Raw genomic sequence first — 139,874 nt, 5'->3', positions numbered from 1 at the left:
TGAGTGGGTGAGTGAGTGTATCGATGAGTGTGGTAGTGGCTGGCTGAGTGAGTGAATGAGTTGTGATGAGTGGGTGAGTGGCTGGGTGCGTGAGTGATTGAGTGTGTTGTGATGAGTGGTGAGTGGCTGGGTGAGTGAGTGAGTGTGTTGTGATGAGTGGGTGGCTGGGTGAGTGGGTGCGTGAGTGTGTTGTTATGGTGGTGAGTGTGTCGTGATTAGGGTGATGCTGAGTGAGTGGGTGAGTGAGTGTGTTTATGATGAGTGGTGAGTGGCTGGGTGAGTGAGTGATTGAGTGTGTGTGATGAGTGGGTGAGTGGCTGGTGAGTGGGTGAGTGAGTGTGTTGTGATGAGTGGGTGAGTGGCTGGGTGAGTAGGTGAGTGAGTGTGTTGTGATGAGTGGGTGAGTGGCTGGGTGAGTGGGTGATGAGTGTGCTATGATGAGTGGGTGAGTTGCTGGGTGAGTGAGTGTGTTGTCATGAGTGGGTGAGTGGCTGGGTGCGTGAGTGATTGAGTGACAGCTCCACAAAGTATCTTATAATTTGGACATTAATCGCAGCAAAACCATTTCATGATCCACTCGCCTCCCTCCCTCCCTCATCAAAGAGACCGCTGTCACAGCAGAGCCGGGAATCCTTCCCCTGATGCTGCCTGTAAGTGGACACTTCGCCTGTAACGCCCCTCGCCTCGAGTCTCGCTCGGTCGCTCGGTCATTCGAGCAGCACCAGCCCCCCCTCCAGTCATCACGGTGTAACTCACACGACCTATAACACACCCTTAGCGTGGCCAATTACCCACCACTTATTTAAACACACAGAGACACACAGACACCACAGAGAGACACACACACACCGCGCACGACGGGCACACGACTTGCATGCGAAACCAGGGTCACTATTTGCCCGGGTCTCCTATAAGCCGTGCTCGGAGCTCCAAGGCTCAAAGGAGTTGGCATTCTCTTGGCGGATCAACAGCGCTGAAGGGGTGGGGGGAATAGCGTGGAGGAGGATTTGGAGGAGGTTGGAGGAGGTGGAGGAGATTGGAGGTGGTGGAGGAGGTGTACGAGGTTGGAGGAGGTGGTTATAGACGGGACGAAGTGTTCAGGCGCTCGTGGTTCGGTGAGGGTGAATGGAAACGAATCGTCCTGTACATCGTTATTTAGGCTCTCTGTTGTATCAACAAAACAGATTGTTTAAACAGCAACAACAACACCTGCAATTACATTACACCACTACACACTCACACATATACACCGCTACACAAACTCACATATATACACCACTACACACTCACATATTTACACCACTACACACTCACATATTTACACCACTACACACACACATATATACACCACTACACACACACATATTTAAATCATTGCACACTCTCTGCACAGAACTGCCGCTAGTGTAGCTGCTGGAGATGGTCGAGGTGGTGGTGGTGGCGGCTTCCCTGATGCTGCTCGCCACGCTCTCGACATCTAGGTGAGCCATTACTCCACCACCTCCTCCACCACCTTCACCACAACCACATTCACCACCACCACCACCTCCACCACCACCACCACCACAACCACATTCACCACCACCACCTCCTCTTACAACTCCTCTTCCATCTCCTCCACAACCATTTTCACCACCACCACCACCACCATCTCCTTCTCCACCTCTTCCACCTCCTCCACCACCTCCTCCACAACCACTTTCACCTCCTCCTCCACCGCCTCCTCCACCACCTCCTCTTCCATCTCCTCCACAACCACTTTCATCACCACCACCACTTTCACCACCACCACCACCTCCACCACACCACCACAACCACATTCACCACCACCACCCCTCTTACAACTCCTCTTCCATCTCCTCCACAACCATTTTCACCACCACCACCACCACCACCACCACCACCACCACCACCACCATCTCCTTCTCCACCTCTTCCACCTCCTCCACCACCTCCTCCACAACCACTTTCACCTCCTCCTCCACCGCCTCCTCCACCACCTCCTCTTCCATCTCCTCCACAACCACTTTCATCACCACCACCACTTTCACCACCACCACCACCTCCACCACCACCACCACCACAACCACATTCACCACCACCACCTCCTCTTACAACTCCTCTTCCATCTCCTCCACAACCATTTTCACCACCACCACCACCACCACCACCACCACCACCATCTCCTTCTCCACCTCTTCCACCTCCTCCACCACCTCCTCCACAACCACTTTCACCTCCTCCTCCACCGCCTCCTCCACCACCTCCTCTTCCATCTCCTCCACAACCACTTTCATCACCACCACCACTTTCACCACCACCACCACCTCCACCACCACCACCACCACAACCACATTCACCACCACCACCTCCTCTTACAACTCCTCTTCCATCTCCTCCACAACCATTTTCACCACCACCACCACCACCACCACCACCACCACCACCACCATCTCCTTCTCCACCTCTTCCACCTCCTCCACCACCTCCTCCACAACCACTTTCACCTCCTCCTCCACCGCCTCCTCCACCACCTCCTCTTCCATCTCCTCCACAACCACTTTCATCACCACCACCACTTTCACCACCACCACCGCCACCACCACCTCCTCCTCCACCACCACCACCACCACCACTTCCTCCACCACCTCCTCTTCCATCTCTTCCACAACCACTTTCACCACCACCATCACCACCACCACCACGACCACCACCACCTCCTCCACCTCCTCTTCCATCTCCTCTACAACCACTTTCACCACCACCATCACCACCACCACCACCACGACCACCACCACCTCCTCCACCAACTTCTCCTCCACACCGAGGAACCCATTCAAACGCACAGTGGCCTGGTCTCAGCTAGCTGATGAAAGTTGCAAGCGAGAATGTCATCGTCGCTTGCGGTTGGGGTTGGCACCGTCCCCCACTCCTCCTGATGCCGAGGGTAAATGCGCGAGGTTTAAGACTGTGGATCATGCAGCTGCAATGGCTGCTTAGGGTACACGGTCCAAACCTCCCAAGAGACGCTGGCTGACAGAGGAGGTGTTCAGGCTGGCTTATAAAAAGCGACACGCCCACTCTCATCGTCTACAGTATCCCACGTTCGAGAATGAGGAGGTTTACCACAGCCCTCGCTCGGAGGTTCGGAGAGCCTTGAGGTGCTGCAAAGATGGGTGGTGGTTGCGGGTTGCTGAGGAGATGGAGTCTGCCTCGGTATCCCGCGATCACAAATAACTCTTTGACTCCATCAACAAAAGTTTACTTGCAGCGCACCAGTTATCGCCATCACTAGGGGCAAGAAGGTGATCCGATCTCCAACCCCCAGGAACATGTTTATAGATTGGCTGAGCATTTTTGTGAGGTCTTGGGATAGTGAAAATCGCTCAGCCTGGAAAACATCATGGGGCAAAGTGTGGATGACCCTGCTGAGGCTGCGGTGCCTCAAATATTTCGGTAGAAGAAGTCACTCCCTGTGAGTGGCTGGCTGAGGTGCCATCTGTTGAGGAAGTACAGAAGGCGATCCAGAGTCTGAGACCAGGAAAGGCACCGGGCAGAGATGATCTCCCAAGCGAAATGCTGAGGGAGGGTGGCATGTGTGCACAGACTGCCCTATATGACATCATAATAAGAGTCTGGACCACTGGACGGATTCCATAGGATTGGAATGATGCCCTGGTGGTCCCCCTCTTTCAGAAGGAGGACCGCACAGACTGTAACAACTACAGGGACATCTCCCTCCTTAGTATGCCGGGAAAGGTCCTGGCAAGGATTATTCAACATCACCCTGCCAGGTACGTTGAGGAGAGGCTTGCAGAGCCCCAATGTGGTTTCAGGAAAGGGCGGTCCTGCACAGATGCTATATTCTCTGTTCGTATTCTACAGCAGAGGTGTAGGGAATTCCAACGAGACCCACATCTCTGCTTTATTGACCTGGTCACGGCCTATGATACTATCAATAGGCCTGGGCTCTCAGTTGTTGTGAGCAGAGAGTCAGGGACTCTCTGCTCACGATCATTAAGGACCTCAATGATCGTGAGCAGGCCCGGGTAAAACTACGTGGCCGGGAGTCGGAGCTATTCCCTGTTCACCTTGGGGTGCGACAGGGAAATCCTCTGGCTCCTATGTTATTTAACATTTATTTCGACCACGTAGTTCGTGAAGCATTCGATGGCTGTATTGGAGGAATTTCCATCTGGTACAGATACAATGGGAGGCTGATCGATGCCCGGGTGTGGTTAAGCGATGGCTCCCTAATGGTCAAACATGTTACGTATGCTGATGATCTGGTGATTGCTGCTCACTCAAAGGAGGAGTTGGAGGCGCTGCCACTATAAGATGGGGCCTTACCATCATCATCACAAAAACAAAGCACCTGCCTGGGTATTTTGTACCATCAGACACTTCACCCCTACAGCTCCCAATTCATGATGGGGCAGTTGTGGAGAGAGTGGAGAGGTTTCCATACCTGGGAAGTGTCCTCATGACCGGCTCCGGTTTAACAGCAGAGGTGTCACTCCGAATCAGTCGAGCGGCATTATCTTTTCATTGGCTACATAATGCTGTGTGGAAGCTATCTGGTCTGTCGCTCCACGAAGCTTCGGGTCTTTTCGACCACGGTCATTCCCTCCCTTCTCTATGCTTGCGAAACGTGGACCCCCTAATAGAACATCTTCGCCAGTTAGACACATTTAGGCTGGTCTGCCTACGATCCATCCTGGGTGTAACCAGGCTGGATTGTGTGAGGAGCTCATAAATCCTTGAAAGATCTGGCCAAATTCCCATTGGTGAGCTCCTCCGGCGGGCAAGGCTGCATTGGCTGGGGCATGTAGCCCGCATGCCCAGCCACCGCATGCCTAAACATATGCTGTTCAGTCGGATTGAGGGGGTTGAACAGGCGCGGCACGGGCTAGAGATTAGATGGAGTGATGTGGTACAAGAGGACGTGGAGCTGAGTGGACTTGCCGATGACTGGCACCAGTGGTATCTAGATCGGCCTCTGTGGAGGAGGCTCGCGAAGGAGGCTGCTACTGGGCAGTTGGAGGCAGTCGCCCTCCAGCAACAAAGGAGGGCAGAGGAGCGACGCTCACAACAACCAGCGGAGCGTCGGGCAGCTAAAACGCAGCAAGTTGGCATAGTAGTCTAGATTTGAAGTTTTCGCGACTGCAAAAATCCATATTTTTGGTTCTTTCGGTAAAGTCACGTAGGTGAAAAATGAAATAAAAATAAAAAAACGGCGTGAGTTTATTTTTTTATTTTTTATTATATATATTTTCACCTACGTGACTTTACTGAAATAACCAAAGAGTTTGGCATAGTAGGGTGCACAGATGGTGCATCGGCTAGTCATCTCAGTCAGTCGACCCATGCATGACACCTGGTTCTGTCCCATGACCTCCTGCCAGCGGGCGTTCGACACTTCACGTGGCCTTAACTTGCACATAGCCTGGCACAATCGCCATGGTGGCGTCACCTCCACTTTGCGGAGAATGTCGGTTTTTGTTGTTGTATTTATATCTCTATGTTTTTGTGTGTCTATCTCTGTGTGTGTGTCTCTGTGGGTCTGTCTCTCCGTGTGTGTCTCTTTGTCTGTGTGTGGGTGTCTGTGTTGGGAGGTGTAGTGTAGCAGTTAGCGCTAAGCTGCGCTAACTGCTGCAGTACCGTCCTTCACAGGTGCTCGCTAACAGCACTTGCCCCAACAGTCTGTTACAGGCTACACGTGGGCAATCTTTGTCTTTGCATTGTGGCTGAACTTCATGGGGGCGGTGGCGCAGCGGTGACTAACACCAGCACCCACCAATCCTGGGTCTCCCTCTAGGTCGACTCAGTCCTTCAAAATGAGCAACTCAACACTTACACCCCACCCCCGACAAAGTCTGCCGAAGGTTCCACGTGCGCGTGGCTGTGGGTGCGAACTCTGTCTGTTGTAAGCGCGGAGTTGGCAAACGTCTCGGTGTCGGCGGCGGCGGCGAATGAGACGATAGTCGTCCCTTCCACGTTCCTGGAGACCCTCCTGGGCCCTTCTTCTGGCTACGACTTCAGACTCAGGCCGAACTTCGAAGGTGGGAGGAGGAATCCGCAAGCACCACGAACACGACGCATCCACCCAATCATTATTGTCGCGACTAAGGGGTGTGTGGGTAGGTGTGTGGGTAGGTGGGTGTATCTGTGGGTATGTGGGGGTGTGGGTGGGTGGGTGTGTAGGTTGGTGGGTGGGTGTGTAGTTGGGTGGGTGTGTCTGTGGGTGTGTGGGGGTGTGGGTGGCTCTGGGTGTCTGTATGTAGGCGTATTTGTGTGTGGCAAGGCTGCGTTGGCTGGGCCATGTAGCCCTCGTGCCCAATCACCGCATGCCCAAACAGCTTTCGTTCAGCCGGATCGAGGGGGCTAAACGGACATGGCACAGGCTAGAGAAGAGATGGAGTGACGTGGTACAGAAGGATGTGGAGATGAGTGGACTTGCCGATGACTGGTACCAGCGGTGTCAAGATCGGCCTCTGTGGAGGAGGCTCGTGAAGGACGCTACTGGGCAGTTGGAGGCAGTCGCCCTCCAACAACAACAGAGGTCGGAAGAGCGACGCTCACAACAACGAGCGGAGCGCCGGGTGGCTAAAGCAAAGCAAGTTGGCACAGTAGGGGCACAGGTGGTGCATCAGCCAGTCATCTCGGTCATCTCAGTCAGTCGACCGAGTGGTGATCGTGGTTACTTATGCCCCCACCGAAGATGAACATCAGTGGAGGGATGCAGGCAAAGCCGATGAGTCAGATGACTTATATGACCTCCTGTCACAGCTGCTAGCTAAAGTGGCCCTTTGGGATAGAGTCATCCTGTTGGGTGACTTCAATGCCCAAGTTGGCCATGATGATGGGACCTGGTCTGGAGTGATTGGAGGGCATGGGCCAGATCAGCTCACTAACAATGGTTCGGAGGCTGCTAGATTTTTCTGCAACCCATGTGCTTGTAATTACCAACACGCTGTTCCGGCATCGTTGCATCCACACAACATCATGGATGCAAGCGAGAACATCTGCTGGACTATATAGTGACGGAACAGCGGATGTGAGCCCATATACTTGACACCAGGACCTAGCGTGGAGGTGATCTGCCCATTGACCATCGACTTGTCATCTGTAAGATGCGCCTGCCATTCTTCCACTCTGGTGGTGGGTGTACACCCAGGACCCCATACCGGAGGAATTTCCATCTGGTACAGATATAACGGGAGAGTGATCGATGCCCGGGTGCAGTCGAGGGTTGGCTCCCTATTGGTCGACCATGTTGATCTGGTGATTGCTGCTCACTCAGAGGAGTTGGAGACGCTGCTGCTGAGACTGGAGCGTGCCACTAAGAGGTGGGGCCTTACCATCAGCCCCAACAAAACTAAGCACCTGCCTGGGTATTTTGTGCCACCAAACACTCCACCCCCTAAGGTCCCCATTGGTGATGGAGCAGTTGTGGAGAGAGTGTAGAGTTTCCCATACCTGGGCAGTGTGCTTATGACCAGCTCCGGTGACCAGAGTTCGATTCCCGCTCACTGCCACCACCACCAGTGATAGCGATTATCTCAATCGGTTCTGGGCCTCCCCTCGGACGACTCAGCCTCAAATGAGTACCCGGTGTGGTGTGTAAACATCACCACTGGGGAGACAAAAGCGGCCGGGCGTGGTATTGGCCACCCATCCCCGCATGTGCCGTGCCGGCCTTCATAGGTGCGACTCGATAACAGCACTTGTCCCAACACTCTGTAAAGGCTATACGGGGGATCTTTGTCTTTGTTGTGAACTCGACAGGAAAACCCGTGGTGGTGAACTGCAGCATGTTCCTGGAGTACATTGGCTCCATCGAGGAGACTACCATGGTGAGTCCACAACCACCCAGAGACCCCGCGCCACCGATTAGCTACGAGTGCTACGTGTGATATAAGTTCATCATACATCCAGTACACTATACACTACACTACTATACACTATACACACTACACTATACATGACACTATACACTGCTACGCACTACGCTATGCGGTACTACACACTGAACTATACATGAGAATATATACTGCTATACACTACACTACTACACAACTGTACTACTATACACTACACTACTACACACTACACTATAACACACTACACTATACACTACATTACTACACACGACACTACACTATAACACACTACACTGCACTATACATGACACTATACACTACTATGCACTACACTATCTATACACTACAACTCACTGCACTGCACTATAGAATACACTATACACTACTACGCACTACACTATGCGGTACTACACACTGAACTATACACTAGACTATTTACTGCTATACAATACACTACTACACTATACACTACACTATTACACAACTATACTACGATACACTACACTACACACTACACTACACACTACATTACTACACACGACACACTACACTATAACACACTATACACTACACACCACCACCCCACGTGCTTCCCACCCACGCACACCACCACCCCACGTGCTTCTCACCCACCCACGCACACCACCACCACCTCACACGTCTCACCCCCCGCACCCCGCCCCTGTAGGACTACCAGCTGAACATCTTCCTGCGCGAGAAGTGGCACGACCCGCGCATGACGTACGACGTGGCGCGCCCCTTCCTCGACCTGGACAACACAATCATCGGCTCCATCTGGAAGCCCGACCTCTTCTTCGGCAACGAGAAGAGCGCCAGCTTCCACCGCGTCACCACGGACAACATGATGCTGCGCGTCTTCCGCAACGGGGACGTCTACTTCTCCATCAGGTCCGGACAGACACGGACAGACTGAGTGAATGGGTGGCTGGGTGAGGGAGTGGGTGGGTGGCTGGGTGAGTGAGTGGGTGAGTAGCTGGGTGAGCGAGTGGGTGAGTGAGTGAGTGGTTAGCTGGGTGGGTGAGGGAGTGACTGGGTGAGTGAGTGAATGGGTGGATAGATGAGTGAGTGGGTGGGTGGCTGGGTGAGTGAGTGGCTGGGTGAGTGAGTGGGTGAGTAGCTGGGTGAGTGAGTGGGTGGGTGAGTGAGTGGTTAGCTGGGTGGGTGAGTGAGTGGCCGGGTGAGTGAGTGGTGGGTGAGTGAGTGAGTGGCTGGGTGAGTGAGTGGGTGAGTAGTTAGGTGAGTGAGTGGGTGGGTGAGTGAGTGAGTGAGTGGTTGGTTGGGTGAGTGAGTGGGTGAGTGGCTGGGTGAGTGAGTGTCTGAGTGAGTGAATGGGTGGCTGGGTGAGTGAGTGGGTGAGTGGCTGGGTGAATGAGTGAGTGGGTGGGTGAGTGAGTGAGTGAGTGGCTGGCTGAGTGGGTGAGTGAGTGGGTGGGTGGGTGAGTGAGTGGGTGGCTGGCTGGGTGACTGAGTGAATGGGTGGCCGGGTGAGTGAGTGGATGAGTGGGTGGCAGGATGAGTGAGTGGCTGGGCGAGTGAGTAGTCCCTAGGCACAGTGTCTACTGCTGTGGCCTATTGGATAACACGGGTCTGGGGCAGACCCCCAGCAGAGCGGTTCCTTTGCTTCGTCACCAGCGTCCAGGATCATCCTCGACTCTGATGCGGCCCCGGCTTGACGTATCATCTTGTGACCGCACTACACGGGGAGTGAGTTACTCAGCTCTGGGGTTTGTGTTGTTGCTGCTACTGCTGCTGCTGCAGGCTGTCCCTGACTCTCTCCTGCCCCATGGACCTCCACAACTTCCCCATGGACACCCAGATCTGCCGCATCTCCCTGCAGAGCTGTGAGTGCTGCCGCGACGGGAGATCTGCGGTCACTCAATCGTTGTTCTCGCTGCTGTAGGCGGCAACCACTGCTCGGTGATAAACCATAACCAGCCCCCCCACCAACCACAACCAACTACCACCCACTACTAACTACCAATCACCCACCAACCAGCCTTTACTAACCACCACCAGCCACCACCCATCACTAACCATCATGACCCACCCAGCGCCACCTACCCAGCACCACTCACCACCACCAACCAACCACCACCACCCACCACCACCAACCAACCACCATCAGCCACCCACCACCACCAACCACCACCAACAACCACCACCCACCAACCACCACCCACCAACCACCACCAACCACCACCCACCAACCACCACCCACCAACCAACCACCACCAACCAACCACCACCACCCACCACCACCAACAACCACCACCCACCAACCACCACCCACCAACCACCACCCACCACCACCCACCAACCACCACCACACACCACCACCCACCCACCACCACCCACCACCAACCACCACCCACCAACCACCACCCACCAACCACCACCAACCACCACCCACCAACCACCACCCACCAACCACCACCAACCACCACCCACCAACCACCACCCACCAACCACCACCAACCACCACCCACCAACCACCACCACACCACCACCACCAACCACCACCCACCAACCACCACCACACACCACCACCCACACCACCACCACCAACCACCACCCACCAACCACCACCCACCCACCACCACCAACCACCACCCACCAACCACCACCACCAACCACCACCAACCACCACCCACCAACCACCACCACACACCACCACCCACCCACCACCACCAACCACCACCCACCAACCACCACCCACCAACCACCACCAACCACCACCCACCAACCACCACCACCAACCACCACCCACCAACCACCACCCACCAACCACCACCAACCACCACCCACCAACCACCACCCACCAACCACCACCCACCCACCACCACCAACCACCACCCACCAACCACCACCCACCAACCACCACCAACCACCACCCACCAACCACCACCCACCACCACCAACAACCACCCACCCACCAACCACCACCACCCACCACCACCCACCCACCACCACCAACCACCACCCACCAACCACCACCCACCGACCACCACCAACCACCACCCACCACCACCACCCACCAACCACCCACCCACCAACCACCACCACACACCACACCCACCCACCACCACCAACCACCACCCACCAACCACCACCCACCCACCACCACCCACCAACCACCACCAACCACCACCCACCAACCACCACCCACCAACCACACACCCACCAACCACCACCCACCAACCACCACCACACACCACCACCCACCCACCACCACCAACCACCACCCACCAACCACCACCCACCCACCACCACCCACCAACCACCACCAACCACCACCCACCAACCACCACCCACCCACCACCACCCACCAACCACCACCAACCACCACCCACCAACCACCACCCACCAACCACCACCCACCCACCACCACCAACCACCACCCACCAACCACCACCCACCCACCACCACCAACCACCACCCACCAACCACCACCCACCAACCACCACCCACCCACCACCACCAACCACCACCCACCAACCACCACCACCCACCAATCACCACCACCACACCAACCACCTACAATCCATCCACCACTAAAAACCACCACCCACCCACCAACCCGTCCACCTTGAACCACCCACCACTCGTGTGTGTCTGTGTGTGTGTCTGTGTGTGTGTGTCTGTGTGTGTCTGTGTGTGTGTCTGTGTGTCTGTGTGTGTGTCTGTGTGTGTGTCTGTGCGTGTGTCTGTGTGTGTGTGTCTGTGTGTGTGTCTGTGTGTGTGTGTCTGTGTGTGTCTGTGTGTGTGTGTCTGTGTGTGTCTGTGCGTGTGTCTGTGTGTCTGTGTGTGTATCTGTGTGTGTGTCTGTGTGTCTGTGTGTGTGTCTGTGCGTGTGTCTGTGTGTGTGTCTGTGCGTGTGTCTGTGTGTGTGTGTCTGTGTGTGTGTCTGTGTGTGTGTGTGTCTGTGTGTGTGTCTGTGCGTGCCTGAGCGCAGACGGCTACACCAACGACGACCTCATCGTCCAGTGGCTGGACAAGAGCCCCGTGGACTTCTCCGACACGCTGAGCCTGCCCCAGTTCGAGCTGAGCCGCAACGTCCAGTTCGGAGACTGCTCCAAGAATTACGTCATCGGTAAACCGGAGCCACGGGAGCCACGAGAGCCACGATGAGTCGAATTGAATTCGCATCGGGAGAGAGACAGAGACTCGTTGTAGACTGCAGGAGGGGGAGGGAGGGGGGAGGAGGAGGAAGGGGGGAAGAGGGAGGGGGGGACGAGTGAGAGACAAGTGGAGGAGGCTTTGAGCAGGAATCGAACACGAACCGCTGCGCCACCACTCTCTCCTCCCCTCACTCCTTCCCTCGTTCCCTCTCCTCCCTCCCTCCCTTCTTCCACTCCCTCCCTCTCCTCCATCCCTCTACTCCCTCCACTCCCTCCCTCTCCTCCCTCTCCTCCGCTCCCTCCAAACCCTCCCTCCCTCTCCTCCCTCCCTCCCTCCGCTCCCTCCCTACTCTCTCTCCACTCCCTCTCCTTTCTCCCTCTCCTCCATCCCTCTCCTCCATCCCACTCCATCCCACACCCTCCCTCTCCTCCCTCTCCTCCATCCCTCCCCTCTCTCCCTCTCCTCCCTCTCCTCCCTCCACAGGGATCTTCTCGTGCATCGAGGCGCGCTTCATCCTGCGGCGTCAGATGGGCTTCTACCTCATCCAGCTCTACATCCCCAGCGTGCTGATCGTCATCATCTCCTGGGTCTCCTTCTGGATCAACATGGACGTGGCGCCGGCTCGCGTGGGTCTGGGCATCACTACAGTGCTCACCATGACCACGCAGAGCACGGGGTCACGCTCCTCCATGCCCAAGGTGATGGCGGGGTGCATCCACAGCAGCTTCGGATTGGCTTTGGGATAAACGGGCGGTGGGTGGGTGGAGATACATGGGTGAGTGGCACGGACTGGAGCGGATGGGTGGGTGGGTGGATGAGTTAGTGGGTGGGTGGGTGAGTGGCTGGGTGGGTGAGTGGCTGGGTGGGTGGATTACTTAGTTGGTGAGTGGCTGGGTGGGTGGGTGGATGAGTTAGTGGGTGAGTGAGTGGCTGGGTTAGGTGGGTGGCTGGCTGGATGGGTGGATGAGTTAGTGGGTGGGTGGATGAGTTAGTGGGTGGGTGGGTGAGTTAGGAGGTGGTGGGTGGATGAGTTAGTGGGTGGGTGGGTGGCTCGGACAGTGGGTGAGTGGCTGGGTGGGTGGGTGCAATGAGTTAGTGGGTGGGTGGGTGAGTGGCTGGGTGGGTGAGTGGCTGGGTGGGTGGGTGGGTGAGTTAGTGGAAGGGTAGATGAGTTAGTGGGTGGGTGGGATGTTCTGATGCGCTGGATGGTACCATGGCCGTTGGTGAAGATGACGATGATGGTGATGATGGTGATGATGATGGCGATAATGATGATGGCGATGATGAGGATGGTGATGATTGTGATGTGTCCCCCAGCTCTCCTACATCAACGCGATGGACGTGTGGATGACCACGTGTCTGGTGTTCGTCTTTGCCGCTATGCTCGAGTTTGTGCTCGTCATCATGACCGCTCGCAAGTTCAAGGCGCTGGCCGCCCAACATCTGCCCATCTATCCGGTGAGATGAACAACAGACAGACAGTCGAACGATGCACGAGTTGGAAGCTGATTGGGTTGGAGGCTGAAGGGGCTGGAGGCATATATTACCAGAGGATGTTTTTGTTTGCATGTTCACCACGAGTATGTGTGGTTCATGCAGACATGATTCCTTGCCGGAAAGGGTAAAACCTATTGGTATATTTTGATACTGGCAAGAAAGGTCCCATGATGAATAAACGGACTTAATAAAGACGTGGTTTTAAGAAGACACTTAAAAGTGTCGACAACCAGCGGATTAACGAATTTCCAACGGGAGGGAATTCCACTGCCGTGGCAGAGACACAGCGAGTCGCCCACTCAGGCCTGGTACGGGTACCCGTTTGCGACCCTGGTGCGGCCGGGTACGGGTAGGCCGTGAGTCACTGGTGAGTAACTGCTTGTCACTCATTTCCCAACGTCTTGTCTCTTGTCACAATTCAAGTTCCTAGAATCAACCCACCCGCGCCTGCAACGTGGCTTCATCCCAGAGTTCTAGATTTGAAGCTTTCGTGACTGCAGTAATTTTAGCTGTGACGGTTCCACCTGATGATGTTGCCTCCGAAACTTGTATTAACTTTTAATTTTATTTTTTTACCTACGTGACTTTACCGAAAAAACCTAACAGTATTCATCCCAGAGGTCGCAATCAGGTACCCGATACCCGTACCCGGCTGTGTACGGGGATAGGGTACGGCCGGGTACGGGTACGGGTACGGCCGGGTACGGGTACCCGTTTGCGACCCTGGTGCGGCCGGGTACGGGTACGGGTAAGGAATCAAAACCCGTTTGCGACCTCTGGGGTGGGTTAACCGTGAGGATTTGCCACCCCCAGGCACCGCAGGATGTGGAAGGGGAGAGGCGGGTGCGCTTGGCTCAGCAGATCGACAACCTGTCTCGATGGCTCTTTCCCGTCAGCTTCGCGGTCTTCAACTTCCTCTACTGGATCCTCTTCCTCGTCGTACTCAAGAGCGACGTGTGACGTGTGGGATGGGGGGGGGCGTACACCGGCTCTGACGCTGCGGTCACCCTCGTTGCTAACACTACCACCACTACTGCTGCTAACCGCTTACACTACATTTCGATTTAAAGCTTTCGTGACTGCAGGGATTCATCTTCTTGGTTCTTTCGGTAAAGTCACGTAGAAGGGAAGTAATAAAATAATAAATAATAAAACATAATAAAATAATTCTCACGACGTTTTGGCCACAACGCAAGCAGCCGTCCTCACCTGAGGACGGCTGCTTGCGTTGTGGCCGAAACGTCGTGTTTTATTATTTATTATTTTATTACTTCCCTTCTACGTGACTTTACCGAAAGAACCAAGAAGAAGAACACTTACACTACGGTAGACTCTCGATTATTACGCGCGTGCCGTTCATCCGATTTGCGGATTGACGGTCGCGCGCCGGAGATTTCGACGTCAACTATGTTTACTCTTCGGTTCTTTCGGTAAAGTCACGTAGGTATAAGATAGAATAAAATGATTATGCCTACAGGACTTTACCGAAAGAACCAAAGAGTATGGATTCCTGTAGTCACGAAAACTTCAAATCAAGAGTAAAGTATCTTATCTTATCCAGGATTTTATACGGCGCTTTTTTTTTTCAAAGCGCTTTAAAAGTGGTTCATTAGTTACACTGGTCAAAAGAAAAAAACATTTTTTTTCTGGCCTGGACTTTTGCAGCTGTTTTAGACTAATTTCAGGGTGCTGATTCCAAATCTGATCTCAGATTTGTTCTATCACATCTCATTTTATGCTATCGGCATACCCCATTTTCATTGATTTTACCCGTAATTAACTCTGTCACTTATGATTGCAAGTTGTTGCGAGTCAGTGACTGCTTTAGTGTTAAAATATTATGCTGTATTTTTAGGATAGTGTGTTTATAATATAATTTTATGTAGATATCCACATTTATTTAATATTTTTCTTCTGCAGTTTTTATTGAAAATGCAATATTTGATATCTCAAAAACCTGATGTGATAGTAAAAAACTGATGTTAGATTTGGAATCAGCACCCCAAAATTACCTTAAACCCGTTGGAATACCTTATGCCAGAAAAAGTGTGTTGACCAGTGTTATTGGCTGATTGCGATAGGGAGGGGATTTGAGTGTTGGGGAGGGGTGGAAGGGTGATGCCAGGCAGAGGGAGGGGCGAGGTGAGGAAGGGGGAGAGGATGGTTACGGTTTTAAGAACGAGGGCAGGAAGTAGTTTAACACGTAGTAGGCTATTGCGACAAATATAATCCACAATGCAGTTTTTTTTTTGGTTAGAGCACGTAAATATATAAATGTGTCGTTAAACCTGCCACCACCCGACACAGCCAACTCCCCATCATTCGCACAGAAAATCGAAAGTCTATTGTACTACTAACGAAGTCTTGACTTAAAGCTTTCGTGACTGCAGGAATTCATATTCTTTGGGTCTTTCGGTAAAGTCACGATCAAAACGTCGTAGTTTCTTGTAATAGGTTTTTACCCTTTCAACTGGTAAAAAACTGACACTTTTGTAGTGTTGTACAGACGGACTCTTCAACGTCTTTTGTAACACACACTTTTATTCGTCTTATGAACACAGTCCCTATGCACTGAGGGGTATACGGTCCCCTCACCCGTTACACTCAGAACGTACAAGCCTCCGCACCCTACAGGCTACTTAATATCCCGCTCTTTCAGTGTCCTCTGACTGGACCTAGGGAGATGTCTCCCCGACCACTGGTTACTCTGAACCCTAGCCCTTATAAGGGCTGGAGGGCTTGGTCCAGGGTCCTAGACTTCTTCCGACGTCTTGGGTCTTCGTGTAGTCGAACTCCCCGAGAGCTCTGAGCGCTCTGGCTTTATACTTGTTCTTTGCCGGGTTGTCCAATCCCCGGCCACCTTGTGGAACCCTGTGATTGGCCATTCCCAATCTGCTTTAGGATCCCAATTCACCCTATCTGACCCTGACCGTTAGGTCGCGCGGGAAAACCTTGTTTACGGTCAGCTCTCACAACTTGTGAGACCCTGACCGTTAGTTTGAGCGAGAAAACCTTGTCAACGATTAGCTCTCCCAGTTTGTGAACATCGAGTGGGTAACTCTACTACATTTTTATACAAGGGATCATGTTTGCAATAACCACAACACAGGCAGTCAAAATGCAAACAAAAAAAAACAACTCTGATAATGATATCATAATGAGACCTCCTTCACCAATGATATCATTATCAGAGTTGCTTCTTTTTCTTTGCATTTTGACTGCTTGTGTTGTGGTTATTGCAAACATGTTCCTTTGTATAAAGGTGTCAGTTTTTGTACCAGTTGAAAGGGTAAAAACATATTACTATATGTTGCCACTGGTAAAGGAGGTCCTATAGTGTCGTAGTTTCTTGTTATTTTTGTTATTTTCTTTGAACCTATCTACGTGACTTTACCAAAAGACCCAAATAATATGTCCTACTAACTACTTTTCTTCTACCAGGTAAGGCCCACTGAGCAGTGCGGCTCTAGAAGTGACTTATCACAAATGATAGCAGCTCAGCCAAGTTGGCGTATCATCACCGTCGTGTGGAAATGTGGTGTGTGCTTAATGACGATGCGGAGGCAGGACTTCATGTAAGGGCTTGCGCTATTTTATTAATAGGGCTTGCTGACAACTTTCACCAGAGGTAGGTGCCCTACACTAATCCTTCACATGGACCCTCGGCTTTGCCTGTCCCTAGCCTTGGCTATCTCTTGGGCTCTCTCCCTCGAGTCGGATCGGGGGTTCAGCCAACACCGACCGGCCGAGGAGAGCAGAGCACCTTCCACAACTACCGCCGGCTTCTCTCTCCAGACCCCCTGAGCTCTACCCCTGCCTGTCTCTTCAACCGCTCTCCATCCCGGGCTCCCACAACGACCCCGCTTTTGTCACGGGGCGCCCCTTTAAGTACCACGAGGAGACATGACGTCATCGCACTGCACAGCGCGTATGACGTCACGTCCCCATACTACTCCTCTACAAATGTATAGCAGCAGCCAATTACTCTCTAAAAGCGTCACGTTGATTCTATATGTGGAGGGGAACAACTGGAGGACCAAGAGAAAAAATCCATGCGACCATCACGTGGAAATAGAGCGAGAGACGCAAACTTCAAATATACAGCAGGCATTGTCAGGGTCGAGATCGAACCCACGAACCAGGGTTGCGATTTCCGCATGGAAAATGCGGAAGGAGGGTTCAAATTTTCCCGCATTTTTGCTAAAGTCAACCGCAAACGGTGGAAAGACTACTCCTATGACCGCGCGCTTTTAACAACACGTTAATGCGTTCTATTGGAAAGGATACATCATGTACATGTGCTCGTAATCACGGCTCCGCATTTGAATAAAGTATGTGGTTCTTGTGCGGAAATGCGGAAATCATATATTCATTCCAATCAGTAACTCAAAGCCCTACGTGATGCTGGGCCTTGCATGTATCCTTTCCAATAGAACGCATTAACGTGTTGTTAAAAGCGCGCGGTCATAGGAGTAGTCTTTCCACCGTTTGCGGTTGACTTTAGCAAAAATGCGGGAAAATTTGAACCCTCCTTCCGCATTTTCCATGCGGAAATCGCAACCCTGCCACGAACTCTTGCGTACTAGGCGAGGTAGTTAACATATCCTAGCCACCACGGCTGCTGTCTCTCTGTGTGTTTTTTTTTGTGGGGAGCAGTAGTGTAGCAGTTAGCACGCTGCACGACGAACCCTGCGGCCCGAGTTTGATTCCTGCTCACAGCCAACACCAGTAACGATTATCTGAACCGGTCCTGGGTCCCTTATAGATCGACTCAGCCTCAAATGACTACGTGGTGTGGTGTGTAAGCATCGCAACTGGGGAGACAAATGCGCCCGGGCGTGGTGCTGGTCACCCCACCCACTCGTGTGCTGTTCTGGCCTTCATAGGTGCTCACCAACAGCACTTTCCTCAACAGTCTGTTCAGGCTATTCGAGGGATCCATAGAGACACAACACAGAGAGAGGGACACGCAAACTCCAAATATACAGCAGGCGGTCAGGGTCGGGATCCAACCCACGACCTCCCCCAAATCACTCGTGACTTCCCTGCAATCATTGACCCGAGTTTGATTGCCGATTCGGGTGCTCCCTCTCTTTTTAAATCCTTTATATTAAGGACCATGCAAATATTTCGGTCGTTTTTTAACCCACTTCCCGTGATCCAATCGAGCAGACATTTTGCACACAGATTCGTTGTGCGTGACAATGAATTTTCGTGAAAAATGTTTTCCAAAATTTTATACTGTTTAGGGAAAAAAATGTTACATATTTATTTACCAATTGGTTAATGCTGGCACACAATCATCTGACCCATAGGTGGCAGCCATCTCAAGCCAGAGGACGAGAGGACTCTAGCCGCCCCGATGCCACGCATATAAAGGATTTATAGTGAAAAACTTTGTTTTTACGGGTTAATTTTTTTCGTTTTCCTGTGTGGAGTTTGTACGCTCTCCTCCTGTTCTGCAAGAGTCAGGGGTTCGGGTTTCTCCGTTCTTTTTACCCCCCCCCCCCCGAGCCTTTCAGAAACCCACTGGGTGGGAGCGGTAACTGTCCATGTTGAAGCAGGACGTTTGGTAGATTTACAGCGTAACCCTAAAAAATTAACCCGTAAAAACAAAGTTTTCCACTATAAATCCTTTATATGCGTGGCATCGGTTTTATTTTATTATTCATTTCTGTTTTTCTTGAGTAAGAGTTTCATTTTTATCACATTGGTATTTGAAATTTTTTTCCTAAAAAGTGGAAAATTTTGGAAAAAAATTTTCACGAAAATAAATTGTCTCGCACAACGAGTCTGTGTGCAAAATGTCAGCTCGATTGGATCACGGGAAGTGGGTTAAAAAACGACCGAAAGATTTGCACGGTCGTAAGCAAGCAAGCAAGCACGCAAGCAAGCAAGCAAGTAAACTTAATTTAAAGGATTTAAAAAGCAGTGCTTCTCAACCCTTCTGTATGAATTCCACGGCACCCACTTTCTCACTCGGTCTTCGTGGTAACACCGAACCAAAAAAATATTACCGTGACGGTACATTATGAGGAGATGTGGGGAGATAAGGAGACGTGGTCCGAGATATGATGATATGTGATCGGCCACTTCGGATGAGGTAACAAAGGGGGGATAAAGGGGAGAAAATGGCAGATATAACAGCACGATGGAGGATGGACGGGAGGAGAGAGCTGTGGATGAAGGAGGGAGCTGTGGATGAAGGAGGGAGCTGTGGATGAAGGAGGGAGCTGTGGATGAAGGAGGGAGCTGTGGATGAAGGAGGGAGCTGTGGATGAAGGAGGGAGCTGCAGATGAAGGAGGGAGCTGTGGATGAAGGAGGGAGCTGTGGATGAAGGAGAAAGCTGTGGATGAAGAAAAGAGCTGTGGATGAAGGAGAACGCTGTGGATGATGGAAGCTGTGGATGAAGGAGGGAGCTGTGGATAAAGGAAAGAGCTGTGGATAAAGGAGGGAGCTTTGGATGAAGGAGAAAGCTGTGGACCAAGGAGGGAGCTGTGGATGAAGGAGGGAGCTGTGGATGAAGGAGGGAGCTGTGGATGAAGGAGAAAGCTGTGGATGAAGGAGGGAGCTGTGGATGAAGGAGGGAGCTGTAGATGAAGGAGGGAGCTGTGGATGAAGGAGAGAGCTGTGGATGAAGGAGGGAGTTGTGGATGAAGGTGAGAGCTGTGGATGAAGGAAGGAGCTGTGGATGAAGGAGAGAGCTGTGGGTGAAGGAGAGAGCTGTGGATGAAGGAGGGAGCTGTGGATGAAGGAGGGAGCTGTGGATGAAGGAGGGAGCTGTGGATGAAGGAGGGAGCTGTGGATGAAGGAGAGAGCTGTGGATGAAGGAGGGAGCTGTGGATGAAGGAGGGAGCTGTGTGTGTTACTGGGGTGAAATAAATTAACTTGAACCTTGCCTGTCTCCGCGTGTTTGGTGAGAGGAGTGCCAGCTGCACATGTAATTGGTGCTTGTTCTGTAGATTCACACTCTGGATTACAGGGGCTCCTCTACTTATGAACATTCGACTTACGAACTTACAGAGATACGAACAAACTTACCTATTTGGACCGAGAGTCGTAAGTTCAACCGCCGTGCAATAAATGGTGGTGGTGACATCTACATCTGTAGAACGTGAAGAACCAGTGGCATCTACATCTGCAGAACGTGAAGAACCAGTGGCATCTACATCTACAGGAGATTCTACAACTTTTAATGCCACCCCCCGTGTTTAGTGTGCATGCCGTACATTGCATTTGGAATTGCCAGGATGTAAAGTTGAACTTACGAACAAATCGACTTACGAATCGAACGCTGGAACCTAACTCATTCGTAAGTAGAGGAGTCCCTGCAATATTAAAGCTCAACTAATCTGTTACCAGGCTTATAGCTTGCCCAAATTTCAGTTTAACATGTAGTAGTAGTAGGCTTTTAAGACCAATATTATCCATAGTATAGGTTTTTTGGGGGGGTTAGATCGCGTAAATATGCGTCGTGTAATATGCATGCGTAATGTAAAACATTATGTATGTTTACTAACTGTGAATAACGCAACCAATAATATACATCCATTGTAATTTATATGAAAACATTAACCCGCCCCCCTCTGGTCTTCGCACGTGATTGGCTCACAACTCATTCAAAGGTCGTAAATTGGGAGTTCGTAAATCGAGGAATGCCCATACGTATGTATGCGTGTGTGTACGTTGGATTTCTTTCGCACCGTACGTAGATAACTGTGCTCATAGGTGCAAGGGAAGGACAAAAAACTGAACACAACAACAACAACAAGCGGTTATTGAGAAATTAGTTCTCAGTGTAGTAAAGTGGTGTAGTGTAGTGTATAGTGTTGTGTATAGTAGTGTAAAGTGTAGCATATAGTGTTGTGTATAGTAGTGTAAAGTGTAGTGTGTAATAGTGTCATGTGTAGTAGTGTCGTGTATAATAGTGTAGTGTATAGTGTAGCATATAGTTGTGCAGTATATAGTGTAGTGTATAGTAGTTTTATTCAATACTACAAAACTATAGTGGTACAATAGTATATAATAGTGTAGTCTAGGAGTACAACAAACTAAACACGACAAAACAGCAAGCGGTGATATAGAAATTAGTTATCAGTGTAGTATAGTGGTGTGGTGTAGTGTATAGTAGTCTATAGTGTAGTATATGGTAGTGTAGTGTATAGTGTAGTGTATAGCGTAGTATATTCTAGTGTAGTGTATAACAGTGTAGTGTGTAGCGTAGTGTATAGTGTAGTGTATAGCGTAGTATATTCTAGTGTAGTGTATAACAGTGTAGTGTGTAGCGTAGTGTATAGTGTAGTGTATAGTAGTATAGTGGTGCAGCGTATAGTATATAATAGCGTAGTGTATAGTAGTGTATAGTGTAGTGTATTGTATAGTGTATAACAGAGTGGTGTAGTGTATAATAGTGTAGTGTATAGTTGTGTAGTATATCGTGTAGTGTATGGCAGTGTAGTGTATGTGAAGTGCATAACAGTGTAGTGTATAGTAGTATAGTGGTGTAGTGTATAGTGTAGTATATAACATTAAAGTGTATACCAGTGTCGTGTATAGCGTAGTGTATAGTGTAGTGTATAGTGTCGTGTATAGCATAGTGTATAGTGTAGTGTATAGCGTAGTGTATAGTGTAGTGTATAGTGTAGTGTATAGTAGTGTATAGTGTAGTGTATAGTGTAGTGTATAGCGTAGTGTATAGTGTAGTGTATAGCGTAGTGTATAGTGTAGTGTATAGTGTAGTGTATAGTGTCGTGTAAAGTGTAGTGTGTAGTGTAGTGTATAGTAGTGTATAGTGTAGTAGTGTATAGTGTAGTGTAGTGTATAGTGTAGTGTATAGTGTAGTGTATAGTGTAGTGTATAGTGTAGTGTATAGTGTAGTGTATAGCGTAGCGTATGTTGAACTTATTTCGCACCACACGGAGTCAACCGTAGCTAATCGGAGGTGCGGGTCGAAGGACAACAAACTAAACACAACAACCGCAACAACAACAACACCAACAACAACGAGCAGTGCGTATAACTTTGTTGTGGCCTAGCAGCAAGGACAACATCCAAAGCGTGCACTCATCACACTCCCAACAACGGAACAAATAGCTCCCCCCAACAGCCTGGCAACACACACACACACACAGAGAAATCGCCTGCCCGCCTGCCCGCCTGCCCGCCTGCCCCTGGCCACGGAACTCGTCAACGCTGCAGGGCCACGTAGAACACGAGCCAGTAGTGGAGGTTGAAGAGGGCGAACGAGACGGGGAGGACGACGCGGGAAGCTGCGTCCAGGCGAGCGGCTCGCTCCGACGATTCCTCCTCGCTCACCTGGGACACACGGGGGGGGGGGGGTAGCGGGGGACGGTGGAGGGGAGATGATGCTGCTGATGCTGCGGATGATGCTGTTGATAATGATGCTGATGCTGATGATTCTGCCGATGCTGCTGATGATTTTGCTGATGCTGCTGCTGATGATGCTGCTGATGATGCTGCTGATGATGCTGCGGATGCTGCTGCGGATGATGCTGCTGATAATGCTGCTGCTGATGATGATGATGCTGATGATGATGATGCTGATGCTGCTGATGATGATGATGATGCTGATGATGATGATGCTGATGATGATGCTGACGATGATGCTGCTGTTGATGATGCTGCTGATGATGCTGATGATGATGATGCTGATGATGATGCTGCTGATGATGATGCTGATAATGATGCTGATAATGATGCTGATGCTGCTGCTGATGCTGCTGATGATGATGCTGATGATGATGATGCTGATGATGGTGATGCTGATGATGATGCTGATGCTGATGATGCTGATACTGATTATGCTGATGATGATGCTGATGATGATGATGCTGATGATGATACTGATGATGATGCTGATGATTCTGCCGATGCTGCTGATGATTTTGCTGATGCTGCTGCGGATGCTGCTGCTGATGATGATGCTGCTCATGATGATTCTGCTAATGATGCTGATGATTCTGCCGATGCTGTTGATGATTTTGCTGATGCTGCTGATAATTTTGCTGCTGATGATTCTGCTCATGATGCTGCTGATGATGATGCTGATGATTGTGCTGATGCTGATTCTGCTGATGCTGCTGCTGCTGCTGATGATGATGAAACGATTGCTTCACCTGACGTGCAGACACCTGCGTCTGCTGCTGCTGCATCTGCTGCTGCTGCTTCTGCTGCTGCTGCTGCTTCTGTGCTGCCGTTCCCTCCTTCTGCTCGAGCACGGAGACCAGCACGGACTCGAGCAGCGCGGAGAAGACGAACACCAGGCACGTGGTCATCCAGATGTCCATGGCCGTGATGTAGGAGAGCTGGGCGCGGGGTGGAGGGCGCGGGGCGACAGGACCGGTTCAAATCATCGTCACCGATGGTGTTGGCCGTGAGTGGGAATTGAACTCGGGTCACCAGGTTCGTAGCGCAGCGTAGCGCTAAACGCTGCACCCACCGATGCCCAGGCTTGGTGCAGGAGGAGGTTTCGGGACAAACCCAGCAGGTGCCATAGGTTGGCTGAGATGACCGGCAGATGCACCACCTGTACCCCCTACTGTGCCAGGCTAGGTGCAGGAGGAGGTTTCAGGACAAACCCAGCAGGTGCCATGGGTTGGCTGAGATGACCGGCAGATGCACCACCTGTACCCCCTACTGTGCCAGGCTAGGTGCAGGAGGAGGTTTCGGGACAAACCCAGCAGGTGCCATGGGTTGGCTGAGATGACCGGCAGATGCACCACCTGTACCCCCTACTGTGTCAGTCTAGGTGCAGGAGGAGGTTTCAGGACAAACCCAGCAGGTGCCATGGGTTGGCTGACTGAGATGACCGGCAGATGCACCACCAGCTGTACCCCCTACTGTGCCAGGCTAGGTGCAGGAGGAGGTTTCAGGACAAACCCAGCAGGTGCCATAGGTTGGCTGACTGAGATGACCGGCAGATGCACCACCACCAGATGTGCCCCCCACTAAGCCAACTCGCTGCGTTGGCTCATTGTTGTGAGCATCGCTCCTCTGCCTCTCCGTTATTGCCGGAGGGTGACCGCCTGAAACTGCCCAGCCTCTGCGGTGTTCTTCACGCATCATCCCCATCCACCCACCCACCCACCCACTTACCCACCCCAGAGCCGGCCAAGCCACCAAGCGACCCTTGCAATTGCAAAGGGCCCCGTGGCCAGCAGAGGGCCCCCCAGAGTCACTGCTAGCTAGTAGGCCTTACTTAACATGGTCAAAGGGGCCTCCAACCAAATTTTGCTTAGGGCCCCCAAAGGTCTAGGGCCGGCTCTGACCCACCCACACCACCCCAACTCCATCTCCCCCACCAATCACCTTGGGCAGGGAGAAACGCGAGCCGCTGATCTGCGTGGTCATGGTGAGAACTGTGGTGATGCCCAGCGCCACGCGCGCCACCATCGCCTGTGTCTTCATCCAGGAGGAGAGCCACGACACGACCACGATGAGGGTGCTGGGAGCGTAGATCTGGATGACGTAGAAGCCAGTCTCCCTGTGCAGTGAGAATGTGACGGAGATTTGCGAGTATGTGCCTGGGGTGGGGGGTGGGTGGAGGGGTGTGTGGAGGGGTGGGTGGAGGGGTGGGTGGGGGGGGTGTGTGGGGGGTGGGTGGGTGGAGGGATTGATGGATGGAGGGGTGGGTGAGATGGGTGGGTGGGATGGGTGAGTGGGATGGGTGAGTGGGATGGGTGGGTAGGAGGGGTGAGTGGAGGGGTGGGTGGAGGGATGCGATGGGTGGGTGGAGGAAGAGGCCAAAGTCAGAATGACGTTTCCAGGGACGCTTTCAACTTACGAACGTTTAAAGATATGAACAATCCCTTTCCCGTAGTTCCAGTTGCCTGTTGAAAAAATTAAGGATACGTCCTCGTAATTCAAGGTTATACGTACATTCCACTTTCGCTTTACAATCATGAAAACGTAATAATTTATAACAATACTTTGATGTGCAGGGACACTGCTTACGAACATTCGAACATTCAACAGATACGAACAAATCATTTTAACACGTAGCCTTTCGCGACCAATATCATCCATAATAGAGGTATTTATTGGGGGTTAGATCGCGTAAATATATAAATGTGTCATTAAACCGCCACCACCCGACACAGCCAACTAGTAAGCGTTGTCACGTAAACGAGAAGTCGTAAGTTCAACGACCGCGTGATAAATGGCGGTGGTTGTTCGGGTGTGATTACCCAGCATTCCCAGCATTTCATTTCTGCCTGGGTCGCCACCATCGATGCTCTCTCTCTCTGCTTTTCACGAACACTATTAACCCCCCCCTCCCCGTCGTGTCTTAGAAGCGTTAGAGTGGTGAGAGTGTTGAGGGTGGTCGTAACAAGAGGGGAGGAGATCACACAAACTTCACTCACTCACGCTGGAGTACAGGGGGAGATCATACAAACCCCACTCACTCTGGAGTACAGGGGGAGATCATACAAACTCCACTCACTCACTCTGGAGTACAGGGGGAGATCATACAAACCCCATTCACTCTGGAGTACAGGCGGGAGATCATACAAACTCCACTCACTCACTCTGTAGAACAGGGGGAGATCATACAAACTCCACTCACTCACTCTGTAGTACAGGGGGAGATCATACAAACTCCACTCACTCACTCTGTAGAACAGGGGGAGATCATACAAACTCCACTCACTCACTCTGTAGTACAGGGGGAGATCATACAAACTCCACTCACTCACTCTGTAGAACAGGGGGAGGTCATACAAACTCCACTCACTCACTCTGTAGTACAGGGGGAGATCATACAAACTCCACTCACTCACTCTGTAGAACAGGGGGAGATCATACAAACTCCACTAACTCACTCTGTAGTACAGGGGGAGATCATACAAACCCAACTCACTCACTCTGTAGAACAGGGGGAGATCATACAAACTCCACTCACTCACTCTGTAGTACAGGGGGAGATCATACAAACTCCACTCACTCACTCTGTAGAACAGGGAGAGATCATACAAACTCCACTCACTCACTCTGTAGTACAGGGGGAGATCATACAAACTCCACTCACTCACTCTGTAGAACAGGGGGAGGTCATACAAACTCCACTCACTCACTCTGTAGAACAGGGGGAGATCATACAAACCCCACTCACTCACTCTGTAGAACAGGGGGAGATCATACAAACCCCACTCACTCACTCTGTAGTACAGGGGGACATCATACAAACTCCACTCACTCACTCTGTAGTACAGGGGGAGATCATACAAACCCCACTCACTCACTCTGTAGTACAGGAGGAGATCATACAAACCCCACTCACTCACTCTGTAGTACAGGGGGAGATCATACAAACTCCACTCACTCACTCTGTAGAACAGGGGGAGATCACACAAACTCCACTCACTCACTCTGGAGTACAGGGGGAGATCATACGAACTCCACTCACTCTGTAGAACAGGGGGAGATCATACGAACTCCTCTCACTCACTCACTCTGTAGTACAGGGGGACATCATACGAATTCCACTCACTTCCTGTGTAGAACAGAGGGAAATCATACAAATCCCACTCACTCACTCACTCTGTAGTACAGGGGGACATCATACGAATTCCACTCACTTCCTGTGTAGAACAGAGGGAAATCATACAAATCCCACTCACTCACTCACTCTGTAGTACAGGGGGACATCATACGAATTCCACTCACTTCCTGTGTAGAACAGAGGGAAATCATACAAATCCCACTCACTCACTCACTCTGTAGTACAGGGGGACATCATACGAATTTCACTCACTTCCTGTGTAGAACAGGGGGAAATCATACAAACCCCACTCACTCACTAACTCTGTAGTACAGGGGGACATACAAACTCGACTTTCGGGGGGGGGCGAGAGACCGACGAGAGAGGCCGAGGATATGCCGTCGTTCCGCGCCTCTCACCGACGGAGTAATTCTGCGCGCCGTTCTTGACGATGATGTGCGGCCCCAACGAGAACTCGTTGAGTCTGATGAACTTAGACACCAAGACCGCCTCTGGCGTGGCCCAGCGGAACTCGAGGTCGTTCACCATGCTGCTGACTTCGAGACGACAAATACATAACATACGCATGAAAGCACAATCGTACAGACATAGTACGTCTATGGGGACCCCCCCCCCCCTTTGTTAAGTTTGTTTTACAACTGTTTTTTAATGCCAAGGTAGAAGGCCACCCAAATTTTGGGGGTTAGATCGCGTAAATATATAAATGTGTCGTTAAACCCGCCACCACCCGACACAGCCAATTAGTAAGGTAAGCAAAACATGCCAATTCGTGACCGGTGTGTTGGAGAGCAAAGCCGCAATGTAGCTCTTTTTGGCAGAAGCGACCATTGCCGCCGTCACACGTGATGACGGAGTGGCTCGCCGCGTGGAAACTTTTGTCTGCCAAGTGCTCTAAACGTCAGTTTAACACGTGGCAGGCTTTCGCGACCAATGTTATTCATAATCAACGTTTTTGGGTTTAGATCGCGTTATTTATAAATGTGTCGTAACCCTCCACCACCCGACACGGCCAATCAGTAAAAAAGTGTCACGTTGACAAAAGACAAATAGTTCACTGCTTTAGCCCCCACCGGTGTGTTGAAGCCACAACATTTACAATTTGAGCGAAACGTCGTACAACTCAAATTGTAAATGTTGTGGCTTCAACACACCGGTGGGCTAAAGCAGTGAACTATTTGTCTTTTGTCAACGTGACACTTTTTTACTGATTGGCCGTGTCAGGTGGTGGAGGGTTACGACACATTTATAAATAACGCGATCTAAACCCAAAAACGTTGATTATGCTCTAAACGTGTTGTGACTCTAATTCTAAATGCGGAGGGGAAGAAACCAGAGGCACCCAGAGACAACATCCACGTGGCCACGGGGAGAGAGAGGAAAGTAAACTCCAAATATACAGCAGCAGGCGTCGGAATCAAACACACAACCTCCAGTATGCCAGGCGAGGTAGTTAACACCTACTCTTATTTTTTGTCGGTAAAGTCACGTAGGTAAAAATATATATTTTTTTAGCTGTGACGGTCCCACCTGAAAACGGAGACTTGTGTTGCCTCTGAAACGTCGTGATTTAATTGAGTTATTTTCATTTATTATTATTTTTTATTATTATTATATACATATATTTTTTTACTTACGTGACTTTACCGAAAAAAACCTAAGAGTATGAATCCTTGCAGTCACGAAAGCTTCATATCTAGAATTAGTTACAGTAACACCTCCTCGCCAACCATGGTGCCCTTAAAATGGCAGCCTTCCACGTGGCATTTGCCTTCTGCAAAATACAAACACCCAACCCTCCCTCCCCCCAGCGATGGTACGCAACGGTGGAACATCTCCGCGCGTGCGAAATCTTACAGCTTTCCAGGTAGATGGGGCAGATCTGGGTGTCCATGGGGAAGTTGCGCAGATCCATGGGGCAGGCGAGAGTCAGAGAGAGCCTGCGGAGAAACGTGGAAGAGAAAGGGGCCGCGTGCTCCTCTTCATACAACAACGTGTAGGGCACACAACACACACAGAGACACAACAACAACAACCGCCATTCGCCACTAAGTGGCGGTGACGTCACCACGACGCTTGTGCCAGTCCATGTGCACCTTGAGACCACACACACACAGACACACAAAAAACAAAGATCCCCTGTATAGCCTTAACAGATTGTTGGGCAAGCGCTGTTAGCAAGCACCTATGAAGGCTGACATGGCACATGAGGGGGTGAGTAGCCAACATCACGCCCGGCCGCCTTTGTCTCCCTAGTGACGATGTTTACACACCACACTAATCGACCTAGGCCCAGGACCAGTTCAGATCATTGTCACTGGTGTTGGCCGTGAGCGGGAATCGAACCTGGGTCGCAGGTTAGGAGCGCAGCGCGTTAACCGCTACACTACCGCTTCCCACAGACACAACACACAGATACAACACACACATAGATACCAGACGCGGTGGCTATGAGATGATAATGACGTTACCTCGTATGAAGGAGTTTGTGGGTTCGATCCTGACCCTGACACCTGCTGTATATTTGGAGTTTGTGTGTCTCTCTCATCATCATCACCACGGTGGCTAGGAGATGTTAACTATCTTGCCTCGTATGCAGGAGGTCGTGAGTACGATTCCGACTCTGATGACGCCTGCTGCTGTATATTTGGAGTAGGCATCTCTCTCTCTCCCAGTGGTCGCGTGGATTTTTCTCCTACCACATTTATAATGAGCATACGTTTAGACTATTTTGATGCTATAAATAGTCCAAATGAGAAGCCAATTTGATGAAAAGCATAATAATAGGCTGCTTTACCCTTTCCGGCAATACTACAGGAGCTGTTCAGATGTCCAAGCAACAAAAGAGACACACGTCTTGTCCCCTCCCCTCCAGTGTTCCCCCCAGATTGGCTCACACGTGACGACACGTCATGCATTTGTGGTGTAGTAGAACGACACTACACTGTATTGGCTCAGTATGGGGGCTGTAGCAGAGGTTGCAACCGGGTACCCGATACCCGTACCCTACCCGATACCCGGCTACCTGTACCCGGCCGGGTACGGGTACCCGTTTGCGACCCTGGTGCAGCCGGGTACGGGTACGGGTAGGCCATGAGTCACTGGTGAGTCACTGTTTGTCACTCATTTCCCAACGTCTTGTCTCTTCTCACAATTCAAGTTCCTCGAATCAATCCACCCGTGCCTGCAACATGGCTTCATCCCAGAGGTCGCAATCGGGTACGCGATACCTGTACCCGGCCGGGTATCGGGTAGGGTACGGGTACGGCCGGGTACGGGTAGGGTACGGGTACGGCCGGGTACGGGTACCCGTTTGCGACCCTGGTGCGGCCGGGTACGGGTACAGGGGGTAAGGAATCAAAACCCGTTTGCGACCTCTGGGCTCTAAGCAGGTGTCACGGGGGTCGTATCGGGCCGTGACCTTCTGCGTGAACCCAACAGGACACGTGACCAGATAAAGGGGGGGCCAGGGGCCCCAGGGGAGTCCCAACCCCTATACCGCCATCCGTCCCACCCCTTCATGAAGTAAACAATTTAATGTTGTTTGTTGTTGTAGTTAACAGGCAAAGAAGCCTCCCACTATTGCCCCCCCCTCCCACCCAACAACAACACAAAGCTCCTCGACAAAAGCGGCTCCGGACGTAGTTGCGGGAAGATTAATGGCCGCCTGCACGCTCGCACGCCACGTGGGGACCGACCGGATGGAGTAGGAGACGGTGCCGTTGTTGAAGATGCGCAGCAGTGCGTTGGGCATGGTGATGTCGTGGAAGCTACCACGCTTCTCATTCGAGTAGTGCAGCCGCGGCTTCCAGATGGAGCCCATCAGGCGGTTGCCTGGGTCCACCCACGTCGAATTACCGTTGCCCGTCTTGTGCACCAAGCGGGGGTCCGTCCACTCCATGCCCTGGTGGACCATGATTTGGTACTCCTGCCACCAACCCCCCACCGCCCCAGACGCGAGATGCCAAGGAGAATTTAAATACAATCTTGATTTGAAGCTTTCGTGACTGCAGGAATCCATATTTTTTTATTCTTTCGGTAAAGTCACGTGGGTATAAAATGAAAATTAAAAAAATCACGACGTCCGTCATCAGCTGGGAAACCATGTTTTCCCACTTGATGACGGACGCTTGTGTTGCGCCCGAAACGTCGTGATTTGTTTTATTTTATAACCACGTGACTTTGTCGAAAGAACCACAGAGTTATTTAAATACAGCAGGATTTTGGATAAATCATAAATTAATCTAGCTCAGTTTCTCTGTAGCCCAGTCTCTCTGTAGCCCAGTCTCTCCTAGCCCACTATATCTATAGCCCAGTCTCTCTGTAACCCATTATTTCTGTAGCCCAGTCTCTCTGTAGCCCAGTCTCTCCTAGCCCACTCTATCTATAGCCCAGTCTCTCTGTAGCCCAGTCTCTCCTAGCCCACTCTATCTATAGCCCAGTCTCTCTGTAGCCCAGTCTCTCCTAGCCCACTCTATCTATAGCCCAGTCTCTCTGTAGTCCAGTCTCTCTGTAGCCCAGTCTCTCTTGCTTTTCATTAATAAAGAACACTGAGTACATCACAGCGGCAACATACATGAACACGTTTTCGCTAGAACGCGGTTCTTCCATTAGGGAACAGTTTTCGCACGACGTGGAATGTGCACCGTTATAACGCGGAACGTGTGTACACCGTTATAACGTGGAATGCATACACAGTTATAAGGCAGAACGTGTACACCATTATAACAGGTACACCGTTATAACGAGATACACGTACACCCTTATATAATGCGGAACGTGTACACCGTTATAATGCATACACCTTCTTGGTTCTTTCGGTAAAGTCACGTAGAAAGGAAATAATAACATAATAAAAATAAAACATAATAAAATTACGTACACCGCTACAACGCGCACACCGTTACAACGCGACTTGGTGAAGTGATAGAGTACGCGGAGTGACACGGTAACGTGGTGGTGGTGGTGCACCCTCAGTTCTGTGTCCCGCCATCTCACTCCTGTGAGTCTGCATACATCGTGTGCACCTTTATTTAGGGGGAAATTGTTTTCGCTCAAAAGGTGTTTCGCTTAACGTGTAACATTTCAGGAACGCGTCTACTGTGTTAATCGATGATTCGCTGCACTGATCCCTGCGCGTGCGTGAGTGTGGTGTGTGGGTATCACTCACCATTGTGCTCTCCTCGATAGAACCGAACTCCGTGATAGTCAAATGACAGTTCACAATTACGGGCTCCCCTGGTACAAACACACACACACATGCATACAGACAGATGCACACACACTTATATTCATTAATTGTAGTGTCATTTCAATGTCCTAATTTGTGTGAACGTAAGATGGCAACATTTTCTCAACTCTTTGAGTTGGTGCTCTAAATGACAAAAACAAAATTGCCACAAGTGCAGCTTTCTTGAGCTGATAGTGTTGATCGGGCTGAGGAGCTGCCAAACCAGAGCTGGTCATAAGCACACTGCTCAGGTATGGAAAACTCTCCACTCTCTCCACATCAGTTGAGGAGGTGGAGTATTGGATGATACATAATACCCAGGGAGATGCTTAGTTTTGGTGGAGCTGATTGTAAGGGCCCACCGCTTAGTGGCACGCTCCAGGTAGAGCAGCAGCGCCTCCAACTTGTCTTCTTTCCTGAAACCGCATTGGGGCTCCGCAAGCCTCTCCTCAGCGTGCCTAGCAAGGCGATGTTGAAGAATCCTTGCTAGGACCTTTCCCGGCACACTGAGGTGGGAGATGCCCCTGTAGTTGTTACAGTCTGTGCGGTCCCCCTTCTTAAAGATGGGGACCACCAGGGCATCATTCCAATCTAGATTTGAAGCTTTCGTGACTGCAAGGATTCATACTGTTAGGTTTTTTCGGTAAAGTCACGTAGGTAAAAAGGTAAAAAAAAGATAAAAAATGATAATAGAAATAAAATAATTTATTATTTTATTTTTATTATAAAAAAGAGATAAAAATGATAATAGAAATAAAATAATTTATTATTTTTTTCTATTATAAAAAAGAGATAAAAATGATAATAGAAATAAAATATTTTTTTATTTTTTTCTATTATAATTTGTATCTTTTTTTTCCTTTTTACCTACGTGACTTTACCAATCTAGATTTGAAGCTTTCGTGACTGCAAGGATTCATACTCTTAAGTTTTTTCGGTAAAGTAATTTATTATTTTATTTCTATTATAATTTTTATCTTTTATTTTACCTTTTTACCTACGTGACTTTACCGAAAAAAACCTAAGAGTATCATTCCAATCCTGCGGAATAACGTCCAGTGGTCCAGATTCTGACTATGATGTCAGGTAGGGCAGTCTGCGCACAAATGTCACTCTCGATCCGAACAGGCAACTGGACATAACAACAGGTTTATCCATGTCTCTGAACGTACGTAAGTCGCCTGTTCATAAGCAGAGGAGTCCCCGTGTTTATATTACCCTTTGTAGTGTCACACAGCACCATTGACGAGCGTGTTTCTGTGATACATTCATCTGAGAATAAACGACGCGAAACGACATACGGGCATACGGGCGGGAAGGTTTGAATATCGACGATGACGCTGAAAACGGATAAGTAAATTTGGGGCCGCATCTTTACCGTTCAGCTTGGGCAGAACGCCGCGGTCGTAATTACGCGAGTTGATGATCTTTAGGAGGCTGTCGATGTCCCCTCTGCAAAGCATCGACACGAGAACGTGAGCGGCGGGCGTAGAATTCACGCCCCAACACACAAAGACAAAGATCCCCCGTATAGCCTTAACAGACTGTAGGGGCAAGTGCTGTTAGCGAGCACCTAAGAAGGCCGGAACGGTACACGAGGGGGTGGGTGGCCAGCACCACGCCCGACCGCCTTTGTCTCCCCAGTGGCGATGTTTACACACGGCACCAGGTACTCATTTAAGGCTGAGTCGACCTAGGGGAGGCCAAGGACCGGTTCAAGATAATCGTCACTGGTGTTAGCCGTGAGCGGGAATCGAACCCGGGTCGCCAGGTTCATAGCGCAGCGTAGCGCTAACCGCTACACTACACTACAACACACACAGACATATACACGCGCACACGGCAAGGCGCGTTCCTGAAGGCAAAGAAGATTCGTGAAACAAAAATTGTTTCAAACAACGGATTTAGCCCCGCATCCCTCTCCCCTGTGACGTCACGGTGACGTCCGGCGAGGTATGACGCAACGACCACGAATAACATCGCCGTACCGCTCGGCCACGCGGCTCAAGAATGCAGTTTGTCGTTGACGGCTTCGTAGCCGCGTTGTAATGGTGTGTGTGTGTGTTCCACGTTATAACGGTGTGTGTGTGTTCCACGTGATCACGGTGTGTGTGTGTTCCACGTTGTAACGGTGTGTGTGTCCCACGTGATCACGGTGTGTGTGTGTGTTCCTCGTTGTAACGGTGTGTGTGTGTGTTCCACGTTATCACGGTGTGTGTGTGTTCCACGTTATCAAGGTGTGTGTGTGTTCCACGTGATCACGGTGTGTGTGTGTGTGTGTGTTTCTCGTTATAACGGTGTGTGTGTGTGTTCTACGTGATCACGGTGTGTGAGTGTTCCTCGTTATAACGGTGTGCGTGTGTTCCTCGTTATCACGGTGTGTGTGTGTTCCACGTGATCACGGTGGGTGTGTGTGTTCCACGTTATAACGGTGTGTGTGTGTTCCACGTTATCAAGGTGTGTGTGTTCCACGTGATCACGGTGTGTGTGTGTGTTCCACGTTATCAAGGTGTGTGTGTGTGTTCCACGTTATCAAGGTGTGTGTGTGTCCCACGTTATCAAGGTGTGTGTGTGTCCCACGTTATCACGGTGTGTTCTGCGTTATCACGGTGTGTGTGTGTGTGTTCCTCGTTATCACGGTGTGTGTGTGTGTCCCACGTTATCAAGGTGTGTGTGTTCCACGTTGTAACGGTGTGTGTGTGTTCCACGTTATCAAGGTGTGTGTGTGTTCCTCGTTGTAACGGTGTGTGTGTGTGTTCCACGTTATCAAGGTGTGTGTGGTCCACGCTAAAACGGCGGTGTGTATTACCGAGTTGTACCAAAAGTGCTCCATCGTGCAAGAAACTGTGTTGCAGCGAAAGCGCGTGGCAGTGTGAACACATTCTAGATTTGAAGCTTTCGTGACTGCAATGATTCATACTCTTAGGTTTTTTCGGTAAAGTAATAATAGAAATAATATAAAATAATAAATCACGACGTTTCGGAGGCAACACAAGTCTCCGTCATCAGGTGGGACCGTCACAGCTATATTTACTGTATCAGGTGAGGCGATTTTTTTGTGTGCACACAGCCACGCTCGTTAAGCGAGGACTGCACCTTGTCTGTAGGCGCGTTAAGTGAGGACTGCACCTTGTCTGTAGATTCGTTAAGTGAGGACTGCACGGAGTCTGTAGGAACGTTAAGCGAGGACTGCACCCTGTTTGTAGACTCATTAAGCGAGGACTGCACCATGTCTGTAGGCGCGTTAAGCGATGACTGCACGGAGTCTGTAGATTCGTTAAGCGAGGACTGCACCTTGTCTGTAGACTCGTTAAGCGAGGACTGCACAGTGTCTGTAGGCACGTTAAGCGAGGACTGCACAGAGTCTGTAGACTCGTTAAGCGAGGACTGCACCTTGTCTGTAGATTCGTTAAGCGAGGACTGCACAGAGTCTGTAGATTCGTTAAGTGAGGACTGCACCCTGTCTGTAGACTCGTTAAGCGAGGACTGCACCCTGTCTGTAGATTCGTTAAGCGAGGACTGCAGCTTGTCTCTAAATTTGTTAAGCGAGGACTGCACGGAGTCTGTAGGCTCGTTAAGCGAGGACTGCAACCTGTCTGTAGATTCGTTAAGCGAGGACTGCACGGAGTCTGTAGACTCGTTAAGCGAGGACTGCACCCTGTCTGTAGGCTCGTTAAGCGAGGACTGCACCCTGTTTGTAGATTCGTTAAGCGAAGACTGCACGGAGTCTGTAGATTCGTTAAGCGAGGACTGCACCTTGTCTGTAGGCTCGTTAAGCGAGGACTACACGGTGTCTGTAAATTCGTTAAGCGAGGACTGCACGGAGTCTGTAAACTCGTTAAGTGAGGACTGCACCCTGTCTGTAGATTCGTTAAGCGAGGACTGCACGGAGTCTGTAGACTCGTTAAGCGAGGACTGCACCCTGTCTGTAGATTCGTTAAGCGAGGACTGCACGGAGTCTGTAGACTCGTTAAGCGAGGACTGCACCCTGTCTGTAGATTCGTTAAGCGAGGACTGCACGGAGTCTGTAGACTCGTTAAACGAGGACTGCACCCTGTCTGTAGGCTCGTTAAGCGAGGACTGCACCCTGTCTGTAGATTCGTTAATCGAGGACTGCACGGAGTCTGTAGATTCGTTAAGCGAGGACTGCACCTTGTCTGTAGGCTCGTTAAGCGAGGACTACACGGTGTCTGTAGATTCGTTAAGCGAGGACTGCATGGAGTCTGTAAACTCGTTAAGCGAGGACTGCACCCTGTCTGTAGGCACGTTAAGCGAGGACTGCACCCTGTCTGTAGGCACGTTAAGCGAGGACTGCACCTTGTCTGTAGATTCGTTAAGCGAGGACTGCACCTTGTCTGTAGACTCGTTAAGCGAGGACTGCACCTTGTCTGTAGATTCGTTAAGCGAGGACTGCACCTTGTCTGTAGGCTCGTTAAGCGAGGACTGCACCTTGTCTGTAGATTCGTTAAGCGAGGACTGCACCTTGTCTGTAGACTCGTTAAGCGAGGACTGCACCTTTTCTGTAGGTTCGTTAAGCGATGACTGCACGGAGTCTGTAGGCACGTTAAGCGAGGACTGCATAGAGTCTGTAGGCACGTTAAGCGAGGACTCGAGCAGCAGCACCTTTGGGACTCACCTGACAGGACGCGAACTCAGAGTCGCGACCACGGCCACCACGAAGGCAGCGAGCAGAAGATGCCGTCTCATGGCTGAAGAGAAAAGGGGGGGGGGGGTGAGAGAGGGGGGGGGGTGAGAGAGAGGGGGGGTGAGAGGGGGGAGGGTGAGAGAGAGAGTTCCATCCAGCCTTGTCGAGCAGAAGTTGGAGAAACACGCACAAAGACACAGGTCCCCCGTGTAGCCTCTAACAGACTGTAGGGGCAAGTGCTGTTAGCGAGTAGCACCAATGAAGGCCGGCACGGCGCACGAGGGGGTGGGTGGCCAGCACCACGCTCGGCCGCCTTTGTCTCCCCGGCGGCGATGTTGACACGCAGCACCAGGCTGAGTCGATCTAAACCCAACGGAAAAAAACCCACCCCTGATGCATTCACGTCGCCACTGATTTGTCTTTAAACATCGCCAGTGATGTCCACCTCCCTCCTCCCGTTGCCTCCTCCCTTCTCTACTACCTCTGCGTGTGGACCCGATCGGGTTGGACAGGCGACAGACCCCAGGAGGGGTTTTTTTGCCAGTTGATTCGCTCTCGTTCTCTGTCTCACCCGCAACTCGGTGGAAGAAGACGTGGCGACTGTGTGGGTGGTTGCCTCGGCACTGCGTGCAAGCGACTACTTGATGTGCCGTGAGGTGTGTGCATCACTGCGTCGTGTGGACCCCACCCCCTCCTCCCCATAGCGTAGAGAGAGTAGGGAGAGAGGGGGTAGAGAGAGAGAGGGGGGGGGGGGGTAAGGAGATCAGAGCGTGAAAGCTATTGTGAAATCTTTCATTTAAAAAGGGGGGGAGGGGGTTTACATAAAGCAAAGCATTAAAAAATAAACTAAATGATGAACGAAGCAAAGTGCCGACTACACCGAGCATCTTCTTGTTTACTCTGATCGTAAAAAAAAATAGAGAGACGATGTTGTTGAGCCTGTACGATCTGTCAATTCACCAAATCCTGGCTCTGCTGATGAGACAATGCAAGTGGAAAGCGGTGCAGAGATGTTGCTGGGTCTTGAATGAACGCTGCTGAAATCACGCACGCCCAGAATGAGCGCTGATGGGGATGGCTGAGGAGTAATTGAGGATAACTCTTTGATTCTTTCGGTAAAGTCACGTAGAAAGAAAAAATTAAGAATTAAATAATAGCATACGACGTTTCGATTGCAACACAATTGAGGATAACTCTTTGATTCTTTCGGTAAAGTCACGTAGAAAGAAAAAATTAAGAATTAAATAATAGCATACGACGTTTCGATTGCAACACAAGCAATCATCATTAGGTACACATGAGAAAACAAACCTAAATATAATGCAATACAACATAGAGAGTCGGCTAATATAACAGTCAACACCTTACCTGGTTGATTATGTAATCAACTGTTATGTCGTATACTCTTACACCATTGGAACCTCCTTTGCCAGTAGCAAAATATGATAATTGTTTATTTATCCTTTTATTTGGCAACAAACCTTTTTTACAAGGAGTCATGTTTGCATTGACCACAATACCTGCGGCCGGAATGCAAAAAAAACACAACTCTGATAATGTATGCACTGTCCTTGAAATTGATTGGCACCTTACACACACACACACCTTACACGCACACACCTTACACACACACCTCACACACCTCACACACACACATTACACACACACCTTACACACAAACACACCTTACACACACACCTTACAGACACACACCTTACACACACACCTTACACACACACATTATACACACACCTTACACACACACACACACCTTACACACACACAGATACACACCTTACACACACACATAGATCTCACAGTCAACAAGGCGGGCCGGCGCGGCACGGTAGCAACTACAGTAGTGGTGGTGGTGTTGATAATAGTGGTTGATGGTGGTGGTGATGGTGGTGATGATGATAGCGGTGATGGCGGTGATGATGATGGTGGTGATGATGGTGGTGATAATGGTGATAATGATGCTGATGATGGTGATAATTATGATGGCGGCGATAATGGTGATGATGGCGGTGATAATGGTGGTGCGGGTGGTGATGATGATGACGATGGTGGTGATGGTGATGATGGTGGTGATGGTGATGATTATGATGGTGATGATGGTGGTGATGATGATGGTGGTGATGATGGTGGTGATGATGGTGATGATGATGGTGATGATGGTGGTGGTGATGGTGATGATTATGATCGTGGTGATGATGGTGATTATGATTGTGATGATGATTATGATGGTGTTGATGATGGTGATGATTGCGGTGATAATGGTGGTGCGGGTGTTGATGGTGATGATGATGGTGGTGATGATGATGGTGGTGATAATGGTGATGGTGATGATGATGGTGATGATGGTGGTGATGATGGTGATGATGATGGTGATGATGGTGGTGATGGTGGTAATGATGATGATGATGGTGGTGATGATGGTGTTGATAATGGTGGTGCGGGTGGTGATGGTGATGATGATGGTGGTGGTGATGGTGATGGTGGTGATGGTGATGATGATGGGGGTGACGGTGATGATGATGGTGATGATGATGGTGGTGATGATGATGATGATGGTAGTGATGATGATTATGATGGTGGTGGTGATGATGATGGGGGTGATGGTGATGATGATGGTGATGATGATGGTGGTGATGATGATGATGATGGTAGTGATGATGATGGTGGTGATGATGATGATGCTGTCGATCAGTGGTTCCTCTTCTTCTTAACCAGGGGATGCGTGATGCCCCTTCTGGGGGGCGGGCGCGTGCGAGACGCGCGGCCAGAATTCTTTAAAAACAGCAAATCGTCGAAGCACGCACATTCAGCACGGGTCACTTCAAGCGACAACTTACTTCGTTTCATCATCAACAACAACAACAAACCCCCTCTATGTGTTTATTGACATCGTTCCATTTGTGTAACGATTGAGGAGCCCAGAGGGGTGAAAGGCTGCATGCGGTCAAGGTCTAAGAAGCACGCCACCCCCCCCCCCCCATAGATGGTTGAAGATTTGTGGAGGCGCTCTACGAATGGTCGGGGTAACGCGACATCGAGACGATGCTGGGATCCGCTGACTCTGTTTGGCCAAAGACCTCGGCTCACGAGGATAAGAGACTGAGTTCAACACAACCACCACCACTATCATCATCTTCATACACTTTAACCACGATAGCCACCATCAATTACATAACCACCACAATCACCACTATACACCACAGTAACCACACAGGGTAGAGACATCGTTACCGCATTGATCTTAATCCAGAAGTAGATAGACCAACACAGCCCCCCCCCGTCTGTTGGACTTCAGAGGCCATCCACTTGGGTTGACGAGCTTTAGTCCCCCTCCCCCCACGTGTACCCCGAGCTCGTGTGGGTGACGCAGCCGCATTAATCCGAATGTTTGTCCCCGTGAGTCCGTGGATATACGCGTGCACACAAATCACGGTGGATCACGTTGCATGCATCATCATCAGCAGCAGTAGCAGCAGCAGCAGCAGCCGCCGCGCGCGCTCCGTGTGTCATTGTTTGTTTATTCAACTTTGTTGAACCACCTGGCTGCGGGATTTGGGGGCTAAGCTTTAGCAGCTCGCTGCTCTCGGTGGCGAGGAGATGTCGACTACCTCGCATGGTACGCAGGAGGCTCGTGGGTTCGATCCCGACCCTGACGCCTGCTGTTGTATGTTTGGAGTTTGCGTCTCTCTCTCTCTCATCATCATAACGGTGGCTAAGAGATGTCAACTCCTTCGCCTGGTGTACAGGAGGTCGTGGGTTCGATCGCGATCCTGACGCCTGCTGCTGTATACTTGTAGTCTGCGTCTCTTTCTATCATCATCACCACGGTGGCTAAGAGATGTCAACTCCCTCGCCTGGTGTACAGGAGGTCGTGGGTTCGATCCCAACGCTGACACCTGCTGCATATTTGGAGTCTGTGTCTCTCTCTCATCATCACCACGGTGGCTAGGAGATGTTAACTACCTCGCCTGGTGTACAAGGAGGTCGTGGGTTCGATCCCGACCCTAACGCCTGCTGTTGTATGTTTGGAGTTTGCATTTATATCATCATCGTCGAAAACGTTTTGGATTAGCCATATGTGTTTGTTGTTGTACAGAGTTGAACTGATCACATTAATCAAAATAGTTATATGGTTGTTATTGTTTGGGATTGTTGCACACAGCATTGATGTACGGTGCCTTTTCTGGAAGACTTTGCTGTTTTTTCTTGGATTTTTCTGTTTGCGTGTAGTCATTTTAAGATGTTTCTTGTTCATGTTTTTGTTTGTTGAGGTTGGACCCGATTCAAGAGCCGAATGGCTCACATGGTTATACCTAATAAATGCAGCTGTTTTAGACTAATTTCAGGGTGCTGATTCCAAATCTGATCTCAGATTTGCTCTATCACATCATTTTTATGCTATCGGCATACCCCATTTTCATTGATTCTACCCAAAATTAACTCTGTCACTTATGATTGCAAGTTGTTGCGAGTCAGTGCCTGCTTTAGTGTTAAAATATGGTGCTGTATTTTTAGGATAGTGTGTTTATAATATCATCATTTTATGTAGATATCCACATTTATTTAATATTTTTCTTCTGCAGTTTTTATTGAAAATGTAATATTTGATATCTCAAAAACCTGATGTGATAGACAAAAACTGATTCCAGATTTGAACCCGTTGGAATACCTTATGCCAGAAAAAGTGTGTTGATCAGTGTTATCTGGCTGCTTCCAACGTTATCCGGCGGTCTCGGGCCGATCCAGCGAAACCTGCAAAACCGCTCCAAAGGCTGTAACCAGTCTGGCCATTCACACCGTGTACGTGTGACATAACAAAGTAGCTACGCTTAATTTCAGTGTTAAATATGATATACACTACATTATACCCTACATCAAACTTAAACTATGAAAATTACTGCACGTATATATATCACCCCATGATGCAGAGTCTGCGACATTGGAGTGGTAAGAATGGCATAGTAAATACGTAACTTTTTACAGCCGGTTATTTGTGTCCATTTGTATGTTTATTTATACCAATTTCACGTAGTTAACACATTTAAAACACGACAAAACCACATACACACAACACCTAAAAGCATAATGTCACGTAAAAATGCGCAAAAATTGGCGATTTTAAGTCATGATGAGGAGTGATTATGCGGGATTTTAGAAAATCTGGCGTCCCCTTCCCCCTGAAGCCGCCGGATAATCGATGACCTCCTGTAAATAATTTATGCACAGTGCTACGGGATGCTATTAGCACGAAGGATGCTATGTAAAATGAAAGTATTGTTGTTGCAGGGACTCCTCTACTTACGAACATTCGCCTTACAAACTTTCAGAGATACGAACAAACCTGTCTGTATGTCCACTTGCCTATTTGGACCGAGAGTCGTAAGTTCAACCGCTGTGCAATAGATGGCGGTGGTGGCATCTACATCTACAGAACGTGAAGAATCAGTGGCATCTACATCTGTAGAACGTGAAAAACCAGTGGCATCTACATCTGCAGAACGTGAAGAATCAGTGGCATCTACATCTGTAGAACACGAGGAACCAGTGGCATCTACATCTACAGAACGCGAAGAACCAGTGACATGTACATCTGCAGAATGTAAATAACCAGTGGCATCTACATCTGTAGAACACGAGGAACCAGTGGCATCTACATCTGCAGAACGCGAAGAACCAGTGGCATCTATATCTACAGAACGCGAAGAACCAGTGGCATCTATATCTACAGAACGCGAAGAACCAGTGGCATCTACATCTGCAGAACACGAGGAACCAGTGGCATCTATATCTACAGAACGTGAAGAACCAGTGGCATCTATATCTACAGAACGTGAAGAACCAGTGGCATCTACATCTGCAGAACGTGAAGAACCAGTGGCATCTACATCTGCAGAACGTGAAGAACCAGTGACATCTACATCTGCAGAATGTAAATAACCAGTGGCATCTACATCTGTAGAACACGAGGAACCAGTGGCATCTACATATGCAGAACGTGAAGAACCAGTGGCATCTACATCTGCAGAACGTGAAGAACCAGTGGCATCTACATCTGCAGAACGTGAAGAACCAGTGACATCTACATCTGCAGAATGTAAATAACCAGTGGCATCTACATCTACAGAACGTGAAGAACTAGTGGCATCTACATCTATAGGAGTACATGCCTTACAACATCGACAGAAGTAAAGATAGACTTAGGAACAAATAGACTTACGAACACAGACCTATTGAACCTAACTCGTTGGTAAGTCGAGGAGTTCCTGTACTGAAGTGTAGAGGTATATAATGTAGTATAGTATTGTATAATGTGTAATAGTACTTTACATTGCCGTACAACATGTCTTAAATCTGACCGAAGTAAATTTGAACTTACGAACAAATAGACGTACGAACACAGACCTATGGAATCTAACTTGTTCGTAAGTATAGGAATCCCTGCATTGATTCCCTGCGTGCACCACCCCTCGCTATTTCCCCCTCGACTGGAGGCAGAGGAGCCAATAGGCGACGTTGAAGACGGCGAAGCTGATGGGGAAAACGAATCGAGAGGCGTTGTCGATCCCCTGCGCCCGCACCATCCACTTGGCACATCCTTCATCTGTATTGACCTAAGGGCAGGCGGGGGCGGGTTCACATTAATCCTACTTAATCGACGGCACCACTCTCGATACACAAGACAATTTTGTTGGGTTAAATGGCGTAAATATAAACGTGTTAAATTTCGATTTAAAGCTTTCGTGACTGCAGGGATTCATCTTCTTGGTTCTTTCGGTAAAGTCATCACGTAGAAGGGAAGTAATAGAATAATAGAAATAAAACATAATAAAACAATTCTCACGACGTTTCGGCCACAACGCAAGCAGCCGTCCTCAGGTGAAAACCAGGTCTGTCGAGGCGACAGCGTCTGAATGTGTCAAGGCGCTCTTTTCCCCCCTTCCAACCCAGCTTATATATATGCTCCAAGCACGTGTGCTGTTTCATTCAGACGCTGTCGCCTCGACAGACCTGGTTTTCACCTGAGGACGGCTGCTTGCGTTGTGGCCGAAACGTCGTGAGAATTGTTTTATTATTCATAATCAACGATTTTTGGGTTTAGATCGCGTTTATTTATAAATGTGTCGTAACCCTCCACCACCCGACACGGCCAATCAGTAAAAAATGTGTCACGTTGACAAAGACAAATAGTTCACTGCTTTAGCCCACCGGTGTGTTAAAGCAGTGAACTATTTGTCTTTGTCAACGTGACACATTTTTTACTGATTGGCCGTGTCGGGTGGTGGAGGGTTACGACACATTTATAAATAAACGCGATCTAAACCCAAAAATCGTTGATTATGAATAACATTGGTCGCGAAAGCCTACGTGTTAAACTGTTTTATTATGTTGAATTTTTTATTATTTTATTATTTCCCTTATAAATGTGTTGTTAAACCCACCACCACCATCCGACACGGCCAATTTGTGAGGTTTGCGACGTAAACAAAACGTTGCCAATTAGTTACTAGTACAGCACTTACTGTTTGTGTGTTGGAGAGTAAACCCACCATAACATTGACGATTCAAGTATCATGATGGTGCTGGTTGTTATAATTACTGGCGAAACGTCAAGATACTCAAATGTTTAAATGTTGTAGTGGGTTTACTCTCCAGTACACAACTGGTGAGTGCCGAACTGGTAACGAATTGGCATGTTTTGTTGACGTGACAAATCTTAATAATTGGCTGTGTCGAGTGGTGTCGGCTTTAACGACACATTTATATTTATGTGATCTAACCCAAAAATCTCCCTTATGGATAATATTGGTCGTGAAAGCCTCCTATTACTTGTTAAAGAGACTCTCTATTTTCCGCGTGTGCGGTTTATCCCATTTGCAGATTAACCACGCGAACCTGAGGTTTTCACGTGAATTAATAATGCGTGGATTTTCCCCTTAAGCCCAAATGAATCATCTAAAAACAGTTATACATTGTTATTCTAGGAAATTTGTTATTACAAGTCACACAGTGCTTCAAACCGAACAAATATGTTGCTGCTCTGGTTAATCAGAAATCAAACGTGATCGCCTTTACAATTCAGTAGTTGCCATATTTTTACAACAGTGGGTGGTGGAGTTTGATCAATGTTGATTGGCATGGCTCTGCAATCATCCACTTAGTGGGCAGAGTTTGATGTTGATTGGCTGTGGCTCTGCTGTCATCCACTTAGTGAGAAGAGTTTGATTGATGATGATTGGCTGTGGCTCTGCTGTTATCCACTTAGCGAGCAGAGTGCCCAGGCATGCCACTGGGCGTGCCCAGGCATTGCCCCTCCGGGCATGCCCAGGCTTGCCCCCTCTAGGCGTGCCCAGCCTCGGACTCACAGCTTCCCACACCTCACCGCCACTGTCCACCCCTCGTAGTTAATCCTCCAGTCTAAATAAAGATTTGTATTCGTGGTTATTAGAGTCAGAACCAGTCCACCGGACCTCCTGAATACCACAGAGATCCAGGCTTTACCTGTTAAGATCCCAACAGTAGAGTGGCAGCCTCTTCTCTCAAGTTAGCATTCGAACATTCTACGTGGCCACTCGCAGTGGCTTTTTACCATGCCTGGAGGAACCCCGAGCGTGCGGGTTCAGTCTTCTGGCTCCACCAAATGGGGTTTGGCCAGGAGACGTCATAGACAACCGTCCCCCTGGGGCCTCCAACATAAGATGAGTTGGATATTTAAATCGTGGTTTAGTGATAATAATGCTCCACTCACTCACTCTCACTGTTTAGTACAGGGGAGAACATACAGACTCCACTCACTCTGTAGTAAAAGAGGGGAGAATATACAAACTCCACTCATTCTGTAGAAGAGAAGGGGACCTAAAAACTCCACTCACTCTGTAGAAAAGGTCTCCCCTCATACAAACCTAGCCCCCCCACCCCGCCTCCCCCCACCTCTCCCATCACCCGTTGCGGCTGGCTGGCTGTGGGTGAGAGTCTTACGTGGTAGGTGGTGAGCGTTGTCTTGGCGAGGCTCCTGGCCCGCATGGCCGTCATGACGACCATGATGTACTCGAGCAGCGCGCCGAACACGAAGAAGAGGCACGCCGTCATCCACACGTCCATCGCGTTGATGTAGGAGAGCTGGGAGACACCCAGCATGCACACACCACACATAGATACACACAGACGCACACCACACACACACCACACACACAGACACACACCACACACACAGACACACACCACACACAGACACACAGACACAAAGACAAAGACACACAGACAAGAACAACAACCGCCATTCGCTACTGAGTGGCGGTGACGTCACCACGATGCTTGTGCCAGGCTATGTGCACTTTAAGTCCACGTGAAGTGTTGAACGCCCGCTGGCAGGAGGTCTAGGGACAGACCCAGGTGCCATGGGTTGGCTGACTGAGATGACTGGTCGATGCACCACCTGTGCTCCCCTACTGTGCCAACTTGCTGTGATTTATCCACCCAGCACTCCGCTCGTTGTTGTTGCTGGGTGGCAACTGCCTCCAACGATCCAATAGCGTCCTTCACGAGCCTCCTCCACAGAGGCCGATCTTGACACCGCTGGTACCAGTCATCGGCAAGTTCACTCAGCTCCACATCCTCCTGTACCGCGTCAGCTCCATCTCTTCTCTAGCCCGTGCCACTTACGCACTCACTCACCCACTCGCTCATCCATCAGCTCATCTTATTTTTAGCCAATGCCACTCACCCACTCGGTCACTCACCGACTCACCCACCCATCCACCCACTCACCCACCCACCCATCCACTCACCCACCCACCCATCCACTCACCCACCCACCCATCCACCCACCCACCCATCCACCCACCCACCCACCCACTCACTCACCCACCCACCCATCCACCCACCTATCCACCCCAGCCCGTTCCACTCACCCATTTACCCCCCCCCCCAACTCACCATCTCTATCCCAAAGCCAATCCAAAGCTGCTGTGGTGCATCGCAGGTGCCCCGCCATCACCTTGGGCATGGAGGAGCGTGACCCCGTGCTCTGCGTGGTCATGGTGAGCACTGTAGTGATGCCCAGACCCACGCGCGCCTGGGCCACGTTCATGTTGATCCAGAAGGAGACCCAGGAGATGATGACGATGAGGATGCTGGGGATGTAGAGCTGGATGAGGTAGAATCCCATCTCTCTGTGCAACACAAACTTGGCGTCTATGCAGGTGAAGCTACCTGGAAGAGAGACGGAGAGGCAGACAGAGAGGAGACAGAGAGAGAGAGAGGCATTCAGACGCAGGGATTCCGCAGGCCCTTGCAGCGGCTACTACATCACGTTGTCTGGGATCGTTGCCATCCCCACCCAGCTCGTGGCTATACTCCAAGCGGACATTTGCGTTGCCTCGGTGGGAAAATCAAGAGGGCGGGATGAGAGTCCCCTGCCTGAGTGTGACCCAGGGGCCCAACAGAAATAGCAAGAGGGGGAAACGATAGAAAATTAAGGGGCAGCAATGACGCGCGGTGGCAATTGGAGCAGAAGGCAATCGTCTTCGAGAAGAAAGTTTAAAGCGGCACACAAACACATGAACACCGTATTCTTGGTTCTTTCGGTAAAGTCACGTAGAAGGGAAATAATAAAATAAGAAAAATATAAAACAATAAAAATGATCACGACGTTTCGACTGCAAAACAAGCACTCATCATCAGGTGTGAAATCCACGGCAAGAAAATTGGACAAAAAGTGACGTTTTTTTTCTAACGTCAGCACCACGGACAGCGATTTGGCAGTTGGTCAGATGGACGAGTCCCCCCTCCTCTTTTCCGAACATAGATGGACTCGTCCATCTGACCAACTGCCAAATCGCTGTCCGTGGTGCTGACGTTAGAAAAAACCGCCACTTTTTTCAAATTTTCTTGCTGTGGATTTCACACCTGATGATGATTGCTTGTGTTGCAGTCGAAACGTCGTGAGAATTTGTATTGTTTTATATTGTTATTATCGTATTATTTCTCTTCTACGTGACTTTACTGAAATAACCAAGAATATGTATCCCTGCAGTCACAAAAGCTTTAAATCAAAACACGAACACCATTCAATATATGATCATGTTTCTGCTCCAAGAGGGACTTTGGTCGTCATTGTGAAAAGCCGTGGCACTCCGAACAACCCCAGCTGGGTACACACTCCCCCCCGCCCCCGCAACCACCCGTCCAAAGACAAAGATCCCCTGTACAGCCTGAACAGACTGCCGGGCAAGTGCTGTTAGCGGACACCTATGAAGGCTACCGGCACTGGGGCACACGAAACGGGTGGTTGGCCAGCACCACGCTTGGTCGTGAGCGAGAATTGCTGCTGCTGCTGCTGGTGGTGGTGGTGGGGAGTGGTGGGTGTAGTGGTTAGCGCTACGCTGCGCGATGAACCGTGCGACCCGAGTTTGATTCCCACTCACGGCCAACACCAGAAAATATAATTGTCTGATCCGGTCCTGGTCCTCCCCTAGGTCGACTCAGCCTCAAATGAGTACCTGGTGCGGTGCGTAAAAACATTGCCACTGGGGAGACAAAGGCGGCTGCGCGTGGTGCTGGCCACCCACCCCCTCGTCTGCCGTTCTGGCCTTCATAGGTGCTCGCTAACAACACTTGCCACTACAGTCCGTTACAGGCGATACGGGGGGGGATCTCTGTATATTTTGCTATGAATTCCCGACCCACTCAACTACCCAGCCACCCACCCAACCACCCACCCAGCCACCCACACCCCCGCCACCTTACCCGTGACGTATGTCTTGGTGCAGTCACCCAACTCGGCAGTCCTCATCAGCTGGAACTGGGGCAGGCTGAGCCCGTCGGCGAAAGTCACAGCGTCCCCGGGAAGCCACTGGAACAGCAGGTCCCGGAGCGTGTAGCCGTCTAGACCATCGGCGGTGGTGGAGAGGGTGGGTTCGGGGGCAGGGGGAGAAGGAGGGAGGGGGCAGGGGGAGTGACAAGGCCGGCAGATCGCCGCTCGTCAAAATCGCCTGCCGCTCGGCGGTTCGCGTTGCAACGAGCAGCCATCTTAATGTATTGATTCAAGAAGATATCTTGGTCACACGTGCATTGTGGGCCCTTTAATTTTCGTAGGCCCAAGGCACAGTGCTTACCGTGGCCGATTGGATATCACGGCCCTGGTGGGTGGGTGGCTGTGTGAGTGGGTGGTTGAGTGGGTGGGTGAGTGAGTAGGTGGCTGTGTGACTGGGTGAGTAGGAAGGCCCCAGGCACAGTGTCTACTACTGTGGCCTATATGAGAACACGTTCCTGCACACTCACACGCACACAATGCAAATTGTCTAAGCATCGATGGCCCCATCCCGGCAGCACTCACAGCTTTCCAGGTAGATGAGGCAGACCTGGGTGTCCATGGGGAAGTTGTGGAGGTCCATGTGGCAGGAGAGAGTCAGGGACAGCCTGCAGCAGCAGCAGCATGAGCAGCAGCAGCACGAGCAGCAGCAGCAACACACGTGGGTCAGAGGACAACCGACAATAACCGAGAAAACATTGCACAAAATTCAACTTGCGACAACGCTGCCCCACACCCGCAGCGTTCACCACCGGATCTGCGGTGGCCAAGAAGTGGGGGACGAGGCCGAGGCCGCCACCCCAACTCCGGGGTCGGGCACTGCCACAGCCCAACGGCTCCCGGGGTATTGCGGGGACGGCCGCACTGGCTGGCTACGAGCAATGGAGATGGGGCGTGCGGATGTGTGCCGCAACGAGGACCTCCTGATGGCCACTGGCGTCGATCTCCCAAGGGACCTGTGGGCAGTGTTGAGTCTGTGGGGCAGTGTTGAGTTTGTGGTGCAGTGTTGAGTTTGTGGGCAGTGTTGAGTCTGTGGGGCAGTGTTGAGTTTGTGGTGCAGTGTTGAGTCTGTGGGTAGTGTTGAGTCTATGGGCAGTGTTGAGTCTGTGGGCAGTGTTGAGTCTATGGACAGTGTTGAGTCTGTGGGCAGTGTTGAGTCTGTGGGGCAGTGTTGAGTTTGTGGTGCAGTGTTGAGTCTGTGGGTAGTGTTGAGTCTATGGGCAGTGTTGAGTTTGTGGGGCAGTGTTGAGTTTGTGGGCAGTGTTGAGTCTGTGGGCAGTGTTGAGTCTGTGGGCAGTGTGGAGTTTGTGGGGCAGTGTTGAGTCTATGGACAGTGTTGAGTCTGTGGGCAGTGTTGTGTCTATGGGCAGTGTTGAGTCTATGGGCAGTGTTGAGTCTGTGGGGCAGTGTTGAGTCTATGGGCAGTGTTGAGTCTGTGGGGCAGTGTTGAGTCTGTGGGGCAGTGTTGAGTCTGTGGGCAGTGTTGAGTCTGTGGGCAGTGTTGAGTCTGTGGGGCAGTGTTGAGTCTGTGGGCAGTGTTGAGTTTGTGGGGCAGTGTTGAGTCTGTGGGCAGTGCTGAGTCTGTGGTGCAATGTTGAGTCTGTGGGCAGTGTTGAGTCTGTGGGCAGTGTTGAGTTTGTGGGGCAGTATTGAGTTTGTGGTGCAGTGTTGAGTTTGTGGGCAGTGTTGAGTCTGTGGGCAGTGTTGAGTCTGTGGGCAGTGTGGAGTTTGTGGGGCAGTGCTGAGTCTGTGGGCAGTGTTGAGTTTGTGGGCAGTGTTGAGTCTGTGGGCAGTGTTGAGTCTGTGGGCAGTGTTGAGTCTGTGGGCAGTGTTGAGTCTGTGGGCAGTGTGGAGTTTGTGGGGCAGTGGTGAAGCGACTGGGTAGTTGGAGGCAGTCGCCTTCCAGCAACAATAGCGGAGGGCAGAGGTGCGCCACTCACAACAACGAGCGGAGCGCCGGGCGGCTAAAGCAAAGGAAGTTAGCACAGTAGGGGGCACAGGTGGTGCATCGGCCACTCATCTCAGTCAGTCGACCCGTGGCACTTGGGTCTGCCCCATAACCTGCCAGCGGGTGTTCGACACTTCACGTGGCCTTAAGGTGCACATAGCCTGGCACAAGTGCCATGGTGATGTCACTGCCACTTAGTGGCGAATGGCGGTTGTTGTTGTTGTGTGGGTGTGTGCGTAGGTGCTCGCTAATCTCTCTCCCTAATCTCCCCCATTAACACAACTGACGTGCTTGCGTGCGGGGATGGAATTCCCTTCCAGATCAGACCCCGCTTGCTTGCCCTTCACCACATATATAACTTTGTTGTAACAGCTCTCTCGCTCTGTTCTTCCTGGTTCAGCAGTTCCACTGCTGGATTATTTTTTCTGCCTGAGGACGACCGCTTGTGTTGCGATCGAAACGTCGTGATATGTGATTTTTTTATTTTATTTTATTTTTCTACCTCCGTGAATTTACCGAAAGAACCAAAGAGTATACGGGGGATCGTTGTCTTTCTGTGTGTGTGTGAGTGCCACGTGGAAGTGTAGTGGTTAGCACTACGCTGCGCTACGAACCCGGAGACCCGAGTTCGATTCTCGCTCACAGCCACCACCCACACCAATGTGGCGATTATCTGAACCGGTCCTGGGCTTCCCCTAGGTCGACTGAGCCTCAAATGAGTACCTGGTGTAGCGGTGTGTAATAGTGAGCATCGCCCATTGGGAAGCCAAAGGCGGCCGGGCATACTGCTGGCCACCCACCCCTCCTGTGTGCCACAGTGCCGACCCTTATAGGTGCTGCTACTCGCGACTAACAGCACTTGCCCCGACCTGTCTGTTAGAGGCTACACGGGGGATCTTTGTCTGTGTCTACCTTCATAGACGCCGCTGCTACTTACAGCACTTGCCCCGAAAGTCTGTTAACAGGCTACACGGGGGATCTTTGTCTGTGTCTACCTTTATAGACGCTGCTGCTACTTACAGCACTTGCCCCGAAAGTTTGTTAACAGGCTATACGGGGGATCTTTGTCTGTGTCTACCTTCATAGACGCCGCTGCTACTTACAGCACTTGCCCCGAAAGTCTGTTAACAGGCTATACGGGGGATCTTTGTCTGTGCCTACCTTTATAGACGCTGCTGCTACTTACAGCACTTGCCCCGAAAGTCTGTTAACAGGCTACACGGGGGATCTTTGTCTGCGTCTACCTTCATAGGCGCTACTGCTACTTACAGCACTTGCCCCGAAAGTTTGTTAACAGGCTACACGGGGGATCTTTGTCTGCGTCTACCTTCATAGGCGCTACTGCTACTTACAGCACTTGCCCCGAAAGTCTGTTAACAGGCTATACGGGGGATCTTTGTCTGCGTCTACCTTCATAGGCGCTACTGCTACTTACAGCACTTGCCCCGAAAGTTTGTTAACAGGCTACACGGGGGATCTTTGTCTGCGTCTACCTTCATAGGCGCTGCTGCTACTTACAGCACTTGCCCCGAAAGTCTGTTAACAGGCTACACGGGGGATCTTTGTCTGCGTCTACCTTCATAGACGCTAATGCTACTTACAGCACTTGCCCCGAAAGTTTGTTAACAGGCTACACGGGGGATCTTTGTCTGCGTCTACCTTCATAGGCGCTGCTGCTACTTACAGCACTTGCCCCGAAAGTCTGTTAACAGGCTACACGGGGGATCTTTGTCTGCGTCTACCTTCATAGGCGCTAATGCTACTTACAGCACTTGCCCCGAAAGTTTGTTAACAGGCTACACGGGGGATCTTTGTCTGTGTCTACCTTCATAGGCGCTACTGCTACTTACAGCACTTGCCCCGAAAGTCTGTTAACAGGCTACACGGGGGATCTTTGTCTGCGTCTACCTTCATAGGCGCTACTGCTACTTACAGCACTTGCCCCGAAAGTTTGTTAACAGGCTACACGGGGGATCTTTGTCTGCGTCTACCTTCATAGACGCTACTGCTACTTACAGCACTTGCCCCGAAAGTCTGTTAACAGGCTACACGGGGGATCTTTGTCTGCGTCTACCTTCATAGGCGCTACTGCTACTTACAGCACTTGCCCCGAAAGTCTGTTAACAGGCTACACGGGGGATCTTTGTCTGTGTCTACCTTCATAGGCGCTACTGCTACTTACAGCACTTGCCCCGAAAGTCTGTTAACAGGCTACACGGGGGATCTTTGTCTGCGTCTACCTTCATAGGCGCTAATGCTACTTACAGCACTTGCCCCGAAAGTCTGTTAACAGGCTACACGGGGGATCTTTGTCTGTGTCTACCTTCATAGGCGCTACTGCTACTTACAGCACTTGCCCCGAAAGTTTGTTAACAGGCTACACGGGGGATCTTTGTCTGTGTCTACCTTCATAGGCGCTAATGCTACTTACAGCACTTGCCCCGAAAGTCTGTTAACAGGCTACACGGGGGATCTTTGTCTGCGTCTACCTTCATAGGCGCTAATGCTACTTACAGCACTTGCCCCGAAAGTCTGTTAACAGGCTACACGGGGGATCTTTGTCTGTGTCTACCTTCATAGGCGCTACTGCTACTTACAGCACTTGCCCCGAAAGTCTGTTAACAGGCTACACGGGGGATCTTTGTCTGCGTCTACCTTCATAGGCGCTAATGCTACTTACAGCACTTGCCCCGAAAGTCTGTTAACAGGCTACACGGGGGATCTTTGTCTGTGTCTACCTTCATAGGCGCTACTGCTACTTACAGCATCTTGCCCCCAACAGTCTAGTGAGAAGAAGCTTTCGTGACTGCAAGGATTCATATTCTTAGGTTTTTTCGGTAAAGTCACGTAGGTAAAACATAAAAATTAATGAAAATAAAATAAAACAAAAATCACGACGTTTCGGAGGCAACACAAGTCTCCGTCATCAGGTGAGGCAATGATTCAAGATGTAAACCCTTATAAGCAAGTTGAAGGGGGGAGGAGAGGGGGTGGGGGGAGCTCATCAGAATGTGGTAGCCAATGAATGGAAACGTATCGGGAGGGAGGGGGGCGGGGCTCAAAGACAGCACGGAGTGCTCAACACATTGGGCAGAGAGGGGGAGGGGAGGCCTGATACACATGATAGACAAAAGAACGAAAATGCCCATGTTTATACCAATGCTGGCTGAACAATGAAGAGGGTACTGTTAGAAAAATAACTGGGGATGTTAACACTCGGTAAAGTAAAGTAAGATAGTGCCTGTCAGATAAGATGGTCCAAAAAAGTGTAATTAAGTCTTTTTTGCGTGGTTGATAACATCTTTCCAATGATTACTAAGTTTGTACCCATCATCACGGTTGAAATTATGTCTGTGTTTGTATATTTGTATGGCTTCGTGTACAAACCTTTCATGAAATTGTCTTTTCCGAGACCAAGGTTCTCTGCAAACCTCCCGGCTACCATCAAAGGTTTGTACATAGTCTATTGAGAATATAGTCTATTGAGATTCTAGATTTGAAGCTTTCGTGACTGCAATGATTCATACTCTTAGTTCTTTCGGTAAAGTCACGTAGGTAAAAAAATGAAATTAAAATTATTTTAAAAAAATAATTACATTTTTTTACCTACGTGACTTTACCGAAAGAACTAAGAGTATATAGTCTATTGAGAGGCTACAGGGGAGTGGAGGGGAGATCTTCGTGGTCGTCTCGTGTGGGCCACCACCGCAGCGAGTAGAAGATATCTCCGTTGCTGTAGACGGTGATGCGGCGGTTGTCCGTGGTGACAGAGTGGAAGCTGCCGCTCATCTCGTTGGAGAAGAAGAGGTCGGGCCTCCAGATGGAGCCGATGATGGAGCTGTCGAGTGCGAGGCTCCGCCTGGACCCCGTGTAGCTCAGCCGCGGGTCGTTCCAGATCTGCCGCATGAAGATGGACACTTTGTAGTCCTGGCGGGAGGAGAGGAGAGGGTGGTACGTTTTAGAGGTCTGTCCTTAAGTCGATTTGTTCGTAAGTCCAACTTTGCTCTTGTCGATTCCAAACGTGTTGTATGGCATGTGCAGTATTAATATACATTATACACTACTATGCTACAGTATATACGACTACACAACATTATATACTACACTACTATATACTACTACACAATATTATATACTACACTACTATATACTACTACACTACATTATATACTCCACTACAATATACAACTACACTACATTATAAACTACACTACTATATACTACTACTACTACACTACATCATATACTACTACACTACAATACAGGGACTCCTCTACTTACAAATGAGTTAGGTTCCAGAATTTGTTCGTAATTCGATTTGTTCGTAAGTCCAACTTTACTCCTGTCGAGTTCAAACGTGTTGTACGGCATGTACACTAAACACGGGGGATGGCATTAAAAGTTGAAGAATCTCATGTAGATGCCACTGGTTATTCATGTTCTGCAGATGTAGATGCCACTGGTTCTTCATGTTTTGCAGATGTAGATGTCACTGGTTCTTCACGTTCTGTAGATGTAGAAGCCACTCACCCTCACCACTCACCGTTCAACCTTCACCACTTACCCTCACCCTCACCACTCACCCTCACCACTCACCCTCACCACTCACCCTCACCGCTCAACCCTCACCATGGTTGTTTCTGATATGGATCCGAAGTTTTCGATGAAGATGCTGCAGTTAATCACTGTCGGAGCCCCTGCATGCAGACACAGCGCGGCACGCAGCGTTACTACAACCACAACCACTGCTACAATCACTACTACAACCATTACTACAACCACTACTACAACAACAACTACAAAAACTACAACTATTACTACAGCCACTACTACAACCACAACTAGCCCTACTACAACCACTACAAGCACAACTAGCACTACCATAACCACTACTACCACAACCACAACTACCACTACTACCACACCTATGACTACTATAACGGCTACAACCACTACTACTACAACCACAACTACCACTTTTGTGGATGCACCAGCATCGGTGCATCTACAAAACATCATGGATGCATGCCGGGTCCAAGCAATAACATCTCAAGGACTATATAGTGACGAAACACCAGATGTGGGCCCATTTCTTTGCAACCAGGACCTACCTTGGAGCTGATCTGCCCACTGACCATTGACTCGTCATCTGTAAGATGCGCCTGCCATTCTTCCACTCTCGTGGTGGGTGTACATCTAGGACCCCATTTAAACCCACAGTGGCCTGGTCTCAGCGAGCTGATGAAAGTTGCAAGCGAAAATTTCATCATCGCTTGCGGCTGGGTTGGCATAGTCCCCTACTCCTCTGATGCCGAGGGAAAATGGGCGAGGTTTAGGACTGTGGCTCATGCAGCTGCAATGGCTGCTTTGGGTACACGGTCCAGACCTCCTCAGAGACCCTGGCTGACAGAGGAGGTGTTCAGGCTGGCTGAGAAAATATGACAGGCCCACTCTCACGTCTACAGAAACCTACGTCAGAGAATGAGGATGCTTACCCCAGCCTTCACTCAGAAGTTCGGAGAGCCGCGAGGCACTGCAAGGATGGGTGGTGTTCGCGGGTTGCTGAAGAGATGGAGTCTGCCTCAGTAGCCCGCGATCACAAATCACTCTTTAACTACATCAAGAGCCACACCTATCACCATCATTACGGGAAAGAAAGTTGATCTGATCTCCGACCCCCAAGAACAGGTTTGCAGATTTGCTGAGCGTTTCCGTGAGGTCTTGGGGGATGGGAGATTCCTCAGCCTGGAAAACATCATGGGGCAAAGTGGGGATGACTCTGCTGAGGCTGCAATGACTCAAATATTGAAAGTAGTCACTTTCGTAGCTGGCTGAAGTGGAAGTACAGAAGATGATCCAGAGTCCGAGACCAAAAAAGCACCGGGCAGAGATTATCTCCCAAGTGAAATGCTGAGGGAGGTTGGCGTTTGTGTGCAGACTGCCCTACATGACATCATAATAACAGTCTGAACCAATGGACAAGTTTCCGAAGGATTGGAAGGATGCCCTTGTGGTCCCCTTTTTTAAGAAGGGAGACTGCCTAGACTGTAACAACTACAGGGGCATCTCCTTCCTCAGTGTGCAGGGAAAGATCGTGGCAAGGATTATTCAATATCGCCTTGCCAGGCACGCTGAGGAGAAGCTTGCAGAGTCCCAATGTGGTTTCAGGAAAGGGCGGTCCTGCACAGATGTCATATTTTTTTCCCTATGCTACAGCAGTGTTGTGGGGAATTCTAACAGGACCTACATCTCTGCTTTATTGACCTGGTCAAGGTCTATGATACCATCAATAGACATGGGCTCTGGGTTGTTCTTTGTGCTATCAGAGTCCTTGACTCTCTGCTCACAATCATTAAGAACCTACATGATGGTGAGCAGGCCCGGGCAAAACTACGTGAGTCAGAGCCATTCCCTGTTCACTTTGGGGTGCGATATGGATGTCCTCTATTTAACATCTGTTTAGACCACGTAGTTCATACCGGAGGCATTTTCATCTAGTACAGGTACAATGGGAGGCTGATCGATGCCCGAGTGCAGTCAAGGGATGGCTCCATATTGGTCAACCATGTTACGTATGGCGATTATCTGGTGATTGTTGCTCACTCAGAGGAGGAGCTGGAGGTGCTGCTGCTGAACCTGAAGAGTGACACTAAGAGGTGGGGCCTTACCATCAGCCCCACCAAATCTAAGCACCTGTCTGGGTATTTCGTGCCACCAAACACTCCACCCCCACAACTCCCAATTGAAGAGGCAGTTGTGAAGATAGTGGAGAGTTTCCCATACCTGGGCAGTGTACTCATGCCCGGCTCCCGTTTGACAGCAGAGGTCTCACTCCGAATCAGTCAACCGGCATTATCTTTTCATCGGCTGTGTAACACTGTTTGGAAGCTACTTGGTCTCTCACTCCACACGAAGCTTCAGATCTTCTCGGCCACGGTCATGCCCTCCCTTCTCTATGTTTGCGAAACATGGACCCCCCCTAATGGAACATCTTCGCCGGTTATAAACATTTAGGCTGGCCTGCCTACGATCCATTCTGGGTTTAACCAGGCTGGATTGTGTGAGGAGCTCACAAATCCTTAAAAGAACTGGGCAAAGTCCCATCGGTGAGCTCCTCCGGTAGGCAAGGCTGCGTTAGCTGGTCATGTAGCCCGCATTCCCAGCCACCACATGCCTAAACAGCTTTTGTTCGGCTGGATATTGAAGAGATGGAGTGATGTGGTACAAGAGGATGTGGAGCTGAGTGCACTTGCCGATGACTGGTACCAGTGGTGTCAAGATCGGCTTCTGTGGAGGAGGCTCGTGAAGGGCGCTGCTACTGGGCAGTTGGAGGCAGTCGCCCTCCAGCAACAATTGAGGACAGAGAAGCGACGCTCACAACAATGAGCGGAGCACCGCGTGGCTAAAGCACAGAAAGTTGGCACAGTAGGGGGCACAGGTGGTGCATCAGCCAGTCATCTCAGTCAGTTGACCCGTGACACCTGGGTCTGTCCCGTAACCTCCTGCCTGCGGGCGTTCGACACTTCACGTGGCCTCAACGTGCACATAGCCTGGCCGTTTTGACGTCACCGTGATCGTTTCGATGTTGATTTTGAAGTGATAACGGTGATGGTTGAGGTGGTGGTGATAGTGGCGGTTGAGATAGTGGTGGTGGTTGTGGTGACAGCGGCGATGGTGGCGATTGAGGTGGTGGTGAGGGTGTTAGTGGTGGTGTTGGTAATGGCAGTGATGGTGCGAGCGGTGGTTGAGGTGGTGATGTCGGTGATGGTGACAATGGAGATTCCGAACGGACTCACCGCCGAAGTTGGGCCGTACTCGGTAGTCATATCGAGACGTCTTGCCGATCAAACTCTCCAGGAGCTCCGATGGCGACAGGTTGCTGCTGTTGCTTCTGCTGCTGGAATTGTTGACTTCAACAGCCACCGAGCTGCGATCCATAAATTAAAGAGGAATCACGAGCCAGTGGAGTGAGTGAGCGCACTTCTGGTTCATACGTTAATATATTTGTAATATGAGGATATATCCGGCTCACTGACGTATCACAACTCGTCATGGTGATTGGCTCTGCCAGTCCTGGTTTACAGCCAATGGGGGGGAAGCCTAGGGGCGTGACCCTGACGTGATGGAAAGGTGACAGCTATAAGGATTGGTTTTGCTGGCTTTGGCCACAGCCAATGGGGATATGAGTCAGGGGCGTGGTCCCGGGAGCTGACGAGGGAGCCTGGAAGATTCCATGGAGGCTAACGAGGATTGGTGGAAACGTACCACGTGACCCGGGTATTAAATAGGGGTGGAGACGAACGACACGTGGCCAGAACGGGAACGAACAGAGGAAGGGGGCCACGCGGGAGTGGGCCTCCGAGTTGCCACGTGGCGGTGAGTCTCTCTCTCTCTATCTGTCCCTCTCACGCTGCCTGTCAGCAGCGTGAAGGAAACTGTAATACAAGTTGAATAAAAGACGGATTCCAGAAGTCGCCTCAACGAGCTTTATTACATATTTATAGAGGCGCTACCATTATCTCAGCAGCGAAAGCTGCTGCTGAGTTTCGCAAATCCAGTTGATCACTCACTCACCAACCCAGATGATCACTCACTCACAGACTCAGATGATCACTCACTCACCAACCCAGCTGATAATGGCGATCATGATGATGATGGTGATGATGGTCGTGATGATGATGGTGATCAGAGCCAGCCCAGCCACTAAGCGACTCTTGCAATTGCAAAGGGCCCCGTGGCCAGCAGAGGGCCTCCTAGAGTCACTGCTAGCTCGTGGGTGAAAAAAATCATACATCAAAGGGGCCTCCAACCAAATTTTGCTTAGGGCCCCCAAAGGTCGAGGGCCGGCTCTGATGGTGATTATGATGGTAATGATGATGATGGTTATGAGGGTGATGGTTATGATGATGATAATGGTGATGATAGTTTTGACGATGGTGATGATGATAATGATGATGACGGTAATGAGGGTGATGATGGTGATGATGGTGATGATGATGGTTATGATGATGGTGATGATGATGGTTATGATGATGATGGTGATGATGGTGATGATGGCACGGGGCGTGTGGCGACTTGCCTGCAACAGAGCCCCGCCAGCCAGCAGTGGAGAGAGAGCGCAGCCACCTTCCAGCGAGCCATCTCACCTAGTCCTGACAAAGACAAATATTCCCCAGGTAGCCTTAACAGACTCTAGGGGAAAGTGCTGTGAGCTATGGCGAGTAGCAGCAGCGCGTATGAAGGCCGGCACCGTGGCACACGAGGGGGTGGGTGACCAGCATCATGCACGCCCGGCCGCCTTTGTCTCCCTTGTGGCGATGTTTACACACCGCACCAGGTACTCATTTAATGCTGAGTCGACCTAGGGGAGGAGGCCCAGAATTCGGGTGGCCGGGATTGTAGCACAGCGCTAACCACCAACACCAACCACCACAACTACACAACCACTCACTCACACAACCACCAACCACCATCACCCCAACTACACAATCACTCACACAACCACCACCACCAACCACCACCACAACTACACGACCACTCACTCACACAAACACCACCAACCACCACCACCACAACTACACAACCACTCACTCACACAAACACCATCAACCACCACCACAACTATACAACCACTCACTCACACAAACACCACCAACCACCACCACCACCACCAACCACCACCCATCACTATCCACTGTCACCAACCATCCACCACCAACTACCAACTACCAACCACCACCACCACCACGTGGATTAGCGCACACACGCAGGATAGAGACGTCATCATAATCACCACATTGATCTCCATCCAGCAGTGGATAGACCATGGTGGTGGTGACGATGACCAGAGGGGTCTCGGGTTCATGAGTGGGGGAGAGACGCTGGGAGAGACGCTGGGAGAGATGCTGAGACGGTGGGAGAGACGGTGGGAGAGACGCTGGGAGAGACGCTGAGACGCTGGGAGAGACGCTGGGAGAGACGGCGGTGGCAGGAGCTGCACTGAGGCCTTGACAGTGCTGAGGTCGTGATGGTGGTGGTGGTTGTGGTGGTTGTGGTGGTGATGATGGTTGTGGTGGTGATGATGGTTGTGGTGATGATAATGGTTGTGGTGGTAGTGATGGTGGTGATGGTGATGATGGTGGTCGTGATGGTGGTGGTGGTGATGATGGTTGTGGTGGTTGTGATGGTGATGGTGGTGATGATGGTTGTGGTGGTGATGATGGTTGTGGTGATGATAATGGTTGTGGTGGTAGTGATGGTGATGATGGTGGTGATGGTGATGATGGTAGTGATGATGGTTGTGGTGATGGTGATGGTGGTGATGATGGTTGTGGTGGTGATGATGGTTGTGGTGATGATAATGGTTGTGGTGGTAGTGATGGTGATGATGGTGGTGGTGGTGGTGATGGTGGTTGTGGTGGTGGTGGTTGTGATGGTGGTGATGATGGTTGTGGTGGTGATGATGGTTGTGGTGATGATAATGGTTGTGGTGGTAGTGATGATGGTGGTGATGGTGGTGGTGATGGTGATGATGGTGATGATGGTGGTGGTGATGATAATGGTTGTGGTGGTAGTGATGGTGATGATGGTAGTGGTGGTGGTGATGATGATGGTGGTGATGGTGGTGATGATGCTGATGGTTGTGGTGGTGGTAATGATGATAATGGTTGTGGTGGTGGCGATGATGGTGTTGGTTACTACACAACTACAACTCAACAACTACAACTCAACAACAACTCAGCAACAACAACAACTTGGGGATACACCGGAGCGGGTTGCGAAGATTCTGCGGCCCGCATCAGGAACGGGAGGAGACCGCGCAGATCCGGGGAGGCACAGCGGAGGGGCTGCGGGTGCGGATTATTCTGCGAGTGAGTGAGTGAGCTAGTGAGTGAGTGAGCTAGTGAGTGAGTGAGCTAGTGAGTGAGTGAGCTAGTGAGTGAGGGAGCTAGTGAGTGAGTGAGCTAGTGAGTGAGTGAGCTAGTGAGTGAGTGAGCTAGTGAGTGAGCTAGTGATTGAGTGAGCTAGTGAGTGAGTGAGTGAGCTAGTGAGTGAGTGAGCTAGTGAGTGAGTGAGCTAGTGAGTGAGTGAGCTAGTGAGTGAGCTAGTGAGTGAGTGAGTGAGCTAGTGAGTGAGTGAGTGAGTGAGCGAGTTAGTGAGTGAGCTAGTGAGTGAGTGAGCTAGTGAGTGAGCTAGTGAGTGAGTGAGCTAGTGAGTGAGCTAGTGAGTGAGTGAGCTAGTGAGTGAGTGAGTGAGCTAGTGAGTGAGTGAGCTAGTGAGTGAGTGAGCTAGTGAGTGAGTGAGCTAGTGAGTGAGCTAGTGAGTGAGTGAGCGAGTGAGCTAGTGAGTGAGTGAGTGAGCTAGTGAGTGAGTGAGCTAGTGAGTGAGTGAGCTAGTGAGTGAGTGAGCTAGTGAGTGAGTGAGCTAGTGAGTGAGTGAGCTAGTGAGTGAGTGAGTGAGCTAGTGAGTGAGCTAGTGAGTGAGTGAGCTAGTGAGTGAGTGAGCTAGTGAGTGAGTGAGCGAGTGAGTGAGTGAGCTAGTGAGTGAGTGAGCTAGTGAGTGAGTGAGTGAGTGAGTGAGCGAGTGAGTGAGTGAGCGAGTGAGTGAGCTAGTGAGTGAGTGAGCGAGTGAGTGAGTGAGCTAGTGAGTAAGTGAGCGAGTGAGTGAGTGAGCTAGTGAGTGAGTGAGCGAGTGAGTGAGTGGGCTAGTGAGTGAGTGAGCTAGTGAGTGAGTGAGTGAGCGAGTGAGTGAGTGAGCGAGTGAGTGAGCTAGTGAGTGAGTGAGCGAGTGAGTGAGTGAGCTAGTGAGTGAGTGAGCTAGTGAGTGAGTGAGTGAGCGAGAGAGCGTGTGAGTGAGCTAGTGAGTGAGTGAGCGAGTGAGAGAGCGTGTGAGTGAGCTAGTGAGTGATTGAGCTAGTGAGTGAGTGAGCGAGTGAGAGCGTGTGAGTGAGCTAGTTAGTGAGTGAGCTAGTGAGTGAGTGAGCTAGTGAGTGAGTGAGTGAGCTAGTGAGTGAGTGAGTGAGTGAGCTAGTGAGTGAGTGAGCTAGTGAGTGAGTGAGTGAGCTAGTGAGTGAGTGAGCTAGTGAGTGAGCGAGTGAGAGAGCGTGTGAGTGAGCTAGTGAGTGAGTGAGCTAGTGAGTGAGTGAGCTAGTGAGTGAGTGAGCTAGTGAGTGAGTGAGCTAGTGAGCTAGTGAGTGAGTGAGCTAGTGAGTGAGTGAGCTAGTGAGTGAGTGAGCTAGTGAGTGAGCGAGTGAGCTAGTGAGTGAGTGAGCGAGTGAGCTAGTGAGTGAGTGAGCGAGTGAGAGAGCGTGTGAGTGAGCTAGTGAGTGAGTGAGTGAGCGAGTGAGTGATAAAGTGAGTGAGTGATAGAGTGAGCTAGTGAGTGGTAGAGTGAGTGATAGAGTGAGCTAGTGAGTGATAGAGTGAGATAGCCAGCGAGTGAGCTAACGAGTGAGTGAAAGAGTGAGCTCGTGAGCTCGTGAGTGAGTGAGTGACCGAGTGATAGAGCGAGCGAGCGAGAACGTCTATCACGTACACACAGGGGTTGCGTTGTACCGCGTTATCTCTCTGTCCCGAGGCCCTTTGTCGGCTCTGACTTTATAATCTCCCCCCGCACGCCTCGCCACCGAAGGGGCAATTTATCCCGTTAATTGAGCAAAGCTATCCTGTGACTCGGCTCAAGCGAGCGGGGATTAACTTCCCTCCGCCCGCTTCACGCGACATTTCGACTGCTCAGCAGCGGGAGCGTGAGGATGATGTTTCAACGCGAACGCCACACCGCGGAGTGAAAACCCGCTGATCGTGAGAAAACCGAGCGGCAGAAGAGCCATTTGCCCCTTTAATTAGCCCCCCGCCCCCCCCTCCACACACGCTGACGCCCAGGCCAGAGCTCTGCTCACATCAAAGCCTCCATAACTCAAAACTCAAATATTTTGTTTGTATCTGACCCGGGTGTAAAGGCCCCCCATTGAGATGTGAGTTTGATTGATGTTGATTGGCTGTGGCTCTGCTGTCATCCAGTCAGTGGGCTGAGTTTGAGTGATGTTGATTGGTTGCAAGGCTCCAGTCAAGGTTAAGAAGAACCCCTGCTCTAAAAGCAGTATCCAGCAGCATCCCAATGACTCCACGTGTGGTGGCGGTGACGATAATGGTAATTATGCTACGCCATGGCAGCCGTACGTACGACCGCTTATTCCTTTCATCGCATTCACATTTATCCCGGCCCGTGTCTATTTAAGAACGAAACAGGAGGGGGAGGATGTCTCCACAACTCTGGCTGTCACTTGATGATGCTACTGGCTGTTGTTGTGGTTGATGCTGTTGTTGTTGTGGTTGTTGCTGTTGTGACTGTTGTTGTTGTTGTGATTACTGGCGAAACGTCACGGTACTTGGATGTGTAAATGTTGTACTGAGTTTACTCTCCAATATAGACTACACAATACACTACACTATACACTACACTATACACTACACTACACACTACACTAGAATGTGTAAATGTTGTACTGAGTTTACTCTCCAACACACAACCGGTTAGTGCTGAACTAGTATACTACACTATACACTACACTATACTATACACTACACACTACACTATACACTACACTATACACTACACTAGAATTGTAAATGTTGTACTGAGTTTACTCTCCAACATAGACTACACTATACACTACACTATACACTACACTATACACTACACTATACACTACATACTACACTATACACTACACTAGAATGTGTAAATGTAGTACTGAGTTTACTCTCCAACACACAACCAGTTAGTGCTGAACTAGTATACTACACTATACACTACACTATACTATACACTACACACTACACTATACACTACACTATACACTACACTATACACTACACTACACTATACACTACACTATACACTACACTAGAATTGTAAATGTTGTAGTGAGTTTACTCTCCAACCAGAGGCGTAGCTAGGATATTTTGCGCCCGGGGACGAACCATAAAATTGGCGCCCCCCCCGTTTAATCACATTTTCCTATTACATCGAATAAGGAATAACAATTTTAATTTTAATGAAACATTGTATTTAAAGAAGCAAATTTATAGAAATTATATTACATGGCTTACTCAGCCACTGTCGTAGACTGGTTGACATAGTCTACAAAAGATTAATTTTTCTTGATTTCACTGTCGCAAACTGGTCAATCACGTAATCAAAATCTGTTTTTTCCAATGTTTCTCTTTCAACGCTAAGAAGAGCAAGATCGCTGAGACGATCTTGTCCCATTGAAGCACGCAAATGCGACAAAATAAGTTTCAATTTGCTGAACGACCACTCACAGCTTGCAATTGAAACTGCTATTGTTTATAAAATTTGCAGTGAAATTCGCGATTGGCGTTGTGAAAACTACCACGCAGTGTTATAGGAGAGAACGGACTGTTATGTATAGGTAGAGGTAGTACCTTTGTTTTCTGGTAGCTGCACTCAATTTTTGAGTGGACGGAAACACTGGTCCTCATCCATCTCCTAAATCTCTGACGTCTGGCTCCTAGTGCCACACCCCGGTAAACCGCTTCAGCTGGCGGGCTAAACGACGTGAGGGGGTGATGTCAACACTGCATCACTGGGCGAATGAACTCCCACGACGGAGTCACCGGCCAGGGCGGAAGGGTCTCGTTAGGACCCAACGGCCAAGTGTTCGGGACCAAGGCGCGCCACTTCGTTACTGTGGACTGCGGTTGTGGCCTACCAGCTATGGTTTGAAATAGCAGGGAAGGTGGATCTCTTCAGCCTTGGAAGGCCGTCTACCTAGGAGAAGGAAACTCTGATGTAAAACCTACGGCCCGAGGACCTCGCTGTCACCGTCCCAGCTTGCTAGGCCATGGCAGACGAACCCCGGGTTTAAAGGGTGGGGTCAGTTCTGCGCACACTGCACTCCACTTGAAAGCTCCTTTGCGCAGGCAAGAAGGAAATCTTCACGTCTACCCCCCCCCCCCCCCCGGTCTCACTAAGTCCTGTAGCGATGGGAAAGGGGCGAACTCGGCAGGTGTAAGATGACACTGGCAGCCGCAGTCTCAATCCTGCATGCAGGCGGCTCAGGCGCAAGTGGTCGTCTGATGATGACCTGGAAACGACATCATCACCCGGCAGCACCCTGAGCGACCAAGCAGCCTTTTCTAGGGACAGCACTGCTTGCTCCACACGGAGAGGGGCCTAGAAAAGGTGGCCTAAACAAAGCTCGTCTCCTCCTCCCTCAGTTGGCTTACCGCGGTCAACGGGCATCTTCATATGCGGTCGAATTACATCAAAGAATCGACGGCGCATCCCACTCGCCTTAAAAGGTGGGAAAGGACTCAAACTCGCATGCTGGAACATCAGAACCATGCTAGACTCAGCTGACAGCACTCGACCTGAGCGACGATCTGCTCTAATTGCACACGAACTCGCTCTGCTGGATGTTGACATCGCCGCCCTCAGCGAAATCCGCTTTTCAGAGGAAGGGAGTCTGAGGGAGCATGGCGCAGGTTACACTCTCTACTGGTCAGGCAAACCAGCGACAGAGAGACGCCGTTCAGGTGTCGGCTTCATGATCAGGGACTCTATCGCTACCAAGCTTGCAAGCCTGCCAACTGGTCACTCTGACCGCATCATCTCAATGCGTCTACCACTTCGTGACCAACAACACGCAACGCTGCTCAGTGTGTACGCTCCAACTCTCCAGGCAGATCCCGCTGATAAAGACAAGTTTTACTCCGACCTACGCAGCCTTCTGCAGGATATCCCAGCTGACGACAAGATTGTCATCCTTGGCGACTTCAACGCCAGAGTGGGCAGAGACTCGGAAACCTGGAAAGGCGTACTTGGAAGGCACGGTGTGGGCAGCTGCAACGACAATGGACGCTTGTTACTTGAACTCTGTGCGGAACAGCAGCTTTCCATTACCAACACCATCTTCCAGCAGAAAGACAGTCTGAAAACAACCTGGATGCACCCTCGGTCAAAACATTGGCATCTCATAGACTACATCCTTGTGCGCCAGCGTGACCTAAAAGATGTCTTTCACACCAGGGTAATGCCCAGCGCCGAGTGTCACACAGACCACCGTCTTATCCGCTGCAAACTCAGCTTTCACTTTAAACCCAGACCAAGAAACGGTGGCGCCCCGAGGAAGAAGCTCAAAGTCTGCAGCCTTCAGTCTGCCGTGGTCAAAGCAGCTTTCCAGAAAAGCCTACGATCTAGGCTAGAGCAACCGAGCTGCCTAGGAGACTCGCCTCCGATTCCTGAAGTGCTGTGGGACCGCATCAAAACTGTTGTTCTGCAAACATCTGAAGATACCCTCGGATTCTCCACGAAGAAAAACAGAGATTGGTTCGATGAGAACAACTTAGAAGTCCAGGAGCTGCTGTCAAAGAAGAGATCAGCACACCAGGCCCACCTGGCCCGACCATCCTGCCCGCACAAAAAAGCAGCCTTCCGCCTGGAATGCAGCACCATCCAGCGCAAGCTTCGAGAGATTCAGAACGAGTGGTGGACCAACCTCGCAGTAAAAACTCAGGTTTGCGCTGATACTGGCGACTACAGGGGATTCTACGAAGCCCTAAAAGCGGTATATGGCCCCTCGTACCAAATCCTGAGCCCCCTGCGGAGTGCAGACGGGAACAAACTGCTCACTGAAAAGGACTCAATCCTGAACCGCTGGTCTGAGCACTTCTACACGCTCTTCAATGCTAGCCGCTCAGTCCAAGAACCAGCGATTGACCGCATCCCACAACAACCAGTGAAAACCGAACTGGATGTGGCACCAACATTACAAGAGACTGAGGAAGCCATTAAACAGCTGAAGAGTGGTAAAGCTGCAGGAGTCGACGGCATCCCTCCTGAAGTATGGAAGAACGGAGGCCCAGCATTGCACACCAAACTCCATGAATTCTTCGTCTGCTGCTGGGAGCAGGGTAAACTCCCTCAAGATCTCAAAGATGCAGTCATCATCACCCTGTACAAGAACAAAGGGGAGAAATCAGACTGTTCCAATTATCGTGGCATAACACTTCTGTCCGTCGCCGGCAAAATCCTCGCAAGAGTACTGCTGAATAGACTGGCACCCGCAATAGCTGAAGATCACCTCCCAGAGACCCAGTGTGGCTTTAGAGCCAACCGGGGAACCACAGACATGGTGTTTGTCCTGAGGCAGATTCAGGAAAAGTGCCGGGAGCAAAACAAAGCACTGTACGTCACCTTTGTGGACCTGACAAAAGCGTTTGACACCGTGAGCAGGCAGGGACTTTGGAAAATCCTGGACAAGCTAGGCTGCCCACCGAAGTTCCTCACCATGATCGTCCAGCTTCATGAAGACCAGCTTGGACAAGTCAGACATAGCAACAATCTCTCGCAGCCCTTCCCTATTGCAAACGGCGTGAAACAGGGCTGTGTTCTTGCTCCCACGCTGTTCACCATTTTGTTCAGCATGATGCTCCAGCAGGTCACAGAGGACCTCGACGACGCTGATGGCGTATACATCCGTTTTCGTCTCGACGGGAGCGTGTTCAACCTGAGGCGTTTGCAGGCCCACACAAAGACCATGGAGCAACTGATCAGGGAGCTGCTTTTTGCTGACGATGCCGCCCTCCTTGCTCATACAGAGGCAGCTATGCAGCGAATTACGTCCTGCTTCGCGAAAACAGCTCAGATCTTCGGCCTTGAAGTCAGCCTGAGGAAGACTGAAGTTCTTCATCAGTCCGCACCCCAGGAGGAGCACCATCCACCAAGCATCTTCATTGAACAAACAGAACTGAAAGCTGTCCACCAGTTCAGCTACTTGGGGTGCGTCATCTCGTCTGACGCCAAGATCGACAACGAAGTCGACAACAGGCTGGCCAAGGCAAACAGTGCATTTGGCAGACTATACAAACGTGTCTGGAACAACAGAAACCTTAAAAGAGCCACAAAGGTCAACGTCTACAAAGCTGTTGTGCTGACCACTCTCCTGTATGGCGCTGAGTCATGGGTCACGTACCGTCGTCACCTGAGTCTCCTCGAGCGTTTCCATCAGCGCTGCCTCCGCACAATCTTCAATATTCACTGGAGTGACTTCGTCGCCAACACTGAAGTCCTCAAGTCAGCGAAGGTCATCAGCATCGAGGCCATGGTCCTCAAGACACAGCTTCGTTGGGCAGGGCACATCGCCAGGATGGAGAACCACCGCTTGCCTAAGATTGTGCTGTATGGGGAACTGTCCTCTGGCCATCGCGACATAGGGGCACCACGAAAGCGATACAAAGACTCCCTGAAGAAGTCCCTCACTGCTTGCTGCATCGATCACCGTCAGTGGGCAACACAAGCAGCTGATCGCAACTCCTGGCGGCACACAGTCCACCAGGCCACCTCCTTCTTCGAAGATACCCGCAGGGCCCGTATGGAGGACAAAAGGAGAAGGAGGAAGAACCGTGATCCCTCAGCACCCATCCCAGATGAGACCTTCACTTGCAGCTGTTGTGGCAGGACCTGCCTGTCCCGCATAGGCCTCTTCAGCCACCAGCGTGCCTGCAGAAGACGTGGATGTCCTTCCTAGATCTTCGTTCGCGAAGCCAAGCCATGATGATGACTATTACATACGCGACTCAGCAAACCATGTCAATGACCTTTGCCGCTACAGGTCTAGACACCTGTATCATCGCGTGCGTGACTCATCAAGTGATGGCACGATGTTTCTTAACCGCCCTCATAATACCCGGCCGTGATGATTGATGGTGATGATGGTGGTGGTGCGTTTCCGTGCATTGTATGTCGACACATCCTAACACCCGTCACGCCCGTGCCGTACGTACCGTACGTACCGCAACATCGTCAAGGGGGTTATCGAGTGCTCGAGTCTGGTCTGAACGAAGCAGCTGCGGAAACGAATCAAGGGGATTAGGGATGGTGGTCTCGATTGCAAGAGTCGGGGAAGTGAATGGGTGGTTGGGTGATTGAGTCGGGTGAGTGAGATGGTGACCGAGTGAGTGGGTTATACTGGTAGGAACCATCTGGTTCCACCAGCCCACAGGGGATTATTGTGTTCGTCCGTCGTGCATCCAAAAATGGGAGGGGTGGGGCTGGGTGGAGAGAGGAGGGTGGGGAGGGGCTGGGCTGGGTGGGGAGGGTGGGGCTGGGTGGGGGGTGGGAGGGGTAGGGCTGGGTGGGGAGGGGCTGGTCACCCCGTGGTGCCCTTATAAAACTCAACGTTTAACCTACTCACGCCGGCTTGTGCCCACCCTCACAGTCGGGCATATTTGTGGAATACACCACGCCGCCGTTGACCCTGGCCATTGACCGAGCAACCCAACATTCCTACCAGCTCCCTCCGCAGGAATGTGTTTGATGGAGTGAGATGGTGGGTGAGTGAGACGGTGGGTGAGTGAGATGGATGAGATGGTGGGTGAGTGAGATGGTAAGTGACTGAGTGGGTGAGTGAGATGGTGGGTGAGTTATATGGTGAGTGATTGAGTGGGTGAGATGGTGAGTGAGTGGGTGAGAGAGATGGTGAGTGACCAAGCGGGTCAGTTAGATGGTGAGACTGTGGGTGAGTGGGTAATTGATGGAGTCAGATGGTGGGCGAGTGCGTTATTGAGCGTGAGTGGGTACCATGAGTGTACCATGAGTGTACTTTGCTTTACTGGGTTCGAACTCAACAGACGATGGTGGTGATGATAGTCCCATCTGCAAGAGCAAGTCATTCTCTTAAATACCTGACTCGAGTTTCGATTTAAAGCTTTCGTGACTGCAGGGATTCATCTTCTTGGTTCTTTCGGTAAAGTCTCACACACACATACACTCACTCTCACACTCTCAGACTCACACACACACTCACTCTCACACACACATACACTCAATCTCGTACACTCTCTCACACACACACTCTCACCCTCACACTCTCACACTCTCAGACTCACACTCACTCACTCACCCTCACACTCCCAGACACACACACTCACTCTCACACTCTCAGACTCTCAGACTCACACACACTCACTCTCAGACTCACACACACATACACTCACTTTCAGACTCACACACACACTCACTCTCACACACACATACACTCAATCTCACAGACTCACACACACACACTCACTCTCACACTCTGTTCTACGTGACTTTACCGAAAGAGCCAAGAAGACCTGACTCGAGTCTTTCACTGTCTCCTTGCCCAACCTCACCTCACAGCTCCTTCCGTGCCCCCTCCTCTCGTCCTCTTCGTTCCCAATCTACTCTCTTTGTGCCTCCATCTCCCTGTGCCCAATCCCGTTGCAGCCCTCCAATAGAATCAACTTTCCATGTACACTGAGCAGCACTAACCATAGACTCAACACTGCCTATAGACGCAACACTTCTCACAGACTCAGCACTACACCATAGACTCAACATTACCCAAAACTCTACATTTCTCATAGACTCAACACTGTAAATAGACGCAACACTTCCCATAGACTCAGCACTACCCCATAGACTCAACACTGCCACCCATAGACTCCAACACTGCCACCCATAGACTCAACACTGCCACGCATAGATTCAACACTGCCACCCATAGACTCAACACTGCCAACCATAAACTCAACACTGCCACCCATAGACTCAACACTGTTCATAGACTCAACGCTGCCCATAGACTCAGCACTGCCCAGACTCAACACCGCCCATAGACTCAGTACTGCCCATAGACTCAACACTGCCACCCATAGACTCAACACCGCCACCGCCCATAGACTCAGTACTGCCACGCATAGACTCAACACTGCCACCCATAGACTCAACAGTTGTATACACAGTATTGTGATTGAGAAAAATAATAATTACAAAATGAATGTAAAATGTTACTACAGGAAATTCAATTAAGTGTAATTTAAAAAACACGAGTTAAGTCTAACTAAGAATGTGTTTAATAATGTTAATTTGTATGTGTGAGTGATTAATTACGTGTGGTGCAATTATGATTGATTCTCGCTTTGCCGATTATGTGTGTAATTATGGCAGCTCTCGGGATCCGAATCTCACCGCATTACGACGATGACGCATTTAGGAAATAAGCACTCGGAAACCTCTTTTTAATCTAAGCAACTTTAATCTCAACTTACTCTAACATCAAACTCTTATCAACAGGAATTAATAGCAACGATATTACCCATGCAAATACACGTACTCAATCTGTTTTGAATGACAAGAAACAAAGTATTGGCTAATATTCACGACCATGTGATAAAAAAAAATAGTCAGTCCCTAAAAAAACATCTGCGTATCAAATGGTCAGAAGCATCAACGATCGGCTCTCCCGATCACGTGATCAAATAATACTTACAGGCTAACCCACAACAACCGTATCGATGTCAGCATACGTGTGCATGTAAATGATCCTCATCAAATTGGTCGAAAGCAAAGAACAGATTTGCAAGATTATGCGATTAAAAGAAAAACAAACAGCTAATATGAAAATTATTGTATTCGTGCAGGCATATGGGTTCATAACATAAATGCTTACGAAGTGGTTAGATCACGTGGTTAAAACAGACCAATAGGCAACACTCGTTTTTTTTTCAATTTAAGTTTCAATAGGCAACACCTCGAAATGGCAATATTCGCACAGAATGTGTTCTCATGAAATGCGGAGCAAATGGTCCGATAACGTCAAAGGTCGGATCTCATTATCACGTGATGAAAATACAACAATAGGTCGTCTCATACTCTTTGGTTCTTTCGGTAAAGTCACGTAGTTAGAAAAAATATATTTTAAAAATCACGACGTTTCGATCATCGTGATTTTTTTTGTGCCTGATGACGACCGGTTGTGTTGCGATCGAAACGTCGTGATTTATCTTATTGGTTCTTTCGGTAAAGTCACGTAGAAGGGAAATAATAAAATTATAAAAATAAAACATAATAAAATACAATTCTCACAAATTGCGACCTCTGCTGTTCGCTATAATTTTTGGACCTCGCGGTGACTGGCCACACACACAACGTGCATATCGGTACGAATAAGATTGTTCCATGAAGTTTTTTTTGTGTTGCGAAAATGGCTGCCATCCCAAGGTGGTGTTAACTATTAGCTGAACGTGAAAAGCATTGTTCTGTCTCTTGAGTTGCATGAATACGGTCGTTTAGAAGTATTTTAGTAATTCGTTTTCTTTTATCGTGTAACTTTACCTAATTCATTCATTGATGACGCACTAAACATTTATAAGCATCTATGTTACGAATCTACACACTCACATGAATGCTATTGTCTGGAGATATTTCTTTTGATCACAGAATCTCGCTCGAGAATGTATTGATGTCCCGATAGCCAATTGATTCGCATCTGATTGCCAAACATACACACTCGCATGTACACTACTGTTTCAGGACGTTTCTAAATTGCATCTTACCAATGAATTTGTAATGCGGTTGTAAACGGCCCTCCGGAGGTGCCGTCATGGGGGGAGGAGTTAGGTCACGTGGGGGGAGAGGGGTTGAGTATAGAAGGAGGGGAACCGGAAGAGGAGGGGGAGTGACGGGGAACCAGGAACAGAGGAAGGCCACGAAGGGCGAAGCGGGGTGTGGCGAGATCGCCACGAACACGGGGAGGAACGAGGATCGGCACCGTTGGCCAGCGGTGACCGACCCGAGGCAGCAGGGAGGGCTGCAGTCAGCAGCGGGGCTGCAGAGAGAGAGTGGGCAGCGGGTCTGCATACAGTAGCAGCCAGAGGGTCTGCACATAAGGGTAGCAGCGGGAGTCTGCATAAGGGTAGCAGCGAGTCTGCCAGAAGGAGGGGAGTAGATGAAGCAGAGAGTCGGAGGGAAGAAGAAGCTATAATAGCAGTGAATAGCCGGGGGCTACAAATACAGGAGTTATAACAGAGTGCCGTGTGGGTAAAGACGAGAACCCGAATAAAGACACGAAGACAGAAAGAAGTGTCCGAGTCGTTTTATTACACTGGAGTCAGAAGTGAAACGGCATGGCGAAACAACTGAGGAAAAAGAATATCCCATCTCCGGCGTCGGCTTCATCATCGGACGACGACGAGCTTCCTCCTGAGGTCGGCTTCACTTCGGCGGAGGGAGAGATCCGTGAGGGCCCGGGTGTCGAGGAGGTTGCCGCTGCGTCCGCCCCGTCTGCGTTGAAGGACGAAGATTTGAGATGGACCCGAATGGCGGAGCAGCTGGCGACTCTTAAAACCGTCATCACTGAATTGTGTGACCTTGTCAAGCCAAGGGCGGCGTTGGAGGGGGATGGTGGTGATTGGCAGGAGCCCGGATTGTCTTCAATGGCGCCGCCATCGGCCACGCGGTGTGAAGACGCCATCTTGGGCGTGGCGCACCACGGAAGGCGGGAAGCCGCCATTTTGGTGCCGCCGCGAGGATCGTCCGCCATCTTGGCGACACCGCATTGCGACGCCTTGCTGAACTTGCCGCCGGAAGAGTCGGTGACGGACGGAAGCAGGCCAAGGAGCCGCAGTCGTCACCTTACAACCGTCAAAGAGTTCTCCATCGGGGGCGATTGGAGTGCGTTCGCTTGTAGATTTTTGGCGGCGGTACGAACGGCAAGGTGGACGGACGCTGAGGCACTGGAGGTGCTTCCGACTCTCCTTGACGATGAGTCTGTTCGTTTTTTTCGCTCTATAAAAGCTGCGAAGAAGAAAACACTGCGTGGGGTGTTCGATGAAATGGCGGACGCGTACGAGCCACCGGATGACGCCCATCGCCGCTTCGTGCAGCGGCAACGCGCACCGGAGGAGTCGCCTGTAGCGTACAGGGGCGCCGTGCTGGAACTCGCTATGGCCGCTTACCCGGAGACGGAGCCTGACCTGCTGGAACCTCTCATCTTGGGGAAGATGTTGGAGTTATCCCGGGATCTGGGCATTCCTATGCCGGCGTGCGGTCACGAAAAACTCACGTCCCGGGCTGCGGCCAAGTGTTTGGACGCCCAGTTCAATCTCCGCCGCTGGAAACAAGTCACGGCGTGGACGGGCGGTCCTGGCGTCGATGGGGGGGCCGTAGGGTGGGACCCTACAAAGGCCGTGTACGTGCCGGATGCGACCGGCCCAAAGGAGTTGTCGGCCGCCTCCACTCCGTGGCCGGCTCGAAGCGGGCCAGGGCCGCGGGCTCCGCCGCCGGCGCGGCCGCGTCGGGACGGGGTGCCCGCTGCGCGCCGACCCGACGTCGACTGCTTCCGCTGCGGCCGTCGGGGCCACTATGCCAGGGACTGCTGGGCCCGGGTTCCGGGGCCGCCCCAGCAGGAGGCCTCGACAGCGGACGCCCCAAAGAAAGACCCTCCGGCACAGGCAAGTCGGTGCGCACCAGACACCCGGCAAGGCCTGACACCTCACTCATCGCCGTTGTTGTGCGACGCGGATGTTGTAAAATATGGGAGGCCAGTATCTGCGCCTTGTCGCTCGATAACGCAGTGGCGTAAGCTGGCTCGGCGGGTTGTCGCGGCCGCTACCGGTTCGTCCACTGTACCGGGGTCGATCCAAGGGGTAGACGTACGTATTTTGGTGGATTCCGGGGCGTCCGCGACCATTATTTCGGATGTGATATTCCATCTTTTGAACATCCCACCGGGGGCCGTGAGGCCGGCTTACGCTTCCTGCATCGCTGCGAACGGGGGTAGTATGGGCATCGTGGGACAGGTGGACGCTAATATTTCAATCGGGGGGGTCTCGGCCTCGGGCGTTGTGTTAATTTCGAGGTCCCTGGCGGTTCCTTGCTTGTTGGGTACGGATTTTTTGGCTAAGATGCCCATTCTAATTAGAATCAATGAAAATTGCATTGAACTACCAGGGGGCCGCAAATTGGCGTTTTTACAGTCCACCTGGGGGCGACCGGCTCCGGTTGCCCAGGTGCAGGCGTTATCGGAAGTTTCGGTTGATATTCCACCTGGCTCGCAGATGCTCATTCCCCTACGATACCGGAAGCCGGTTCCGGGTCGGCAGGGTGCTTTTGGAATTTTGCTGTCGCCGTCCGCCGCTGTTACGGGCGGATTGGCACTGGTGGGGGCGCAAACCATTGTCCGTCCGGATCAGCGCCCGTTTTTGCAGGTGTTAAATGCGAGTACTGAAAGCGTGTGTGTGCCGGCTGGTACCGTTGTGGCACATGCCACTACGGCGTTTACGGCTCAGAGTGACATTCCGGACGGGGGGCTGGTGGGTGGTGTTTCACACGACGGAGGGGTGGATGATCGTTGGATCGCCGAACTATGTGCGGAAAATTCGGCCCTTTCCGCCGAGCAGCGTTGTGCGATTAATAAATTATTATCGAGCTATTCCGATGTGTTTAGCTCGGACGATTTGGACTTGGGACGCACCTCGCTGCTCTCTCATCATATCGACACGGGGGACGCTGCCCCTATCCGCTTGAACTCGCGTCGGATGAGTCCGGCTGAGCGTGAGCACATTCGAGGGGCAGTGGAAGACATGTTGAAAGCGGATATTATATCTCCGTCTAATAGCCCGTGGGGCGCGCCTGTTGTGTTGGTTAAAAAAAAGGATGGTAAATTACGATTTTGTGTGGATTTTCGGAAGTTGAATAAAGTGTCGGTGGCAGATGCGTATCCCCTGCCGCGTATGGACGATTCTCTCGACGCCTTGTCAGGGGCTAAGTTTTTTTCAACGCTAGATCTCTCTTCGGGCTTCTGGCAGCTTCCCCTTGACGAGCCCTCGCGGGAAAAGACAGCTTTCCGTACGCCGCAGGGGTTGTTCTAATTTAACTGTCTGCCGATGGGGTTGAATGCAGCCCCTGCCACCTTTCAGAGATTGATGGAGTTGGTATTGACGGGGTTGCAGTGGGAGACATGTCTCATTTATTTAGATGATATTATTGTCTTCAGCCGCACATTTGATGAGCATTTATTGCGGTTGGAGGCTGTATTTGCCAGAATGCGTTCTGCTAATTTGAAATTCAAGCCTAAGAAATGTCATCTACTGCAACGCTCTGTTCGATACTTGGGACATATTGTTAGTGCGGACGGGGTGGCCACGGATCTAGAGAAAACTGCGTGTGTCCGGGATTGGGCAACCCCCGCCACGGTGGGTGATGTGCGTCGGTTTTTGGGGTTCGCCTCATATTACCGGAGGTTTGTTCCGAATTTCGCTACTATCGCCAGGCCTTTGCATCTCCTTACTGGGAAGGGGCATAAATTTGTGTGGGGACCGCCGGAGGAGGCGGCGTTTCGGAGCCTGCGCGATCTACTGGCTACCGCGCCGACGTTGGATTATCCGGATTTTGAACATCCCTTCATTCTGGATACTGATGCGAGTGACACCGGTATTGGGGCGGTGTTGTCCCAGTCAAAAGGTGGTGTTGAGCGTGTGGTGGCGTATGGGAGTCGGGTTTTGTCTCCCGCGGAAACCCGTTACTGCGTCACTCGCAGGGAACTTTTGGCTATTGTGTTTTTGCTCCGCCAATTTCGACCGTATCTGTACGGTCGGTCGTTTATTGTCCGAACGGACCATGCGGCCTTGCAGTACGCTCTTAAGATGGACCAGCCATCCGGACAATTGGCGAGATGGCTGGACACGTTGCAAGAATTCTCCTTCCAAATTCACCATCGGAAGGGTGTGCGTCACGCTAACGCGGACGCACTGTCCAGGTTGCCGCAACAATCCCCTTGTGCGTGTGCGTCGGTGACGCATAGGTGTGGACCGACTCAGCCCCCCCCTCAGCCTGTCGCGCTGGCAGTGGATGTTCTCGAAACTCCGCTTACACCGGGACCGGTTGATGGGGGACCGGCTGACGGGATTTTGCGTCTTCCAAGGTCTGTGTGGATTCGGGAGCAAATGTTGGACGATTCTTTGGTGTCGTTACGAAAACGAACGGAGAAGGCGGGTAAGGAAGTCGGTGCGGGTGGTATTTCGGAAACTGCTCTCCGAGATGGGTTACTGATGTGGAGGGAAGGGATACAGGAACACTGGCGTCTCGTTGTGCCTGCGTCATTGCGCTATGAGTTGATCAGATCTTTGCACTGTGACACACTTTTACACCTGGGGGTGCAGAAAACCCTATTGACGCTGCAACGAGACTATTATTGGCACGGCATGACGACGGATGTCGTCGGTCACGTTCGCGCGTGCCCCGATTGTGCCCGCCGTAAACCGCCTAAACATCCATATGTTCCGCCGATACAATCGATTAAAGTATCTCGGGTTAATGAGCTGGTGGCGTTAGATATTTTGGGACCCTTTTTGCCATCAGCTAAGGGGAATAAGTATTTACTGGTGGGGGTGGAGTACCTCTCTCGCTGGCCGATGGCCTGGCCCTTGCCTGACCAGTCAGCGGCGTCTATCACGGACGCCTTTCTATTTGGGTATGTAATGGACAAAGGGGCTCCGGAGAGGCTCCTTACGGATCAGGGACGTAACTTTTCGTCAAAATTGTTGGGGGAGGTGTGTGCGGCTCTTGGAACTAAAAAGATACGGACGTCCCCCTACCACCCGCAAACGGATGGTATGGTGGAACGGTTGAATCGGACTCTGTCCGCCATGCTGTGCCATACAGTCGGGGAAAATCAATCTGATTGGGATTTGCATATCCCTGGGGTGCTTTCGGCGTATCGCATGACGCCGCACGCGGCTACTGGATACTCGCCGTTCTTCCTTATGTACGGCCGTGAGAATGTGCCGCCGATTAATGAACAGTTGGGAACCGGCGCGAGGGGGCCTGTTAAGCCTCTTCCTGAGTATATTAAGGACAACGTTCGGCGTGTCGCTGAGGCGAGGGAAAGTGCCCGCATGGCTACTGCTAAGGCTCAGGCCAGGAATGAGCGGTGTGCCCGACGTTCAAAGGGGGAGTGCCCCTGGAAAAAGGGGGACCTGGCCTGGCTTCATTGCCCACAGGTGCGGCCAGGTACATCTCCTAAATTACATAGACCTTGGCAGGGTCCGGTCCGCCTCATTGAGGTTCCCAACCCACAGTTGGCGCGTGTTCAGGTTGGTGCACGGCGCTGGTTCGTGCATACATCCCGGTTGAAGCCATACATTGCCCCGCGGCCGGATGCGTCATCTCCCGAAGTTGCCTTGCCGGGGTCTGTTGCTGCCGACTCGCCCTTGCCTGTGTCTGCTGACCTTGCGAGAGCGCCTGTCGTACCCTTCACAGACAAGCTGGCCGTGACAGCGCAGGGAGGAGGACCTTCCGCTTGTGGGACGCCGACCGGAGCCGCAGAACCCACGGGACCTGCAGCTCTTCCTATCCCTCCGCGGACGCGAGTACGGGATGTCTCTGGACGCGAGCGGGACAGTGGAGGGCCTCCAATGGCGACGGAAGAACTTGTGCCCGTCGCCCCTAAAACCCTTCCACGTTCCCGCTCGGCGGGTGGGCTGCCGACCGTCCGGGACGGCCCGGCTACCCGTACTCGCTCGAAATCCCTCACGTTTCGTTAGATTGTGTTGTGTTGCGTTCATTGTTATATTGTTCTTGCACGCTTCGTGTCTTTTTACGTGTTGGCCCTTTACACCCGCATTGCTTTTCAGGTTGCAATTCAGCCGAGGTCGGCTGGATTTTCTTTATGGGGGAGGGTGATGTAATGCGGTTGTAAACGGCCCTCCGGAGGTGCCGTCATGGGGGGAGGAGTTAGGTCACGTGGGGGGAGAGGGGTTGAGTATAGAAGGAGGGGAACCGGAAGAGGAGGGGGAGTGACGGGGAACCAGGAACAGAGGAAGGCCACGAAGGGCGAAGCGGGGTGTGGCGAGATCGCCACGAACACGGGGAGGAACGAGGATCGGCACCGTTGGCCAGCGGTGACCGACCCGAGGCAGCAGGGAGGGCTGCAGTCAGCAGCGGGGCTGCAGAGAGAGAGTGGGCAGCGGGTCTGCATACAGTAGCAGCCAGAGGGTCTGCACATAAGGGTAGCAGCGGGAGTCTGCATAAGGGTAGCAGCGAGTCTGCAGGAAGGAGGGGAGTAGATGAAGCAGAGAGTCGGAGGGAAGAAGAAGCTATAATAGCAGTGAATAGCCGGGGGCTACAAATACAGGAGTTATAACAGAGTGCCGTGTGGGTAAAGACGAGAACCCAAATAAAGACACGAAGACAGAAAGAAGTGTCCGAGTCGTTTTATTACAAATTCATTGATGTCTACTTTTGCCATTGGGCACATGTTTCTTTAGCACTTTTCCGTATGAATACTGTCATTTTAAAGGACTTTTACTATCGTTGTGTACGGTCGCGCTACTCTGAAGAGTTAGCATATTGTTCTATTGTTCAGTTTTAACAAATGTAACCATTGAGGGTTCATCTTCTTGGTTCTTTCGGTAAAGTCACGTTTCGGCGACAACGCAAGCAGGACGGCTGCTTGCGTTGTGGCCGAAACGTCGTGAGAATTATTTTATTATGTTTAATTTTTTGTATTTTATTATTTCCCTTCTACGTGACTTTACCGAAAGAACCAAGAAGATGAATCCCTGCAGTCACGAAAGCTTTAAATCGAAATTCATTGAGGGTTCATTGTATGGATCGATGAGTAGGACATCTAGAGTGTTTTTAGATATTAAAGTTGCTTAACGCAGAAGAGTCTGAGTGGTTCCTTCCTAAGTTTATGCATAATGATCTTAATTATATTCTGCGGCGAGATCTGAATCCTGAGACCGGACGTAATTACACTAAAACATAATCAGTAAAAGTTAATGCAAGAATCATTGTATTCTTCTTCTTTCGTATGGCATTGTGAAAAGCACCAGTTTTTATTTTTACTTAATGATCGTCATAAATGAATGCAACGGTTCCTCTTCCAGTCCAATGATGTGGTTGACGCGGTGTGGATTTTAGTGATACTGCCAGGATGGGCATGGATGGAGCATTCATCGGTGATGTGCTTGATGGTTTGGACTTCTCCACAGTCGCAGTTGGGCGATTCTTTGATCTTCCAAATCATTGTATTATCACAATTGGTAATACACCCCTAGACAACGAAACCAAGCCAAGAATCATAATACACTTAACTACACACACACACCTATTGATCATAATACAAACTATTAATCGAGCCTAATTAGCACAATTGCACACATTTGCATACATTCATAAATTTGCATAATTTCATAAAATAACATCCATTTATTTTTAAACACAATATACACAACAGTGGCCTGCTCGCCTTGCTCACTCTTCAAAACTTCAGAAAAAGCAAGAAACATCAGTCACTTGACCAACAGAACTGTTCCAGCCTATGGCTGAGACAACATTAAACACAGGCAGTCAGCACTGCACTCCAGCATTGCACTGTGGGTAAGAGCGGCTCCACGTGACGGCCAGGGTGGTCACGGGGGAGCCCACATAAGATTTCTTCAAACGGCGTCCGTGCCTTTGTCTCCGTTGTCCCCCTTGTGTCCATTCACCATCATCAGTGGATGCCCATTCTCCTCCACACCACCGTTCATGTCTGCTTTCCCATCGCCACTGAAATATAAAACACAAGTTTACAAACCGCACGGTGCCTGCACCCAGCAACACCTGGGCACAGTTCACGGGAAACGACCCCAGGGTCTCAGTGGCGCCGACTCAGTGCATCTGAAAACCCAACCCAGCTTGATGTTCACGTTCATTCGTGAGGAGCTGGGCTGGAAGGATACTGGGCTAGGGGGAGTGGAGGCACCTGTATGAGCGGGGGAAGCTCCAAGACGACCAAGGGTGAAACTTGATGAAGAGGATGACAGCCACAGGTGTCAAGATCACGCCCACCACCATAATCACCACCGTCACCACCGTCACCACCGTCGCCTCCGTTGCCACCGTCACCACCGCCGCCACCGGCTTCACCGTCTCCCACCAGGAGTGGACACGTGGTGTCGGTGAGGTCTCCCCGCGTGACCGTGGAGCTGCAGAGACACGGACGATGTTGTCAAGAACCAAAGACTGAGACAGAGAGGGACTCAACGAGACCCCCACTCACACCCAGCACCACCGCCTCACTCAGCGACTCAACACGGCTTCACGTGCAGAAGAGTCTCTGCTGAGACTCTCTGCTGAGACTCTTCTCTGTACAACGACCGCTCTCCAGCTCTGCACCCTCCACCCTGTGATCTCTGACACTTGACCTCCCACCCACCACCAGCTGTACAAGCGATGGTGCGAGTCACAGCACCACCCATGTGGTGAGCACGACGCTCCCCTCTCATTTACCTGCAGCCGTCACGTTCAGCTTCACCTCTCCAAACACCTTCCAGTCATCTGTCCCACAGCGGTAACAGTAGACGTGGCACTTAAACACGGGGCCGAGGGTCCTGGAAACGTTGAGGATCCTGAAGGAGCAGTCACCCTTCTCGTCTCCCACAAACTCAGCCACTCCGGGCCTCGAATTTCCAGAATGTGAGTCGTAGATCTGAAACGTCACAAACCACAATCCTCCAAATCATTCCGAATGTCCCCAAACTCGCTGGATCTTGGTCACCAAGCAGGATTTGAGCCTGCTCAATACTTTGACTGTCTGGGAATGTCAGGGGTTGTAGGCTTGGTTTGTACGGTGGCCAGATGGCAGTTCAGCAATGGATTTGGTTTGCAGACAGCGTTAGAGTGGTTCTAGCTATGGATTTGTAGAACTCTGACTGTGCATAGTTTTGAGTATTGCACCCTCCTATGTGTGTGGGGTTTCTCCAGATTCGCCGGTTCCCTCCCACATGAAGCCAAACTCTCATCAACTCAATTGGCAGCACCCTGCTAAAAACGACAGTCTAGAGACTCGGTGTGACATTTTTGGATAATTACGCAAGTTTTAAAATCATAATCTGGAATAAAACCAACCCCCAAATAACGATTTGTTACTCTGATACACGTCGATGCAGACATCGAGTAGTGCATTGCATATTCAGGTTTAAAATTGAAGGAGATTCTCACCTCGATGATATCCCATTTGGGCATCTTCTCCGAGTAGTGTGTGGGCATCATGACCCACTTGATGAGGAGGGCATTTGACTTGGTCGGCGGTGGGGAGAAGGAGCATGGAAGAGTCACGCTCTCTCCCTCAGTCACATCCACACTCTCCGGCAGGGAGAGCTGCAGATTCACAGCCGACGTCACAGCTACACAGAGAGAGAGACCGGTCACTCTGATTAGAGATGTTATCTCAAAAAGAGATCAGCCATACTCTCCCATTGTGTAGACAATACAGATGCAGCGCTGTAAATAGGGCTATATATATACTTAATGGGTCACGCTACTTACCTGCAGTTGCAGACGGGGTCCACCAGGGGCAATACCTCGGACCGGGATAGGGGCCGCTAGATTCCCCAGCTCCGAGGCAAGTGGGGCTGCGGAGTGTGCTGGTGTCCCCCGGGACCCCCCATTGGAACTCCCTGGAAGGGTATGTACTGCTGTAATCATAGCAGGTACCACCACAGTATGCACTGCTGTCATCATAGCAGGCACCTCCACAGTCAGTACGCACTGCTGTTACATTTTTTAGAGTAGTTTTGAAATATTTTTAAGACCCGGGCAATGCCAGGTACTTCCTGCGAGTTGTGAATAAACGTGTTGCCTCTGACCGTTTGTCTCCACTCTCGTAAAACCCACACTACACAGATATCTACTTAGAGAGAGACCGGCCACCATTGTTAAATGCTCACCAGAGGTCCGCTCAGCAATAGCAGAGATATGGAGGGGGGTCTAGATGGAGACGTTACAGTGGTGCTGTAACATTCACATTTATACTGATCCAGCATCAGTGGATAAAACGAGCAGCTCATTGAAAGGCACGGACATACAATGAGCTTTGTTCAGCATCAGCTGTTTGAGAGGAAGACCGCTCACCTGGTGAGTGAGCGCGACTGCCTCCCTCACCATCAGTGCTCACACAGGCAGAGTGAGGGACGCGTCTCAGCGCAGCACGACCACGGGAGGCACCGACGCTCATGGCTACACGGGGGCCCTGGCACTGGGATCCCATCACCATGACCTCATCGTGACGACGACCTCCATTGGGCTCTCAGCTGGTTACACATCACTTCTTTTCCACTGCACACCTGAGCCATGCTGGGACTGTACCAAGCCGATGCGGCACAGCTCAGGAGGGGGCCAGGCTGTTTTTCCACTGCAGGGGCTGAGCCGTGCCGTGAACGAGTCGCATCTATGTTGAAAATGATAAATGTTGCACCTGGCCCTGCTTGGCCCTGGGCGAAATTCCGATGTCTTATGAGGCCAGGGCGGTGTGGTTCTGGCTCGGTGCAGCAAACTGCAGTGGAAAACCACCAGGACCGTCAGGGCTCTGGGCTGGCACGGCTCGGCTGTGCCGGTAGGAAAGGGGTCTGAAGGAGACCGTTCTACGTGTGCTGGGTGAGTGCTTCTCGGTGTGAACTCACGCAGGAGGGAGATGAACGCTGCGACCAGGAGCCACTTCATGGTGCCTCCGTCTCCTGATGAACACAGAAGAGAGTGGCTCATCACATCTCTCGCTCCACTCACCACCAGCGGTTAAAGTGGGGCATGGTGACCCGGAATGCATTCCAATAACGGTTTGGTAGAGCAGCAATAAATCCATAAGGTTCTCAATTTATATAGTTACTGTAGTTATTTGCATGTACGTTTTTATATTGACTGTAGTCATTTGCATGTACGTTTTTTTTATTGACTGTAGTCATTTGCATGTACGTTTTTTTATTGACTGTAGTTATTTGCATGTACGTTTTTCGCCGGCCAAAATACATTTGCAAGCTAAATAAAGCTTCTGCTTTGAGATTCGTCCATTTTTAACATTCGTCCATGCTCTGGTCCCTAACCAGACAAAAGTGCAACGTATTCCTATACATAGCTCAGTGGGGTCTTATCTGGTCAAATAAAAAGAGTTTAGTTTGTTTCAGAGAATACAAGTAACACGTAACAAGCGCCTTCGTATATCTGTCCCTCCATGTGAAAGTACACAAATATGTTGACTCATCCCATCAGCCACACGACCTTCTGGGAGTGAATCATCTCAGCGGCAGGGGCTCAATGGAAGGAAATTCTGGAGCGGTTTCAACATTCACGGCTCATAGGAGGCACGGAGCCCACACATCACGTGACGCAGAGAGAGTTACTGTTCATGTGAAGGACATGCTAACAATTAGAATCCTTATTTATACGGGAAGAATCCGATGAGCTATGAAGCTCTTTGTCGCAGATGAAGGCGTATGTTCTGCTTGTTTGTGCTACAGTGAGGGAAAAAAGTATTTGATCCCATGCTGATTTTGTACGTTTGCCCACTGACAAAGAAATCATCAGTCTATAATTTAGGAGCCAGAAATCTTTCTGATTGAGAGGGGGTCAAATACTTATTTCCCTCAGAAATCTTTCTGATTGAGAGAGGGTCAAATACTTATTTCCCTCATTAAAATGCCAATCAATTTATAACATTTTTGACATGCGTTTTTCTGGATTTTGTTGTTGTTATTCTGTCTCTCACTGTTCAAATAAACCTACCATTATAATTATAGATTGATCATTTTTTTGTCAGTGGGCAAACCTACAAAATCAGCAGGGGATCAAATACTTTGTTTCCCTCACTGTACTTGTTTAGGTTTCATAACTGAAGATGTTAAACACCTGTTTATTTACTCTTTGGTTCTTTCGATAAAGTCACGTATAAAGATAAAATAATAAATTAAATACTAGCATACGACGTTTCGATTGCAACACAAGCAATCATCAACCTGATGATGATTGCAACACAAGCAATCATAAACCTGATGATGATTGCAACACAAGCAATCATCAACCTGATGATAATTGCTTGTGTTGCAATCGAAACGTCGTATGCTAGTATTTAATTTATTATTTTATCTTTATACGTGACTTTACCGAAAGAACCAAAGAGTAATTCCTGCAGTCACGAAAGCTCCAAATTAAGTTTGAACCTGTTGATTTCATGTGTCCTCGATTAACAACCATAAGTGCAACAAACGTGAGATTTTTTACTTTGGAAAATTATGTAATTCACCATGGGACGTTTTTGCCAGTATCAAAGTGCAGGGTGTTGTAAAAATATGGACCCGATTTCACAACAGTATACATTGAAATTGGGTTCATTTTTTAAAACACCCTGCATAAAAAATAAAAATAGTTGTTTACATTTCTGTCATATTCACTTTAGTTTAATATATTGTCGATTATTGAGGATACATTAAATACGTTATTCAAACGTGTTGTAAATGTTTTCGAACAGATATGAAGAATATAAAACAGCAAATATTATCACGATGCCATGAACACCTTCAAGACGGATCTATTAACACTTTGTGTGCAAGATCAATACAGGTTGTGATTTTGATGAGTACTCACCCCCAACCTGTCCCGTGTTTCTGTCTCTCTCCTTGTCCCGTGTCTCTGTCTCTCTTCCTGTCACGCGTCTTTCTAGAGGTGGCACGATGACGTCACGGTTGGCATCGAGCGACCCCATTGGCCGCAACGAGGCAAGCTCCGCCCATCGCACCGTCCGCTATCAATCCGCGATGCGTTCCACGTTCACGCGACCCGAGGAATACACGCAGACAACAAGGCCCACCACACGCAATCTCGAGCTTTGATTTTCCGCTGTGAGCTGTGCGTGCAATGTAGCCAGATAAGTTAGATCCGCCACCCCCGTGTGAGTCCCGGCCTTCAAAGGTGCTGCTCGCTTACGGCATCCGCCCCAACGATCTGTTAGCACCTCTACACCCCCACACCCCCACACACCCCCACCCGCTGGCAGGTGCGGATCAAACCGGCCGCGTGTTGACTCCAGCGCTGCACGTGACACCGCTAGGAGTTATCAGTCGTCCACACTGTGGTTGTGTTTGTGGCCGTCACTGCAGCTGGCGCCGTTTTGGTTTCTAAGTGTCCCGTTTCGAGACGCCGCACAACGCCGCACTGACCGGCGTGGTGAAGTATGGTCAAACTTCACACCCCACGCACACAGAGGCGTGGTTGTGAGTGGTGGGGGTGCCCACACTCTACCCCAGCACCACGCGCCCTGCAGGTTCTGCTGATGTGTGATCAGCCTCACAGGAGTCACACAGTGGCAGAGGTGTTGTGATTGTGACAATGTGAGTAGAGAGATAATAGTAGTGGTGTAGTGGTATAAGTGACATTGTTAGTGTGTGAGTCTGACAGTGTGTGTAGAGAGATAATAGTAGTGGTGTAGTGGTATAAGTGACATTGTCAGTGTGTGAGTGTAACTGTGTGTAGAGAGATAATAGTAGTGGTGGAGTGGTATAAGTGACATTGTCAGTGAGTGTAACAGTGTGTGTAGAGAGATATTAGTAGTGTAGTGGTATAAGTGACATTGTCAGTGTGTGAGTGGTGGAGTTCTCTGGAAGATGTTACTCTCTTCTCGCTCTGGTCCAGGTCGGGTTGGGTCGCTCTGCTGAGCAGGGAGAAGCAAGTGGGGAGCTGTACCCCGCGTGAGATAAACACGGTGCACGGAAAAAAACACGCTGAGGTCAGCGAGTCACCAAATCCTTACACAGCGAAAAGAGGACGCATATGGCTACGTCATGTAAACACGTTCTGTTTACGTGACAACCCTTACTCGTTGGCTGTGTCGAGTGGTATCGAGTTTTAACGACATTTATATTTACGCGATCTAACCCAAAACCTCTAGTATGGATGACATTCTAGATTTGAAGCTTTCGTGACTGCAAGAATTCATATTCTTAGGTTTTTTTTCGGTAAAGTCACGTAGGTAAAAAATTAAAATAAATTTTTTTTAAATAAAATAAAAATCACGACGTTTCGAAGGCAACACAAGCTTCCGTCTTCAGGTGGAACCGTCACAGCACGATAGCTGATACAGCACGATAGCTGATACAGCAATCGTTGCCTCCGAAACGTCGTGATTTTTATTTTATTTTACTTTTATTAATTTTTTACCTACGTGACTTTACCGAAAAAACCTAAGAATATGGATGACATTGTTAGTGTGTGTAGTAATGGGGAGCGGTAGTGTAGTGGTTAGCCCACTGCGCTTTGAACCTGGCGACCCGAGTTCTATTCCCTTTCACGGCCAACATCAGTGACGATTATCTGATCCGATCCTGTGCCTCCCCTGAGTCGACTCAGCCTCAAATGAGAACCCGGTGCGATGCGCAGTAAACATCGCCAGTAGGGAGACGAAGGCGTCCGGGTGTGGTGCCGGCCACCCACCCCTCGTGTGCCGCTGCCGCCTCCGTGTGTGCTCGCTGCCAGCACTTGCCCCAGCGATCTGTGAAGGCTACACGGGTTAACTTTGTGTTAGTGGTCAATGGTGGTTGTTTTGCTCTTCTCACCCCGTTGAGCAGATTTGCTTTGGCGATAGCGCGGAGAAATAGCGACCTGCTGAGCTGCGAGTCCTGCGGGTAACAGCAACACGTACTGCGATCACTGAGCGAGTGAGCTGGGGACACACGGCTACCACGACCCCCACGACAACAACGGCACCCACGGCACCCACGACCCCCACGGCACCCACGACCCCCACGACCCCCACGGCACCCACGGCACCCACGACCCCCACGGCACCCACGGCACCCACGGCACCCACGACCCCCACGACCCCCACGGCACCCACGGCACCCACGGCACCCACGACCCCCACGGCACCCACGGCACCCACGGCACCCACGACGCCCACGGCACCCACGACCCCCACGGCACCCACGGCACCCACGACCCCCACGGCACCCACGGCACCCACGGCACCCACGGCACCCACCCACTGGTGGCCGCGTGTCAACTCTAGCGCTGTCCCGTGACTCCGTCTGGTGTTTCGTCGTCCACAGCGTGGTTGTGTTTGGTGATAATCATCGTCATTGCAGCTGGCACCGTTTTGTGTATAAGCGCCCCGTCCTCTGGGACCCTTCAGCAAGCCGCAGTGACCGGCGTGGTGAAGTATGGTCAAACTTCACCTCCACGCACACAGAGGCGTGGTTTGTGAGTGGTGGGGGTGCCCACACTCTACCCCTCCACCCCAGCACCACCACGAACACTGCAGATTTTGCTGGGCGGGCAGAGGCGGTGGGGGAGCAGGAGCAGCGAGAGCAGCAGCAGGGGGAGCAGCAGCAGTAGGAGCAGCAGGAGCAGCAGCACCAGGAGGAGCAGCAGGAGCAGCAGCACCAGGAGGAGCAGCAGCAGGAGGAGCGATGCGCCCACACGGGAGTGGTCGCCTCCACGCGCTGGGATTCGCCAGTCGCTGTCCATCGTCTCGCGTGAGCCAGGCGCCCCACTCGCAAGGCTCAAGTTCAACTCCTGCTCCGGGCTCCACTTCGCCAATCATTTATCTTAGCGGGTGGGGGTCGATAAAATCAGTACAATTTTGTCGTTGATATCCACGGGATGGACGTCCCACGAGATGGATTCCACCTCGCCATAACAACGTAGAACATCCACCCACCAACCACCACCACGATGGCTGCTGTAGGGCGCCGTGGTGAGCAGCAGAAGGCTTCGCGGCACAACATCCCATTGTTGTACTGCGCTTCTATGCCCCCTCGGCTACCGACACGCACCAAGGGGAGGGGTCCCCACAATGGGATCTTGCATAGCCCATCCTCTCCCCTCGTTATAGAAGGGGGCTGAGCCCCTGCTGGGCCCGGACCCTGCGGGGTTGAGCCTAGGTCTCAGCAAAGTAAGGTAAACGGTAAAAAGCAACGAGCCTGCCTTTACCCTACCCCCATACAAATTACCCCATTACAGGGTATTTACTGGGGTACTACACATGAAAAAGGTTTATAACGGTAAATGCTGGTAGAGCGCTTTATACATATAGAATACTCTCGATGATTCCAATTTTACACGCTTATTGTTGTCGTTGTCGTATCCTCAAATCTTGTAACTCAATTTTAACCCAATTGCCAATGTGGTATCGACTGCAAACTTGGTATACGTATGTCATACTGATAAAAATAGCATATTCTATCATAAAAAACGTATTTTTAAACATTATTTTTTATGTTATGTTTCGGCTTGGGTCTAATTGTCCACGGTAAACTGACGTTGGCTGTAAATCATCACGGTCCCCTTACGTTGTGGCAAGCTTCTGGGGGCCACTTCCTGGAGTCGTGGAGTTCTGCCATTACTCGTACATTTCATAAAAGTGTGTTTTAAAAAAAATATATTACTTATTAAATGGAGGCCACGGACTGCGCCACGGAGTTTCTAGCGGTAAACAAGGTACCGTATTTACCAGGTAATACTTCGCGCTACGTTTACCCTACTGGGTAATTCTTCCGACCTACCTTTACCCTACCCTTTACCTTACCCCTTGGCATGTCGACACCTCTACCTTTACCCTTTTACCCGGTAAAAAGGGTAAATTACCTTACCTTGCCGAGGCCTAGTCGAGCCCCTGGTGGGCCTGGTCCCTCCACCGCTCTCGCTTGGAACTTTTCTCCCCGGCCAGGGAGTAGCGACCGGCTGGGAGCCCTCGTTGGCTTCAGGGCGGTGTGGACCAAGAGATTGACAGACAAGTCTCGATGTTCTTTGTAAAATATATATATATATATTTTGATGGCCTAATGTAATGGGTCGAGAACGATCACCATATCCCGAAATAAAGGTACAAGTCTTTTACACCGATTTTTTCTCATAGTAAATATATGAATAATTGTTTTTCCCACACCAATGCTTTTACATATAAGCCAATGTTTGCAATATACAGATTTCATAAAACAATATTTACATCCGCTGTGAGCGATGCGTGTAAGATAAGTTTGTTTCACCACTCTCGTGTGAGTTATGGCTTTTAAAGGTGCGGAATCCGCCCCGACCTGTTAGCAACCTGTATAACCCCCACTACCCTCACGGCCCGCAACAACCACACAATCCCCACTACCCCCACGGCCCCCCCACAACCACACAACCCCCACTACCCCCACGGCCCCCCACAACCACACAACCCCCACTACCCCCACGGCCCCCCATAACCACACTACCCCCACGGCCCCCCACAACCACACAACCCCCACTAACCCCACGGCTGTATCAGCTATCGTGCTGTATCAGCTATCGTGCTGTATCAGCTATCGTGCTGTATCAGCTATCGTGCTGTGACGGTTCTACCTGAAGACGGAAGCTTGTGTTGCCTCCAAAACGTCGTGATTTGTATTTTATTTTTATTAAACTTTTTTTAATTAAAAATGTTTTACCTACGTGACTTTACCGAAAAAACCTAAGAATATGGATGACATTGTTAGTGTGTGTAGTAGTGGGGAGCGGTAGTGTAGTGGTTAGCCCACTGCGCTATGAACCTGGCGACCGAGTTCGATTCCCTTTCACGGCCAACATAAGTAACGATTATCTGAACCGATCCTGGGCCTCCCCTGGGTCGACTCAGCCTCAAATGAGAACCCGGTGCGATGCGCAGTAAACATCGCCAGTAGGGAGACAAAGGCGTTCAAGTTCAAGTTCATTTATTAGGTAAAGCCCTGTGAGCCATTCGGCTCTTGAATCGGGTGCAGCCGCAACAAACAAAAACATGAGCAAAAAAACATCTTAAAGTGAACATGTGACTGAGTGCAAACAGAAAATCCTAGAAAAGACAGCGAAATATTGCAGAAAAAAACACCGTACACCAACGCTGTGTGCAAACATCCCAGTGGGATGCAAGTCAAACAACCAACAACAACCACAAGACAACTTAGATTAAGGCCATCAGTCTAACTCTGTACTACAACAAACAAACATGACTAAACCAAAACACTTTTCGAAATCACCAAAATAAAGCCATGAAAGCCATGAAAGCAATGAAACAGTGATCATAGGAACTGTCCGGGCGTGGTCCCTGCCACCCACCCCCTCGTGTGCCGCTTCCGCCTCCGTGTGTGCTCGCTGCCAGCACTTGCCCCAGCGATCTGTGAAGGCTACACGGGGTATCTTTGTGTGAATGCTCAATGGTGGTTGTTTTGCTCTTCTCGCTCCGCTGAGCAGATTTGCTTTGGCGATAGCGCGGAGCGACTTGCGACCCGCTGAGCTGCGAGTCGGGCGGGTAACAGCAACACGCACTGCGATCACTGAGCGAGTGAGCTGGGGACACACGGGACACACGGCTCCCACGACCCCCACGGCACCCACGGCACCTACGACCCCCAGGGTCCCCACGGCACCCACGGCACCCACGACACCCACGACCCCCACGGCACCCACGGCACCCACGACCCCCACGGCACCCACCCACTGGCGAGAGGCGGCTCAATCCGGCCGCGTGTCAACTCTAGCGCTGTCCCGTGACTCCGTCTGGTGTTTCGTCGTCCACAGCGTGGTTGTGTTTGGTGATAATCATCGTCATTGCAGCTGGCACCGTTTTGTGTATAAGCGCTCCCGTCCTCTGGGACCCTTCAGCAAGCCGCAGTGACCGGCGTGGTGAAGTATGGTCAAACTTCACCTCCACGCACACAGAGGCGTGGTTTGTGAGTGGTGGGGGTGCCCACACTCTACCCCTCCACCCCAGCACCACCACGAACACTGCAGATTTTGCTGGGCGGGCAGAGGCGGTGGGGGAGCAGGAGCAGCGAGAGCAGCAGCAGGGGAAGCAGCAGCAGTAGGAGCAGCGGGAGCAGCAGCAGCAGGAGGAGCGATGCGCCCACATGGGAGTGGTCGCCTCCACGCGCTGGGATTCGCCAGTCGCTGTCCATCGTCTCGCGTGAGCCAGGCGCCCCACTCGCAAGGTTCAAGTTCAACTCCTGCTCCGGGCTCCACTTCGCCAATCATTTATCTTAGCGGGTGGGGGTCGATAACATCAGTACAATTTTGTCGTTGAATATCCACGGGATGGACGTCCCACGAGATGGATTCCACCTCGCCATAACAACGTAGAACATCCACCCACCAACCACCACCACGATGGCTGCTGTAGGGCGCCGTGGTGAGCGGCAGAAGGCTTCGCGGCACATCCCATTGTTGTACTGCGCTTCTATGCCCCCTCGGCTACCGACACGCACCAAGGGGAGGGGTCCCCACAATGGGATCTTGCATAGCCCATCCTCTCCCCTCGTTATAGAAGGGGGCTGAGCCCCTGCTGGGCCCGGACCCTGCGGGGTTGAGCCTAGGTCTCAGCAAAGTAAGGTTAACGGTAAAAAGCAACGAGCCTGCCTTTACCCTACCCCCATACAAATTACCCCATTACAGGGTATTTACTGGGGTACTACACATGAAAAAGGTGTATAACGGTAAATGCTGGTAGAGCGCTTTATACATATAGAATACTCTCGATGATTCCAATTTTACATGCTTGTTGTCGTTGTTGTCGTATCCTCAAATCTTGTAACTCAATATTTACCCACTTCCAAATGTGGTATCGACTGCAAACTTGGTATACTTATGTCATACTGATGACAATATATTCTATCATAAAAAAATAAATTTTAAACATTATTTTATATGTTACTAGCGGAAGTACCCGGCTTTGCCCGGGTGAAAAATATCTTTCTTAAAAACCTTACATATATATACACAGATACTAAGGTATTGTCAAAGCCCGGTGGGCTGTTTGTACATTTTTCCACCAACAAATATATAAGAGGCTTTCACAAGTCCAAAAAGTTGTAGAAAGTGTGGGGTAAATAGTTGATGTCAAAATGTTTCCGAAAATTGTGGTCTCCCCCCCCCCTCAAAAAATATCTTTACCCCTCGTAGGTGAAGTACCCGTCGAGGACGCTTGACAACGGAGTTGAGGCACACGTATATTTATTTAACAAGTTGCCAGTACAGGACAGCCCTAGAGGGGGTAGCGGCCCCCTCACCCGTATAACTCAGGGAACACCCCTAGCTATCCATAGCCTATCCCCTGAGTCCTCCACTAAGAGCTAGGGGAGGCTGTCTGGCCCGACACTGGTAATCGGGCTCGGTACCCGGAGTCCCAGAGCACTGGCTCTGGTTCACGGGACCACGCCACTGGCTCGAGCCTGATCCCGTGGGGCCCTGATAAGGGCGGCGATCAGGGGGAGTCCAGGGCTCTAGCTACGACGTCTTCCGACTTCTTAGCTTAACTATAACATAACTGACTCAGCCCATATAACGACCCCTTTTTATACCCAACCCTCCTTGAGGGGTGGGGCCCCGGGGGATCGTAACGCCGAACCAGCCCCCCCCCAGGGTGTCTGGCTCGGACGTCGCAGAGGGCATCTCCCTGTGCACACACGTAGCCCCGCCCACTGTGTTTCTTTCCCATAGGCTGCCATGCATAACGGCCCTCTCTCCAACGTCCCTACATCACTCCCCCCCGCATAGCTCGCAGCCGTCCCGGCTGCAACAATTTCAACAAATGAATCTTTACCCCTTGACTCCCCCCGTGTGTGCCCCATTTTTTTTCCATTTAACAGAACGAGAATTAAACAACAACACTAACAATGCCCCTAAAGGGAGAACAAACCGACGCGCCCCCCCCCCCGAATAAATACGAAATCCGTAGAGGCAAGATATGTACATTTCCCGGAACCCTCAGCGCACGCACAACACGCACACAAGACGCACACACACACACAGCCATAATACAACAACGCGCCAAGAGCGCCACACGAACGCAGCGTCCAGCAACAATAGCACACGAAAGTGTACCAGAAAACGCAAAAAAAAAAAAAAAAAAATTTTCTTCTTATTTTCGTTTCGTTTTCACTTCTTGTTCGCGTTCCAGTGTTTTTATAAGAGTCTGCGCATTTTAGCGCGCGTCCTTGCCGCAGGCCCGTCACAAGGGCCAACCTCAGATGGCGGACCATTCGGTGGCCGCTGTCCCATCCGAGGCGAGTCCGCAATTGGAGTGGCGGGACCCTCGGCATCCCCCGTGAGGGATGTGCGCGGGCCCGTCATTCCGGGAGAACCTGGGGGCGGGGCAACCGGCAAGACGTCAGGTGAGATCAACAGAGGCGGACCCTCCGGGTCGGTCGACCCCTCACATGCTTGGCCCTGCGCGTGTGGAGCAGAGTCCCGCACCGCAACGAAGGGTTTTAGTCTAGAGGGGTGAACGAACCACCGGCGCCTCCCCCACTTGATACGAACGCACTGCGGTCGCAAAACCTCGACCACCTCGACGGGGCCCCGCCATGGCCGTACCAGTTTCGAGGAGGTCGCAAGCGGTACCTGGGGACAGTGCAGCCATGCCCTGTCCCCTGGCTTCCACTGCAGCACGTGCGCGCGCGCAAGTCTGAGGCGCTCATTCGCCTTTTGGCGCATGCGGGAATTGAGCATGGCAGCATCCCGCGCCTCAGTTAGCTTTTGAAGGTTAAATTTAACGTGCTCGTCCAATTTAATTTTACCTAGAGGCGCGGGGATCTGCAGCTGTGCCCGAACAGGTGGGTCATGTTCGCGACCATACATGAGAAAGAAGGGTGAAAATCCCGTGGCAGCATGGGGGGCCAATCGATATGCTGCCAGGACCCCTTAAATTTGCAAGTCCCAATTGGTCTGTGACTCCGAAACCAGGTGCGACAACATAGACGTGATGGTACGATGCAGACGCTCGACCATCCCGTCAGTTTGTGGGTGATAGGGAGAGGTACGAATCTTCTTTGTACCTAGGAGATCACAGACTTGTTTGAGGAGGTTCCCGGAAAAATTTTTACCCTGGTCGGTCAGCAGCCGCTCCGGAGCACCTTTGTCCATGACGTAGCCTTGGACAAAGGCGTCCACGATGGCTGCTGCCGACTGATTTGCCAGGGGCCAGGCCATAGGCCAGCGTGTGAAGTATTCGACCCCTGTTAGCAAATATCTATTGCCCCTAGGGGTGGCGGGAAACGGCCCCAGGATATCCAACGCTACGAGTTCGTTCACCCTGGAGACTGTGATGGACTGCAACGGCGGGTTCGACTCCCGAGCTGGTGGTTTGCGTTGCGCACACCGGGGGCATGCTGCCAGGAGATCCGTGACATCCCGTGTCATGCCCGGCCAAAAAAAATCCAGCTGGAGCGAGGCGAGGGTCTTTTGGGTACCCAGGTGGAGGAGGCGCTCATGAGCAGCCCACACCACCTTACCCCGTAACCCCGCAGGAACTACCAGCCGGTGACGGTGGGATTTACCGTCCCAATGCATGAGCAAGCCCGCGTGTATTTCCCAATTGTCGGCATCACCCGTCCCACACCCCCTCTCCCTGGCGCGACGACGCAGCGCGAGGAGGGAGGCGTCCTCCATCTGGAGGCGTCCCCACTCAATCACAGGCAACCCAAGCAGGGAATCCCTTCCCTGTTTCCCGATCTCATCGGGGAGCGATGTGTCAACATCGGCGGCGGCCGCCAGGACTGGAACCGTCATGTCCCCAGCTGGCTTGCAACGCCCCGACCCCAGGAGGCATGCGCATTCGGAGGTGGTTGGCATGCGCGACAGAGCGTCCGCATTTGTGTGGCGAATGCCCTTACGATAGGTGGTGTCAAAATCGAAATCCTGGAGGACCTCCAGCCATCGGGACAATTGTCCCGATGGCTGTTGAACCTTCAGGGCGTACTGCAGTGCCGCATGATCCGTACGGACAGTGAAATGCTGACCGTACAGATATGGGCGGTACTGTTGGATGAAGAAAACAATTGCCAACAGTTCTCTACGGGTGACACAATATTTTTGCTCCGCTGGAGACAACACCCGACTGCCGTACGCAACCACCCGTTCCACGCCATCAACCACCTGGGAAAGCACGCCTCCGATACCTGTGTTGCTCGCGTCGGTGTCGAGCAAAAACGGCCTCGAAAAATCGGGGTAAGTCAAAGGAGGAGCCTTCACCAATGCATCCCGAAGGGAGCAGAAAGCTACTTCCTCATCCCGACCCCAGTGGAACCGAACCCCTTTTGATGTCAAAGCATGTAGGGGTTTGGCAATTGTAGCAAAATTAGCGACGAACCGTCGGTAATATGAAGCGAAGCCAATAAAACTCCTCACCTCCCCCACCGAGGTCGGAATTGGCCAGGAGCTGACACACTGCGTTTTGGCGGGATCGGTAGCAATACCCGAGCGCCCCACGATGTGCCCCAAATAACGCACTGACTCGCGAAACAAATAGCATTTTTGGGGCTTAAATTTCAAATTAGCAGCCCGCATCCTTTGGAAAACCGCCCGCAGCCTCTGGAGATGTTCGTCAAAGGTTCTTCCAAAAACAATTACGTCATCCAAATAAATCAGGCACGATTCCCATTGCAATCCAGCCAAAACCAATTCCATCAACCGCTGGAAGGTTGCCGGCGCTGAGTGTAAGCCCATCGGCAACCGGTTGAATTGGAACAGGCCGTGCGGTGTACGGAAAGCGGTTTTAGGCTTCGAATCATCGTCCAGAGGAAGCTGCCAGAATCCCGAAAGTAAATCTAGTGTGGAGAAGAATCGCGCTCCCGCCAAGGCGTCCAGCGATTCGTCCATCCGTGGGAGCGGGTATGCGTCGGCAACCGAAACCTTATTAAGGCGACGGAAATCTACGCAAAACCGCAACGAGCCATCCTGTTTCTTAACCAGGACAATCGGTGCTCCCCAAGGGCTGGTAGAGGGAGAGATAATGTCGGCGGCTAACATGTCATCGACAGCCGATTTGACATGGTCCTTTTCGGCGGGACTCAACCGAAAAGGATTTTGGCGAATAGGCGCGCTGTCACCCGTGTCAATATGGTGACGCAGCAGGTGAGTACAACCCAAATCGTATTTATTCCGACTGAAAACGTCGGAAAATTCCTTTAGCAGCGATCTAAGCCGTTGGCGCTCTAAATTGGACAGGTTCGTCGATCCCGCACAAAGCGCGTCGAGCCACCCTTCATCGCCGTCCGAATGCGGGTGCGTCCGAGCAGCAGTGTCAATGTGGTTCACGGCAGGTTCCTCGCAGGGCACCGGCGTCGCGTGAGCGAGCACAGTCCCTTGGGGAACCACTACTGTCTGCGACCCGACATTGAGGACCGCGATGAAGGGATCCTCGTCCCCCCTTACGATGGTCTGGGCCGGAATTAAATGAGGCCCATTAACCCCGGCCCTAGACGGCCCCAGCACAACACCCTGATCCCCAACACCCTTAGCGAAGGGCCTACGAAGTTTAAGAGGTACCAGCATTTGTGCCCCCGGCGGCACACGCACTGTTTTTACGACGAACGCCGGTACCGTCGCGAACGCCGTCCGAGTCGCTACAGGGGAAGGCAGGAACGCCATACGTCGCCCCGACGGAAGCTCAATGCATCCTTGGTCGATCAAAATACGAATTGGCATCCTGCCCAAGAAGTCCGTCCCCAGCAGGCACGGAACTGCCAGTGAGGAGGAGACAAAAATCGGCCCCGACAATTTGATGTCCCCGATAGAAATTTGCGCTCGAATCTGTCCCACGATGCCGAGAGAGCCCCCGTTAGCGGCATAGAAAGGGACATTAACCGGTAGCAAAGGACGGCTCTGCACCGGTAGAATATTGTAAATTAGTTCCGAAATAATTGTCGCCGATGCCCCTGTATCGACTATGATGCGTACCTCCACCCCATCAATGTAACCGACCACGGCCGACGATCCCGACGCCGCGGCCACCACGCGATGGGCCAACACGGACCACCGCTCGGGCTCGATTTGAGCCCCCGCAGTGATCCGCGCCGGTCCATCGCAGCGCCCCACCGGCCCCCCCGTTCGTTACGGTGCGAGAGTGTGCGACAGGTGGGTGCGTTGGCCAAACATGTGAGGTGCCGCGACTCGCCGGATCATGGTGCTGGAGCTTGGGAGGAGGAAGAGGAGGGCCGGCGTCCTGTCGAGGCGTCGTCCCCCGCTGTCGAGGAGAACGGCACCCCGAGGCGACATGGCCCCGGATGCCGCAGTTGAAGCACCGCGGGAGCGCCGATGGAGACGATGGACGGTCGAAACGCCTCGGCCCGTCCCGACCCGGCCGCGCCCCCGTCGTCTGTTGCCGTCGATGGTCGACGGCATAAAGTTCTTCTGACGGAAGGGTGGCTGCAGCCACCGCACGCCCAGCCGATGCCCTGTTTGCCTTTCGCCGCTGCTGCAGAAGGTTGGCGTGGAGGAGTCGCGCAGCCTGGAGGGAGGTCATTTCTGCATCCCCTTGTGCGATGACGACGATGTCGAGGTCGTCCGCCAAGAGGAGGATCTTCTCCGCGACCATTGCGTCCACGCCGTCGTCGTCCATGCGGGGAAAGGCTGTTTTTGCCAGCGCCAGAAGACTTGTCCGGAAAGCCAGAGGCGACTCTTTTTCACCCCGCCTGCGATCGTAGAACTGCTGACGGCATTCGGCTGAAGGTCCATAGACCCCGGCCAGCAGCTGTAGCGCCATTGGTAGTGTAGCCCGCTTCTCTTTTGGCGCCGACGTGAGTGCGGCGAGCGCGTCCCCATCGAGGAGCGCCGGCAGCGCGCAAAGGGCCTCCTCGTCGGACCACCGCGCCATCTCCTGATGGGCGAGGAAGCGTCGCCGGAAGCCGCCCCAGTCCCCCTCCGCACCGATGAATTCCTTCAGCGGGGGCAGCCTTTGGTGAAGCGCAGCGGTCGATGTGGACTCCCGCAGGTTGCTTTCACCTCCCTTTGGCGGTGCCTCGGCGCGACTGGCCGATGGCATCGCCTGTCGCGGCAGCGATGACGCATCCTTCGGCTGCGATGACGCTGCAGCCCCGGCGACGGCGATGTCGGAGCCGATGTCTAAGCTGGCCACGCCCCGAACAGCCGCGGCGTCCATGGCGGGAAATTCAAATTGTGAAGTCGCTGAAATGGCGGGAAAGTGCTCCGGCCGCCGGTTCTCCTCGCCCTGCGGTGGACCACCAGCCCCCAACCGCGTAATGCCTTCCAGTGTGGCGGCAGCGGCATAAAGTAGCTCCGCCAGCCGTTCGTGAGCCAGTCGTAGTGCATCTGGCTGCGGCCCCTCTCCATGCTGACGTCCCGGTGAGAAGGCGCCAGGCTCCGGCTGCACCCCATCTTGTTGCTCTGTCTCGGGCTCGGCGATCTCCGCGGCGTCCTCCTCTTGTGGTACCCTGGTCCGAGCTGTATGGCGCGTTTCCATTTTTACCACTTCTGACGCCAGATGAAGTACCCGTCGAGGACGCTTGACAACGGAGTTGAGGCACACGTATATTTATTTAACAAGTTGCCAGTACAGGACAGCCCTAGAGGGGGTAGCGGCCCCCTCACCCGTATAACTCAGGGAACACCCCTAGCTATCCATAGCCTATCCCCTGAGTCCTCCACTAAGAGCTAGGGGAGGCTGTCTGGCCCGACACTGGTAATCGGGCTCGGTACCCGGAGTCCCAGAGCACTGGCTCTGGTTCACGGGACCACGCCACTGGCTCGAGCCTGATCCCGTGGGGCCCTGATAAGGGCGGCGATCAGGGGGAGTCCAGGGCTCTAGCTACGACGTCTTCCGACTTCTTAGCTTAACTATAACATAACTGACTCAGCCCATATAACGACCCCTTTTTATACCCAACCCTCCTTGAGGGGTGGGGCCCCGGGGGATCGTAACGCCGAACCAGCCCCCCCCCAGGGTGTCTGGCTCGGACGTCGCAGAGGGCATCTCCCTGTGCACACACGTAGCCCCGCCCACTGTGTTTCTTTCCCATAGGCTGCCATGCATAACGGCCCTCTCTCCAACGTCCCTACATAGGTATATATACTAACAACACCTTACATACAACAGAGGAAGTGGTATCTATTGACTTTGTAGTAGTATCTACTGACTGTACCGTAGTATCTACTGAGCCAGTAGTAGCTACTGACTGTGTAGTAGTATTTAGTGACTGTAATAACTACTGACCATAGTAGTATTTACTGGGCCTACAGTAGTATCTACCGACTATATACTCGTAACGACTAACTGTATAGTATCTGCTGACTCTATAGTGTATCCACTGACTATAGTAGTAACTACAAAATCTATAGCAGTATCTACTCACTCTATAATAGTATCTACTGACTCTAGTAGCTACTCACCGTAGCAATATGTACTGACTGTATAGTAGTATATACTGACTGTAGCAGTATTGACTGACTGTAGTGGTATATACTGACTGTTTTAGTATTTACTATAGCGGTATCTACCAACTCGATAGCAGTATCTACTATCGCTACAGCAGTGTATACCGACTGAGGTCGTACCTGCTATCACTACAGCAGTGCATACTGCTGTGTTGGTACCTATTATGATGACAGCAGTGCATACTGACTGTGGTGGTACCTGCTATGATTACAGCAGTGCATACTGCTGTGGTGGTATCTGCTATGATGAGAGGAGTACATATTGTGGTGGTGGTACCTGGTATGATAACAGCAGTGCATATTGACTGTACTCATCATTCACCCTCACCATTCACCACTCACAACTCACCCTTACCACTCATCCTCACCACTCACCACTCCCACTCACTATTCACCATTCACCCTCACAACTCACCACTCACCAACCTCCCTCACCAATCTCCCTCACCACTCACCCTCACCACTCACCCTCACCACTCACCCTCACCACTCACCAATCACCACTCACCCTCACCACTCACTCTCACCACTAACCCTCACCACTAACCCTCACCACTCTCACTCACCACTCTCCCTCACCACTCACCACTCACTCTCACCATTCACCTTCACCATTCAGCCTCACCACTCACCCTCACCACTCACCCTCACCACTCACCGTCACAACCACCACTCACCCTCACCACTCAACTTCACCCTCACTACTCACCATTCATCCTCACCAATCACCACTGACCAATCACCACTCACCACTCTCCACTAACCCTCACCACTCAACCTCACCACTCACCCTCAAAACTAACCACTCTCTCACCACTCACCCTCACCACTCAGCACTCACCCTCACCACTCACCCTCACCACTCACCCTGACCACTCATCCTCACCAATCACACCCTCACCAATCACCACTCACCCGCACTGCTCACCCTCACCACTCACGCTCACCCTCACCACTCACCCCTCACTAATCACCACTCATAACCGCCACTCACCCTCACCACTCACCACTCACCCTCAACACTCATCCTCACCACTCACCGTGACCACTCACCCTCACTACTCACCACTCATCCTCACCAATCACACCCTCAACAATCACCACTCACCCTCACAACTCACCCTCACCACTCACTCTCACCACTCACCACTCACCCCTCACAACAACCACTCACCCTCACCGCTCAGCACTCACCCTCACCAATCACCACTCACCCTGACCACTCACCACTCATCCTCACCAATCACATCCTCACCAATCACCACTCACCCTCACTGCTCACCCTCACCGCTCACCCTCACCACTCACCCTCACCACTCACGCTCACCCTCACCACTCACCCCTCACTAATCACCACTCACAACCGCCACTCACCCTCACCACTAACCCTCACCACTCACCCTCACCACTCACTAATCACCTCTCACAACCGTCACTCACCCTCACCACTCACTCTTACCACTCACCCTCACCACGCACCCTCACAACAACCACTCACCCTCACTACTCACCCTCACCACTCATCCTCACCAATCACACCCTCACCAATCACCACTCACCCTCACTGCTCACCACTCAACCTCACCACTCACGCTCACCCTCACCATTCATCCCTCACTAATCACCACTAACAACCGCCACTCACCCTCCCCACTCACCCTCACCACTCACCCTCACCAATCACCACTCACCCTCACCACTCACTACTCACCCTCACCACTCTCCCTCACCACTCTCCCTCACCACTCTCCCTCACCACTCTCCCTCACCAGTCACGCTCACCACTCACCACTCACGCTCACCACTCACCCTCACTACTCACCCTGACCACTCACCACTCACCCTCAACACTCACCGCTCACCACTCACCCTCACCACTCACCCTGACCACTCACCACTCATCCTCACCAATCACACCCTCACCAATCACCACTCACCCTCACTGCTCACCCTCACTGCTGACCCTCACCACTCACCCTAACCACTCACGCTCACCCTCACCACTCACCCCTCACTAATCACCATTCACAACCGCCACTCACCCTCACCACTCACCACTCACCCTCACCACTCACCCTCACTACTCACCACTCATCCTCACCAATCAAACCCTCAACAATCACCACTCACCCTCACCACTCACGCTCAACACTCACCACTCATGCTCACCACTAACCCTCACCACTCACCCCTCACTAATCACCACTAACAACCGCCACTCACCCTCCCCACTCACCCTCACCCTCACCAATCACCACTCACCCTCACCACTCAACCTCCCCCTCACCACTCTCCCCCTCACCACTCTCCCCCCTCACCACTCTCCCCCCTCACCACTCTCCCCCTCACCACTCTCCCCCCTCACCACTCTCCCCCTCACCACTCTCCCCCTCACCACTCTCCCCCTCACCACCACTCTCCCCCTCACCACTCTCCCTCACCACTCTCCCCCCTCACCACTCTCTCCCTCACCACTCTCCCCCTCACCACTCTCCCCCCTCACCACTCTCCCCCTCACCACTCTCCCCCTCACCACTCTCCCCCTCACCACTCTCTCCCTCACCACTCTCTCCCTCACCAATCTCTCTCTCACCACTCTCCCCCTCACCACTCTCCCCCTCACCACTCTCTCCCTCACCACTCTCCCCCTCACCACTCTCCCCCTCACCACTCTCCTCCCCCTCACCACTCTCCCCCTCACCACTCTCCCCCTCACCACTCTCCCCCTCACCACTCTCCACCTCACCACTCTCCACCTCACCACTCTCCCCCTCACCACTCTCCCCCTCACCACTCTCCCCCTCACCACTCTCCCCCTCACCACTCTCCCCCTCACCACTCTCCCCCTCACCACTCTCCCCCTCACCACTCTCCCCCTCACACTCTCCCCCTCACCACTCTCCCCCTCACCACTCTCCCCCTCACCACTCTCCCCCTCACCACTCTCCCCCTCACCACTCTCCCCCTCACCACTCTCCCCTCACCACTCTCCCCCTCACCACTCTCCCCCTCACCACTCTCCCCCTCACCACTCTCCCTCCATCCCCCCTCACCACTCTCCCCCTCACCACTCTCCCCCTCACCACTCTCCCCCTCACCACTCTCTCCCCTCACCACTCTCCCCCTCACCACTCTCCCCCTCACCACTCTCCCCCTCACCACTCTCCCCCTCACCACTCTCCCCCTCACCACTCTCCCCCCTCACCACTCACTCTCTCCCTCACCACTCTCTCCCTCACCACTCTCCCCCTCACCACTCTCCCCCTCACCACTCTCCCCCTCACCACTCTCTCCCTCACCACTCTCCCCCTCACCACTCTCCCCCTCACCACTCTCCCCCTCACCACTCTCCCCCTCACCACTCACTCTCTCCCTCACCACTCTCTCCCTCACCACTCTCCCCCTCACCACTCTCCCCCTCACCACTCACTCTCTCCCTCACCACTCTCCCCTCACCACTCTCCCCCTCACCACTCTCCCCCTCACCACTCTCCCCCTCACCACTCCCCCCCTCACCACTCTCCCCCTCACCACTCTCCCCCTCACCACTCTCCCCCTCACCACTCTCTCCCTCACCACTCTCCCCTCACCACTCTCCCCCTCACCACTCTCCCCCTCACCACTCACCCCTCACCACGTTAAGCGCGATCCTAAAGGAATCTACAACCTTCGATTCGTCCTTTGTGCGATTCAAGGAATCGATTTTTGGCATGTTGGGGATTTACATTTTGAATGACAGTGTTTTATTTTCATTGATATGTTATGTTTTAATGTTTTCAGGAGTTTTTAATAACATTTTTGCCCCGGTCAACGCCGGATATTTCCCGTTCGTAGCAGTTTATATCGACTTTAACCAACTTAAAGTAAACGGGAATCGTCCGAATCTAAAGGAATCTACAACCTTCGATTCCTTTTCGCGATTCAGAGAATCGATTCTTGGCGCGTCGGGTTTAAAAGTAATTACACACTTGTATTTTCATTGGTATGTAATGTTTTAAAGTTTTCAGAAGATTTTAAATGTATTTTCCCCCCGGGCAACGCCGGGTATATCAAGTTTATACCACAAAGTCGTCGCTTGACACGGGTGGGGTGTCGAGGCCTAGTACCGTGCAGAGCCTCCGGCCTTGCCTAGATTGCCTACCCGGCTGAGGGTGTGTACTGGGGCCAATACCCCCCCCCCCACGCGCTACAATAATACTGTCTAATCGCTATAATTTTATTATCTACCGACCCTATAATAGTAATTGCACACATTGGGGTGGAAGGGGAGTGAAGAGGACGTGAAACTTTGATGAATTTACCTCAGAATCGCGTGTTAATGCGTGCGCATATTTTAACGGGAATTCAAAATGGCGTCCACCCCGCAGCGAACGCATCTCTACCCGTTGCCAGGGGCAACCGCCGTGGTCCGCGCCGGCCGGCAAGAGTAAATAAATAAATAAAGCGTTATATAAATAAATAAAGATAAATCGCTCTAAATCGATAATCGGTCCGATTTAAAGTTTAGAGACGAAAAATCGGAAATGCCTAAGTTTACCGCGGGGCCGGGGGCGTGCCCACCTGCAAAATGTAATCTCGCCGAACCCCACGGTCCGAGAGCTAAATCCCCCGGTAGGGAGCGTACGCGGACGGACGGACGGACGGACGGACGGACAAAAAATGAATTATATAGGTTAGATGTTTCGGCTTGGGTCTAATTGTCCACGGTAAACTGACGTTGGTTGTAAATCACCACGGTCCCCTTACGTTATGGCAAGCTTCTGGGGGCCACTTCCTGGAGTCGTGGAGTTCTGCCATTACTCGTACATTTCATAAAAGCGTGTTTTTAAAAAAGTTAAAAAAATATATTATTAAATGGAGGCCATGGACTGCGCCACGGAGCTTCTAGCGGTAAACAAGGTACCGTATTTACCGGGTAATACTTCGCGCTACCTTTACCCTACCGGGTAATTCTTCTGAGCTACCTTTACCCTACCCTTTACCTTACCCCTTGGCATGTCGACACCTCTACCTTTACCCTTTTACCCGGTAAAAAGAGTAAATTACCTTACCTTGCCGAGGCCTAGTCGAGCCCCTGGTGGGCCTGGTCCCTGGACCGCTCTTGCCTGGAACTTTTCTCCCCGGCCAGGGAGTAGCGACCGGCTGGGAGCCCTCGTTGGCTTCAGGGCGGTGTGGACCAAGAGATTGACAGACAAGTCTCGGTGTTCTTTGTAAAAAATATATTTTTTGATGGCCTAATGTAATGGGTCTAAAACGATCACCATATCCCGAAATAAAGGTACAAGTCTTTTACACCAATTTTTTCTCATAGTAAATATATAAATAATTGTTTTTCCCACACCAATGCTTTTAAAAATAAGCCAATGTTTGCAATATACAGATTTCATAAAACAATATTTACATCCATAAATACAAAATATGGACCTTAAAGGCATATTTCACAACACTAAATATTTCATACATGAGATGTCTAAACCAATGGCTTACGGTCACTGAAAATATGGATCATCTAGACTAGTGGTTCCCACCCCTTCTAGACCCACGTTCACTGTCAAGCCTCTACACGTGAGGAGGAACTTGCAGTGGTGTCTTAAACCGTTCGACAGAGCAATTCCCATGGCCTTGTGGGTTGCCATGGACTGCGATCCAGAGGTCAGGAACCACTCCTTTCTACCCATACTTCCCAACTGTCGTAAACACAGCATGGGTCAGCGAGATCGTTTACCAGTAGTAAAAATACAATGCACATATATTACTTCGTGGAAAGTTTAAGGCATGTACAAGAATAATTCGTGACAAAATGTGTCAACCATTCCCAGTGCAGGAACCCTTTGAGTCAGACTCGTGCATTGCGTTTACGACGCATGCACTGATTCTGGTCCCTTCAAACCACACACAAGTCAGACTGCACCACAACCACTCCACTGCCACCCCCTTCCTCTCGCTCACACTTGTACACACACACCTCGCACATCCACTCAGGTTCACACACAGACAGAATGCTGACACATTCAGTAGAGCAGGAAGGGGCTGTAGAAAATCTGCATGGAGCTCAGGGGAGAAGGAATACAGCGGTGGTGTAGCCCAGGTGAGGAGAGACACAGGGGAGAGACACAGGGGAGGGACACAGACAGAAAGGAGGGAACTTCTGGAGTCTGGACGTGAGCAGGGGGAATCTGTGGTGAGAGCGGCGGGCGCTATGGAGTCGAGGATTCACGAATCACAGATTTGTGAGATTCCCCTGAACTGGGCTACGAAGTGACCAGGAAAAGGCAGTGGGGCAAGTGGGACTGACTCCCATCTGCGTGAATTTTTGAAGGTTGCTCCAGTTACCTCCCACGTGTACAAAAGAGTGTCTTCCGACTCATGGAGCCTCGTTGAATGATTGGGTGAGAATAAGCGAGCAGACATTGAGGGGTTGACTGAGGGTTTTGACAGAAGGCCTTGGTTGCTAGAGTGGAGAACACGTGGTGGGGAGTGCAGGGGGTCCCTGCTGTTCATCGTCTCGATATACACACACCCTGCCTTGTTTTGCACTCACGTCGCCGACTTTGAGGAATGCACTGCAATATTTCCACGCACTCGTAAACACACATCGTTAAACCAGTTCAGCCGAGCCAAGTGGGAAACATTGTGCGTGGGTGTGCAGCGGTTAGCATGCAGTGGTTAGCGCTCCGCTACGAGCCCAGCGACCCGACTTCAAGTCCCGTTCACGACCAACACTGGTGACGATTATCGATTTTGAATAATCGATTTCAATTTGGTTCGGGGTGGGGGGGTATAGAAGTACTGTACAACTCGCGCATACGCCACCACTTTAAGTGCCATGGTGTTCTCTGGCGTGCGTAGCTACTCATCCACTCCTCAAGGTAAGATCATAAACACAGGTTAAGGTAACATCTTTTTTATAATGCTGTTTAAGATAGTGCTTTTTTTCCCATTAAAAATGGTTTTCTACTGGAATCTTTTCTTTAAAATGCCACGAATTATTTTTCTATTAAGAAAAGGAAAACGTTTAAAGTGCAGAGGGTTGCATCGAAATGCTTATAAAGCTGATTTTCAAGAAAGTGTTTAACAAGTTAAAATACTGTTTCACGGTTCTTGAACTCAGAATTGGTTATGTGTACAGTTTGTCTTGTAAGGTACTGTATATGTACAGTACTTAGTTTTTGTACGTGTAAAGTACGTATTTTGGTTGATAGGTATTAAACACATTTCCCTAAGGCACGGTCCCTATCCCTACCTTATTCCATTGTTTCTTATGGGAGAAACTGCTTCGCTTTGTATTGCATAGGCAATGTTTATGCCCTTTCGGTCCCTATCACACCTCCATTCACACGGAGTAGTATTCCTATGGGGGGAAGTCCCCACTATACGTCGTTTCGTTATAAGTCGCAACTTTTCGGTCCCTAACAGACATATTTGGGGGATCCCCTGAAGAGAGAGGAGAGGTAGAGTGTAGGTGCAGAGTGCGATGTCTCAGTCGATAGGGGACCGGATTGGGAGCCAGTGGGGAAATCTGAGGATTGGGATGATGAGGTTTCATTTACAGAAGCCGTGAGGTGAGGCAGCAGTAGGATTCTGAATCGTGTGAAATTTCGCGGTGAGGGATTTGAAGTGGCCAAAGAGGAGTGTTGAGAGTCACAGAGAGGGAGAGAGATGACAAAAGCATGGTCTGTCAACAATCAGCTCATGAACCACAGGCGGTCAGCACTGCACTCCTGCATGGGACTGTGGGTAAGAGCGGCTCCACGTGCCGGCCAGGGTGGTCACGGGGGGGGGACCCACAGAAGATTTCTTCACACGGCGTTCATGCCTTTGTCTCCGTTTTCCCCTTGTGTCCATTCACCATCATCAGTAGATGCCCATTCACCTCCACATCACCGTGCACGTCTGCTTGCCCATCACCACTGAGGAACAAAAACACGAGTTTACAAACCGCACGGTGCCTGCACACAGCACAGTTCCCGGGGAATGATCCTAGAGGCTCAGTGGTGCCGACTCAGCGTCTGACTCAGAGTCGCCACCTCTGAGAACCGAGCCCAGCTTCCTGCATTTACGGTCATTCCTGAGAGGCTGGGTGATCCTGTAGCCTGGGCTAGAGGGCAGGGGGAGGGGGGCACCTGCGTGAGTGGGGGGAGCTCCCAGACTGCTGAGGAAGCGGAATGCAGGTGACGATGACAGCCCCAAGTCCCAGGGTCACACCCATCGCCAACATCGTCTGCAGCACCCTACACCACCATTCGACCACTGGTGTGGCGGAGGTCTCCCCTTCAGGAGCGACAGTCGTGCCACTTGTGCCGCCTTGTGAACGTGGAGCTGCAGAGACACGGACGGCGGTGTCAAGCACCGACACAGAGACAGAGCGGGGGCTCAACAAGACCCCCGCTCGCACCCAGCACCACCGCCTCAACCAGCGACTCAACACGGCTTCACGTACAGCAGGGAGACCATTCACTCAACACGGCTTCACGTGTAGCAAGGAGAGACCACTCACTCAACACGGTTTCACATACAGCAGGTAGAAACCACTCACTCAACACGGCTTCACATACAGCAGGTAGAAACCACTCACTCAACACGGCTTCACATACAGCAGGTAGAAACCACTCACTCAACACGGCTTCACATGCAGCAGGAAGAGACCACTCACTCAACACGGCTTCACATGCAGCAGGGAGAGACCACTCACTCAACACGGCTTCACGTGCAACGGAGAGACCACTCACTCAACACGGCTTCACAGGTAGCAGGGAGAGACCACTCACTCAACACGGCTTCACATGCAGCAGGTAGAAACCACTCACTCAACACGGCTTCACATGCAGCAGGAAGAGACCACTCACTCAACACGGCTTCACATGCAGCAGGAAGAGACCACTCACTCAACACGGCTTCACGTGCAACGGAGAGACCACTCACTCAACACGGCTTCACAGGTAGCAGGGAGAGACCACTCAACACGGCTTCACGTGCAACAGGCAGAGACCACTCACTCAACACGGCTTCACGTGCAGCAGGGACAGATCACTCACTCAACACGGCTTCACTTGCATCAGAGATTCTCTGCTGAGGCTCTTCTCTGTACAACGACCACTCTCCAGCTCTGCACCCTCCACCCTGTGATCTGTGACCCTTGACCTCCCACCCACCACTGTCTGCACGAGCGACGGTGCGAGTCACAGCGCCAACGTGTGATGAGCACGATGCTCCCCTCTCATTCACCTGCAGCCGTCACGTTCAGCTTCACCTCTCGTTCCACCTTCCAGTCATCCGTCCCACAGTGGTAACAGTAGACGTGGCACTTAAGCACGGGGCCGAGGTTCCTGGAGATGTTCAAGAGCCTAATCGAGCAGTCGCCCTTCTCCTCGTTTCCCGCAAACTCAGCTATTTCAAGCCAGAGATTCCCAAGATGTGAGTCGTAGATCTGGAATGGCACGAAACACAAATTGGAGCATAAACCACAAGTCTACTATGATCAAGTCACAATGCATCTGAACTCATCGGATCTCGATAGCCAAGCAGGGTTGAACTTACTTAATACTTTGACTGGGAATGCCAGGGGCTGCAAGGCTGCAAGGTGGCCAGGATATTGTGATAACAGATTTGGTTTACAGGTAGCGTTAAAGAGTGGTTCTATCTATGGATTGAGTATGTGTAGAGCTTTGCCCATTATCCCCTTGTGTGATTGTTTTTTTTCCTGGGTTCTCCGGTTTCATCTCAACATGATTCCGAACCCTCACGAACTCAAATGATAAGACCCTTCTCATTAATAGGGTCTTGAGACTCGGTGTGACATTCCTGGGTGATTAAGCGACTTTTTTATTTTTTGGAACATAACGTATTACTCTCTGATACGTGCGACATAGACATCAGTTACTGAGTTGAATATTCAGGGTTGCCATGGAAGGAGGTTCTCACATTTATGATATCATCTGTGCATGCTTACTGGGTAGCCTGTCGGTATCATGACCCACGAGATGAAGAGGTCACTCAAATCGGTCGACGGTGGGGAGAATGAGCAGGCAAGAGTCACGCTCTGTCCCTCCGTCACATCCAGGCTCTCTGGTAGGGAGAGTTGGAGCTTCACAGCAGACGTCACAGCTACACAGAGAGAGAGACCGGTCACTCTCATGAGAGATGTCTCGACAGAGATCAGCTAAACTCTCTCACTACAGACGTCTATACAGAGAGAGACCGTTCACTATCCTTACAGTGCTCACCACAGGTCCACTCAGCAATAGCAGAGATACTAAGATATGTCTCGATGCAGGTGTTACACACAGCGGCACTGTAACATCCACGCTTATACTGACGCAGCATCAGTGAATAACAAAAGGAGGAGCTCACTGAAGAGTGACCTAAGATTTGCTTCATTCAGCATCAGCTATTTGAGAGGAAGACCACTCACCTGGTGAGTGCCTCCCTCACCGTCAGTGCTCACGTGGTCACACGGGCGGCGTGTGGGATGAGTCTCAGCGCAGCTCGACCACGGGAGGCACCGACGCTCACGGCTACACGGGGGCCCTGGCACTGGGATCCCATCGCCATGACGTCATCGCCATGACGTCATTATGACGACCTCCATTGGACTCTCAGCTGGTTCAACATCACTTCTTTTCCACTGCACACCTGAGCCATGCTGAGACTGTGCCAAGCCGATGCAGCTCAGGAGGAGGTCAGACTGTTTTTCCACTGCAGGGGCTGAGCCGTACCGTGATAGAGTCGAGATGCATGTAGTCATACCTCGGTATACGACCGCTTTGGAATACGTCGAATTTAGAATTCTGACGAGAAAAAAATGTCTTCGGATACGACGTCTTGCTTGGGATACGACCCGCTTGCTAGAACTTGTATGGGTCGGGATGAGTCCCCGCGTACAGTATCCACGTATACCCCATTCACGACTGAAACAAAGCGCCGCTCCTCAGTCTGCCTGACTCTCCTTCCAAAAAGATAACATCTCCTCTTCCTCCCCTTCCTTACCACCATCCTCGTCGGCTATCAACTCCTCTCAGCAAGGTAAAGTGACGTTACATTTTTTATGCATTTATTTAAATTTATGTATGCATTTTATTAATAAGTAGTGTCTAAATTATTGTATGCAACCCCATTAAAGTATAATATGCCATATAAAATATCATTTCTTATACTCTGGAACGGATTATTTCCTTTCCCTTTCTTATGGGAAAAATGCGTTTGGCATATGTCATTTTCGGTATAAGTCCTACCTTCTGGAACGAATTAACGACTTATACCGAGGTACCACTGTATGTTGAAAATTTGAAATGCTGCACCTGGCCCTGCTTGGCCCTGGGTGGGATTCCGACGTCTTATGAGGCCAGGGCGGTTTGGTTCTGGCTCAGTGCAGCAAACTGCCAGTGGAAAACCACCAGGACCGTCAGGGCTCTGGGCTGGCACGGCTCGGCTGTGGGAAAGGGGTCTGAAGGAGACCGCTCCACGTGTGCTGGGTGAGTGCTTCTCGGTGTGAACTCACGCGGGAGGGAGATGAACGCTGCGACCAGGAGCCACTTCATGGTGCCTCCGTCTCCTGTTGAAAACAGAAGAGAGTGGTTCATCACATCTCTCGCTCCACTCACCACCAGCGGTTATTCATTCCGGGGGAATAAACAGACGGTGTGGCAGAGCAGAATTGCTTGGGGAAAGCGTGAGGCTACTTGTGAACCGCGGGGCTGATTTACGTGGCACGAGAGAGACCCGGTCACGGTAAATTCCACAGGCGAGCTGAGCTCAGCGAGTCACCCATCCCGCACTGAGCGAAAAGAGGAAGTCTGTGGTCACGCAATGGCGTGGAGGTTTCGTTATCGTTGTTGTGATCGCAGTGTGGATCGTGTTAACGTAGACAGAGTGAGAGACACACAGAGACAACGCGTAGACAGAGTGAGAAACACACAGAGACAACGCGTAGACAGTGATAGACACACAGAGACAACACGTAGACAGAGTGGTAGACAAAGAGACAACGCGTAGACAGAGTGATAGACACACAGAGACAACGCGTAAACAGAGTGAGAGACACATAGAGACAACGCGTAGACAGAGTGATAGACACACAGAGACAACACGTAGACAGAGTGATAGACACACAGAGACAACGCGTAGACTAGAGTGATAGACACACAGAGACAACGCGTAGACAGAGTGAGAGACACACAGAGACAACGCGTAGACAGACAACCTCACCTCTCAGCTGTGGTGATGCTGGTGGGGAGGAGCTGGGGCGTGGGGTCGCACTGAACACGCGGCCATAGCAGCAGCAGCAACAAGGCGACTGGGGGTGACTCTCGCTGGGAACTTTAAAACTGCGGGGGGCGTGGAATCCCCCTTCGCGGAGCAGCGGTCACGGCGTGGGGGGCGTGGCTGGGTGGGGGAGGGGCATTGGGGGGGGGGGGGCAGCCTCGCACTGACCAATCAGTGTGTGGGGAGTAAACACGTTTTAATTAATTCTAGATTTGAAGCTTTCGTGACTGCAAGGATTCATATTCTTAGGTTTATTCGGTGAAGTCACGTAGGTAAAAAATTTAAATTAATAAAAGTAAAATAAAAATCACGACGTTTCGGAGGCAACAAAAGCTTCCGTCTTCAGGTGGAACAGTCACAGCACGTGACTTTACCAAAAAAACCTAAGAATACGTTTGAATTACTTTGGCAGTTTCAATGCTCGTGTTATTTTATTTGAATGCCAAAACCAAATCACATAACACGAGCATTGAAACTATTTCATTAAAACGATCAAAATACCGTACATTGCGGGAGTAACTGATAAACTAGCCAGATGTTTGGAAAAACAAAACATCCGTGTCGGATTTGGCACGGTACATAAAATCTGGTACAAAAGATAATTTACCGAAGCTACCAACAGAAGGTGTGCACAGGATTAACTGCACTTGTGGCAAATGTTATGTTGGACAAACAGGACGAATGTGATCAGCACGAGACTTAAAGAACATCAGAGAAATATTAAAAACTCCCAAATACAACTGTCAGCAGTAGCAGAACACGCGTGCCAACAAGTTCACTCAATTGATTTTGATAATGTTTAAGTTCAGTTGAAAACTAGCTACTACTGGCCAATACTGATTAGATAATCTATCAAAATTGAAAGAAAAAAAATTAACCGTTTGGATAGCTACCGACTTAGTGCTGCGTGGAAGACAATCATCAAATAATACATTATTTAAATGCATGTCTATACAGGCCAACCATACTTCAATAGGGATTACCGTTGGTACGGCTATTTTAATACACACAATGGACAGGAAGGACAGGATGAAAGGGCTCGCATAATGCACTTACATAATGTACATTGACTCATTAACCCCCCCTCCACTTTGTGCAAGAGCGCAGAAGCGTGGTCACCACATCTACGCCTCTATATAAGGAACGAAACAGGTGGACTTCTCCACAAATCTGGCTGTCGCCTGATGACGCTAGTTGTAATTACTGGCGAAACGTCGTACTCAGAGTGTAAATGTTGTGGCTTGGCTCTCCAACACACCGGTGTGCTGTACTAGTGACGAATTGGCATGACACATTTATATATTTACGTGATCTAACCCAAAACAACCCTCTCTATTTCGATTTAAAGCTTTCGTGACTGCAGGGATTCATCTTCTTGGTTCTTTTGGTAAAGTCACGTAGAATTAATTTATTATGTTTTATTTTTATATTATTTCCATTCTACGTGACTTTACCGAAAAAAACAAGAAAATTAACCCTTCTATTATGGATGATATTGGTCGCAAATGCAAAGCGTTGGTACCATCCAAAAATAATCTGACGCAGATCCAAAATAATTCAATTTCCATCCCATGACAGAGCTTGATGTCCCAAAGAAGTTGTTTCTTCCAAACAAGCCCTCCACTGGAGCTAATGGCTTGCCTGCCTTCACTTTAAATGCAGTGGGCGACTTGATTTTCAGGCCCCAAACCCACATATTAAATGTGTCCATTAAAGACGCCTCTGTAACCGCTCCCTACACAAAAGGGGGTCTTCAGATGATGCTGATTTTTAACGGGCAATATTAATCTCATCTCCATTGATAACATTATTTTAAAAAATCATTAAACGCCCAAGTCAGCAACTTTCTTGCAGAAAGTAAGCTGTTACATTCAAAACAATCAGGTGAGCTATTACATCCAAAACAATCAGTTAAGTTACATACGAAACAATCGGCTAAGCTGTTACATCTGTCGAGGACTAGTTACGGCCTGACGTCACGCTCGCTTCCAGGGGCGATGACGTCACGGAAAGTGGCGTCATGCGCGCCTGCTGGCGGGATGACGTCATGTCCCGCAAGGGTACTTAAACGGGAGCCCGTGACGTAAGCGGGGTCATGGCGGGCAGCAGGAAACGTGAAGGGTGGGTGTTAGGACCAGGGGTGAGGAAGAAGGGTCTGTAGAAGGGCCAGCGTAAGCGCTAGGAGAAGCTGCACTCCTCGGCTGGCCGAAGTTGGATCAGCCCTCGGCCGGCGCTGAGGAGGCAGCCCGGACAGCCAGCTGAGCCAAGGAACAGTGTTACACCCTTAGTGTTAAGTTGGCGTAAGCCCTTACTTGAAAACGTGCCTCCAAGTCGTCCGACACTCTTCAACAAGTGGTGTCAGAGTGCCTGCGCTGCCGCCACCATGTCAAAATCTGGCGTGCGGCATAAGAACCTATCGACGGGGCGCTTAGAGAGTGAAGACGGCGTGGAGGAGGCTCCGGCAGTGGCCCCGGAGCAGGAAGGAGACTTCTTCTTGGTTCAGTCACGTAGAATGGAGGCGGGGAGCGCATTCGCAGGGCAGCTGCAGCTGCTCCTGCAGGCGATGGCGAAGCTCTCCGCCACAATTACCGAGGTAGGTGCGCAGTTGCAATCACCCGGCCCACACTCAGAATGGGAGCGGCGGATTCCCGCAAATGCGCCTCCCGCCACTTTTGAAATTGGCGCCATTTTCCCAACGGATGCGCCGCGGGAGATGGCGGCCGCCATTTTGGCTACGCCGCCATTTTTGCTACGACGCCGCAGGCGGCCGCCATTTTGGCTGCGATGCTGCAGGCGGCCGCTGTTGTTGCTAGGACCCCTAACCCCTGGGAAAGTGTTACACCCTCAGTGTTAAGTTGGCGTAAGCTCTTAATAAAACACCGGCGTAAGCCTTTATTTGAAAACGAGTCGTCCGACACTCTTCAACACATTTAAAACAATCAGCCAAGTTACATCCAAAACAATCAGGAAAGTTACATCCAAAACAATCAGCTAAGTTACATCCAAAACAATCAGCTAAGTTACATCCAAAACAATCAGGCTTCCGCAAACAATACTTAACAACCTCAACAGTTATGGACACCTTAAATTTTATTTTCAATAATCTGGAAATAAAAAAAAACACTGCGCCTGCCTATTCCTAGATCTATCCAAAGCATCTGATACAGTCGACCATAGCATTTTATTATATAGACTTCGAAGGCTACGATTTTCCGAGCACACAGTTGACTGGTTCAAAAGCTACCTTTTTTGACGGAATCGGGTCGTATCCATTGCCATTCTGGTGTCTAACAAAATTGAAGTTACTAAGGGTTGTACCTCAAGGTTCCGTTTTTTGACATATCTTGTTCTCCCTGTATGTCAATGACTTGGGCACCCAGCTTGACCACTCTTAGATTAAACATATTTGCTGATGACACCATTTTGAGGGCTGCTGGCAATTACCCCGAAGATGTACACAGGAATTACAGAGTGATTTAGATTCCAGCACCGACTAATCTCACTTAAGCTAGTCCTCAATGCCAATACAGCAAAGGTGAAGTGTTTCCAAGGAAAAGACAACCGGCAAGTCTTCCTCAGCGATGCAGTCTTAGATAATGAAAAAATTGAGCAGGCAGATGAAACGAATTACCTTGGGGTCATCGTAGACTCAACTTCATTTCAAGGATCACGTTGGCCACACTCGAAGAAAGGCAAAAATAAATGCTGCCTTAAATTTCGATTTAAAGCTTTCGTGACTGCAGGGATTCATCTTCTTGGTTCTTTCGGTAAAGTCACACATGACATTGACTTCTCCAAGACAGAGGTTCTCTGCAAGCCATCTGGCTATCATGAGAGATTCGTTCATGAGGCGATCCACATATACAAACACAGAGACAATTTCAACCGAGAAGATGGATTCTGGCTTAGCAATCATTGGAAGGACGTAATAAACCATTTCGGATCTTAACTGATTGTGTTCACGTTAACGGTGACTTTCAGACCGCGTTCCACTCACTGGCATGGTGCAGTGTGCAGAGTAATGTATGGTGTCGTAATTGTACAGTAAACATATAGCAGTATGATACACATTAGGGTGGGTAGAATAATACATAGTGTTATATTAAAATGGATAAGGCAGCAACTGCAGCAGCAGCAGCAAGTGCAGCAGCAGCAGCAAGTGCAGCAGCAGCAGCAACTGCAGCAGCAGCAACTACTGCAGCAGCAGTAACTGCAGCTCCCTTTGATGCTGTTAATCCTGTATAATGCACATGCATATGCAGTACTAATTACATTCCTGCATTTCCCATAAATATGCTAAATTCCTGTTGATATGCAAATTCCTTTGTCAATGCGCCCAGCTTATATATATGCTCCAAGCCCGTGTGCTGTTTCATTCAGACTCTGTCGCCTCGACGGACCTGGTTTTCACCTGAGGACGGCTGCTTGCGTTGTGGCCGAAACGTCGTGAGAATTGTTTTATTATGTTTGATTTTTATTATTTTATTACTTCCCTTCTACGTGACTTTACCGAAAGAACCAAGAAGATAAATGCTGCCTTGTTTACATGTTTTACCACAAGTATGTTGTGGTTCATGCAGACTTGATGCCTTGCCAAAGGTATCATATATTTGGTGTTTGAATATCTTAACACAACTGTTTTATTGCCAGAAAGGGTAAAACCTTGTTATTTTTTTCATAATTTTCAAAACTGGCAAAAAATGTCCCAGAGATAGAGTTCACAAAGTATGGCTACTGTGCTCGCGTGATGCCCTCCGTGATAAAAGAGTGGCGCCTCTATGATCATCTCACTTTGCTGTGCCGCCCTCTCGTGGCGAGTCCCGGGGTACGACGCATCCTCCACGGCCACGAGAGGGAAGTTCTGAAAACTGTGTGCGGTGATCCACCAACCCTCCCTGCTGCTGCCTCCACAGCGCTGGGTCACAGGTCACGTGCATAGCCACCACCACCCGTGGTGAAGTTTGGTCCAACAATCACCACGACCCACAGCGGCTTGGCGAGGCCTTCATCCAGCAGTGCACTGACGAAGCGCCGTGACTGCTGTGGTCGTGTTGTGATTTACAAACTATAAATAATTTATTCTTATTTTACTTAACGGAGTATTATAACCTTTACATTATTCATTGGTACTGTCACTGTGAGATTGTCTTTCTCTCAACCTAATACACGGTGCAACTGAAATAATATTTATAGTTAAAGCCTATTTGACCAGGTAAGGCCCCACTGAGCTATGTCGCTCTTTTGCAGAAGCGACCTGCAGGCCACTACAAATGACAGCTCAACCTAGTACCAAATCACCACGTGGACATTTATTGAAGCCAAATACGCTAAGGGCGTGTTGATTCTAGACGTGGAAGGAAAAACCGGAGGACCTGGAGAAAAATCCACGCGACCACGGGAAGAAAGACACCGCAAACTCCAAATGTACAGCAGCTGTCAGGGTCCGGATCGAACACACGACCTCCTGTATACCAGCCGAGGTAGTTAACATCTCCGAGCCACCACGGATCGCCAAGCCCTCTGCCCCTGGTTAGAGAGGCTGTGCAGAGCGCCCTCTAGTGGAGACCCTTCTGCCTGCATTGGCGTGAGCGAGCAGTTACAGGGGCTGCACCTTCATAGTTTATCTTTCTCACATTGAGAGCCGTGTTTTTATTCTCAAGCGATCCTGACTGCCAATGAGACGCTGAATGTCGCAACCGGTCCAGAATGTTTTTCCTGCAGTTGAACCACCAAGGGTGCTGCTAAAATTGTGCACTCAGAAATATTTTTGTGGCTGCATTTTATTTTTGATGTGGAGGGGACAAATGAACGTGGGATGAATCCGCTGGGTTTTTGGTCTATGTGGAATCGTGCAGTGGCGTGGTTTGACCGCCAGGGGGAAGTGCAGCTGCGTGATGAGTTTCAGTGATTCATAACGCAGGCGGTTTGGGTGAGATCGCGTGAACATAAACGTGTCGTGAACACACCACCACGCAACACAGCCAAAAAGTAAGGTTTGTCACGTGAACAAGAAACGTGCAAATTAGCGCCTACTTCACCACATCGGTGTGATGGATAGTAAGTCCACAACATTTACAATTCGAGTACGACGCTTCACTTCTGATTACAACCACTTGTGGCAAATTTCCTGATGGAGAGGAATGGAGAGGGCTGAAGAGGGCTGAAGAGGGATGGAGATGGAGGGAGATGGAGAGGGTTGGAGTGGGATGGAGATGGATGGATGGAGGGAGCTTGAGCCAGGGCCCTGCCCTCGAGATTAACGTTCACGTTAGTGCCGTGCAAAACGAACATCTCGCCCCTCGCGAGGGTTCACTTGTCTGCAGTGGAGCTTCCCAGCTACAGATGTTTTGTGATAAGATGATTAATAGACAAGACTCGCTATGGCTGCAAAATTTTTTTTATTGCCTTATGAGTTTTTGGCGACCAGCATTTGAACCTCATGGTGGACCCCGGGGTCCCATAAGCCCCCAGCTCTTGCATAAATATTATATTATCTAAATTAAAAAGGTGTCGGTTTTGTTGCCAGATCGAAGGGTAAAAAACAATTATCATATTTTTACTGGCAAATGAGGTTCCAATGGTGTAAAACTTTGCTCTTTGTCACCTGAAAACGACTAACCTGCAGTACCTCTATTTAAATACACTAGCGAAACAATAATTTATACCCCTCTGTCAATCATCGTGTTTCTCAGTGTGGATTTGTGAACACACTTTGTAAACAGTACATTAAATAGTACGCGTTTTCAATGCGCTGTTCATGTTGTAAAAGGAGTGCATTCGATTGTTTAGCTCTTCTGCTTATTCGTCCTCGCTGCTGCGCTTGGACAGGACATGACAACAGAACGATCCGCGCCAGGCGGGTCGCGGCGTTTGTGTGCGCGGTGGGACGGAGTCGCCAATAAATAATTGATTAATTACGATTTTGACCTAAGGTTCATGTCTATAAAAATAGAAAATACGAGTGGTTTTACACCAATGTTTTCTCATAGCAAACATGTATACCATAAGTTTACATGCTCAAAAAAACAGCCAATGTTTGCAATATAGAGATTTCATAAAACAATATTTACAACCGTAAATACATAAAATCTGCACCATAAAGGCAACATTTTCCCAACACTAATTATTTCATGCATGAGGCTTCTATACCAATGTCTTACTCTCACTGAAAATATGCATCTTCTAAGACCAGTGGTTCCCAACCTTTCCGGACCCACGTTCACTGCCAACCCTCTAAACAAACGTGACGGAGAACTTGCAGTAAAAAAAGATGGCTTTGTGAGTAACATCGCGGGGTCTTAACTCGTTCTGCAGAGCAATTCCCACAGCCTCGTGGATTGCCATGGGCTATGGCCCATAGGTTCAACCACTCCTCTTGACCCACACCTCCCAATGGTCAATAAAGAATGTGCCAAACAGTCCCAGTGTGAGAACCTCTTGAGTCGTCAGACTCGTGCATAGTGTGGGCAATGCACACAGATTCTGATCCCTTAACACCACACACACAACTGTTATTACACCACAACCACACTCCAATACCACCCCCTCTGGCTCACACATACACAAGCAAACACACAACTCACACACCCACTCAGGTTCACACACAGACACAATGCTGACACATTCAGTGGATAAGGAAGCGGCTGTAGGGAATCTGCATGGACCTCTCGGGAGATGGAAGACAGCGGTGGTGCAGCCCAGGCGAGGAGAGACACAGATGGAAAGATGGAAACGTCTGGAGCCTGGACGTGAGCAGGGGGAATCTGCGGTGAGAGCGGCGGGGTGCCATGGAGTTGAGGATTCACGAATCACAGATTTGTGAGATTCCCCTGAACCCACTGGGCTATGAAGTGGCAAGGAAAAGGTAGTGGGGCAAGTGGGACTGACTCCCATGTGTGTGAATTAAAGGTTACTCCAGTTACCTCCCACGTGTACAAAGTGTCTTGCGACTCATGGAGCCTCGTTGAATGATTGGGTGAGAATAAGCGAACAGACATTGAGGGGTTGACTGAGGGTTTTGACAGAATGGCTTGTTTGCTTGAGTGGAGAACACGTGGTGGGGAGTGCAGGGGCTCCCTGATGTTCATAGTCTCGATATACACACACCCTACCTTGTTTCGCACTCACGTCGCTGATATTTTGAGGAACGTAACGTAACATTTCATAAACAATATAGGTTAAGTTAACATCTTTTTAAAAAGCTGTTCATGATTTAGTGCTTTTTTCCACTAAAAATTGTTTTCTGCCCGAGTCTTTGCATAAAAATGTCCCAAATTATTTTTCTGTTAAGAAAAGGAAAACGGTTTAAAGTGTAGAGGGCTGCTTCGAAATGCTAATAAACTGGTTTTCAATAAAGTGCTTGATAAGTTTAAATGCTGTTTAACAATTGTTGAACTCATAATTGGTTATAAATGTGTGTACATTGTGTTGTAAAGTTCTGTACACATAGAGTATGTAGTTGTCTGTACATGTAAAGTACGTATTTTGGTTGCTAGGAATGAAACAACATTTCCCTAAGGTACGGTCCCTATCCCTACCTTATTCCATTGTTTCTTATGGGAGAAACTGCTCCACTTTGTGTCGCATAGGCAATGTTTACGCTCTTACGGTCCCCATCTTCCCTCCATTAACACGGAGTAGTATTACTATGAGGGAAAAGTCCCTGCTATACATCGTTTCATTATAAGTCGCAACATTTCTGTCAATAACCCTGACCTATATTGGGGACCCCCTGAACAGAGAGACGAGAGGTAGCGGAAAGTCTATGGAGGATCGTGTCGGTGCAGAGTGCGATGTCTCAGTCGATTGGGGACCGGATTCGGAGCCAGTGGGGGAATCTGAGGATTGGGATGATGAAGTTTAATTTACAGAAGCTGTGATGGGAGGCAGCAGTACGATTCTGGATCGTGTGGAATTTAGCGGTGAGAGATTTGAAGTGGCCAAAGAGGAGTGTGGAGAGTCACAGAGAGGAAGAGAGATGATAAAAGCAAGGTCTGTCAACAATCAGCTCATGAACCACAGACAGCACTGCACTCCCGCATGGCACTGTGGGTAAGAGCGGCTCTACGTGCCGGCCAGGGTGGTCACAGGGGAGCCCACAGAAGATTTCTTCAAACGGTGTCCGTGCCTTTGTCTCCGTTTCCCCCCTTGTCTTCATTCACCTCCATCAGTGGATGCCCATTCTTCTCCACATCACCGTGCACGTCTGCTTGCCCATCGCCACTGAGGAACAAGAACACGAGTTTACAAACCGCACGGTGCCTGCACTCGGCAACACCTGGACACAGTTCACAGAGAATGACCCCCCAGGTGCTCAGTGGTGCTGACTCAGCGTCTGACTGGGAACCCAGCTCAGCTTCTTGCATTCACGTTCATTCGTGAGGAGCTAGGGGGTGGGATGGGGGGTTGGCTGTAGGCACCTGCTCTATTTTTGTGATTTCTTAAACGTTTTGGTTTAGCCATATTTATTTGTTGTAGTACAGAGTTAGACTGATAACTTTAATCTACATTGTCTTTTGGTTGTTATTGTTTGACTTGCATCCCAATGGGATTTTTGCACACAGCGTTGATATACGGTGCTTTTTCTGGAAGACTTTGCTGTTTTTTCCTGGATGTTTCTATTGCGCGTAGTCACTTTAAGATGTTCCTTGTTCATGTTTTTGTTTGTTGCGGTTGCACCCGATTCAAGAGTCACATGGCTCACAGGGCTATACCAAATAAATGAACTGAACTGAACCTGCGCGAGCGACGATAAATTAAGTAGACGACGATGGCAGCCACAACTCCCAGGATCAAGCCCCCCGCCACCGCCGTCTTCCACCTGGAGTGGACACGTGGTGTGGGCGAGGTCTCCCCGCCTGACCGTGGAGCTGCAGAGACACGGACGACGGCGTCAAGAACCAAAGACAGAGAGGGGCTCAACGAGACCCCCCACTCACACCCAGCACCATCGCCTTACTCAGCGACTCAACACGGCTTCACATGCAGCAGGAAGACACGACTCGCTCAACACGGGTTCACTTGCATCAGAGAGATTCTCTACCGAGACTCCTCTCTGTACAATGACCGCTCTCCAGCTCTGCACCCTCCACCCTGTGATATGTGACCCTTGACCTCCCACCCACCACAAGCGACGGTGCGAGTCACAGCGCCACCGTGTGGTGAGCACGACGCTCCCCTCATTCACCTGCAGCCGTCACGTTCAGCTTCACCTCTCGTTCCACCTTCCAATCTTTCATCCCGCAGCTGGTACATATGACATCGCACTGAAACACGGGGCTGAGGGTCGTGGCGACATTGAGGAGCCTGAGGGAGCAGTCGCCCTTTTCCTTTTCTCCCGCAAACTCAGCTCTTCCAAGCCAGAGATTACCAAGATGCGAGTCATAGATCTGGAATGGCACAAAACACAAATAAGAACGTGAACCACAATCCTACGATCAAATCACAATGAACCTGAAGCTTGCTTCATACTTTGGGGATGCCGGGGGTTGTAAGCTTGGGCTGCAAGATGGCCATGAGATTGTGATACAGCCATGGATTTGATTTCCAGACAGTGTTTAAGAGTGGTTCTACCTATGGATTGAGTCTGTGTAGAGCTTTGCCCATCATCCCCTTGTTTGGTGTCGTTTTCCTCTCAGTTCTTCAGTTTCCTCTCAACATGATTCTAAACCCTCATTAACTCAAATGCCAGGACCCTGCTTATAAATAGGATCTTCAGACTCGGTGCGACATTGCGGGGTGATTCAGCGACCATTTTATTATTCGGGAACAAAACAACCCCCAAATAACGTATCCCTCAATTACTGAGTTGAATATTCAGAGTTTACGTGGAAGGAGGTTCTCACATTGATATCATCTGTGCATGCTTACTATGTAGCCTGTGGGCATTGTGAGCCACGTGATGTAGAGGGCACTTGAGACGGTCGGTGGTGAGGAGAATGAGCAGGGAAGAGTCACGCTCTCTCCCTCCGTCACATCCACACTCTCCGGCAGGAAGAGCTGCAGCTTCACAGCAGACGTCACAGCTACACAAAGAGAGAGACCGGTCACTCATGAGAGATGTCCCACAGAGAGAGATCAGCTAAACTCTTATCACTATAGACAACACAGATGTCTAGATAGACTGGTTACTGTTGTTAAAGTGCTCACCACAGGTTTACGCAGCAATAGCAGGGCCAGCGGGAGTCTAGATGCAGGCGTTACACACAGTGGTGCTGCAACATTCACCTTTACACTGACCCAGTATCAGTGCATACCAAAACGAGGAGCTCACTGAAGAGCAGTGACCTAAAATTTGCTTCATTCAGCATCAGCTGTATGAGAGGAAGACCGCTCACCTGGTGAGTGAGCGTGACTGCCTCCCTCACCGTGAGTGCTCACGCGGTCACACGGGCGGCATGAGGGACGCGTCTCAGCGCAGCGCGACCACGGGAGGCACCGACACTCACGGCTACACGGGGGCACTGGGATCCCATCGCCATGATGTCATGATGATGATGACCTCCATTGGGCTCTCAGCTGGTTACATATCACTGTTTTTCCACTACACACCTAAGCCATGCTGGGACTGTGCCTAGCCGATGCAGCACAGCTCAGGAGGGTGCCAGGCTGTTTTTCCACTGCAAAGGCTGAGCCATGCCGTGAACGAGTCGAGATGTATGTATGTTGAAAATTAAAAAAGCTGCACCTGGCCTTGCTTGGCCCTGCGCGAAATTCCGACGTCTTATTAGGCCAGGGTGATTTGGTTCTGGCTCAGTGCAGCAAACTGCTAGTGGAAAACCACCAGGACCGCCAGGACTCGGGGCTGGCACGGCTCGGCTGTGCCGGTGGGAAAGGGGTCTGAAGGAGACCGCTCTACTTGTGCTGGGTGAGTGCTGTGAACTCACGCAAGAGGGAGATGAACGCTGCGACCAGGGGCCACTTCATGGTGCCTCCGTCTCCTGATGAACACAGAAGAGAATGGTTCATCATACCTCTCGCTCCACTCACCACCAGCGGTTAAAGTGGGGCATGGTGAGCCGGAATGCATTCCAATGAGGGAACAGACGGTTTGGTAGAGCCAGCAACAAACTGCACTGTTGAATGTGTAATCGATAAAGCGAACACGCTTCTTGTAAGAGACGGTGATGGAGAGAATTTACAAATAGAGAGCAGTGCGAGGTAAGAAGCAGAAAGAGAAACGTGACCTGCAGTGTGGTGAGTGGGTGAGTGTGTTGTGACCTGCAGGGTGGTGAGTGGGTGAGTTATTGTGACCTGCAATGTGGTGAGTGGGTGAGTGTGTTGTGACCTGCAGTGTGGTGAGTGGGTGAGTGTGTTATGACCTGCAGTGTGGTGAGTGGGTGAGTGTGTTATGACCTGCAGTGTGGTGAGTGGGTGTGTTGTTGTGACCTGCAGTGTGGTGCGTGGGTGAGTGTGTTGTGACCTGCAGTGTGGTGAGTGGGTGAGTGTTGTGACCTGCAGGGTGGTGAGTGGGTGAGTTATTGTGACCTGCAATGTGGTGAGTGGGTGAGTGTGTTGTGACCTGCAGTGTGGTGAGTGGGTGAGTGTGTTGTTGTGACCTGCAGGGTGGTATGTTGCTGTGACCTGCAGTGTGGTGAGTGGGTGTGTTGTGACCTGCAGTGTGGTGCGTGGGTGAGTGTGTTGTTGTGACCTGCAGTGTGGTGAGTGGGTGAGTGTGTTGTGACCTGCAGGGTGGTGAGTGTGTTGCTGTGACCTGCAGTGTGGTGAGTGGGTGAGTGTGTTGGTGTGACCTGCAGTGTGGTGAATGGGTGAGTGTGTTGTGACCTGCAGTGTGGTGAGTGGGTGAGTGTGTTGTAACCTGCAGTGTGGTGAGTGTGTTGTGACCTGTAGGGTGGTGAGTGGGTGAGTGTGTTGTTGTGACCTGCAGTGTGGTGTATACAGAGCAGTAGCAGCGATAGAAGAGCAATATGCAGGTGACTGGCTGCCTGTGAGCATGTGGCAGTGTTGGATTTGTCTGCTATGCATTTCCATGCGACAAGCCACTTCGTTGACCTATCATTTGTGATGGCCAGGACGCCACTGAGCTACATAGCTCAGTGGCGTCTTACCTGGTCAATAAAAATAGTTTAGTTTGTTTTGGAGAATACAAGTAACAGAACAAGCATCTTCGTATATCTGTCCCTCCACGTGAAAGTACACATACATTTTCAGTTTCATTTATTAGGTATAACCCTGTGAGCAATGTGGCTCTTGAATCGGGTGCAACCGCAACAAAAACATGAACAAGGAACATCTTAAAGTGACAACGCGCAACAGAAACATCCATGAAATAACAGCAAAGTCTTCCAGAAAATACACCGTATATCAACGCTGTGTGCAAAAATCCCATTGGGATGCAAGTCAAACAATAACAACCATAAGACAATGTAGATTAAAGTTATCAGTCTAACTCTGTACTACAACAAATAAATATGGCTAAACCAACACGTTTTCCAAATCACCAAAATAAAGCTGTAAAAACAATGTAACAGTGATCATAGAAACTGTGATTCAAATTTAACAAACTATATACATAACATGTACGACCAAATTTGCAGCCATAACTGGCTGCATGAGTCACTCCATAACAGCAGGAGTATCAGTAGCAGAATAAAAAAAATTCAATACACCTTTAAAGATCAGACTATAAAAAAAAACTGAAGATCATACTTTGCATTGGTCATTCGAAACGATACATTTGATTTCAGGCCATTCTGAATATCAGTGGCAGCTAGGGGTGTACAACTCCTCTAGAGCAGTTTTGGGTGAAGATCTCACAGGTAGTGATTCAAGTTGCAGTTAATCAGCGATAGCATTCCAGACCCAGGGGGCATCAATAGAAAAGGCCCTTCCTCCAGTATTTGTGTAGTGCTGTAAATGGGCTGCGTGCACTTACCTGCAGTAGCAGACACGGCCAATCAGGGGCAGTGGCTCGCTACATTCCCCAGCCCCAAAGCAGGAGGAAGCTGTAGGTGTTCTGGGATCCCCCAAGACCCCTCCCAATAAGAGGGGGTTGCGGGGTGTCCTAGGATCCCGAGACCCCCCTAGAACTCTCTGGAAGGGAGGCGTGGCCAGGGGCTGACACCGGGGAGGTGTATAAAAGCCGGACCTCTGGAAGTGTCCGGGGCCAGTCCAAGACCGAAGCCAGAAGACCAGCGAGCTCGTACCCTGGGACCCCTAGCCCCACTGCCCTTGTAAGGCTGGGACTCTGTAGGCAAGTGGTGAGACCCTGGAAACCCCCCGCCCGACGTCCGTGTAAGGGCCGGGTCCGAGTGGGCCAGTGGTCGAGACCCGTACCATGGCTGGGTTGGGTCAGTGTAGCCTCCCCTAGGTCACTCGTAGCCGGAGGACTGAGAGCCCGTAGCCCCGTGTTAGAGCACACGAGTCCGGAGGCCGTGCCTACCCAGGCGGTAGTTAGAAAGGGCCGTTGCCCTTGTGAAAAACTGTGCTGTACGTGTAGCGTTATTGAATAAACACATTGCCTCCAAGAGATTCGTCTCTGCCTTCCGTAAAACACACTACATTTGTACGGCAATACGGAATGTGAAGCTGGGCAAATACCTTAGGTCACATTTGTTCTTCGAAACAGTGAGGAGATCCACCAGGTAGTCTGGATTTTTTTGTAAATACATAGTGAATAAATAAGATCTGATGCACAAGCCGTCGATCATTAAGAGAAGTTAAGTTTGACCCAATATAGAGATCGCAGTGGTGGATCCTCTATGGGCAGTTCAATGCAAATCTTAAGGCTGAGTGATAAATTAAGTCAAGCTTCAGTATAGTATTGGGGGCTGAATTATATACGAGGTCACAGTAATCAAGTAGAGGCAGTACGGTAGTTTTATTATCAATTCCAAGCGGAACATAGGCGGGAAGCAGTGCTTGTCTATACAGAAAACCAATTTTTGATTTAGTAATTTTACCAATATAATCAATGTGATCTTGAAAATTCAGTTTTGAATCAAAGATGACCCAAAGATACTTATAGATCTTGACTTGATGATTATTTAAGGAATATAATTGGGGAAAAATAACTTCCTGCTTTAGTCCTGGTGAGAAGCATGACACCTTCGTTTTGGAGGTACTCAGGACTAGTTTAAGAGCAACAGCTGATGTAGTTTGTTGAAATCACCCTGGAGCTTAGCAATCGCGTCATCCGGAGAGTGGCCAGCAGTAATCAGTATCGTGTCATCTGCAAACAGATTTACCCTGGAATGATCCAGGTCAGTGCCCAAGTCATTGACATAACAAGAGGGGGGCGAGGATGGAACCCTGTGGAACCCCTTTTGTTATTCTTCTTCTCTTTTGGTTCTTTCAGTAAAGTCACGTATATAAAGATACAATAATTTAATAATAGCATACGACGTTTCGATTGCAACACAAGCAATCATCATCAGGTATAAATGAAATAGAAACAAAAAATCTAACCAGAAAACTATAGACAGACATATAAGCAGACAGATATCACCAAGATACATAGAGAGAAACACAGGCACAGAGAGAGAGATCGTCTCTGGCGAGGCCTTAAATAGACAGGGGGCGGAGGCAGAGGGATGGAGGGGTTAGAAGAAAAATTAACATGTCAATGGGTACGGAGACGCGTGGTAGTAAAGTACGCAAGCTGAACATTAGGAGAGAAGGAGAAAGAACACACTAAATTAAATAACCTAGCAAAATATTGAAATGTTATGTAATACAACACAGAGAGTCAGTCAACACACAATTAACGCATAGCCTGGTCGATTACGTATTTCAAAGATTGCTAAGTTAGAATTTAAGTGTGAAAATTCCAAAAGACAAACCATGAAACAAGAGGAACGGAGACACACAGACGGAGCCGAACATAAGAACGACAAAAAACGAGTGGATACAGAAAAAGTACACTAAATACACATCTATGAATACACTTTGTGTGTGAGAAGAGAGGGCATTTTTTACCATTCTACTGCGTGTTTGGAGAAACGGAAGCAACTTAGTTTACTAAGCAGGGTGTTGTGGTCGACTGTATCAAAGGCTTTGGACAAGTCAAGAAAAAGACTGGCGCAGTACTGCTTATTATCAAGGCTACTTTAAATGTGATTCGGAGAGTCTAATGCAGCAGATGTGGTGCTGTATTTTTTCGGAACCGAGATTTCGATGTAATAAATTGTTGTCGGACAGGAAACTGATAATTTGGTAGTTAAATTTTTTTTCTAAAATTTGCATCAACGGGGACAAAATTGAGATAGGTCGGTATTTATTTGGATCATCTTTAGGGCCCCCTTTGTGAAGTGGACGAACATAGGAATGTTTTTTATTCTAGAGGTACTGATGCTTCTTTGATGGACAGGTTGAAAATATGGGCTATAGTTTTGTATATTAGGTGACCAACAGCAGAGCAAAGAAGGGAATACTATCTGCACTGGTAGAGGAGGACCCTTTGAGGTAGGACAGTTGTTTCAAAACATTACTTTCGTGGATAGGCTGGAAAATAAATTCGTTTAATTTTTGGACAGGGGTGTAGGAAATTGCATGAGCAGGGGTGACTTCCAATACATGATCAAAAAGGTCACCAGCTTCAGACAAATGAAGGTTAAAATTGTCGACTATTTTTTGGGGCTCTGAAAAATAGTCCCCATTTCAGTTAAGCGCAACGGGCAGCTTATTTGTGTTGGATGCCTTTTCGATACATTTGATTGTTTTCCAGAAGATCCTGGCATTTTCCATGTGATTCCAGGAGAGAGTGGAGGAAAAGTAAGCATTCCGTATTCTTTTTTACGCTTCTATTTCTTAAAATCCTGTATTCTAGCCAGTCATTAACCAAATTACTTTTCTAAGCACATGCCCAAGCCTTGTCCCTAGTTTTCATGAGCTTAGTAATCAAAGGATCAAACCATGGTGGGCGGTTGCCTTTAATTTTAAATCTAACCAATGGAGCATGTTTGTTAAGAATTTGGAGAAACGTGTACCTGAAAGTCTCCCAAGCCGTAGTCAGGTTGCGGATATCACAGACCTTGTCAATATTCGAGTGAAGCACATCCATAGTAAATGCCTGTATGCTGAAGTGTCTCATGGAGTGCTTCTCAACCAATTTAGGGGGGGGCTTTGGGTCAGGCTGATGATCTCACCCCAAATATGAAGGAGTCTGTGTGAAATTGTGAGGGGCACTTGTCAATAGGACGTCAAGCAGAGATGACTCATGGATGTTTTTAGGTTGGGTCTTGTGGGGACATTTATTAATTGAAATAAGTTAAATTCATCTGCAATATTTGTGGCCACGGCCGGCAGGTTTAGCCAATTCCAATTCAGATCACCCACTAACACTATTTCACCATTAGGGTAGCCCCCAAGAAGCTCTCTCAGTGCAGACGCAGCTTCAACATCCTTACCGCTAGGCGATCTATAGCAGCACACTACCAATATCTGTTGATTATTTGGGAGAGTTATTCTAAGAGCCAGACCTTCAAAGCAACATATTTTTAACAAGGAGTGAGCAGGTGAACATGCAATAGTATTACGAACATAGATGGCAATTCCACCTATTTTAGACCCTCGGTCAAGCCGAAAAATGTTGTAGTTGTCAATCATAATCTGCAAGTCATTAACGGCAGAAGTTAGAAGTGTTTCTGTAAGGCAAAAAATGTCCGGGTCCAAATTTGCCACTTCTAGTTTGGATGTTGACATGTAGAACACCAACACCTTTTCTGCCAGAAAAATCTACAGAATTATACAAGTTCTTTACATTTGGGCCAGGATGAAGCTCAATACCTCCCAGAAATAAGAAAAGTAGAATGAATAGTTTGCACAGGTATTTTCTGTGAAAAGATTAAGAGCGGCGAACCTTGGACGAATAGCAGCAGCTCGCAGATGGCGATATTTTTAAAGAACAGAATGAAGTTTGGAAGGAGTGCTGGTGAAGTAATGGGATAGAGATAGGGTTTAAAAGGATAAAATGATGGAGTGTAGAAGTGTCTATAAGCTGTTTCATTAGCAGGTGTAGTGGCAAATTGAGCAACAAGTATGGACGAGAAGTAACGAGGGTTGCTGGTGGTAGAGTTGAGTGTGGCACTATATATGGCCAGGAGGGACAGCAGTAGGATACACAGCAGAACTGCCATCTTTAAAATATCAAGGGTACACAGTTTAACACAAGCGGAAAAAAATTCTTGTAGGCCGAGCGTGAGAAACGTCTTGCCGCACTCATCACACATGCATGGCTTCTCGCCCGTGTGCTTGAGTTTTTTGAGATGAGCACCGCCCTCAATGTGACATCAGAGCAAGAGATCATATTGATCATAGCACTGGAGGTGAAGCGGAAGAGGGTGGCGCGCTCATTGACGGCCTTTAGCTTCTCGCTGCAAGCGGGTGGCAGCTTAAGGGTTTCCAGGTCGTTGAGCGAGTGCTGGAGGGCGGCTCCGTGCTTGCCGATCAGGTCGTTGCATGTACTCATATCCTCGAGCTTGGAGGACAGTGAGCGTCTTTTCGGCCTGTGCGCCTGATTTCTCATCGCCTGCGTCATATGCTTGCAGCACGCTTGCAGAGCCAGCCCTCCTTCACCACCATCACCTCTGCCATGGCATCGTAGTCCTTTTGCCGTGGCTGTCTCAGTCTGCTCAACCACTCCGCCACAGACTCTCCGTGCACTTCACACGAGCATGAGCGACGAGTCACTCCTCACCATCACGACCAAGGCGGTCCGCATGGCCCTGGGTGCTGCTCCCTGTGACTTAGGGAGACAAAGGCAGTCGGGCCTGGTGCTACCCACACACATCCTCCTGTGCCATGCCGGCCCCCATTTATGTTGCTCGGGAACAGCACTTGCCCTAAAAGCACGTGAAGGCTAAATGGGGGTCTTCGTCTGAGTGTGTTTGTGTGTCAGTCGACCCGTGGCACCTGCATCGTGCACATAGCCTGGCACAAGCGTCGAGGTGACATCACCACCACTTAGCGGCAAATTGCGGTTGTCACTGTGAGTGTTTGTGAGTGTTGAGTTGGATATCTGAGCGGTTTTAAACGTCCCGGGAGGCCTGCCTACGACCCATCCTGGGTGTCACCAGGCCCTCTCGTGTGAGCAGCTCACAGACCTACGTTGAACTTCTTTCGCACCGTACACAGCCGACCGCGATAATCGGAGGTGCGGGGGAAGGACAACAAACTCAACACGCAAAAAAACTGTTCTAAAGAAAGTATTTTTCAATCTGCCCCAGTGGCTTCCTCTTATTCATTCATAAACCTTAAAGGATAATAAATACACAATGCGAAAAGCCTGAAGCCTAGGGCTTTAGACGAGGCGCTGGCGAACTAGGCCTGGATAATTTTTTACTTAATAAACAAAGTAAACCTTAAATTTAAATAAATATCCGTGCATTTGTATTATAATAAATATAGACACGTACATTTATATTTGAAAGTGAATAAATGTACACAAATGAACATAAACTACAAAAAATATACAGAAAGGTGAGAGCTTTAGGTGAGTTGCTGACGGACTAGGCCTTTATCACATTTAAACTCAATAAATAAAGTGAAAAAAAAAATAAATTAGAATAAATGTGTATTTGTATCTTGTTGCATTATGAACCCGGTGACCCGAGTTCGATGTACAGTATATGAATAAATACAGACACGTACATTTATATCTGAAAGTGCATACATTTACAAAAATTAACAAACTCTTGAAAATAATTTACAAAAAGCCGTGGGCTTTAGGTGACGCGCTAACGGACTAGGCCTTAATCAAATTTAAACTCAAAACTAAAAAAACTAAGTTACTAAACCTTCAATTAGAATAAACGTGCATTTGTATTTTAATGAATACTGTAATGAATATTTACACTCACGAGAGAGATGAAGGAAAGAGATGATGGACTGATGGACAAAGAACACAATTAAACCCGACTAAACGATTAAACCCCCCTGCACCCGCCAATCTCAATTTAAACACACAGACAGCTCACTCACACGCCGCCGCCATCTTGGTGGAGTTGGTCATGGAGAAAGTGTTAGCGTACTTCAGCACACCGCTCAGTGCGGTTTGGTAAAGTGGGTGCTTGCTGTACCGGTTCAGATACCACTCGCCACTGATGTCAGCCATGAGCAGCAGTCACCCTGCATCGGAGCACGTCTAACCTCTGCATCACTGCTCCACTCACAAAGGCTTTAAGCTTGCTCGCAATGCCCTTTGCTTGATGGAAGATGGATATTTTAACATAAAATAGTCATCCAATCAGCCACAATCTTCTGGGAGTGAATCATCTCAGCAACAGGGGCTCAGTGGAAGGAAATTCTGGAGCGGTTTCAACATTCACGGCTCATAGGAGGCACGAAGCCCACATCACGTGACGCAGAGAGTGTTATTGTTCATGTGAAGGACATGCTAACAATCGGAATCTCTATTTAAAAAATAATATAATTCATCATAGGACCTTTTTTCCAGTATCAAAGTATAAAAAAATCGTTATCTACATTTCTTTCATATTTAGTTTAATATATTGTCGACTAGCTTTCCTACCCGGCTTCGCCCGAGACTTGGATTCCTCTATTGGATTAACACACGGCCTACGCGGAGGGTGGGGGGGATGCGTGACATCAGCAGGTACACTGCGTGACGCTGCCGCATGCGGGCGACATCACATGTGACTCTAGATTTGAAGCTTTCGTGACTGCAAGGATTTATATTCTTAGGTTTTTTCGGTAAAGTCACGTAGGTAAAACATCAAAATTATTTTATTTTATTTTTATTAATTTTGATGTTTTACCTACGTGACTTTACCGAAAAAACCTAAGAATATGAATCACATGTGACGTCACCGCTCACTTGCCGTGCAAAATATACCCATTATTGCGCCCCCCCCAAATACAAAAGTCTATTTTTATACTTGTTGCATGGTGTACAGTCTGGAAGCTACCCACATGCCAAATTTCACGTTTGTTGCATGTTGGGAAGTACGCTAAACATTTCGAACAGACACATTCACAAATTTCCCTTTTATATATACTGTATATATAACTGAGGATACATTAAATGCGTTTATTCAAAGTGTTGTACATGTTTTCGAACAGATATGAAGAATAGAACACAGCAAATATCACCACGATGCCATGAACACATTCAAGACGGATCTATTCACACTTTGTGTGCAGGATAAATAAAGGTTGTGATTTAGATGAGTACTCACCCCAGCCAGTCCCGTGTCTCTGTCTCTCTTCTTGTCCCGCATCTGTATGTACTTATATATAATGCATGAATATCGGTGACACGATGACGTCACTGTTGGCATCCGGCTTACCCATTGGCCGCAACGAGGCAAGGGCCGCCCACCGCACCCCCGCGACCAATCCGCGATGAGCTCCACGCTCGCATGCCCCACACGCCCCACGCATTCCTGCATCCCCGCATCCATTTCTGAACGCACTAAAAAACCTGCCCCGCCAGTCTTTGTTTGGGTTTGTTTTTTTCTGCTGAGCTATATGTGTGTACGTGGGCGACTGGAGCTTAGTAAGAGAGGGACATCCCCTGTCCCCGCGTGTGTATGTGCCTTCAAAGGGCCGCTCGCTCACAGCAGCACTTGTCCCAACAGCAGTGGCGGCTCGTCAATAGAGGGCGCAGGGGCGCCGCCCCCATCAATATTCCAGAAATATACATATACAAAATTTATATAAAAATACATAAATAAAATATTTTTTTCATACGATGTGCCGGCTGGTAGTAAGAAAAGCATCAGCATTTAATAAAAACTGGCTTTAATCGGTCAACTATTTTCTATGTTTTTCAATGTGTTTTATGCGGGGCGCCGGACAAATGGATGTCTATGTGAGACTTTACATTTTCGGACAGCATGTGACCTGAAGCTGGTCTCTAATTGGTTTCTTAAAGATTCTCCTCGGGGCGCAAGTCGTTGCGTCCCTGGCCAATCAGAATTGGATACATGTTATTTTATCCAATCTGATTGGTTCTCGTCACCTGTCATTCAAATTTACGCTGTAGGCCACTACTGCGAGTGCGAAGGCGACACCACTTTGACACTTGCTAGGCTGATCAAATTTTTTGTGTAAACAATGGCAGCAGTTCATCCAAATTCTGTAATTTATTTACAAAAAAAACCCTTTCACAAGGCTTTCGCTGGAAGAAATAAAAAAGATAAAGGATCTCGGACCGGACCAACCCGATTTACAAATCCAGCAGCAGGCCAGTGACAGAGGACGAAGCTACACACGAAGCTTCACCCGCGCTTGTTATGAGAAACGGAGGTGGCTGGCTGGATGTGATGTTAGCAATTCTCTTTTTTGTTTTCCCTGTCTTTTATTTCAAAGTGTCGGCACTGAAGTTTTGTGGACAACGACGGGGGTAAGAGACCTCAAACATCTCTCTGACAAATGCAAACGTCATGAAAGTAGCCGCAGCCATATTGATAATAGCATGAAACTAACGTTTTTATGTTCAAGTAGGAAACATGCTTTTTGGTACTTTGGTCTGAAATGTATATAAAAGAGAAACATTTATGTTCAAGTAGGAAACATGCTTTTTGGTACTTTGGTCTGAAATGTATATAAAAGAGAAACATTTATGTTCAAGTAGGAAACATGCTTTTTGGTACTTCTTTTGGTCTGAAATGTAAATAAAGATCATCAAAATTTATATTCAAGTAGTCAAAATGGCTTTTGGTACTGCTTTATATTTATTTGCCCCCCTCAATAAAATTTAAAAAATGCGCCCCCCCAAAAATAAATATCACCAGCCGCCACTGCCCAACAGTCTGTTGAAGGTTATACACAGGGGGAGCTTTGTCCTTATTCTATTTGTGGGGAGCAGTGGCGCAGTGGTTAGCGCTACGCTGAGCTGCGACCCGAATTCGATTCCCGCTCACGGCCAAAACCACGGTGACGATTATCTGAACCGGTCCTGGGCTTCTCCTAGGTCGACTCAGCCTCAAATAAGTACCTAGTGCGGTGTGTAGTAAACATCGCCGCTGAGGAGACAAAGGTGGCCGGGTGTGGTGTTGGCCACCCATCCCCTTGTGTGCCGTGCCGGCCTTCACAGGTGCTATCGTGCCACGTGCCGTCACCACCGGTTTGCACGCACACAATATATCATAGACGTTAACCATTCACTCAAATCACTGGCCGAGCGATGTTAACCGCCTCGCCTGGTATACAGGAGGTCGTGGGTTCGATCCCGACCCTGACGCCTGCTGCTGTATATTTGGAGTTTGCAGTGTCTCTCTCTCATCATCATCTGGGTAGCTAGGAGACGTTAACTACCTCGCCTGGTATATAGGAGGCCGTGGGTTCGATCCCGACGCTGACGCCTGTTGCATATTTGGAGTTTGCGTGTCTCTCATCATCATCTGGGTGGCTAAGAGATGTGAACTGCCTCGCCTGGTATACAGGAGGTCGTGGGTTCGAAACTGCTGTGTATTGAGAAACTGCGCCTCTCTCTCCCCCCACGGTCCTCCGGTTTTTTCCTTCCACATTTAGAATCGAAATCACACGTTTAGGTATTTTGACTGCTGCGATAAATGTTCGCGTGATGACGACGAGCCACTTCCTTGAGCTATTATTTGTGATGGACAGGTCGTTTCTGTGGGGACTTACCTCGTCAACATTTTTTTAATTTTAAGTAGTGACCTTTGCAGCATTGCGAGCTCGCTCCTGTGAAGACTTGAAGAGCCCCTGGGGTCCAGCGTTACCGCCTCACATTGATTCATTGATGGGCCGCAGAAGTTGACAGCGCAGCAAGGAACGCCTGTTTTCGACTTTGGGATACGCCCGATTTGTGTCAAGTTTATTTTGCCCGTGGGAGTTCGTGTGATCCCCCCTGTTTTACAGAGTGAGTGAGTGGAGATTGTGTGATCTCCCCCTGTTCTACAGAGTGAGTGAGTGGAGTTTGTGTGATCTCCCCCTGTTCTACAGAGTGATTGAGTGGAGTTTGTGTGATCTCCCCCTGTTCTACAGAGTGAGTGGGGTTTGTATGATCTCCCCCTGTTCTACAGAGTGAGTGGAGTTTGTGTGATCTCCCTCTACTGCAGAGTGAGTGAGTGGAGTTTGTATGATCTCCCCCTGTTCTACAGAGTGAGTGGAGTTTGTATAATCTCCCCCTGTACTGCAGAGTGAGTGAGTGTGGGTGTCAGTGCGAGTGGCCACGCTTGCTTTGGAGAGGCTGCCACGCGTGTCTCGCCATCAATACTGCGGTTCTCGCACGTGCACGCACTGGCGCGGGCGAACGTTTATATAATTTAATATGCGCGCGCGTCATACACACACTGGTTTATATCATCTACACAAACTCCAAATGTACAGGAGCTGTCAGGGTCGGGATCAAACAGACGACCTCCTGTATACCAGGCGAGGTGGTTAACATATCCGAGCCACCACGGATCGCCAAGCCCTCTGCCCCTGGCTTGAGGGGCTGTGCAGAGCGCCCTCTAGTGGAGGCTCTTCCGCCTGCAGTGGCGTGAACGAGCCGTCGCAGGGCCTGCACCTTCATCGTTTATCTTTGTCACATTGAGCGCCGTGTTTTTTATTCTCAAGCGACCCTGACTGCTGATGAAACACTGAATGTCGAAACCGGCCCAGAATGTTTTTTTCTGGCGTTGAACCACTAAGGTGCTGCCGAAATTGTGCACTCATAGGAAGATTTTTGTGGCTGCATTTTATTTCTGTATGTTTGATGTAGAGGGGAAGATGAACGTGAAAGAGACGAATCCGCTGGGTTTTTGGTCGATGTGTATTTGTGCAGTGGCGTAGTTTGACCGCCAGGGGGCAGTGCAGTTGCGTGATGAGTTTCACTGATTCATAACACAGGCGGTTTGGGTTGGATCGCGTGAACATAAACGTGTCCGTGAACCACCACCCGACACAGCCAATGAGTAAGGTTTGTCACGTGAACAAGAAACGTGCAAATTAGCGACTGAAGCACATTGGTGTGATGGAGAGGAAGCCCACAATTCGAATACAACGCTTTGCTTGCGATTAAAACCACTTGTGGCAAATCGCCCGACGGAGGGGGATGGAGGGGGGGATGGAGGGGGGGATGGAGGGGGGGATGGTGGTGGGGAATGGAGGGGGGGTGGAGGGAGATTCATGGAGAGGGAGATGAGAGGGGTGGAGAGGAATAGAGTGGGGTGGAGTGGGATGGAGTTGGGAGGAGTGGAGCCAGGGCCCTGCCTTTGAGATGAACGTTCACGTTTGTGCCGTGCAAAACGAACCCCTCGCCCCTCGCGAGAGTTCCACTTGCCTGCAGTGGAGCTTCCCAGCTCCAGACGTTTTGTGATAAGATGATTAACAGACAAGACTCGGTATTGTTGAAAACATTTTATATTTCTGTCAGTTTATGGATCTCTCGGACCAGAGTTTTTTTTTTAAAGAAAATAGAAATATTTCTCTTTTACACCAGCAAATCGTGCATTTTTGGCCAAAGCTTTAAAAATATATATTTTCTATATATTAACAAAAAAAAGGATTACAATCGTAAGTATTTTAAATATAAAAACTATAGACCTGAACGCCGAATATTTCTCAAGACCAAAAATGTGCAGCATGGCACGTAGAAACTAATCTCTTACAAGCAGTCACAGTGTGGATCTTTCAGCCCAGTAGTTCCCAACCTTTCTGGAGCCACGTTCACTGTCAACCCTCAAAACAAATTGCGGAATAACTTGCAGTGTATACAAGAAAGGTTTTGTGAATAAAATCGGCAACAGTTCTGCAGGGCAATTAACATGTCCGTGTGGTCTACAGCTCACAGGTCGGGAACCACTCCTCTCGACCCACATCTCCCAACAGTAACCATGAGCAGGATAGACTCCTGAAATCAATGCTTCCCAGTCGTACAGATACAACACACATTAATTCGTGACAAGTCCAAGGCGCCATCCCAGATTAATAATCTTTAGGGCCTCGTGACTTGTGCAATGCACACACATTCAGGTCCCTTGACAAGCACAACTCAGACCTGCACCGCAACCACGGCGCACATATTAAAGCGGAGAACATTAATACATAGTACCCGTGATCAACACAGGGTTAAACATGCGGTATTTAAAAGTGCTCATACGAATAGATGAATAAATGTCACGCGGTGCCAAATTCCACACCAGTGTAGACATGCACCTCGCGTGTAAACCGTGCGGCAGACAAAGACGAACCGAGCGGAAGAGCGGCATCGATTGGGCAACCTTCCCTCTCTCACCATCCACACCGTCCGGTAGGAGCGTGCCGTCTGTGCCACGGCAGCCAATTAAAAAAGTACAAGCCCGTGAATTTCATGTTCTGTACATCTCCAATAGATTCTACGTGAACACATAGAGATTAGAGGGTAGAGGTAGGAGAACACGTGGAGGGGAGTACAGAGAGAGGAGGGGAGAGGTCGGAGAGCACGTGATGGGAGGGCAGAGAGATTAGAGGGGAGAGGAAGCGGAGAGTCTACGGAGGATCGTGTAGGTGGAGAATGCGATCTCCCAGTCGATTCGGGATTTGATTTGTAGCCAGTGGGGGAATCTGAGGATTGGAATGATGAGGTTTCATTTACAGAAGTTGTGAAATGAGGCAGCAGCAGGATTCTGGATCCTGCAGAATTTAGCGGTGAGGGATTTGAAGTGGTCAAAGAGGAGTGTGGATAGTCACAGAGAGGGAGAGAGATGATAAAAGCACGGTCTGTAAACAATCAGCTCATGAACCACAGGCAGTCAGCACCGCACTTCCGCATGGCACTGTGGGTAAGAGTGGCTCCACTTGCCGGCCAGGGTGGTCACGGGGGAGTCCACAGAAGATTTCTTCAAACGCCGTCCATGCCTTTGTCTCCATTGTCCCCCTTGTGTCCCCATTCACCATAAGTGGAGGCCCATTCTCCACACCACCGTGCACGTCTGCTTGCCCATCGCCACTGAGGAACAAAAACATGAGATTACAATCCGCATGGTGCCTGCACCCAGCAACACCTAGGCACAGTTCACGGGGAATGACCCCCCAAGCGCTCAGTGGTGCCAACTCAGCACCTCTGAGAACCCAGCCTCCTGTGTTCACGTTTATTCGTGAGGAGCTGCGCAAGGGGGGATTCTGCGATGGGGGGGGGGGGGCACCTGCGTGAGCGGGGGGAGCTCCCAGACGAACAAGGGTGTCTCTTTATGAAGAGGATGACAG

General features: G+C 50.3%; 7 protein-coding genes across 8 annotated transcripts in view; 1 reads left to right on the top strand and 6 right to left on the bottom strand.

Moving 5' to 3' along the window:
* Positions 1-1,399: 1,399 nt before the first annotated feature.
* LOC133339658 (glycine receptor subunit alpha-4-like) lies at positions 1,400-14,480 on the top strand. Its single transcript, XM_061547815.1, has 9 exons — positions 1,400-1,481; positions 5,932-6,062; positions 7,789-7,856; positions 8,572-8,792; positions 9,663-9,745; positions 11,857-11,994; positions 12,507-12,721; positions 13,341-13,481; positions 14,334-14,480. The coding sequence occupies exons 1-9, from the start codon at positions 1,420-1,422 to the stop codon at positions 14,478-14,480; spliced, it is 1,206 nt and encodes a 401-aa protein (XP_061403799.1). The 5' UTR covers positions 1,400-1,419.
* An 8,227-nt stretch (positions 14,481-22,707) lies between these two features.
* On the bottom strand, positions 22,708-37,581 carry LOC133339653 (glycine receptor subunit alpha-2-like). Its single transcript, XM_061547810.1, has 11 exons — positions 37,509-37,581; positions 37,304-37,432; positions 36,907-36,979; positions 33,649-33,722; positions 32,211-32,278; positions 30,739-30,968; positions 28,898-28,980; positions 27,442-27,579; positions 24,850-25,064; positions 23,658-23,846; positions 22,708-22,824 (listed from the first exon to the last, which is right to left on the bottom strand). The coding sequence occupies exons 1-11, from the start codon at positions 37,579-37,581 to the stop codon at positions 22,708-22,710; spliced, it is 1,389 nt and encodes a 462-aa protein (XP_061403794.1).
* Positions 37,582-41,933: 4,352 nt separating this feature from the next.
* On the bottom strand, positions 41,934-59,846 carry LOC133339654 (glycine receptor subunit alpha-3-like). Its single transcript, XM_061547811.1, has 9 exons — positions 59,770-59,846; positions 58,487-58,617; positions 55,320-55,387; positions 54,397-54,617; positions 49,268-49,350; positions 48,679-48,816; positions 46,928-47,142; positions 45,910-46,050; positions 41,934-43,544 (listed from the first exon to the last, which is right to left on the bottom strand). The coding sequence occupies exons 1-9, from the start codon at positions 59,829-59,831 to the stop codon at positions 43,404-43,406; spliced, it is 1,200 nt and encodes a 399-aa protein (XP_061403795.1). The 5' UTR covers positions 59,832-59,846; the 3' UTR covers positions 41,934-43,403.
* Positions 59,847-79,750: 19,904 nt separating this feature from the next.
* Positions 79,751-90,061, bottom strand: LOC133339655 (uncharacterized). The gene is made up of 7 exons (XM_061547812.1): positions 89,921-90,061; positions 85,923-86,079; positions 83,969-84,022; positions 82,509-82,693; positions 81,798-81,996; positions 81,271-81,493; positions 79,751-81,074 (listed from the first exon to the last, which is right to left on the bottom strand). The coding sequence occupies exons 2-7, from the start codon at positions 86,038-86,040 to the stop codon at positions 80,963-80,965; spliced, it is 891 nt and encodes a 296-aa protein (XP_061403796.1). The 5' UTR covers positions 86,041-86,079; positions 89,921-90,061; the 3' UTR covers positions 79,751-80,962.
* Positions 90,062-105,772: 15,711 nt separating this feature from the next.
* Positions 105,773-112,803, bottom strand: LOC133339651 (uncharacterized). Its single transcript, XM_061547808.1, has 6 exons — positions 112,701-112,803; positions 111,994-112,047; positions 110,446-110,600; positions 109,722-109,923; positions 108,620-108,815; positions 105,773-108,406 (listed from the first exon to the last, which is right to left on the bottom strand). Exons 2-6 carry the CDS (start codon positions 112,031-112,033, stop codon positions 108,307-108,309), a joined length of 693 nt encoding a protein of 230 aa, XP_061403792.1. The 5' UTR covers positions 112,034-112,047; positions 112,701-112,803; the 3' UTR covers positions 105,773-108,306.
* Positions 112,804-119,187: 6,384 nt separating this feature from the next.
* On the bottom strand, positions 119,188-133,940 carry LOC133339650 (uncharacterized). The gene is made up of 6 exons (XM_061547807.1): positions 133,913-133,940; positions 124,643-124,696; positions 123,627-123,781; positions 122,944-123,145; positions 122,494-122,626; positions 119,188-121,979 (listed from the first exon to the last, which is right to left on the bottom strand). Exons 2-6 carry the CDS (start codon positions 124,680-124,682, stop codon positions 121,868-121,870), a joined length of 642 nt encoding a protein of 213 aa, XP_061403791.1. The 5' UTR covers positions 124,683-124,696; positions 133,913-133,940; the 3' UTR covers positions 119,188-121,867.
* A 4,124-nt stretch (positions 133,941-138,064) lies between these two features.
* LOC133339646 (uncharacterized) overlaps positions 138,065-139,874 on the bottom strand; it is a 6,294-nt gene continuing 4,484 nt past the window's right edge. The window contains exons 5-6 of one of the 2 annotated variants that reach the window (XM_061547802.1): positions 139,814-139,874; positions 138,065-139,617 (exon numbers count right to left, since the gene is read on the bottom strand). The exon at positions 139,814-139,874 is cut by the window's right edge and continues 117 nt beyond it. In XM_061547802.1, coding sequence (XP_061403786.1) covers positions 139,404-139,617; positions 139,814-139,874 — 275 coding nt within the window. In that variant the 3' untranslated portion in view covers positions 138,065-139,403. The remainder of the gene's footprint in view (positions 139,618-139,813) is intronic. The other variant, XM_061547803.1, reaches the window with a different exon arrangement.

The sequence above is a fragment of the Lethenteron reissneri genome, unplaced genomic scaffold (assembly GCF_015708825.2).
Source record: "Lethenteron reissneri isolate LAM-NWPU_2019-01 unplaced genomic scaffold, ASM1570882v1 scaffold_1938, whole genome shotgun sequence".
Classification (NCBI taxonomy): Eukaryota; Metazoa; Chordata; class Hyperoartia; order Petromyzontiformes; family Petromyzontidae; genus Lethenteron; species Lethenteron reissneri.
Note: the sequence above shows the minus strand (reverse complement) of the source record. Positions and strands in the feature narration are given on the sequence as shown.

What these genes read in the sequence shown, in the direction of transcription:
- LOC133339658 (XM_061547815.1), top strand. Translation starts at nt 1,420, where the DNA reads ATGGTCGAGGTGGTGGTGGTGGCGGCTTCCCTGATGCTGCTCGCCACG. An exon ending in GCCACGCTCTCGACATCTAG is followed by an intron (nt 1,482 to 5,931) that starts GTGAGCCATTAC and finishes GTCTGTTGTAAG; the next exon opens with CGCGGAGTTGGCAAACGTCT. An exon ending in CTCCAAGAATTACGTCATCG is followed by an intron (nt 11,995 to 12,506) that starts GTAAACCGGAGC and finishes CTCCCTCCACAG; the next exon opens with GGATCTTCTCGTGCATCGAG.
- LOC133339653 (XM_061547810.1), bottom strand. Translation starts at nt 37,581, where the DNA reads ATGCACACACCTCACGGCACATCAAGTAGTCGCTTGCACGCAGTGCCG. An exon ending in CTATCGAGGAGAGCACAATG is followed by an intron (nt 30,969 to 32,210) that starts GTGAGTGATACC and finishes GGTTGGTGGCAG; the next exon opens with GAGTACCAAATCATGGTCCA. An exon ending in CCCCATCTACCTGGAAAGCT is followed by an intron (nt 27,580 to 28,897) that starts GTAAGATTTCGC and finishes GTCGTCTCGAAG; the next exon opens with TCAGCAGCATGGTGAACGAC.
- LOC133339654 (XM_061547811.1), bottom strand. Translation starts at nt 59,831, where the DNA reads ATGGCTCGCTGGAAGGTGGCTGCGCTCTCTCTCCACTGCTGGCTGGCG. An exon ending in CTGGCGGGGCTCTGTTGCAG is followed by an intron (nt 58,618 to 59,769) that starts GCAAGTCGCCAC and finishes TATGGATCGCAG; the next exon opens with CTCGGTGGCTGTTGAAGTCA. An exon ending in CCTCATCTACCTGGAAAGCT is followed by an intron (nt 48,817 to 49,267) that starts GTGAGTGCTGCC and finishes CCGATGGTCTAG; the next exon opens with ACGGCTACACGCTCCGGGAC.
- LOC133339655 (XM_061547812.1), bottom strand. Translation starts at nt 86,040, where the DNA reads ATGGGGTCGCTCGATGCCAACCGTGACGTCATCGTGCCACCTCTAGAA. An exon ending in AAACACGGGACAGGTTGGGG is followed by an intron (nt 84,023 to 85,922) that starts GTGAGTACTCAT and finishes TGTGTTCATCAG; the next exon opens with GAGACGGAGGCACCATGAAG. An exon ending in AGCGTTCATCTCCCTCCTGC is followed by an intron (nt 82,694 to 83,968) that starts GTGAGTTCACAC and finishes CTCTCTGTGTAG; the next exon opens with CTGTGACGTCGGCTGTGAAT.
- LOC133339651 (XM_061547808.1), bottom strand. Translation starts at nt 112,033, where the DNA reads ATGAAGTGGCTCCTGGTCGCAGCGTTCATCTCCCTCCCGC. An exon ending in TGATACCGACAGGCTACCCA is followed by an intron (nt 109,924 to 110,445) that starts GTAAGCATGCAC and finishes GTGCCATTCCAG; the next exon opens with ATCTACGACTCACATCTTGG. An exon ending in GCTGAACGTGACGGCTGCAG is followed by an intron (nt 108,816 to 109,721) that starts GTGAATGAGAGG and finishes GTGTCTCTGCAG; the next exon opens with CTCCACGTTCACAAGGCGGC.
- LOC133339650 (XM_061547807.1), bottom strand. Translation starts at nt 124,682, where the DNA reads ATGAAGTGGCCCCTGGTCGCAGCGTTCATCTCCCTCTTGC. An exon ending in AGCGTTCATCTCCCTCTTGC is followed by an intron (nt 123,782 to 124,642) that starts GTGAGTTCACAG and finishes CTCTTTGTGTAG; the next exon opens with CTGTGACGTCTGCTGTGAAG. An exon ending in CAATGCCCACAGGCTACATA is followed by an intron (nt 123,146 to 123,626) that starts GTAAGCATGCAC and finishes GTGCCATTCCAG; the next exon opens with ATCTATGACTCGCATCTTGG.